This window comes from Pseudoliparis swirei, chromosome 6, assembly GCF_029220125.1.
Source record: "Pseudoliparis swirei isolate HS2019 ecotype Mariana Trench chromosome 6, NWPU_hadal_v1, whole genome shotgun sequence".
Lineage (NCBI taxonomy): Eukaryota > Metazoa > Chordata > Actinopteri > Perciformes > Liparidae > Pseudoliparis > Pseudoliparis swirei.
In genome coordinates, this window is record NC_079393.1 from 3746391 (window position 1) to 3890569 (window position 144179).

General features: G+C 44.3%; 4 protein-coding genes across 10 annotated transcripts; 3 read left to right on the plus strand and 1 right to left on the minus strand.

Annotated features, from left to right (window-relative positions):
- The first annotated feature begins 3399 nt into the window (after positions 1-3399).
- Positions 3400-25609, plus strand: slc6a15 (solute carrier family 6 member 15). The gene is made up of 12 exons (XM_056417847.1): positions 3400-3529; positions 6187-6671; positions 11310-11467; positions 12092-12218; positions 12308-12489; positions 17052-17162; positions 19429-19670; positions 20843-21041; positions 21745-21937; positions 22738-22897; positions 22970-23132; positions 23895-25609. Exons 2-12 carry the CDS (start codon positions 6365-6367, stop codon positions 24273-24275), a joined length of 2223 nt encoding a protein of 740 aa, XP_056273822.1. The 5' UTR covers positions 3400-3529; positions 6187-6364; the 3' UTR covers positions 24276-25609.
- Positions 25610-25720: 111 nt separating this feature from the next.
- Positions 25721-54636, minus strand: lrrk2 (leucine-rich repeat kinase 2). The gene is given in 52 exon segments (XM_056417836.1): positions 25721-26186; positions 27413-27645; positions 29492-29658; positions 30264-30440; positions 30514-30704; positions 30790-30862; positions 31492-31685; positions 32320-32532; positions 32652-32752; positions 32853-33023; positions 33118-33278; positions 34220-34410; positions 34499-34611; positions 34700-34846; positions 34985-35176; positions 35251-35397; positions 35500-35654; positions 35729-35916; positions 36402-36490; positions 36620-36821; positions 36931-37149; positions 38346-38473; positions 38963-39183; positions 39268-39449; positions 39539-39725; positions 39841-39934; positions 41150-41298; positions 42119-42369; positions 42953-43119; positions 43680-43752; positions 44197-44312; positions 44799-44984; positions 45078-45345; positions 45440-45610; positions 45717-45845; positions 45928-46067; positions 46181-46325; positions 46805-46932; positions 47469-47593; positions 47684-47813; positions 47951-48057; positions 48159-48235; positions 48325-48494; positions 48893-49012; positions 49230-49361; positions 50381-50515; positions 50904-51044; positions 51566-51654; positions 52429-52538; positions 52715-52800; positions 53519-53532; positions 53534-54636. Coding segments are annotated over 51 exon segments (7575 nt in total). The 5' UTR covers positions 53653-54636; the 3' UTR covers positions 25721-26186; positions 27413-27451.
- A 1238-nt stretch (positions 54637-55874) lies between these two features.
- slc2a13b (solute carrier family 2 member 13b) lies at positions 55875-68944 on the plus strand. The gene is given in 11 exon segments (XM_056417868.1): positions 55875-56598; positions 56745-57202; positions 57290-57449; positions 60171-60367; positions 60521-60557; positions 60559-60782; positions 63399-63513; positions 64313-64438; positions 64858-64967; positions 65508-65660; positions 67641-68944. Coding segments are annotated over 10 exon segments (1776 nt in total). The 5' UTR covers positions 55875-56598; positions 56745-56775; the 3' UTR covers positions 67868-68944.
- A 741-nt stretch (positions 68945-69685) lies between these two features.
- On the plus strand, positions 69686-119355 carry kif21a (kinesin family member 21A). 7 transcript variants are annotated; one of them, XM_056417838.1, is made up of 35 exons: positions 69686-70944; positions 90460-90682; positions 92777-92959; positions 94501-94641; positions 94831-94962; positions 95041-95214; positions 95648-95763; positions 96554-96749; positions 96829-97018; positions 97103-97169; positions 97457-97645; positions 99341-99412; positions 100328-100415; positions 100517-100631; positions 101052-101240; positions 102106-102305; positions 103185-103292; positions 103379-103447; positions 103561-103694; positions 104032-104176; positions 105210-105404; positions 105490-105591; positions 106589-106754; positions 107319-107339; positions 108035-108092; positions 108896-108953; positions 109467-109663; positions 110875-110994; positions 113908-114044; positions 114770-114944; positions 115033-115197; positions 115603-115720; positions 115807-115977; positions 117340-117539; positions 117638-119355. In XM_056417838.1, exons 1-35 carry the CDS (start codon positions 70901-70903, stop codon positions 117726-117728), a joined length of 4749 nt encoding a protein of 1582 aa, XP_056273813.1. In that variant the 5' UTR covers positions 69686-70900; the 3' UTR covers positions 117729-119355. The 7 variants fall into 7 exon arrangements, with proteins under 7 accessions (XP_056273813.1, XP_056273817.1, XP_056273814.1 ...); XM_056417842.1 differs by lacking the exon at positions 110875-110994; XM_056417839.1 differs by lacking the exon at positions 107319-107339.
- The last annotated feature ends 24824 nt before the right edge of the window (positions 119356-144179 follow it).

Here is a 144179-nt window from a genome sequence, read left to right on the forward strand (position 1 = left end):
CCTCATACAGGTCGTCTGCACACATCGCTCACCACTGAACACACACACACACACACACACACACACACACACAGACCACAGGAGGCGATCTACTCAAACACACTCAGGGGGAAAAAAGGGACGAAGACAGCGCCCACATTCTTACAGCCATTGTTCAACCATAATCCACAGCGCTGTTCTCTGAACACGTCATGTGACCACGCAAACAATAACACCGCTCTTGGTCTCTGGATGGGCGGCGAACCCGTATCCTAAAAAATATTGCCAACAAACACAAAATGCATGCGCACTAACGGAATTACCAGCAGCACTGGTCTCCTCGGCGAGGCCGTTCTGATGTCACGGAGGCTCTCGGCTGGAATCAGTGAGAGCGTTAGTCAAGCAGCGAGGGGGAAAAGGGCAGCAAGCGGGCAATATTTATATATAAATATATATATATAAAAAAACCTGGACATTTTGTACAACGAGTTTGCATCAGGAGGAGCGCCTGGATAGATAGAACACAATACTCCTTCACCCTCGAGGAGCGGCGATAAGGGCTATGTGCTGGAAGTAATAGGATTTGTGAGAGCATTAGATACACACACACACACACTCTTTCTCACACACACACACGTTTTGGCCTGGCAAAGACCTCCTGACGTCGATTGTGAGATTACCGAGAGCATGTCCTCAATGCACCTGAAACATCGTGTGTGTGTGGGGGGGGGGGGGGGGTCAACTGGGGACAAAGACACCCAGGTGGTGTCGGTCGCTCCTTATCTACGGGTTCAGAACAGTCTCAAGACCAACGACAAATGTTTTCTTTTTCTGATTTACATACGAATGAATGTCGTCACAAAGATGTGTTTTTATGCACAGAAAATATAATTTTTCCTTTAGCTATTACTCATTCTCTTTTTTACATGCAACTCTGGTTGTATAGAAGTCTATGCTTCATGTGTTAAAGCTGCATTCTCTCTCCTGACCACCAGGGGGCGACTCCTCTGGTTGTATAGAAGTCTATGCTTCATGTGGTAAAGCTGCATCCTCTCTCCTGACCACCAGGGGGCGACTCCTCTGGTTGTATAGAAGTCTATGCTTCATGTGTTAAAGCTGCATTCTCTCTCCTGACCACCAGGGGGCGACTCCTCTGGTTGTATAGAAGTCTATGCTTCATGTGTTAAAGCTGCATCCTCTCTCCTGACCACCAGGGGGCGACTCCTCTGGTTGTATAGAAGTCTATGCTTGATGTGTTAAAGCTGCATCCTCTCCAGGGGGCGACTCCTCTGGTTGTATAGAAGTCTATGCTTCATGTGTTAAAGCTGCATTCTCTCTACTGACCACCAGGGGGCAACTCCTGGTGAAGAAGATCGCCGGTTTAACGGTTTGTGTGTATATAAATGTGACGGCGTCCAAATATGTTTTGGATTAAATATAATTTTAAATGCGTACATGTTTGGATTTTGTATTACATGTATAAAAAAAAGATCAATTTATGTGCATGCATCGGAAATATCTGAGTTAATCCTTGTGCGTGCATCTATTAATAGAGACTGTGTGACTGCATCGTTATACATGTACACTTACATTATTTCACACTAAAGGATTCACGCATATAAAACCAGCTCATCTGTAAATCTGACTCCTCTTCCTCTTAGATTGTGTCATTTCCCATTGTCAGTAGACATTGCACAATTATCTTTTTGCATCAATCAGGGTCTTTATGACAGTGGAGTAGCAAGTTTCAGTAAACTTTGACAAGAAAAAACCAACAATCCAAAGCATGGAATGATGTTACTCCTCTTTAAGTACATTTTGTCCTCCGACTTAGAGCGGAAGAGAGAGAGTACTCATTGTTGGTCCTCAGTTCTCATCTCAATGGATGCATTGTTTGGTTTTATATCGCTTTTAGCCCTTTTTGGAAGCAACTCATACCAATTTTTCCAGAGGTATGGGTTTGTTATTACTTTGTGCACATTTTACAACAAATAAAGAAAACAGTGTCATATAAAAAATTTCAGAAATGAAATATGAGGCCGATCTGCGTGACATTTCCCCTTTAAATCTTGATTGATGGATCAATGTGACGGAGGCACAACAGAAGAGTGACCCTGGAACTGTGATGGGAGGGAGGAGGACGAGTTTAGCTTAACTACACCAAGATGCCCAAACACAGCTGGGCCTTGGCCACACACTGAAAAGAAAACATCAAACTCGTTTTGCATATTGTAAAAGAACCAAATATTTGCTGACAAAGGAACTTTTAAAAAATCCCTCATCAGTAAAAATATAAGTCCAAAGTAACGTAATACAGTACAAAAGAATATATCATATTAAAGACAATATGTTTATAGATGATATGTCACTTGTAATAGCTTATGTGTATATTTATTATATAGTTTGATAACATCAGTCATCGTGTGAAATAATTACTGCAATTAGGAGAACAATATGCCTCATGAGGTCCAACATGACTTATTCTACATGCACAAGTTCTTTGTTTATTCTTTTCACATAAATATATTAGTCTAATCTGTTATCAGTTATTATAAATCAACAGTATTTTTTATTTGTTATTTATTTATTTTATATCATGTGTGTCCACAAGTGTGTCTTTGTGTGCGCTGGAGTAATCTTTTTAGAACATATTTCCTGCAAAATCTTTTTATTTTATTTTATTATTTTCACCGACTTATTAGACGATACTGTCGCATTATTTATAGAACATATAAGAGTACGTCCCACATGTAATAGAATACGTCTCGGGTTTTTTTGGTTCCTGATTTTGGAGAATAAAAAAACCCAATCTGTCTGTCTCGTCTGGCCATTATGCAAATTTCATTTTCATTTTCGCAACGGCCTCAAAGGGCGCGCGCGTGAGAGAGGACGAGGCGGTTAAAACACGCCGACCTTGATCAAACACCTTGCTTTTTATTAATATCACCTTTTACAAAATCCTAAACAGAACTTTTAATATAAAAAGCGCCGAGTTGAAAATAAATCGCCAGGAACGTAGAAGAGTATGAAAACCCGGCGGAGGGAAACGAGCGGTTTATAAACAGAGGCACATTGCGAATCCTGCGCGAGCCAGCCCCCTTTTTTTTTTCTTCTTCTTCTTTGGTAGTGGACCGTACCAAGTGGAACGGGGGTGTTCACAAAAACGAACACGCGATTTTGTAAACGTCAAACCGAATAAATACACCACGTTTAATATACACTCTCGTATGAGGAGCCTTTAAAACACGCTTGTGGTGAGATACACGACGAAGAAGGAGAGGAAATGATCCGCGGTGGGCGCGTCGACAGGCGGACACCCCCTCACCCCCGCCCTCCGCCCTCCTCCATCCTCCTCTCTCTTAACTTGCCTCGCTTCTTGCCGGAGACCGACAGAAACTCTTGAGCACCGAGTGAGTCCGTTACCGCCACCGACCGCACGACGCTCACGCCGAAGCAAGTGATAATGACGGCCCCGTGTATGCGCTCTCACAACTTCATTCCTTGAGACGCGTCATTAAAGGGAGAAAAGGACGACTGATATTCCACACTGGTGAGTCCAAAACCACCTTTTTAATTACGACTAAAAAGGCTTGTTCTCTCTGTGTGTGTGTGTGTGTGTGTGGGGGTGCGCGCGCATGTGTGAGAGGCTGACTGGGGTACCAGTGCGCAGGATGTGCCCGCATGCGAGAGCGAATGATGAAACACTTCACACCGATGTCAAGGCGGACTGAGGAGGGCGGGAGGGAGGACAGTAACGGATGCGCATTCCTCCGAGGAAGCCATATGGCACCTGCGTGACCGTGGTTTATTATTATTACTATAATCAGAATAATGGTTGTCGACATCCGCGTGTTGTGTCTCATTCATTGGAGCCGATTACCGCCGGCCTCGTCACTCCTGAGTCATGTGCAGACAGAAAGAGAAGAAGAAAGAGAAGAAGAAGAAAGCCCTTTTATCTTTGTCCGTTTATTCACTACTCAGTTTATAAATCATACATCCTGAGGCCACAAGTGCCGCCTCCTCGTCCAGCTCATACGGACACACACACACACACACACACACACACACACACACACACACACACACACACACACACACACACACACATACACAAAAGAAGAAAAAAGCCTGCAGTGAAGGTTACTCAGCATCCTTTCGGGGGGCCGCTGTGTTGCGTTCACTTGGATGAGAAACGCGGCCTTTGCCTCATGCAAACCAGGCCAATCTGGAAGCGTGGAAGGAAATGTATTAATCATTTAATCCTGTGGTGAAAGGTGCCCACCCCATCGGAGGTTAGGGGGGGGGGAGCATGCTGTAGCTGATATACAGCACGGTCGCATCGGAAGAGCCGATCTGGGGTATTTCGCGCCTGTAATGCATTTTTTATGCACACAAAAAAAGGTGTGATATTGTAAAAAAAATCAACAAAAAAACGATCTGAGATGTAGATTTATTTCAGAGTCAGTGGGCATGCGCACTTCAACCCGCTCTCCGGGTGGAACGCGTCCACACCCTCCCGGCACTGTTTATATTGTATATATATATATATATAATATATATATTGTATATTACAAGAGAATAAAAAGAGAGAGACCACCCTTTGTTTCCTCCTCCCATCGGCGTGGCTGTGTTTGGTGTTTCCTTTATGGGCCTCAGGGCTTCCCCCATCCTGCAGGAGGAAGAGAGGAACAAGTGTTTGGGTTGGTATGCAAATAGCCTCGTGCACGCCTCAATTATTCAGGAGGCTGGGAACGTGATCGTCACTGTCTGTCATGTGATTAACGGATGAAGAAATACATCTCTAGCGGAATGTAAGAAGACAAGAGGGGAAAGTTATGAATAGTTTTTTTCTACTATTGTCTTTATTTAAAAAGGGAGCATGTACAGTTAAAACCTAAATGTCACCATTTGATGCACACGGTTGTAGCTTCACAGCTAATGTGCCTCATTTAGTCCCTTGACAGACCATAATAAACATAAAAGAATAACAAACATAAAACAATAGCAAACATGAGACACAATACAACAGGACATGCGGTAAGAAGAACACACAATACACACAGTGAGAAGCTGTAATATGTATTACAAGTAAGTAATACATATTATTAAAAGTAATTAATAAAAACCATTAATAATAAGTAATACATACTATTTAAAGTAAGTAATACATATTATTAAAAGTAAGTAATACATATGAAAGTAAGTAATAAATACTATTATAAATAAGTAATAGAAACCATTAAAAGAAAGTAATAAATAATATTATAAGTAAGTAATAAAATCTATTAAAAGTAAGTAATAAATAATATTATAAGTAAGTATTAAAAACTATTAAAAGTATGTAATACATACTATTAAAAGTATGTAATACATATTATTAAAAGTAAGTAATACATACTATTAAAAGTATGTAATTCATATTATTAAAAGTAAGTAATACATACTATTAAAAGTATGTAATACATATTATAAAAAGTAAGTAATAAAAAACATTAAAAGTAAGTAAACATACTATTAAAAGTATGTAATACATACTATTACAAGTAAGTAATAAATACTATTAAAAGTAAGTAATAAAAAACATTAAAAGTAAGTAATGAAAACTATTAAAAGTATGTAATACATACTATTAAAAGTAAGTTTGAGGTTTTTTATTTGACATTTGTGCTAGACCCACAGTCGAGACACATTGTAATACATACTATTAAAAGTAAGTAATAAAAACTTTTGAAAGTAAGTAATAAAAAACATTAAAAGGAAGTAAACATACTATTAAAAAGAAGTAATAAAAACTATTAAAAGTAATTAATACATACTATTTAGTTAATACAACTATCAAAAGTAAGTATTAAAAATTAAAAAGAGGTAAACATACTTTTAAAAAGAAGTAATAACAACTATTAAAAGTAAGTAATACATACTATTAAAAGTAGGTAATACAACTATCAAAAGTAAGTATTAAAAACCATTAAACGTAATTAATATGAGCCAAAAAACCCAATGCATGAAGCAGCTGTTGGTGTAATCACTGTGTTGTCCATCTGCTTTGTGCAGGAGATAAAAAGAGAAGAAGATATACTTCATACTTCAGGGTGAGAGGAGGACATTTAGAGGCAGAACCACAATAAAATCTCTTGCAGCGACTTGTCGAAGGATAACTTTAATTGTTTACTGACTGTAATATTTGATCCTCTTGCTCCTCCCCAGATGTTCGGTGATAATGACGAAATAAACCGCTTCCTGTTCGCTCAACCCGCCACGAAACCGTCTCGCCGCACCGGTTAAAAAGAGAAAAAAGTCGAGACGCCGCCCCCCCCACCCTGCCGTTCCAAGCCAGCCGTCCAGAAAAAGACCCTTCCCCCCCCCCCTCATTTCGCTTTAACAAATGCCCAAAAACAGCAAAGCCGTCAAGAGAGAGCTTGACGACGATGTCACGGAGTCTGCCAAGGACCTGCTTTCCCACGAGGACGCCTGCGACGACTTCAAGAAGAGCTCGCTGATCGTCAGCGGCCATGACGGCGGAGGGAAAGGGTGCGACGTGGAGGAAGGGGGCTCGGACCCCGATGAGGAGGAGGATGATGGGCGCCCGGCCTGGAACAGCAAGCTGCAGTACATCCTGGCTCAGGTGGGCTTCTCCGTGGGCCTGGGCAACGTCTGGAGGTTCCCCTACCTGTGCCAGAAGAACGGAGGGGGTGAGTTACAGACAATAATCCAATATATTGATGGTGACGGTGTGAAACTAGCCAATCACCTTCTGATCTATAACTCTGACTATCTGCAAACATACCCCTCCGTCAAAGGTATAATCTCTATTTCGTAAAGGGTCCTTGGCCAGAAAAAAAGGTATTGAGAACCTCTTGAATTAAAGGACGGGATTTTTTCATGGTTACAACATATATCTAGTATGAAGGGGTGAGTTACAGACAATAATCCAATATATTGATAGTAACGGTGTGAAACTAGCCAATCACCTTCTGATCTATAACTCTGACTATCTGCAAACATACCCCTCCGTCAAGGTATAATCTCTATTTCGTAAAGGGTTCTTGGCCAGAAAAAAAGGTATTGAGAACCGCTTGAATTAATGCAAATATGTTTAATACCCCTCCGTCAAAGGTATAATCTCTATTTTGGGTCCTTGGCCAGAAAAAAAAGGTATTGAGAACTTCTTGATTTAAAGGACGGTTTTATTTCATAGTTATAAAATGTATATAGTATGAGGGGGTGAGTTACAGGCAATAATCCAATATTTTGATACCCAACCAACATCATAAAGGAAACTAGTCAATCACCTTTGGAAAAGTCATGGAAAATGTTGTTATATTCACATGTTCATTGACACAGTTTGATTAAAAGAATAAACATTTATATAAATATTTATTCTTTTTAATCAAACTATTGTCTCATTGTGTCATTAAGGTTTATACTCGTGTTTATTTCACAACATGTCTAGTCATGGGAATTTGGTTTAAAGTCCTGGAAAAGTCATGAGTCAACATGTGTGTAAACCTTGTTATTGTGATTGTAGTTAAAAGTATAATTTATATAATCTTACTAACACAAATACCTGTAAAACAGAGTCCAGCGGTGCCAGAAACACGAAGCCGTACGGCGATAGCGTAAAAGTCGTAAATAAGACAACAGGTCGCACGACTTTTACCAAACGCTTCGGCAATAAACGACTTTGCCAAAAGTTGCACCAGGAAGTTGTTCTTTTTAAAGCTCTTCGCGAATCCTTTATTCTAAAGAAGTTGTCCGAGCTCGGCAATTAAAAAGATTACCGACGACGACGCCGGGCCGAAACCAAACTGCCATTCAAGCCCGAATTAACTTGAAGTGTCACGCGTTGCTTCAGGAGCGAGTCGCGGCCGATCGCCGACACACACCGCGGGATTAAAGAACACACACACTCTGAGTGGACGGTGTGTGTCACGAGAGGAGCGCCACATCTATGATGCACGAGATCCTCTCCGGCGGCCTCGGCTTTCACCAGAAATCACACGGATGTGCCGAATGCTACGACGGTTTTAGGGGGAAAAGTCCCGATGTTCTCAGCTCTCGGACGTAAAGTAAAGTCCGGAGCGGTGTGTTCACTGCCGGCTGCGTGAATCTGAGCGCCGGTAAGAAACACGGAGGAGACAAAGCCCGTCCTCCTGGTCGGCACTCGTCTGTCAAAACCAGGAGGCGCCGTGACCTTCAGGGTCGACACTCGAGTCACGTGGCCGTCTGTCGGTGTGCGGGCTGCAACGTCCCACCAACACACACACACACACACACACATATATATATATATGTGTGTGTGTGAGAAGCTCTGGTGCTCATGATTGTATAATTATAACAACATTCAGCCCGCACTGTAATCAGATCCACATTCCCCACAATGCCCGACTTGACTCTCCCGTAGATACTCTAGTGTGTGTGTGTGTCTGTGTGTGTGTGTGTGTGTGTCTGTGAGTGTGTGTGTATGTGAGTGTGTGTGTGTGTGTGTGTGTGTGTCTGTGAGTGTGTGTGTGTGTGTGTGTGTGTGTCTGAGTATGTGTGTGAGTGTGTGTATCTGTGTCTGAGTGTGTGTATCTGTGTCTGAGTGTGTGTGTGTGTGTGTGTGTGTGTGTGAGTGTGTGTATCTGTGTCTGTGAGTGTGTGTGTGTGTGTGTGTGTGTCTGTGAGTGTGTGTTGGTGTGTGTGTTTTCAGGTCTGTCTTTAACCAGCTCTGGTCACCCTGCTGTGTTCCCCTGTCATTAGATTAAAATGTGACAGATTACATTTGGATTTTATAGTTTTATTGTTTGTTGTTTCGCCTAAAAGACAAAAAAACGAAACAAAAGTTCTTTATACTTCTCAGAATGAAGTTAAAGAAAATAATCTATTTGTGTATTATCAGTACATTTAGACCCTGATCGAGACTTTTTTGGGGGCCTTTTTTGGCACAATTATGCCTCAAAGTTAACTAGTTAACTGACTGTTAACTAGTTAGCTAGTTAACTAGCTGTTAACTAGCTAACTAGAGGGGAGTGACTTGTTCTCTGCACTCAAAAAAACGATTCAAGCCCTTCTTAGAGGTGACACATTTAAATATTGTTTGATACATTTAAATAAATCAATTACAAAACGAAGATATTTATATTGAATGGGTGTAACACAAAATGTAGGAATACTTTCATTTATTAGATTTATTTAGGTTAGATGGTGTGCATATCAACTCAAAATAAATGTGTTTCATTGAGGACTCCCCTTTGCGCATGCGCCAGCTGAAAATCAGTTGTTTGCATGAGGTGAAGACACTTTCAGGGCTGTACGGTGGTGTAGTGGCTAGCACTGTCGCCTCACAGCCAGCGGGCCGTGGGTTCAAGTCCCAGTCGGGGCTTTCCTTGTGTGTGGAGTTTGCATATTTAGTTAGTTAGTTTATATTTTGAGTTGGACAAACATAAATTAATTTAATTTAATGAATATCGTTATTTTATTTTAGATGTATTTGATACAAATGAGTTGGACGAACTTAATTACATTTTATTGCACTGATGTGCTACATTTGAGTTGGAGTTGCATATAATTATTGGATGGAAAACCTGCCAACAATTTAATTGAGTTCATCCAATGAGTCATTTCTTTGAGTGTGAGTAGAATATCGAGAACCTTTTTTAGGGAGTTTGTGCTCACCAGTAACGGCTCATCCATTTTTTTTATTTGCGTAATACATAATCTGTCAACGCCTAAACCGCCCGGCAACAGAGGCAAAAGGTTTTATGGATATATTTCATACTGTCACAGAATCACACGGGTAAACTCAAGTGCAGAAGAAACGTCCGACTCTGGGTTTGAGAAACAAATGTTTTACTTGAAAAATGAGCAATTTGACACGAGGGGCAAAACACACAACAATCTGGCAGGGAACAAAGCAAAGACTGGGAGAATATATAAGGTGGGGAAACACAGGTGTGGGACATCAGGGGTCAGCGAGACGGGAGAGGCTGGGGCAGGTGACGGGAATGACCAATTCCTGGGGAGACAGACACAACATTAACAGGGTGTTACACATCTATGTCAACACATCTGGTTTAAAACAACAACCTCCGGGCGTCGTATGAATGAACTCATATATAAATAAAGAAGAGGGCTGTTGGATTTCGGTGAATCATCCTCCAGGTATGCACCGCCGCGGCCGCGGCCGCGCCCCTTTGTTCCTATAAATGCGCCACTGCCTAGAAAACAAACAAACACAAAAAAAGAAAACAACGACACGCGACTCGCCCGTACAGGACGGACCGGATATTTACCGTCAGTCATCGGTCGACGGGAAGAGAGACGGGAAACGACTGAAGAGATGAAGGAGCTCCTGTTTGTTTCCTCTAGAAAGAGTTTGAGATGTTCCTCAAAGACAAAGGAGGGGGGGGGGGGGGGTGAAACAATAAACTCTGATGAAACTAATCTTTTTAGACAATGCAGTCGGGGACGGCGTCAAAACATCCGTCACCCACGGCAACCGTTACGGCGCGGCGGCGACCCGCCGGCTCACGTGTTGTGTGTTTAGCCCGTGAGAGGTGTGTGGCTGGGGGGGGAGGGGCTAACGAAGAGGTCTTTACAGATGATCACTGGTGTGTGTGTGTGTGTGTGTGTGTGTGTGTGTGTGTGTGTGTGTGGGTGTATTTCCTTCAACAGTGTCAATGAAGTTTTGAAATGATGCAATGGTTTCATATTTACGTGGGTTGGGAGTGTCACAACCTTCAGCATACGCACACCGACACACACACACACCTACACACACACCTACACATTAGAGTATTAACCCTGCACCGTATCACCTTCACACACACACACAGACACACACAAACACACACACACATACACTCACACACACACACTATTTTGTGGAACCGGCAGCCATTTCTCTTCCAGAAACGGAGACTTTACGGTTCTCCTCCAGCTCGTCATGCGCCCGGCGGTGAATCGCTCACAAGTGCTCTCGACAGTCACAAGCGCTTTGCCCCCCCCCTTGTATTCCCCCCCCCCTTAATGACAGTCGTTCGCCCTCTCCAGACCTTTGATCCTAGAGAGGAGCGATGCGCCTCCTCGTAATTACCGCTGCAATAGGGTAATTTTAGACTTCAGTGTGTTTCCTGAATTATTGGATTGCGCCACACACACACACACCGTGGATGCAGATCTGTGTGTGTGTGTGTGTTGGGAGATAACCTGCTGAAGAAGCTTCTTATGAGGACATCAAGTAGAACTACGCTTCACATTCTCGCTCCCCGCCTCCAGGGAGCTGAGGTCGTCGATGGCCCAGTTTCACACGCTTCCTTCAACCTGCGTGTTTTGTTTGTGATTGACAGGTGCGTACCTGGTGCCCTACCTCATCCTGCTGATCCTCATCGGCATCCCGCTGTTCTTCCTGGAGCTCGCCGTGGGGCAGCGGATCCGCAGGGGCAGCATCGGGGTGTGGAACTACATCAGCCCTCGGCTGGGGGGCATCGGCTTCGCCAGCTGCATGGTGAGGGCGGAGGGGGCGGAGCTAGAGGCCCAATGGACGACTCCAACACACTTTACTGACGCCTCTAAAATCTCTCTCGCGTCTGTGAACCACAGACCTTATGTCAGTCATCGACCCGAGAGCCAAGTGCAACAATTAAAACTCATTTCCTTGTTTTTGGATTCTCTTATTCTTCCGTAACACCCGCATTGTAAAATAAAAAAAAGGTTTCATAACATTTGAGACTATAATCACAATTTTGCTTTTTCAAATATAAGCAAATTTGAGCCGATGAAGACTGCAGCATATTAAAAAATAATACAGTAATAACTACATACACATTTATGGCATCTCAGGAAGTGATGATTTATTGTATTTCATGTTTCCAGCAGCAGCAATAGTTTCTTTACTTTGAGAAAACAAATGAACTAAACATTATGACACTATTGGTAACTTATAAATATATAAATAAGGTGAAAAGGGAAGAAACAGTTCAGTGTTTATGTCGTTTACATTTATTTTGCTCTTTTTGTTGTAATATGAAAAGTATTGAACATATATAGATCATGTTTGGTAGATTAAAAATGAAGAGTTCATTGTTTTTAAGGCTTTTGTGTGTTGAACTGGCCTCTCTCGCCCCGTAAGGTGTGCTTCTTCGTCGCCCTCTACTACAACGTCATCATCGGCTGGAGTCTCTTCTACTTCTCCCAGTCCTTCCAGCAGCCTCTGCCGTGGCACGAGTGTCCGCTCATCAAGAACGACACCAGCACATGTGAGACGCCGTCAAACACGCGTGTTCGGATCCACCGGCCTCGTTTCCCGTCGACCACGAAACTTTAAACGTTTTTTTTGGGTCCGCAGATGTGGTACCGGAGTGCGACAAGAGCTCGGCCACCACCTACTACTGGTACCGCGAGGCCCTGAACATCTCCGACAGCATCTCCGAGGGCGGAGGCCTCAACTGGAAGATGACCGTGTGCCTGCTGGTTGCCTGGTCCATGGTGTGCCTCGCCATGATCAAGGGAATCCAGTCCTCTGGGAAGGTAAGGAGGACTCACTACAGCTGCCAGCTACACTCACGGATAGCTTGGCCTACGCAACCGCTCAAAATGTCACGCTTGCAACCTGGAAAATAAGAAAAGGGGACAAGAAACAAAAAAAGTAATTTCCCGCCAAAAAATTGCATTTCCCGCAAAGTGACCGATTAGCTCACCTTAAGGCCGAGGCCTGTAGATCGTAATGTGACGTGACAAATTGTTCTGATACAGTCTCCGATACGAGGAGCTCATGTGATCTTGTGAGGGGATTTAAAGCTCGACTTTAGCTTAGTGTAGCAAAGCTGACAGTAGCGTGACTAGCATCCGGAAGGATTAGCCCGCCGGCTAAAGGTTGCCGTTTATTCGCAAAAAAACTCACTTGGCTCTTCTTTCTTTTTCTTTTTTTACAGGTAATCTTTATCATTCCACACTTTCTCGTATCATATGACAAGCTGTAGTCGGGGCGGTTCCAAGGTTGCGCTAATTGGGACGAATGTGTTGCACTGTTTATAATCTCACCCCACACACACACACACACACACACACACACACCCCTTATGTCAGGCCGGGTGCTGTGTGTGGGGGAAAGGAATACAGTATATTTCAGGGTTGTCAGTAAGGTCAGAATTTGAATGAACTTAACTCAATGAAATGAGTCTTTGTAAGAGGGCCAGCATCACGGAGAATTAACACCCAAATCTGCAGCTCAATTGGGCTTTTAAGCCTCTTTTAGCTCATTATTTTGGTTTCATAGCACATTTATTAGACGCTGCATTCATCAGCTGCTGAACGCAATGTTTCCGACACAAAGGCTCCGACGAACCCGCTGAATGAAAAAAAACGGGCCAAGGCCAAAAAGTTAGCGACCAGCTGGTGAAGAAAGTGGAACATTTAGCAGCTAAAGAACCAGATGTCGTTCACAGGAAGTGGTAGAAACCAAAGCAGAAGAAGGAAACAAATAAGTTCATTGCATTTAAGTTAATCAGGTGGTCAGAATACACTAGAATGGGACGCTTATGTAGCTGTCTGTTTGCTAACGTAACTTTATCCATAACGGCCGTTGAAGCGTGTTAGCTCGCTGCTAACGATGCTAACAGTACAAATAGCAACAGTTTTGCTTGCAGTGTAGAGTGGCAGCGTTTAAGATCTTAAGATGGACTTAAGATATGGCCCTCACATGTAAGTTAGCCACTTTAGCATGAAGTAGTAGCCCCATTATCCGACTGTTAGCCCAGCTGTGGAGGAGTCGTCTCTAGCTGGGCGACGCCTCCCTCCTCCCAGACATCCTCCTCCTCTCACGTCTTATCTCGACAGCTGTCGGCAGGTTTTACCTTTTTCTCCACCGACGCCTCGCAGCGTTTTTTTTTTATTCTTCTTTTTCAGCTCTTGGCAATCTCCATTTCTAGATAATCACAACCCTCTTGTCACAATCACCGCCACCACCGCCGCTCTATCGGAGGGGTGGCGTTTGAGTAAATGAAGCGCTTCCACTCCCGTGGCGAGGATAAAAGGAACTGCCCAAAGCCAAGATATGTAAATGAAAAATAACCAAGCAGAAGTGGTGAATTGTACAGTTGGAGCCAGATGGTCGTCCTCCAACAACCCGGTGTGTGTGCCCGGATGGCCTTTTTTGTTGTTGTTGTCCAGAGTAGAAATATGGCTTGAACTTTCCCTCCAAGGGGGCGGAGCTCCAAGTGCATTTGAAGTTTAACCGGCACAAAAGAATATTAATGGCCTCTCCTCCACCCGTACGCATTCACAAAAGCCCTTTCCCCAAGGAATATCCCCACCGCGATCTGCATGTGTGTGTGTGTGTGTGTGGGTGGGCGTGAAAGGGATCAGGCCATTTTGGTTACCATGGTTACACGCGCTCTTTTGGCTTGGCTTGATTGTCAAGAGTGTGGCACAAAAAAACATAAAAAACGGGGGATACCATTAATGGATTCTGATGGGGGAGGGGGAGGGGCTTAGCGTGTCTTTTTGTGAAGTCGCGATGGCGCATCATCCCGAGGTTAGGACAGAGCAGATATCTGCTTCTCCCACACGGAGGCAGCGTGTTTGGCTTTGAGCTCCCCAAGGCCACCGCCGGCTGAGCCTCCGAGCTGCAGCTGAGGAACCTCTAATAAAACTCGGAGAAGAATCGTATTTAAATTGTGACATTTTACTGTATTTTTATAGCAGGGTTCCTCCTGCCTGGAATACTTTGGATTTACTAAATATTTCTTTGTGTGGATGACATTACGTCACGTTTCCTTCTATCCAACTTCTATCCAACTTGAATCAAATTAAACTGGTGAGAAAATGTGTTTACATTTCAACACCCTAGAAACTGGTTTTTTTTGGGGGGGGGGGGGGGCATAAAGTCAAAGGTGAAGAAATGTATTTAAATTATAATTCTTTACGATATAGTTTTAGCAGGGGTTCCTACTGCCTGGGATACCTGGGATATTTTTAATATTTGTTTTATTTGGATGACATTACATCACGTCTCCTATCCAACTTGTTTTAAAACGGTTGAATCACGGTTAAGTTACAAAAGTTTGGTTTCAAAGTTCCTCTATTTCTGTGGAGCTAGAAACTTTCTTTTGGGGGGTTAGAGTTAAAGTATCAAGAAAATACGAGAATCTCTTTCTGCCGTTACATCGTTAAACTTCACAAACCTTGACTGAATTTTTAAAATATCCAAGCGAATGCCGGCTTCAGGGTGAATCCCCACCCCTCCCCCCTGAGACCAGACATTACCCAGGCTCTCCCCTTTTCGGGAGCTCCACACATGGACCACCGTGTAGGAGACGGGGCTCTGAATCATTAACCGGGCTCATGACTCAAGCCCAAACCATCTCATTCACCCGCAGCCGCCTCCACGAGGCCTGTAAGCCCACGCGGAGGGGGAAGAAGCCCACGCTCTTAATTGGCTCTGTAATTGGACAAAGGGGCTCTGGGCTGCAGACCCCGCTGGTATACGGGAGCGCCGCAGGGACGACGGCGCGCCGAGTCAGCGTCACGCCGACGGAACGATCCCCGTCGGCTGTTTTAAAATCTGTTTGTTCAGAAGAATCTTCCTGAATAAACATCAAAATAAGAAGCTACCGCTAACGGCCGTAGACGAACACCACGGTCACATGACTTCATGTCTCCAAGCTGAAGCTGAATGGGGTTTCCAGAGACGACTTTCAGGAGAGTTTCATTTGGCAACCCTCTTAAAAAAGACACGCTTCAAAAATGTACAAGCGGGGGGTATTTACTGACGCATTTGAGTATTTAAAAGAGCTGCTGAGCGCGGCTTAACCACAGACCTGTATTTTGGGCATCTTGTGACATCACACGATCAAACAACCCGTTGACTTATGAGAGGAGGGAACCGGAAAGAGGAAATGACTCATCTCAGGGTCCGCGGTACATTAAGGCGCCGCTACTCGAGAGATGTACCGTCAAAAATACACAGACGAACATTTAACTCACTTCGGAAAACACTTCTTTTTTAATACTTTTAGACTCTTTATTTGTATTATAAAAAAATTTTTAGTGATTCTTTGCCATTTATTTAAGTTTTTCTTTTTGTCATTTTTAATGTTGTGTTCTTTTTTCATTTTTTTCTGTAAAATTAAAAAATAAAACGTTTTTCAAAAGAGAATCAAAACACCTAATCTTTTTAATAATTGTATACTCTTTATCTGTATTATTTTTTATTATTCTTTTCTATTTATTTTTGTTGTTGTCATTTTCAATGTTTTGTCGCGTTCTTTTTTTTTGTTCAGTGAAATTTAAAAAAATTAAAATTAAAAGCTTTACAAAATTAGAATCAAAAGACTTTATTTTTTAATACTGTTTATTTGTATTAAAAAAAATATAATTCTATTTATTAAATTTTTTCTTTTGTTTAGTGAAATCGAAAAAAATGTGTAAATAAAAAGTAAGAATATAAACAGCGTCCTCTGAGCTGCAATGAAACGGAGGCTTCGCTCTCGTTTCTGCACATTTTAACGCTACATATAGAAATGCGGGCAATAAGATCACGCTACATTTAATCTTGACGGTTTTTGTACAGACGCTCCCAACGTCTGTCGAGTGTTTGTTTTTTGTCTGACTGGAACTGAACAGCAGTTATCATCTCAGAGCCAAGATTTATATTTAAAAATATTAAATATTCTAGAAACCAGTAATAACTGGGTTAAAACATAATCTGACACCTCTTGAAACTAGTAAATTGTAGATTTTTAAAATGTTGTTATACTTATTTCTCAAAGATTCTCCTCATAATTAGTTTGAGTTTGCTTGCAGGTGAAGTTGGATTTTGTAAAACATTTGTACAAACGCACACGCTCTCACCGTCTGTCAAGTGTTTGTTTTTTGTCTGACTGGAACTGAACAGCAGTTATCATCAGAGCCAGGATTTATATTTAAAAAATATTAAATAGTCTAGAAACCAGTAATAACTGGGTTAAAACATAATCTGACTTTTCTTGAAACTAGTTCATTGTGGATTTTTTAGATTTAAAAAAAACATTTTATCCTTATTGTTCATAATTATTATCACAATTACTCCTCATAATTATGTCTTCCTCCAGGTGATGTACTTCAGCTCCCTGTTCCCCTACGTGGTGCTGATCTGCTTCCTGGTCCGCGCTCTGCTGCTCAAAGGCTCCGTGGACGGGATCCGACACATGTTCACGCCCAAGGTAAACAAGGCGGAGCAAACCATTTTCACTCTCTATGGCGCGGCCATTTTGTTTTTGTTCTTTTGAATTATCAGGGATATTATGTTTTAGCTAGAGCCCAAATATCTTGTTTTGTTTGGCCGACAAGATTTTAACTCTTGCGACCTGGAAAATGAGAAACGGTGACAAGAAACAAAAAATTGTAATTTCCCGCCAAAAAATGCAATTTCCCGCCAAAAAAGGCCATTTCACGCAAAGTGAACAAGATCTCACTTTAAGGTCGAGGCCTGTAGATCCTAATGTGACACATTGTTCTCATGATACAGTCCCAGATACGAGGAGCCCATGTGATCTTGTGAGGGGATTTAAAGCTCTACGTTAGCTTAGTGTAGCAAAGCTGACAGTAGCGTGACTGATATTAAGTTTATTATCACACATGACGAGGAAAACACACATTTTTGTTTGTCACTTTTTGCTTAAGAAACGATTAAAACGTTAATAGATCATCAAATCGTCATCATTTTATCATCCAAGCTTCACTAAACGTGTTTTTCTTTTTCCCATGTCACGGCCAATTGTCCAATAAATCCAAAACAGACATAAATCCGATTCCCACTGACGCTCCGTGAGTTTGTGGTTCACACAGATAAAAGAAAGCGTCCATTCAGGATTCAGTGTTTCTGATCATTTATTTCACTAAAATAAACAAACAAAAGAACAAAGGAACTCCTACTGCTGGGTAACAACCACAGGCCTACCCAGGTGCATGCTGGTCCTCCTACATCTCACCACAGGTGTCCACAGTGTTACCCAACTAGTGAACAAATGACCCATCAAGAGACTAAATATATCTAAACAACAATGAATTAAACTAAACAAAAACACTTTCACAAGAAAAAGCTATTCTAATATATAAAAACATCCTAAATATGCAAACAACCTGAATAATTAAACAATTTTACTCTCTCTTTCAACCCGTTATTGCATATTTACAACCGTTTATATTCACATGTAGGTCTGCACTTATAAAAATGTCAATAAGTTCATAAGATTTGTCTAAAAATAGCCTTAAAAACCTATTATATTCATTTAAGAATCATATAAAACAGGAAAAACATATATTTGACTTATATATAAATACATATTGATTGGGACTTTTTTAACCCTCCTGTTGCCTTAGGGTCAATTTGACCCCATTCAATGTTTAAAGTCATCTTTTGAGACTTATTTGTTATAAAAATGTCAACAAGATTTGTGTCAAAAAATAGCTTTACAAATCTAATATATTAATTTAGAATGATATAAAACAGGAAAAACATATATAAGTCATCTTTTGGGACTTTTCTTATTCATGTTTATTCACGTGTAGGGCTGCACTTCAATGTCAATACGATTTATGTCAATAGGTCAATAAGATTTGTCTAAAAAAAAGAGGCTTAAAAACCTAAATATATTCATTTTAGAATGATATGAAACAGGAAAAATATTAATATTTGCCTCAGCTATAAATAGATTTTGTTTTTGATTTTTTTTAAGCCATCTTATGAGACTTATTTGTTATAAAAATGTCAATAAGTCAATAAAATTTGTGTAAAAAAATTGCCTTAAAAGCCTAAGAATATAATTTTTAGAATTGTATAAAACAGGAAAACATATATTTGCCTCTTATATAAATACGTTTTTATTGTGATTTTTTAAAGTCATCTTTTGGGACTTTTCTTATTCATGTTTATTCACGTGTAGGGCCGCACTTATAAAAATGTCAATAGATCAATAAGATTTGTCTAAAAAGAGTCTTAAAAACAAAATATATTTATTTAAAACAATATCAAACAGGAAAAACATAGTATGTATGTCGTTTTTTTTTAAGTCATCTTTCGTGACCTTTCTTATTATTTGTATCCGATTTGGCCGAATTAAGAACTCTAAAATTCGACCGTGCTCCCCAAAATAAGTCAATAAGATTTTATAACAAAAAAAAGCCGTAAAAAAATATATATATTCATTTTAAAATGATATAAAACAGGAAAAACATATATTATAGATGTCTTCTTCTTTTTTTTAAGTGATCTTTTGGGACTTTTCTTATTCACGTGTAGGGCTGCACTTATAAAAATGTCACCAAAAAAAAGAACCTTAAAAACCAAATATATTCATTTCAAAATGAAATAAAACAGGAAAAATAAATAAATGTAAGTCATCTTTCGGGACCTTTCTTATGATTGACACGCTGCGTGGTCGTGTTGAGACCCTGAACCTGGCCGTGACCCCTGACCCCCCCCCGCAGCTGGAGATCATGCTGGAGGCCAAGGTGTGGCGCGAGGCGGCCACGCAGGTGTTCTTCGCTCTGGGCCTGGGCTTCGGCGGCGTCATCGCCTTCTCTAGCTACAACAAACGCGACAACAACTGCCACTTCGACGCCGTGCTGGTGTCCTTCATCAACTTCTTCACCTCCATCCTCGCCACGCTGGTGGTGTTCGCCGTGCTGGGCTTCAAGGCCAACATCATGAGCGCCAAGTGTGTCGCGCTGTGAGTACACCACGCACACACTCCTCACCACGCACACGCACTCCCTCACCACGCACCACACACCACGCACACGCACTCCCTCACCACGCACACACTCCTCACCACGCACTCCTCACCACGCACTCCTCACCACGCACTCCTCACCACGCACTCCTCACCACGCACTCCTCACCACGCACTCCTCACCACGCACCACACACCACGCACCACACACTCCTTCACTGCCTCATTCCCTCATTCCCTCACTGCCTCACTGCCTCATTCCCTCACTGCCTCACTCCCTCACTCCTTCACTCCTTCACTGCCTCACTGCCTCATTCCCTCATTCCCTCACTCCCTCACTCCCTCACTCCTTCACTCCCTCACTGCCTCATTCCCTCATTCCCTCACTCCCTCACTGCCTCACTCCCTCACTCCTTCACTGCTTCACTGCCTCATTCCCTCACTCCCTCACTGCCTCACTCCTTCACTGCCTCATTCCCTCACTGCCTCACTCCCTCACTCCTTCATTCCTTCACTCCTTCACTGCCTCACTGCCTCATTCCCTCACTCCTTCACTCCCTCACTGCCTCATTCCCTCATTCCCTCACTCCCTCACTCCCTCACTGCTTCACTGCCTCATTCCCTCACTCCCTCACTGCCTCACTCCTTCACTGCCTCATTCCCTCACTGCCTCACTCCCTCACTCCTTCATTCCTTCACTCCTTCACTCCTTCACTCCTCACTGCCTCACTGCCTCATTCCCTCACTCCTTCACTCCCTCACTCCCTCACTGCCTCACTCCCTCACTCCTTCACTCCCTCACTGCTTCACTGCCTCACTCCTTCACTCCTCTGGCTTCACTTTTTCTTCTTCCTCTTCTTCCTTCTTCTGCCTCGTCTTCCTCCTTCTTCTTCTTCTTCTTTCTTTTTCTTCTTCTTCCTCCTTCCTCTTCTTCCTCCTCTTCCTATTCCTCCTCTTCTTCTTCTTCTTCTTCTCCTTCATCTTCAGTGGATTTGGAGCAGGTTATGAGAGGTTAGAGGGAGATATCTAGGAAAGGGGGAAGCCAATCAGAGGCAGAGAAAGGAGTGTCATTCTCTAAACCCCGCCCCCGAACACAAACTGACCAATCACAGCGTAGGAGCTCGTGACGGGACGGTGACCAGCTGTTGAACCTGTCTCTCTTTCTTCAGAAACTCCAACAGGATCGTGACGTTGCTAGGCAACGGCATTGAGAGGAGTCTGATCCCCGCCCACGTCAACCTCACCAACGTGAGCCAGGTCAGTACCGAGGACTACCACCAGATGGTCCAGGCCATCGAGCTGGGGACCGGGGACCAGTACCAGAACCTCCGGCTGGAGTCCTGCAGCATCGAGGACGAGCTCAACAAGGTACCAGAGACGAATATATAGATATATAATATATAAGAATATAAGAATATAAATATATAAGAATAAATAAATATATAAGAATATAAATATATAACAACATAAATATATAAGAATATAAATATATAAGAATATAAATATATAAGAATATAAATATATATAAATATATAACAACATAAATATATAAGAATATAAATATATAAGAATATAAATATATAAGAATATAAATATATAAGAACATAAATATATAAGAATATCAATATATAAGAATATCAATATATATAAATATATAAGAATATAAAAATACATAAATATATAAGAACATAAATATATAAGAATATAAATATATATAAATATATAGATATATAAATATATAAGAATACAAGAATATAAATATATAAGAATATAAATATATAGATATATAAATATATAAGAATACAAGAATATAAATATATAAGAATATAAATTTATAGATATATAAATATATAAGAATATACAAATATATATGAATATATTAAAGAGGGCCAATCAGAGAACTCCTGGACACTGAACTCTTCTTCTTCCTCCTCCTCCTCCTCCTCCTCCTTCTTCTTCTTCTTCTTCTTCTTCTCCTCCTCTTCTTCCTCCTCCTCCTCTTCTTCTTCTTCCCCCTTCATCCTTTTCCTCCTTCTTCCTACTCTTCTTCCTCCTCCTCCTCCTCCTCCAGACGGTCCAGGGCACAGGCTTGGCCTTCATCGCCTTCACGGAGGCCATGACTCACTTCCCGGCGTCGCCCTTCTGGTCCGTGATGTTCTTCCTGATGCTGGTGAACCTGGGCCTGGGCAGCATGTTCGGCACCATCGAGGGCATCCTCACGCCGCTCATCGACACCTTCAAGGTCCGCAAGGAGCTCCTCACAGGTCAGAGCCCCGGGACGCCAGGGAAAGGTCAAAGGTCAAGGAGGCGGCGGAGCTAACGTATCTGTGAAGGGAGTTCAGTGACGGGGTACACCGAGGCTAATGGGTCAGGCTAATGGGTCAGGGTTAGGCTTATGGGTTAGGCTAATGGGTCAGGCTAATGGGTTAGGCTAATGGGTTAGGCTAATGGGTCAGGCTAATGGGTTAGGCTAATAGTCAGGGTCAGGCTAATGGGTCAGGCTAATGGGTTAGGCTAATGGGTCAGGGTCAGGCTAATGGGTCAGGCTAATGGGTCAGGCTAATGGGTTAGGCTAATGGGTCAGGGTCAGGCTAATGGGTCAGGCTAATGGGTCAGGCTAATAGGTCAGGGTTAGGCTAATGGGTCAGGCTAATGGGTCAGGGTTAGGCTAATGGGTCAGGGTTAGGCTAATGGGTCAGGCTAATGGGTCAGGGTTAGGCTAATGGGTCAGGCTAATGGGTCAGGGTTAGGCTAATGGGTCAGGCTAATGGGTCAGGCTAATGGGTTAGGCTAATGGGTCAGGCTAATGGGTTAGGCTAATGGGTCAGGCTAATGGGTCAGGCTAATGGGTTAGGCTAATGGGTTAGGCTAATGGGTCAGGCTAATGGGTCAGGGTTAGGCTAATGGGTCAGGCTAATGGGTCAGGGTTAGGCTAATGGGTCAGGCTAATGGGTCAGGCTAATGGGTCAGGCTAATGGGTCAGGCTAATGGGTCAGGCTAATGGGTCAGGCTAATGTCTTGGTCTAACGGTGGCGTTGCCGTGGTGACGGCCTCCCCCCCGCAGTGGGCTGCTGTGCGTTGGCCTTCTCCATCGGCCTGCTGTTCGTCCAGCGCTCGGGGAACTACTTCGTGGCGATGTTCGACGACTACTCGGCGACGCTGCCGCTGCTCATCGTGGTCGTGCTGGAGAACGTGGCGGTGGCCTGGGTCTACGGCATCGACAAGTGAGCGGCTCACCGTGTTCAACAAATGAACACGTGATTTCATGTCCCATGATGAACAACCCGCCCCCCCAGGTTCTTTGAGGACCTGACGGACATGCTGGGCTTCACGCCGTACCGGTTCTACTACTACATGTGGAAGTACGTCACGCCGACGCTGCTGCTGCTGCTGCTGGGCGCCAGCTTCATCCAGCTGGCCATGGTGCCGCCCAGCTACAGCGCCTGGATACAGGAGGAGGTGAGGCCAGAGCTGCCTTCTCTCTCCTGACCACCAGGGGGCGACTGGTTGTATAGAAGTCTATGCTTCATGTGTTAAAGCTGCATTCTCTCTCCTGACCACCAGGGGGCGACTCATCTGGTTGTATAGAAGTCTATGCTTCATGTGTTAAAGCTGCATTATCTCTCCTGACCACCAGGGGGCGACTCCTGGTTGTATAGAAGTCTATGCTTCATGTGTTAAAGATGCAATCTCTCTCCTGACCACCAGGGGGCGACTCCTCTGGTTGTATAGAAGTCTATGCTTCATGTGTTAAAGCTGCATTCTCTCTCCTGACCACCAGGGGGCGACTCCTGGTTGTATAGAAGTCTATGCTTCATGTGTTAAAGCTGCATTCTCTCTCCTGACCACCAGGGGGCTCCTCTGGTTGTATAGAAGTCTATATAGTGACTCTACTTCTCTTGATGTATTCCCTCAGTAAACATTGTAAACATGAGTTTATGTCTCAGTCTCTAGTTTCAAGTCTTCTATACAGCATGATGTCATCATTTAGTGCATTATGATGTCATCATTTATACTTTATGGTCATTTAGAGTAAAGCAGGGGATGCTTTAGGGGCGGGGCTTATTGTGATTGACAGGTCTCTACCAGAACTTCGAATTCTAAGAATATGTCCACTTCTTCTATACAACCTGAGTGTTTTCCCGCCTCTGCTGAACCATCTTTCCAATGTTCTTGACGTAAACCCTAAACAACAACAACAACCTCCCGTCCCCGCTGCAGGCCAAGGAGCGGGTGCTGCCCTTCCCCCCGTGGGGCATGGCGCTCTGCATCTCCCTGGTGGTGGTGGCCGTGCTCCCCGTGCCCGTCGTCTTCCTGCTGCGCTACTTCAACGTCATCGACGACGGCGCCGCCGGCGGCCTCTCCGCCGTCGCCTACAAGAAGGGCCGCATCATCCAGGAGGCGGCGCGGCCGGTCGGCGAGGAGGACGACGACACCAGCCTGATCCGGGCCAAGGCGCCCAGCGAGGCGCCGTCGCCCGGCAACAACATCTACCGCAAGCCGGGCGGCGGCGGCCCCGAAGCCGACACCGCACCCAACGGCCGCTACGGCATCGGGTACCTGATGACCGACATGCCGGACATGCCCGAGTCGGACTTATAGACTCCTCCCCCTCCTCCTCGCCCCGCCCCTCCGCGTGCGTTTAGTGTCATTCGTGTATATTCCACTCCTGTATATTCTCTGTAGATATCGTAGCTGCTTTTCTTATTTGTCGTCTCTGAACCTGATGTAACTGTAAAGTAAACACACACAATAAAATAAAAGAGGAGTGAACTCCCCCCCCTCCCCCCCTCGCTCTGGCTCCTCCTCCTCCAAAAGGAGCAGCGCTCAGTCAAAGGTCAAGAGGTCAAGTTTGGGGCTCGTATCCGTGAGCCCTCTTTGAGTCCTGCTGTAAAAATATGGTTGTGTACATTATGCCCCCCTTTGCCCCGCCCCCTTTTTTTAACTGCTGGCCAATGAGATGAGGAGTAGCATTCAGACGGCCATTTAAAAAAAAAAAAATGTTGTCCTCTGAAAATTTCCGGTCCGACTCGTTGGAACTCCCACGATTGTTTTGTTTGAGACAAAGCGTGCCTAAGTCATTTATATTTGTTTATAGAATACGTGACGGACGTTGTATATTTAAAAAAAGAAGGTATTCTGTAAATATAATATAAATATTATAAATATACAGGACTGTCTCAGAAAATTAGAATATTGTGATAAAGTTCTTTATTTTCTGTAATGCAATTAAAAAAACAAAAATGTCATGCATTCTGGATTCATTACAAATCAACTGAAATATTGCAAGCCTTTTATTCTTTTAATATTGCTGATTATGGCTTACAGCTTAAGAAAACTCAAATATCCTATCTCTAAATATTAGAATATCATGAAAAAGTATACTAGTAGGGTATTAAACAAATCACTTGAATCGTCTAATTAACTCGAAACACATTTTCAAATGTTTGATTTTGTTTTGCTGTTATAAATCTTTTTTTAAACTTGGTCTGAGGAAATATTCAAATTTTATGAGATAGGATTTTAGAGTTTTCTTAAGCTGTAAGCCATAATCAGCAATATTAAAAGAATAAAAGGCTTGCAATATTTCAGTTGATTTGTAATGAATCCAGAATGCATGACATTTTTGTTTTTTTAATTGCATTACAGAAAATAAAGAACTTTATCACAATATTCTAATTTTCTGAGACAGTCCTGTATTTATCTCTAAGTTTGGATATAACGCCCAGTGTGTGTTCAAGGTTCAGAAGCACTTCAAGCCCTTAACTCCTCGTGTCTTTGTTTTTTACTCATGTGTCGATGTCCGTGAGGACCGAGTCCTCCTTGTACAGAACTGTATTTTGTTTTTCATGAAATGGCTTCAAAATGCAAAATGTCTTTTTCTTTGTTTCTTTTTTCTTCCCACGTCAAAAATTAAAGATCGAATTTGATCCACAGCCGGAAAACTAATGTGATTATTTCTGTCCGTCTCCTCAGAAACATAAGAACAAGATATTGTCATGTCAATAACGCGAGTGATGCAATAACACACACAAAATACACAAAAATAAGACAGAAACATATTTATAAAATCAAAACAAAAGATTTAATTGACATGTTTTCCTTGTGTTCATCGACAGGAGGCCGTCACAGTGACTGAGGGCGTGACGTAAACACTTTGTACAAAGCCACTTTGTTCTGAACGAGCTGAGAATAAATAATCAAAATGTAAACTTTTAGAGGCGACTTCCCCCCGTTTGGCTTCTTTGTGGAAACGACGCTGCGGATTAAAAACAACGGCCGGGCGCCGCGTCACTCATGAGGAACGACGGCTTCATGAGATTACTAAAGATTCTAAAACACAGACAATCATTTTTACAAGTGCGTCTTCAGAAACTGAGTTTGTTTATGATTGATTGATTGCAACGTGCTCCCCCCCCCCTCTCCCCCCGAGTTGCTGGCCAGTGCTCTGAGAGGTGAACCTTCAACGTGAGACATCGAGCCACCGGAGAGTCGATCCCTTTTCCACCGACACTGCAAAACAAAATATAATTCAGAAGTAGATATTACCACTACTACCACTACTACTACCACTACTACCACTACCACTACTACCACCACTACTACTCCTCTACTACCACTACTACTACCACTACCACTCCTCTACTACCACCACTACCACTACTCCACCACTACTACCACTCACTACTACTCCCACTACCACCACCACCACTACCACTCACTCTCACCTACCACCACTACCACTACTCACCACCACCACTACCTCTCTACCACTACCACTACTACCACTACTACCACTACCACTACTACTCTACCACCACTACTACTCCTCTACCACCACTACTACTACCACTACCACTACCACTACTACCACTACTACCACCACCACTCACCACTCACTACTCCACCACCACTCTACCACCACCACTACACCTCTCCACCACCACCACTACTCACTACCACCACTACTCCTACTACCACTACCACTACTCACCACTACTACACCACTACCACTACTACCACCACCACCACTACTCTCACTACCACCACTACTACTACCACTACCACTACCACCACTACTACTCCTCTACTACCACTACTACTACCACTACTACTCCTCTACTACCACCACTACCACTACTACTCCTCTACTACCACTACTACTACTCCTCTACTACCACCACTACCACTACTACCACTACTACTCCTCTACTACCACTACCACTCCTCTACTACCACTACTACTACTCTACTACCACTACTACCACTACCACCACTACCACTACTACTCCTCTACTACCACCACCACTACCACCACTACAACTACCACCACTACCACTACTACTCCTCCTCTACTACCACTACTACCACTACCACCACTACTACTACTCCTCTACAACTACTACTCATTACATATTGAAACATATATTGACTAAATTGAGGCAAATTAAATACGTGACAACAACATTGAAGTTACTGCGAGGAACTTTCATTGTGTTGGTTTTGGCGCCCCCTGTGGACACGAGCGGGAGTGTTTCCTCCCACTCGACCGAGTCGGACCCCACTCAGGCCGGGTTCTGGTTGTGACCCGTCCGGTACTAGATTAAAACTATTCACTTATTCAACGACGTAGAAACAGAACATCTTCACAATTAAAATAGAACGTTTCACAAATAGTTAAAAGTTCCTCGCGGTAACTTTTAAGCACCGTTACAAGAATAAAACACACGCAGACGTACCTGTGTGTGTGTGTGTGTGTGTGTGTGTGTGTGTGCGGCTCAGTCGTGATGGAGCTGCTCGCTCATCCGGACCGCCATCTGCCGCCTCTTCTCGCTGTGCTTGTCCAGGTCCTTGACCTCCATCGGCAGCGAGGCGTTCCACACCATCAGCACCGACTCCTCGTCCAGCGGACCCGCGTCCTGCGGGGGTCTCCGGCCCAGAACCAGAACCACGTTCTTCCAGTTTAGTGTTTCTGGTGAGGAGAAAAGACAGCGTGGCTTCAGAGGAAGGATTGGTGATAATAAACCTCGATACAAACATAAATATCGGGACCGATGCAAAACCATTAATATGCATATTTAAGCAACGTGGTGCTCCGAAAAATATTTAGTAACGCGTCCTCACACAGTCGCCATGACAACATGCGTGACACCATGCTACATACAAACACATAAATACACTATCAAACACACACAGGCATGAAAACGGGTCAGGGGTGAAAAAGGTGAGAAGGATAGGCGTGCGGGGGGGGGGGGGGTGACTTCCACGGACATCGATGTTGGACGTTGTATGATAATCTATAGTACCTCCATTCTGACACCAAGTCAGTGATGAGGCCCTTTAATAATAGTAATATTGTGTATAATATGGTCATTCATGAACCAACTTCCTTTTTTTGTTGTTGGCGTGAACAAGTCTTCAAGTCTTGTGCTCTGCTGAGCCATGAGTCTGTTCCTCGAGTCTGTTCCTCGAGTCTGTTCCTCGAGTCTGTTCCTCGAGTCTGACTCTGTTCTGCCTCTTGCTGGTTGTCACGATCTTCTAATCTATACCATACCTGCCATAAATATCATGATACTGATACAATACCATAAAACAGTATACCATAAATACGATACTGGTATATTTATCTATAATAGTAATAAATAAAATATCTGTACGGTTAACTTTTTCCCAACTTTTTCAACACTTAACAAATGGCAGTAATATTAGTATTAGCCTACAAGATATTAATGAAACTACATGGAGCCATCATAGCATTGATTATACACTATGAGGCCGTTAGGCTGTATCTGACCAGATGATACACAGTTCATCAGGATGAGCAGCTGTAGAGTTACACAACTTTACAGACTGAACTTAAACATTTCACTTCTGGCATTTTTTATTTTTAAAGCCGAAAATTCCGCCACTTAACGCCCCTCTCTGTGAGCGCTGCGCAGACAGCTCGACACGGAGCAGCGCGTGCGCTCTGATCGCTCTCTTAATGAAGTATCGACACTAAAAATATGCTAAATCACATCGTGTTTAACGTACGGGTACTTTGTTAGCATCGCTACACCGTGCAGCGTGACAGCAGCAGATGTAGCGGGCTAACATTCAAGCTAACCTAAACCACCAAACGCTGAAGACATCTTGACGCTGATTGGCCGAGACGCGACACGTCCCATCAAAGATGTTCTATTGCGAAGAGCACCACTCCACATTTTCTCCGTGTCCCACTCCAATCTCATAAACGCCGGCCGGCCAATTGACCGCCCCCCCCTATCCCAAAACAAAAACTCTTTGGATCTACACGATTCACGTAAGTCACCTATTTTGGTTTCAAAACGGCGAATTTCGCCGAAAGGTGAGGGATTCTCATGCCTGCACACAAATGCATAAATTATTAAAAAGGAGACAAATCACGCTCACTTCCAGGTCCATACCTGTGTATATGTTGACATGATTTAATGTTCGAAAAATATATATCTGTTCCCCTCATCTGAGTACAGTGGTATTCTACCTCAGGTAAAAAAATATATATATATTTTAATTTATATATTTTATTATTTAAAATGTTTAATATTTTTAATATTAATATTTTTATATGAATTATCATATTTTATATTTTATATATTGATTTTATGAATATATTTTTTTAAAGCTCAGTAGAAACAAGTCGACATTCATCGCGCTGGATGAGCAGAGCGGCGGCCATTTAAAAAAAAGTTTAACGACTCATAGCGACTAAAACGATCAACGTTAGCACAGAGAGCCACGGAAAACGAGTCAAGTATGAATAAATAACACAGAAAAGGTCTCGTTACTATGGTTACTACCGATGAGCGCCGAGGCCATGCAGAGGACAGCGGAGCCACGCGGCCCGACGACCTGCAGCGCCCGGTGGGAGGAGAGCTCCAGCAGCAGCAGGTGGCCCCCCCTAGTGCCCACCCACAGCACTGCAGCGCTCTGCACTAGCAGGGACGTCACCTCGACGCCTTTCATCCTGGGGGGGGAGAGAGAGAGAGAGAGAGAGAGAGAGATGCAGTCAATGCACTGCATCATCTACACAAGGCACAAAGATCCTGTTTGGTTCTGTTGACATTTTATTTTGGCGGGAAAAGACGTCTTTCACTATTTGTTTCTTTTCTAAATATTTATTTATTTATTATTCTTTTTCTTTTCTTGTAGTTGTGGTAAGAGGATGTTTGTTGTAGATATATATATTGTATATATATATATATACAATATATATATATTGTATATATATATATATAGCAAACGTCCTCCTCGGTGTCTCTGAGGGGACGGAATGTCAACTACAAAATAAATGCCATGTCATTTATAGGAATAAACGTGTGGCCTGTAGAAGTGAAGACCGCTTATACAAAATGAAGATGTATCTTTATTCATCTCCGTAACAGAATAAAATTCTGGATGAAATAATCTAATCGATGTTCCTTTGATGTTCCTTTGATGTTCCTTTTCTGCGACCACATTGAGGACGTTAAACATAAATCAGTGTCACATTAAACTAAATTAAAGCTCAGACCTGTTAGTCTTCAAGATGATGGATAGAAATAAATAATAAACACAGGTGTGTGTTTTTACCCGAGGATCTCAGCGCAGTCGACGTGGTCCAACATCCTCTCGGCCCGCTTGTCCCAGACCTCCACGCTCGCCGCCCCGGCTTTGCTCAGGTACACGTGTTTGTCCACGACCAGCTGCGACACGAACGCCTCGCCGCCGCCGCCGCACGCCTCGCCGCCGTCCGGCGACCGCCGCTGCCTGCAGGACAAAAAGACGTGAACACTCACATCCAAACCGCGTGACGGTTGACCCTGAGGGGAGCGGCGCTCACCGCGGCGGGAGGCCGCGCCGGGTGTCGATGCTCTTGCAGACGTCGTAGTCGGCGGTGAAGGAGAAGATGGCGGCGCCGCAGCCGGCCCACACGGCCCTGCTGTCCAGCGGGTGGGACGACGGGCCCAGGCACACCACGGGCGAGTGGGCGTGGCCCACCGCGAGTGTTTTGACCGGCTGCCCGTTCTCCTGCTGGAGGAGGAGGGGGGGGAGAGGTCAGAGATGGCAGGTGGCAGGTTGGGGAATCGAACGCGAGGGATCTTTACGTCATATTTACCTGGAGGACCGAGTCCTCGAACACGGTGAGGACGCCGTCCGCCGACCCGACCAGCAGGTAACTCTTTCTCTGGCTGGATAGACAGTAAAAAAAACATTCTAAATATATATACACACAAATAAATATTTACAAATATATATATATGTACACTAATACATATATATACACAAATAAATGTACACAAATATATATATATATATAAATATATATATACAAATAAATAAACACAAATGAATATATGTATACAAATAAATATAGACACAAATATAAATATATATAAATAAATAAATAGATATATACAAATAAATATATTTATATATACACACACAAATAAATATATACACACACAAATAAATATATGTATATATACATATATAAATAAAAGTATATATATAAATACATAAATAAATACAAATATATATAAATAAATACAATATATATATACATATATATATATATATAATTAAATATAAATATAAACAGTCTATAAAATAAATTAGTCTCTGATGTTTAAGACCAAATCACTGTTATATAATTAGTGCAGTAAATCCCAATGTGTGATACTGGTGTCTGGATCATGACCACGGGCCGATGACCAGCATCCCTCAAACTCTCATCATCGGCTCTGGAAGCCTCGTCGGAACAAAACTCGCACAAATAACATCGTACAAATAACATCGTACACATCACGGGACATCTTACGCGTGACGAGGGTGCACGTGGAAGTACAGCGAGGTGACGGCATCCGCGACGCTCTGCAGGCGGTGCCGAGTCGACGGGTCCCGAGCGCTGAAGACCACCAAGGAGCCGGACTGGGTGCCGGCCACGAGCCAATCACACGCCTCGCCCGGGATCTGGACCGTCACGAGACACGAGACGGGACCGGAGTCCATTTCCTGCAGGAGAGAGAGAGACGCCGTGTAAACAGGAAGTCCGAGGTTTGACTTGTAGCAAGGGGCGAGAATTCCAAAATAAAATAAAAAACAAACAGTAAGTTAGAAAAAATAAAATAAAATGACAAAAATAATGCTGTGGGTGAATTATAGATTTAATAAATATTATATATATATATATATTATATAATTATAAAATATCAGTCATGCATGTTATAATATAATAAAATTAAAAACGAACAGTAAGTTAGTAAAAAATATTTAATGCTGTGGGTGAAATACAGATTTAATAAATATAATATATATATATATATTATATTGATTAAATTCTGTAATTCAGATATATATAATATATATAATATCTGTCATGCATGTTATAATAATATACAAAAATAAAAAACAAACAGTAATTTAGTAAAAAAATAATAATAATAATGTTGTTGGTGAATTACAGATTTAATAAATAATGATTTATAAAATATTTATATTCATGGTGAATTACTATTTATATATATATAATATATATTTATAATAATGGTGAATTACAGATTTAATAAATAATGATTTATAAAATATTTATATTTATATTCATGCATAATTCCTATAATAATAATATATTAAATACTATTCATGGTACCTGCGTGGTGACGGTGCCGTCGTCCAGGTCCACCGCCGTGATGGAGCCGAGTCTCTGGGCGCTGCTGCCTCCGCCCAGCCAGGCTTGGTGGCCGTCCGGGGGCCCGTCGGCGCCGCCGCCGCTCACCGCCAGGCACTCGGCGTTGGACACCCGGGGAACCGGCAGCTCCCTCATCAGGCACAACATCTCCCCGGAGTTCAGCCGGTCGAACACCTGCACACGTCACAGAAGACACCAACACCCGTTAGCTGTGCGTTAAAGGGCCACAGGGGGGGTTGTACATCGATGCCACCACCAGGGGGCGCTCCACTACCGCTAATACTCCCCCTCACCTGAGCAGAGGTGGGCCGACCCTGAGGGCTTTCCCTCAGACAGTCCTTCATCAGCGCCTGGAAGCCCGGCCACGGGGAGCAGCCGTAGTGTTTCACTGGGTCTGGTGTGTTCAAGGGAAGTTCGTTTATTCAGCGCTTCACATAAAAACACCCAAAAGGGACATTTAGACACAATTAAAACCCCGTCTGCGTCGTGGTCACCTGGCAGCTTCCCCTGCACGGCCACCTCTTCGAACTCGCTGGGGAACTTCATGCCGTCGGAGATTCTCTCTCCGCAGGTCAGGAGGTCGTAGAGCAGCAGGCCGAAGGAGAACACGTCGGCCTGCTGGTTGTAGGTCACGTTGCCCCGGGCGACCTCCGGGGCTCGGAAACCTGCCGGACACAGAGAGGGACCCTCAGGTGAGCTGTGCACTCTATATATATATAAATACATCTAAATATATCTCTATAGATGCTGTGTTCTGACCCGGCGTGCCCTCCGAGCTCCTCACGCCCATGCTGCAGCAGTACTGGGCGATGCCGTAGTCGGTGATCTTGGCGATGATCTCCGAGTCGGTCTTCAGGTTGAAGAGCAGCACGTTGTGCGGCTTCAGGTCCCGGTAGATGATCATGGAGGAGTGGAGGTACCTGAACACAACCGTGTTATAAAGAACTCTGAGGATTGGTCCTTAATGCAGAATAAACCTACTTATAATGTATTATAATACAGTATAAACATACTTATCATGTCTTTAATGCAGTATAAACATACTTATAATGTCTTTAATGCAGTATAAACATCCTTATAATGTCTTTAATGCAGTATAAACATATTTATAATGTCTTTAATGCAGTATAAACATATTTATAATGTCTTTAATGCAGTATAAACATACTTATAATGTCTTTAATGCAGTATAAACATACTTATAATGTCTTTAATGCAGTATAAACATATTTATAATGTCTTTAATGCAGTATAAACATACTTATAATGTCTTTAATGTAGTATAAACATACTTATGTCTTTAATGTAGTATAAACATACTTATAATGTCTTTAATGCAGTATAAACATCCTTATAATGTATTATAATACAGTATAAACATACTTATCATGTCTTTAATGCAGTATAAACATACTTATAATGTCTTTAATGCAGTATAAACATCCTTATAATGTCTTTAATGCAGTATAAACATACTTAAAATGTCTTTAATGCAGTATAAACATACTTATAATGTCTTTAATGTAGTATAAACATACTTATGTCTTTAATGTAGTATAAACATACTTATAATGTCTTTAATGTAGTATAAACATACTTATAATGTCTTTAATGCAGTATAAACATACTTATGTCTTTAATGCAGTATAAACATACTTATGTATTTAATGTAGTATAAACATACTTATAATGTCTTTAATGTAGTATAAACATACTTATAATGTCTTTAATGCAGTATAAACATACTTATGTATTTAATGTAGTATAAACATACTTATGTATTTAATGTAGTATAAACATACTTATAATGTTTTTAGATTGATTTTAAATGCATTTTAAATGATATCTCGAGCGGTGGTACCTGAGTCCGTCGGCCACCTGCAGGGCGATCCTGTGCTGCAGCTTCCTGTTGAGGCCGCCGCGCTCGTGCTCAAACAGGAAGTCCAGCGAGCCCTTCAGAGCCAGCTCCATCACCAGCACCGGAGGGGAGCAGCCGGCCGCCAGCAGGCCCACCAGGCTGGGGTGACGGAGGCGACCCAGCACCACCAGCTCCTGGAGGAGGGCGGAGAAGACGCGGTGAGCGGCCGTCCGCGGGGAGCTCCCTCGGGCCGGTCTTTTATTTTGAAAAGCTCCGCGGTACCTGTCGGAGGAGCCTGTGGATGTGGAGCTCGGACGCGTGCTTGTTGAACAGCTTCACCGCCACTTCTTCGTTCTTGTAGACGCTCCGGTACACCGTCCCGAAGCCCCCGTCCCCTGGGAGAGGAGGAGGAGGACGAGTGTTTGACGAGAGAGAACCCGTAGAGAACCCGTAGAGAACCCGTAGAGAACAGGGGGTACCTACCCAGCCGGTTCTCTGCGGACATGTCGATGTGCAGCGCTCCGGCGTCCAGGATGATCCCTGCAGGCTGGTCCATCAGCACCAAGTCGGGGGCGATCTGAGAGACGGGGAGGGTGCAGCGGGGGTCCTCCGGGTCCACCAGCAGGAAGTCTAGGATCGATGATGACATCATCGACACGATGAAACGTCACACGCGCGTTGTGTCAAGAGTCCTTCATGCGGTCACCCTCGTAGTCCAGGCACTTCGCTTCACGATGAGGTCGTCGTTGTTGTTTGTTTTGTACGCACCGCGGTCGAAGCAGGGGAACAGGTCCTCCAGCAGGATCTTGCTCCGGTCCGTCCCGTCCTGGAAGCTGAACAGGGCCCACCTCTTGAGCAGCGCCTCGCCGCTGCCGTGCACGTCGGTGCTCAGCAGCCCGGGGAACCACTCCTCCAGCAGGGAGTCCACGTGGTCCACCAGCCGGCCCAGCAGCACCCGGCCTGGAGGGGGGGGGGGGGGTTAACTCCTCCCTCTCAAAGACGTGATGCAGTTCAGTTTTTTTTACAAGACTCACCTTTGCGTGAGGAGGGCACCGTGATCCGGACGAAGCTGGAGGGGTTCCCCTCCCCCGCGGACGCCTCCACCAGGCAGTAGGCCTCCGGGGACCAGCTCAGGTACACGCCCCTCCGCCAGTAGACCCGGTTGGGTCGCACCGCCTTTTCTGTTTCACACACACGGCGAGACGAGTCACGTGAGCTTTTCGCATCTGCGGAGCGGCGCCCCCCCACCCCATCCCGGTGGTGAACGGGGCCTTCGGGTTTACCTCTTCCGCAAAGCAGGTGGGACGAGACCTCCAGCAGGCGGCTGATCAGGCGGGACCAGAAGTCCATGGGGAAGTACGGCATCTCGTACAGACGCACGATCACCTCGGAGTTCTCGCAGTGCGGCAGCTCGATCGCCGGCCGGTGTTTGGACAAACTGACCAATGGGAAGAGACGAGGGCTTTCTCTACGGTCCCTTAAACAACAACAACAACAACAACAACAACATACCTGCTGGGCACCAGCAGCTGGTCCTCGCCGAAGGGCAGAGCGATCTGGAACTTCTCCAGCAGCTTGAGGAACTGCGGCAGGAGGCTCTGGGGGAAACACCGGCTCTCAGACAGGAACTGCTCCACCGCCGAGCGCTGCACCACGCCTTGGGGCGGCTCCCAGAAGCCACCGCTCTTCAACGTCAGCTTCTACGCACAAGAGGAGAAGGAGGAGGAGGAGGAGAAGAAGAAGAACAAGAACAAGAACAAGAAGAAGAAGAAGAACAGCGACATCGTGTCACCGATAGGATGTAAAACACGAACGTTAAAGGAAAAGGGAAACCGGTGTGGAAGCGTCATGAGCTGGCATTACCTCTCCTGACCACCAGGGGGCGACTCCTCTGGTTGTATAGAAGTATATGCTTCATTAAAGCTGCATTCTCTCTCCTGACCACCAGGGGGCTCCTCTGGTTGTATAGAAGTCTATATAATGACTACTTCTCTTGATGTATTCCCTCAGTAAACATTGTGAACATGAGTTTATGTCTCACTCTCTAGTTTCAAGTCTTCTTCTATACAGCATGATGTCATCATTTAAACTTTATGGTCATTTAGAGTCAAAATGACCATAAAGCAGGGGACGCTTTAGGGGCGGAGCTTATGTGATTTCTTTAAATGGAGCGTATCTGTGTTACCTGGGAGATGATGTTGCACAGCCACTGGGGGTCGATGAAGTAGAGGTCCTGGAGCTGAAGAGCAGGATCATCAAAGTGCAGTAGAACCCCTTCAGAGAGGAGGAAGAAGAGGAAGAAGAGGAAGAAGAAGAGGAAGAAGAGGAAGCAGTCATACACCTGGTTGCCTTGAGGTGTCGTCTAAATAAAACAGGAGCATCGAGGTCATATCTGCGGCTCACCGGCTTCACTGAGGAAGTGGACGGCGTGGGGAAGCTCCGCCTCCTCCAGCTGCAGCTGACTCTCCTGGACGAGCTGCAGCAGCTGGCGGCGCCGCAGCACGGGGAACCCGGGGGGAGCCCTGGCCCTCTCCTGCAGAACCCGGCGCTCCAGCTCCACGTAGCTGTCCGGAACCAGCTGGCCCATCACGGGCTGACCCTGGATCTGCAGGGAAGCGACAAAAAAAAGTGTGGGGGGGGGAGGGTGAGGACAGGGGCGGAGCCTAAAAGAGCCAAAAGGGGCGGGGGGGGGGGGGAAGATGGTCGTCTTGGACCTTGAAGCCGGCGGCCTCCCTGGCGATGGCCTTGCGCAGCTTGGCCACGGCGTCCGAGTCCTCGCAGGCCGAGACCATGTGGTAGTCCCGGATGGCCGGGAAGCCCTGGTGGTTCAGCAGCTCCTCCCGGATCCGGGTCAGGCAGGCCTGGACCTGCAGCTCGCCGCTCACGTCCAAGTGGGTCCCCACCAGGATGACCGGCGACAGGGGGGCGGCGGCCTGGAGGGATTCACCAGAACATGAGAATGTAGTGACTTGTTGAAACAGGAATGTCCAGGATGTAAACGGTGGATAGAAGAAGTCTCTTAAAGGGCCGGATGCCTTGGATGATACAGTGATGAGGGGATAGAGGTACAAGTATTTCCTTATCGCTAAATGCGATAAGGTATAATTTAATGAGGTCATCCACTACCGGCTGACGGGCCCGAAGGAGGCGGTCCCAAGTCATGCAGTTTACCTTCCTGAGAACTCTCTGACTTTTAGGCGTTTCTTTTTTTAAGATTTAAGATTTTTAACAATCTCCGTCTCAATAAATTATAAATTTACCAATCTCAGTCTTAATAAATAAATACAAATTATCATAAACTTGTGATTTGTTTCTTGCGAATGTTCCACTTCGCATTTTGGACCAGAGGCTTGGAGGCAAGAATTACTTCTTCTAAAGCATTTTTATTTTAAAACAAGGGAATTAAGTTAAATAATAATATAATATTAAAAGGAAAAACCAGGAATTTCCAGGAAGTTATTGGTAATTGAATAATACGGTGATTCTGTAATGGAGTTGCTCGTATTTCCTTATCGCTGAATGTGATTACATATAATGTGATGAGGTTCTTGCAAATGTACCGCTTTACATTGTATAGAATATCCAAGTTGTTTCTCCAAATATGACCCTGAATCCATCTTTTCTTTTTAAAAATATGCCGTCGAAGTTTCCCTCGTGAGATGCTTTTATTACATTTCTGATTGTTTTGTTTTTTACATTGTATAGAAGTCGATGCTTCATGTGTTAAAGCTGCATTCTCTCTCCTGACCACCAGGGGGCGACTCCTCTGTTTGAATATCAAAGTTGTTTCTCAAAATATGACACCTGAATCCATCTTTTCTGTGATTTGTTTTTTAAATATGCCGTTGAAGTTTCCCTCGTGAGATGCTTCTATTACATTTCTGATTATTTAGTTTTTTACATTTTAAATTATTCACCAATTTCAGACGGCATGACTTGGTTTGTATATATTTTATTTATTAAGTGTTTCTAAGTTGTAAGTGACGATCGACTTTAAACCAAAATGACCAAAATGACACAAACACAGACGAGCGAACCATCGAATATCACTTCCTCAAAAAACGACCTGACATCTGAAGCCCCGCCTCCCTCATTTGAGACGTTGTATAATGTAATCTGGGGGCCTCACCTTGATGTTGAAGAGCCAGGGCTTGAGGGCGTCCACCTGCCCGGCGCCTTTGCTGAGGTTGTAGACCACGAGGTAGAGAGCTCTGGAGGTCAGGAAGTGAGGGTGAGAGCCGCTGAACTCCTCTCCTCCTGCGGGCGGAGACGCAAAATAACGCCGAACTGACGATGAAAAGGTCTCGGGTTTGAATCCCGAAGCCTCCGTACGACGTCATGATTCAACGAGACCACCGGTTGTTGCTGGAGGGGTGGGAGGCAACGGGAGAACCAGAACCAGGACGGAGCGCGGAAGACATGCCGAGAGGTTTTCTATTTTTTTACAAAGACACTACCGCCTTCGGCCACAGGGGCCGCCAAAAACAACACGGGTGTTTTTAAACGAGGTGAACGTTGGAAACGATGAAATGAAACGACGAACGTCTTCATTCGTGTTTGTTTTTCCTCGGCTCCGTTAACGGATTCGTTCATTTATTACCGATCGCTCTTCACTGCGATTTTAAATCTAAATTAGCGATTTTTTTCTCCCGATTCCACACCTCGATAACTCGGAGGATTTGGACTCGATCTACTGGGTTTCGTCTACCTCCATCGAGAAAGCATCGAGAAGACGACTCCTCTCACCCGAGAAGTCCCAGACGTTCAGCACCATCCTCTTCCTGTCCCGCTCCTTCACGGTCCAGTCGCGGACGTCGATGCCGACGGCGGCCGTCTTGGCGTTGGAGGAGCGCTTCAGCTTCATCAGCTGCTGGATCAGGGCGGTCTTCCCGCTGCCGGCGTTCCCCACCACGATGAGCTTCATGCGGTAGTACGGCACCGCCTTCTTCAGCCGCTGCTGCAGGAACCTGGAAGGAGGGACGCCCGTCGTCACCGGCGTTCGCTTCGCGCGTTCGAGACCCGATTTGAAGAAGAAGAAAAAAATCGCAGACCTGACGATGTCTTTGGTCTTGCCGCCGATGAGCTTGAGGTCCAGCTGGAGTCGGAGGCCGTCCAGCGGGAGGTCCCAAAGGCGGCCCAGCCTCCCCATCTCGTCGGGGAAGGACCGCACGTTGGCGTTGCGGCTCACGTCCAGCGAGGTGAGTCCCTCCAGCAGGCCGATCTGTCGGGGGATCTGACCACAGGCGGCGGCGCCGTCAACGACGCAGACGCGCTCGGCGACGTCGTCGGCTTTTTCGTCCGGCGCCGTTCCGATCGGTTTACCTGAGTGAGCTTGTTGTCGCTCAGGTGGAGCTTCTCCAGTCGGGTCCACTTGGAGATCGGCCCGCTCAGGTCCAGGACCCGGATGGCGTTCTGGCTGAACATCAGCTCCCGGAGGTTGCCGGACTCCCAGAGGCCCGGACCGGGCAGAGCGGCGATGCAGTTGGTTCTCATGTCCACGGAGCGCAAGCTGGACACACGGGAGGAGGAGGAGGAGGAGGAGGAGGAGGAGGAGGAGGAGGAGGGTGAAGAGCTTGTGGTGACGCGCAGAGCGAGGCGGGGAGCGAGAGGACTGTCCGACTCACTTGGGGAGGCGGAGGATGGCCTCGGGGACGTCGGTGAAGCTGTTGTTGGAGAGCTTCAGGGTCGTGACCTTGGGCGGGAGGTGAGACAGAGAACCTGGAGGGGACATCGGAGAGGAGTCTGAGTCTCCACGGCACAAAATATGAACGTGGAATGAGGTCATCTAGAACTTTCACTTCTTGTTGACAGTTACGATTTGACAAAGAGCTTTTTTTAATAAATAATGATAGAAATTCAAATCTTCAAATACAATTCTTCTAATATTTTTTTCAGAAATGATTTTGTTTCAAAAAGGTTAATTTACTTTTTGGAGAAGAAATAAAACAAATAAAAACCCTGAAATTTAACACTGAATAACTCCAGATTGTACACAAATAAATGTTTCAAATAATTCCACAGGATAATCTTCAATATCTCCAAGTCACAAGATATGAATGTGGAACGAGGTTGTGTATAAGTTGCACTTCTTGTTGATAGTTGCGATTTGAAATTATGAAAAAAAAGTGCCTCTTTGCTAAAGAGCTTCTTTTATTTTAATTAGTCAAATCTGCAAATACAATTCTTCTAATATTGTTTTCATAAACTATTTGGTTTCAAAAAGGTTGATTTACTTTTTGGAGGAAAAGAAAACAATAAAAACCTCAAATTCAACAATGAATAACTCAAGATTATACAAAGTTATTTTTCATATACTGTATATCCACAGGACCAATCTTCAATATCTCGTCACAAAATATGGATGTGGAACGAGGTCATCTATGACTTGTTGATAGTTGCCATTTGAAATTATGTATCTGAGAATATAATTCTTCTAATATTATTTTCAGAAACTATTTGGTTTCAAAAAGGTATATTTTTATTTACTTTTTAGGGGAAAAAAGAAAAGAAAAAAAAATTTCAACACTGAATAACTCAAGATTGTACTAATTAATTTTAAGTAAAATTAAGTTGTTTTTCTCTCTTGCAGAATGTTAAAATATGACCAGGCGGCGGTGATTTAAAGTTACTACTATTACTGGATCAAAGTGTCCGTGCACCAGAGATTAACGATGAAGAAGAGCTCCGTAGAAGAAGCCAATCTTCCTGCTGACACTTACATCTCAGAGGCTTCAGCATCGAGCCGATAATCTAGTTTCTCTAATAAATTGAATGTAAAGATCTTTTGTTTCGTGGCTTGAATATTCTCTAAGACTGCAAGTCCACATCCAGTAATCTGATGATGGGTCACATGACGCCCGCAGAGAGCATCGATTACATGGAAGGCGAACCAATGAGGCCTTTTCTGTTTGCACCGGCTGCACGGAGCCTCACCGATGCTGTTGGTGGCGGCGCTGAAGGTCTCCAGCTTGGGGCAGCCGCTCAGGAAGTCCACGGAAAGGTTCTCCACGCGGTTGTTGCTCACGTCCAGCAGCCGGAGCTCCGGCAGCCGCAGCGGCTCGCAGAGCTCGGTCAAAACGTTCCTGGGAAGAGAAAGAAGAGGGGATGATGAGGTCGCTCTGACGTGAAGAAGATGACAAGATTACAGGTTGTTCAGTAGATTAATAGGCGGGAATAAGACGATAATTATTGTGATTTTAATCCTTTGAAAGTTTGGTGTCGAGCTCGGACATTTAACATTTTATAAGGATAAAACTAATATATATTAAAAAAGGAAATAGTTGTATTTATTATTTAGAATATATTTAAGACGCTAATATATATATATATATAAATATATATAATAAGACGCTAATTCTAATGATTTTAATCCTTTAAAAGTTTGGTGTTGAGCTTGGACATTTAACATTTTATAAGGATAAAACTAATATATTTAGAAAAAAAGATATCCTTTTTCTTAAATAGTTTTATTTATTATTTAGAATATATTTAAGACGTCTTATTATATATATAATAAGATGCTAATTATTATGATTTTAATCCTTTAAAAGTTTTATAAGGATAAAACTATTATATTTAAAAAAAGCAAATCCTTTTTCTCAAATAGTTTTATTTATTAATTAGAATATATTTAAAGCTGAGATTAAATTTTAAAATGCCCTTTTAAGCCCTCTGAGGTCATATCACCTAAATTTAATGAACAATAAATGCATCAGAGATCGATCTATTTGTATTTTTATGTCAATAAATATTCCTCTAAAATTAAAAATGAAGCGTGCCGAGGAAAGCTGGCTCCGCCCAAATCAACCAATCACATCGTGACATTTATCCGTCAGTCAATCTGAGCCCGCCCACTTTTGAGCGGTCCCGTTAAAATCATGACGTCATCGCCGCGGCGCTCACCCTTCCAGGAACAGCTCCTCCAGCCGGGCCGTGGCGCGGCCGAGCTCTCGGGGGAACGCCGTGATCCGGTTGAAGGACAGGTTGAGCTGCCGCAGCGACGGGCAGGCCACGGCGGGGTCAAAGGTCAGCAGGGGGCCCACGCAGTTACGGGACACGTTGAGCGTGCTCAGCGACCGCAGCGACAGCAGCTCCACGGGCAGCGCTGCCAGCTGGTTGCCCTGAAGGTCCAGACGGGTCAACCTCCTCAGACTCTGCAGGACAGAGAGAGGAAGAGGAGGAAGAGGAGGAGGAAGAAGATGATGATGGTGAAGAAGGAGATGATGAGGAAGGACAAGATGATGATGAAGAACAAGAAGATGATGATGATGATGGTGAAGAAGAAGATGATGAAGAAGAACGAGAAGAAGAAGACGAAGAAGGACAAGAACAAGACGAAGAAAAAAGAAGAAGAAGGTGAAGAAAAAGAAGAAGAAAAAGAAGAACAACAAGAAGAAGAACAGGGGGGGGAAGAAGCAGAAGAAGAAGAAAAAGAAGATGATGATGATGGTGGTAAAGAAGAAGAAGTACAAGAACAAGAGTAAGATGATGAAAAAGAACGAGAAGAAGATGATTATGAAGATGAAGAAGGACAAGAACAACAAGAACAAGAAACAAAGAACAAGAAGAAGAGAAAAGAAGAAAAATAAGAAGGAGAAGGAAAAGAATGACAGGAATAAGGAGAAGAAGACGAAGAAGGACAAGAACAACAAAAAGAAGAACAGGAAGAAAAAAGAAGAAGCAGAAGATCAGCATTCTCTTCCTCCTCCTCCTCCTCTTCCTCACGCTGCCTCTCACCTGGGCCAGCTGTGGGGGGAAGTCCAGCAGCGCGTTGTGGCTCAGGTCCAGACGCAGCAGGTGAGCCAGCTGCTGCTGCAGCGGCCCGGCGTCCAGCAGGCAGCAGGGGGAGGCCAGCTCGTTGCCCGACAGGTCCAGCAGCAGGACCCGCTCCGAGGACCCCGGCCCTGAGGAGGCCGAGCAGAAGCCCGTTAGAACCACACCTGCTGAGATACCTCCGCCTTCTAGAGGCAGTGCATTTATACTCCAGAGAGGAGGAGGAGGAGAAGAAAAAGAAGGACAAGAAGAAGAAGGAGAAAAAGAAGAAGGAGAAGAAGGAGAAGAAAAAGAAGGAGAACAAGAAGAAGAAAAAGAAGGACAAGAAGAAGGAGAACAAGAAAAAGAAGAAGAAGTTTCTTTCTCTGTTTCATTTTGTGAGACGGCTTTTAAAAAATATACTTTTTGCTTATTTTTGACTCGATTAACGTGACTATGAAGCGGCTGATTTGATTGGCTCTCAGGGGAAATATAAAAAGTTCAGCGGGTTCATCTTCCTCGTGACCCCGTGGCTCTGACGGTTTATTTGAATCTTTGTTGTTCGTACAGGAGGAAGCGTGACCACGAAGAGGCGCGGCATCGGGAGAGAGGGGCAGGTTTACAGATGTTATACATCTGGATTTAAATAATGCGTGAGAGGAATGTCATTCATCTAGAATATGTTGCAGAGCTTGAGGAGTTGAAGTGAAACCTTTTGGACCGGAGCCGCTGCGTCCACTCCTCCTCTGGACATGCTCGCTGTGCTCAGAGTCAGCTGGACCACTCTGGGACGGAGAAAACAACAACAACAACAACAACAACAGTAAGGGGGAGAGAAGTACATCTGGGTCACATTTACAGATCTACCACGAAAGAGACGTCTCAAGAGGAATTGAAACTGTTTATTTATTTATTTTGTGATGATTTTAATTAATTAATTAATAATTATATATATATATATATATAAATGATGCTTATTGGTGATTATTAAGCATCATTTATATATATATAATATATATATATAAATATAATATATCAATGATGCTTAATGGTGATTATTAAGCATCATTTATATATTATATATAAAATAAATCAATTTAAAAGAAGTAAACCTTCCTTCATAAGGACGTTTAGCTTATCTGAAGGTAGCAGTTTACTCTTACGCAAACAAAAAAAACAACACAAAGAGAAAGTTAAGGAAAAGAATATTAAAACTTTTTCTGTCTCACCTCGGCGCTGGCATGTCTGCGGCGCCCCGGCTTCCTGTTGAAGGACCCGACCGCCAACTCCTCCGCCGACTTGTTGTGCGGCTTCGGAGACAGAACGCCCGACAGCGAGTCACTTCCTGCGAAGAGGAAAAGCGCGAAATCATCATCATCATCATCATCACCATCATCATGTGATATAACATTCACTGAGCGTGATGTTTCTCTCACTTTAAAGGTTTGAGAATCATTGTTAAAATACTTGGTTTATTTATGAATTTTTCTTTATATATTTTTTTTCTCCCCATCAAGCCGCCTCTGCAACACGAGGAACTGTGATTTACATATTTTCACAATTCTTTATTAAACCGATCAGACGAAAATATAAAACGTGGATGCGTGTAGATGCCCCGATACCATATAGTTAAAAGATCAACTAAAAGGTATATATTGTTATTGACCATTAATAAAACATGTGAGGAGGTGAGGTCAATAGAATGACATCATCGTCTCTCTGACGGTCAGATCCAGAGGTTTTAATTCTAACAAAGTGAATGCACCTCCTCAGTCTATGGCGGTGATTTATGTGAATCACCGCCTGCGCTCGACGGCGTTGCCCGCCTCACCGTCGCTCTCCACGTCGTCTCTGAAGGACGGGCCGTCGTCCACGGAGGCGAAGCTGAAGTCGTCGCTGGAGTCGGAGATGTAGCCGGAGGTCAGACAGGGGTCGCCCGGAGATCTCTGAGGACCGCCGCCGCCGCTCTTGGACCTCTGGAACGACTGGATGTACCTCGCCAAGCTCACGCCTTTACCTTAAAGACACAGCGCAGGGCAAAGGAAAAAAAGTGAAGACGCTGAACACCAACGTTAATAAAAAAAGAAAAAAGGCGTGAACTCCTCCTCACTGCCGGTGGAGCGGGGACTGAGCGCCGCGCGGCCCCTCTCCGCCAGCAGGGGGCCGAGCCAGGCGGCGTCCAGGCGGCCCAGCCTGAAGCCCCCGAGGCAGAGGGCGCCGTTGTGCCGGTCCAGGCCCAGGCGGGCCAGCAGCCGGATGACGGCGGGGCCGTCGCCGCGCCTCACGCTGGCGGCCAGGGCGCGGCGCAGGTGCTGCTCGTGGGCGCCGCGGCTGAGGAGGAGCTCCACCAGCTCCAGGGGGCCGCCGCGCTCGCACACCTGGGAGAAGGCGGCGGAGAGAGAGAGGGGGGGCGGGGGTTGAGATCGATCCGTCCGCTCGCGTCACGAGGCGGTTCGGGCGGTGACCTCTGACCTGGTAGATGAGCGACTCCGCCTCGGTCTTCCCGTTGACGTCGGCGCCCAGCTCGATGAGGCACTCGGCCAGCGCGGCGTCCCCGTCCTCGCACGCCTTCTCCAGCATGGCGGCGTGCAGCTGGGCGTCGCACCACATCCTGGACAGGGCCAGGCACGCCGCCTTACGCAGCTGGACGGAGGGAGGGGGAGGAGTTACAGGGTCCAAGTCTTAATCAGAGTCCTCTCTGGACCGCCTGTCCTCCGCACGGAGACAGAAGACGCTCTCCGGGACTCACGGCGCCGTGGCTGTGGTCCGGCGTCTCCTCCCTGAGGCGTCTGAAGACGTGCCTGTCGAAGTCCTCCCTCTGCAGCTCGGCGGCGGCTCCCGAACAGGCGTCCATCATCCTCAAGGCCACCTGGAAACACTGCGGTTGGGGGGGGGGGGGGGGGTCAGTCTTTCCTCCACAGGGAGCACGAGCGGGCGTCGGAGCGCGGCCGCGAGGTCACCTTCAGGGGCATCTCGGGGTCGTCTGCGTATTGCACGAGGGAGGCGACCACGACGGAGGCCAGGACGGGGACGATCATCCTCGACAGCTTCTTCTTGGACACGAGGAAGACGAGCAGCGTGAAGCCCCAGAAGTGGATCTCTGGATGGGGGGGGAGCACCAATCGTCACCGTGGTACCGCAGTACGTTTACCGACACACACACGCCGATTCAACTCGGTCTAAACATCTGGAGTCGCCGGTCACCTCCCGCACCTCGCTCCCGGGGGAACATCTGGAGCGTGTGCAGCACCGTGTCGATCGCCCCCTGCTGGCAGAGCAGGTCCACCGCGCCCGAGCAGTCGGCCAGAGCCGACAGCACCTTCAGGCCGCACGTCTGGATGACGGAGCTGCTGATGAACTGCACACACACACACACACACACAGACAGTCAGTAGAGTGCTGACTCAGCAGATCTGCACCGTGTACAGTGTATGAGTGGCATGCGATGCCGTTGTGTTGTCTAACAGAGGGACAACACGCAGCCTCGTGTCTATTCGTGCGGTCTGGCAAATTCTATTTTTGGAAAATGTAATAACACGGTTACGATGTTCTGGTGGCAGGAAAAGCTTCCGTGTAATCTCCACGATGAATGTTGATGAGCGAGAGCGATCACATTGTGTACTGTTTGTGATATCCGGGGCATAAAACCAGGCCAGATAAATCTTATTAAAGCACTCGGGGACAAATTAGATCACTTGAGTCGACCCTAAAAGCCTCAGATGCAACACGTGGGCTCTGCTTCCTGAAAACTGGGTTTCCTCTTTCCTCCGAGACGGGAAAACCTCAAACCCACGAGAAAGCCTGCGAGTAAATGAAGCGCGCTAGAGACACTCGTACCCTGTTGAGGACCTCCAGGTAGAGGGTGTGAGCTCCTTCCACCACACACTGGTTCTTCAGCACCTTCAGAGACACGTCGGCCACGTCGGGGTCCGCCACCGAGGCGCCGTGCTCCCTCAAGCTCCGGTCTGGGAGGAGGAGAACACGCAGGAGACCGTTATCTATCACGTAATCGAATTATAGGAGGTCTGGGAGCAGAGGAGGAGGAGGAGGACGTGAAGTCACCGGCATTAAGTCGAGACAACCGGTCAGACGACACTCAGAACTAGAACGGGCACTCGGTAGAGCGCATACCTTCGCATATCACAAGATTGGGCATTGAATTATGAACATGTTGGCATTAGTTGCATGCCAATTGGATAGAAATTGACCGCTATGGTAAAAAGAAGATTTTGACCTTTCCATGACCTTGACCTTGACGATCGATCCCAAAATATAATCAAATGGTCCCCGGATAATAACCAATCATCCCACCAAATTTCATGCGATTCGGTTTAATACTTTTTGAGTTATGTGAGTAACATGCATACAAATAAATAAATAAATACACGGCGATCAAAACATAACATTCTGCATTTTCAATGCGAAGGTAACGACCGTCTGGTGAGAAAGAGATCTTGCTAAAGACAACATTTGATCTGCAAGGGGGCGGAGCTCTGGTCACCCGGGCAGAGGAAGACCAGGCTGGCCTGCAGCGCCTCCAGCTGGACCTCCGGCTGGAAGTTGTGGACCTTCATGGCGCCGAGGATCTGCGTCATGGCCATGTTCAGCTCGTCCAGGCTGGCGGTCCTGCAGAGGGAGAGGCGCGGTGACGGTGATCTGTCTGTCTGTCTCCTCTCGCGCCCACAGACCGTAAACGAGGTGCGTCGGCGCTCCCACCTTCCCTGGAAGAGCAGGCGGAGCAGCCGACAGGCGCTGACGGAGACCTCGGGCGAGGCCGGGTGCCTCTTCATCATGTCCACCAGGTTGACGTGGAGCCCGCTGGACAGCAGCAGCGGGCGCATCTCACCTGCAGAGAGCAGCAGCAACCGTCACGGTGACCTTGACCTTTGACCTTCACGGATAGGGACAACTCTTGAAAATGCAATTAACAAGAGCGATCCCTTCTCTGTGTGTGTGTGTGTGTGTGTGTGTGTGTAGGCTCACCGTTGTGTGTGAGGAGCGTGGCGAGGGCACTGGTGGCGGCGTGGAACACACGGGGAGAGGATGAGTGGAGCAGCATGGCCACCATCAGCTGCCTGTGGACCGGAGTCCTGGAGGACACACACACACACACACACACACACGTCCACTTCTGACCTCCCTCTGGTGAGAAGCTCCTCATATGAGCCCTCAGGGCCACCGTAGTCCTCACCTCTCGTCCGGCTCCTCCCCCGGCCGGCGGGCTCCTCCGTGCAGCAGCAGCTTGTGGACGGCCCAGCTCGCCGCCTCCTGGAGGGATTCACACGCCGTTATCACACGCCGTTATCACACCGCGGGAAACACGTCGACCTCCAGGGGAAAGGAGCTTCCGGACCGACCTGCACGTCGGGCTCGGCCGCGTGGAGCTCCAGCGCCGTGCAGCACGCCTCCATCCAGCCCAGCCCCACCTCCTCCACCTCCTCCTCCTCCGCCCCCCGGCCGCCGCGGTCCTCCTCGCCCTCCTCCAGACCCTGCTCCGCCACCGCCTTGGTGTGCACAATGGTGGCGGCTGGAGAGAGAGAAGGGGGGAGAGATGGAGAGACAGAGACAGAGAGAGAGAGAAGGGGGAGAGATGCAGAGAGAGGGAGAGAGAGAGAGAGAGAGAGAGAGAGAAAGAAGGGGGAGAGAGAGACAGAGAGAGAGAAGGGGGAGAGAGAGAAGGGGGAGAGAGAGAGAGATGGAGAGAGAGACGGAGAGAGAGATGGAGAGAGACGGAGAGAAAAAGAGAGAGAGATGGAAAGAGACGGAGAGAGATAGACGGCGAGCGAGACGGAGAGAGAGAGGATGTTTTAGTGTGTTATGTGTCTTTGAGTACCTTGAAAAGCGCTTTATAAATATATATATATTTTTTAAAAGACACATTGCATGTGGGGGGGCGAGTGTGTGTGTGTGTGTGTGTGTCCTCACTGAGGTCGGCCAGGCAGGACAGCGCGGCGGCTTGCAGCGCGGCGTTGTCCGGGAACGCCCGGCAGGCTCGGAGCACCACCCTCTGGACGCCGTGCAGCACCAGGATGTTGTAGTAGCTCTCTGATTGGAGGAGACACAGAACCATGTGACCACGCTGACCCCTCCACCCCTCCACCCCTCGGGTTGAGGAGTTCATATCTCTTATCTGACGGAGGAGAAACTCTGAAGTGATTCATGGCGTCAAGTGATTTACGTTGGAGAAATATGAGGGCAGAACATATTTCATCCCCTAAAGCGGCGTAAACAATAATATCCAAACAAGGGAGAGGCTTCTGACCCGACGTGAGCCTCCTGAACAGGCGGCAGGCCGTCTCCTGCAGCTCCTCCTCCTCGGGGAAGGCGTCCGTGGCGGCGATAATGGCGCTGTAGCAGCGAGCGCCGCCCGACATCAACACCTCCACGTTACTGACTGCAGCAGGGAAGATTACATAATAATAACACTTTTTTTTTTTTACTGCAGCCTTTATTTGATTTCTCCTTTTTTTTAAATTGTTTTTATTATTTTCTTTTTATTCATTTGTTTTTTTGTATATTGTTGTATTTTTTTGTTTTATTTTGATCAAAATGTATTTATATTATTTTCTTTATATTTATTTTGTTTTATGTGTATTGTTGTATTTTTTTGTTTTATTTTGTTCAAAGTTTATTTAAATATCTTTTTATTTACGTATATTGTTGTATTTTTATTTTTTATTTTGTTCAAAGTTTATTTAAATAATTTTCTTTTTATTTATTCATTTTTTAACGTATATTGTTGTATTTTTTTTTCAAAGTTTATTTAAATTATTTTCTATTTATGTATATATGTTTACGTTAATCGTGGTATCTCTTTAGTGTTATTTTGTTAAAAGTTCATTTAAATTTCTTTCCATCTCTTAATTATCAATATTTTTGTTGTTTTTTATTACAATTAATTTCCATATTTATATACCTAAAGCATCGCAGGTTAAAAACTGAACTGCTGGTCCATGCCTCGAAAATATAAATAAATATAAATAAAATAAGAAAGAAAGAAAGAAAAATAGCGTGAATATCACGAGTATGGCAGCTACAACGTGAATATTTATATTTAGGAAAAAACAAAAAATGGATTCAATTGAATTTACAAGGAAAATATATACATAAATAGAAAATAATTAAAATAAACTTTGAACAAAATAAAACAAAAAAATACAACAATATACGTAAAAACAAATGAATAAAAAGAAAATAAACACTAGGTCAGAATGACATCTCGAATCCCCCGTCACCGGAATAATCCAGTGGAGAAAACGCTCCATGACTAAAGCTCTGGTCACGCAGAAATAACCGTGTAGAGCGACGTGTTGAAGAGAAGATAATGTTATAATGTTCGTGATGTAATGGGGAAACATTCGATATGACATAAACCAGTCGAGACGCGGTGTCTGTGAGCGCCGGCGGCCTCACCGGGGCGGGCCAGCGGCAGCACCACCTTCAGGGCCTGCAGCAGCAGCTCGGGGTTGTCGAGGAACTTCTGCAGCGCCGCCAGAACCACGAGGTGGTCCTGGTTCTCCACGAACTCCACCAGGTGGGCGTCGCTCACTGGGAGGAAACACAAGGAAGATGATCAGCGTGCTGGGGAGAGAGTGGGGTTAGCGCCATCTAGTGGAGAGTGTGTGTATCGCAGGCTACTGAAACCTCGGGTAACGTAAACACGTAAACACAAACGTAAACACGTAAACACAAAAGAGATACCAAGCATCCACACACACATACACAAACACTTGCAAGCATCCACACACACACACACACACACTTGCAAGCATCTACACACACACTTACAAGCATCCACACACACACACTTACAAGCATCCACACACACACATACATAAACACCTGCAAGCAACTACACACACACACATTTGCAAGCATCTACACACACATCCATAGACACACACACACTTACAACCATCCACACACACACACACACCTGTCTCCAGCAGGAGCTGCAGCGCTCCACAGCCTTGCAGTTGCACCTCTTCACTGGCAGGAAACGTCTTCATCGCCTGCACCACCAGGCCGAACACATCCTCCTCTTCCTCCTCCAGCAGCAGCAGCAGAGGAGTTATGTCTGTCGGGGATTAAAGAAAATAAAATGAAAAAAATGAAGAAATAAGTCCGAAGCCTGGGGGGGCGGAACCAGAAATCTTTAGAACCCACAAATCAATTAATTGTTATTTAAAATAGCGAGTGAATATCTATTAGCAGTTACTTTTCTTTCTTTTCGGGAATATGTGAATATATATATATTTTTAATTAATATAATATATATTAAAACAAGATTCCGAAGCCAGTATTTGCAAATAAATAAAATTAATATTGTAAAATCAAAAGAAATATATTAAAAAGAAAGAAATATGCAGAACCAAAAAGAGATAATGAACTCTAGTTTTCAGGAATAATTTACATGTCGACTGTCGTTCATGTGACGATTAATTGACTAATTTATTCACACTCCTCCTCTTCTTTCCTCCCAAAGGGATTATAGATCATGTTGTTCTGACTGATCAGGTCCGATCACAATAGTGCCACCAGCTGTCGGGTCCCTCGAGGCTTCGGGCCTGTAGCTCCGCCTCCTGTGTGGGCGCCTACCTGATCGCAGCAGGAGGGCCAGGGCCCGGAGGCCCACCATGGAGACTCTGCTGTCTGCGCCGTACCGACGGAGCACCTTCAGGATCTGCCTGGAGGACACGAGGAGGCGCCATTAAAATAAATACACGACGTGTGCAACAACTAGACAGAAATAGTTCAAAGAAGGAAACCGCAGAGTTCGGTGGAGCAGAGGATACACGCAGAGGAACCGAGAAGCTCCTCTCGGAGAGAACAATGAACAGGAAATGAAAACTCATGAAGACTTTCGGAGCATTTCGACCTGAAACTTCTGGGGGAAAAAAGCGAAAAATCTATTTAGAAAAAGGGAAGTGGAGCAGGTGAGGAGGCTTGGACTCATCGCGAAGAGACGCTCGGGATGCTTCAATATATCTATGTTTTATTTAGCATGGACACTGCTAAATACATATAGAACTTAAAAGACACAGCCTCCCTGTAGTAGGCTGTAAATGAACGTTCCTGAGTCACTGCGTCACCTTAAATGACCTTGAACAGGTGCATGTTCAATAAATCATGACTTTTGTTTACAGCATGTGTTATTGAAAACACACACACGTTACATTATTTATGAATGAGGCGTAAACACATCCACATAAATTAAAGGGATTCATTTAAACCAACAGAATGAGATTAAAGGTTATAAATTCAGGACTTTCGGGCTCCTGCGTGTGGCGACATTTTAGTTGTTTGTCGACCGTAATAAAAGAGTTTTTTTAAGGGAATGACGGTCCAGAGAAAACCTTAAAATCCAAGAAGCTCAACAGACTCAACAATAAATCCAGTGTTTCTTATGATTAATGGAACCATGAATGTGTAACTTTAGGCAACTCCAGCGCTCGACTCACTGGTGCACTCCCAGTACCTCCCAGTCCTTGGCGGCCTCCAGAGGTCGGGTCAGCCGGTGCAGCGTGGCGGGGCACATCTCGATCAGCCGGCAGAGCAACGACCAGCCCACCTGGAGTGGAGGGTCAACGTCACACACGGCGTCAGATGGAAGTGATTCAGCTAGTCAGAGCATCAGGAAACAAAGAGCTGCACAGTGTGTATGGGACATGCAGGAGGAGGAGCTGGAGAAATCTAATTAACTAGTCAGGCTGGACCTTCATAAAACCCCAGAATACAAGATGGTACCTGCTGGATTTCTCTACTGCCGATGGAGAATGTCAACACCACCAGGAGGGGGGCATGGACGTCTTTGTCCTCAAACAGCTCGGCTGCTGCGACACGGAAAAAAAGAAAAGAAAGAAAGAAGGTGACACGTTAGCTTTGAATGCACTCGATTAAAACACACTGATTAGAATAAAAATATAAACAACAAATATATATATTTATTTATAAATACACAGTTATAAACAAATGTATATATAAATATATATTTATATAAATAAACATATTTATTTATATATATATAAATATATATGTATAAATATATAATATATATATATATAATGTTAAGACACAACAGAGTCCAGGTACATTTTTGAGATACCTGTGGTTCACTTTGGGTATTTCCATTTCCTGCACCTTCTTGATCCTATTCCAACCCATTTTTTTAAAAGGAGAAACTATTGTTCGCTTCCTCTCCTTCACATTTACTTTACATAATAACATTTGACCTACAAAAGCACATGATACATTTATAAAATGTGCTGAACATTATTACACTATTACAAGTGAAGTGTCCCAAATGAGCTCCACCACCTGCGCCATTAAAACGCTCCTCACGTGTTATAATAAAACTCTCTGACAAGTACTTTTTATGTAATACTGTCAAAGTTAATTAAATAATAAAACTTCTGCACACGTATGTACGCACACCCTCTGAACATGAGTGTTTCCCATCGACATTGAAAGTAAAGGATCCGGATACTTGGTACAATTGGAACAACGTGGCCAGAGGACATCGCGCCGCGTCACGCGCTTCTCTCTCCCTACCGTGGTCCGAGTGCGAGGAAAAGCAGATCCTGGAGGATCTGGACCAGCGTGCACAGCTGGCGGTCCTCCAGCGGGATCCGCAGCCTCACCAGGAGCTTCTTCAGCCGCTCCTCCAGCTCCTCTCGGCTCACCATGCTCCCGCGTCTCCGTCCTCTGGTCCGGGCGCAGCTTTCAGGTGAGGCGCGCCGCGTCGGAACCGGCGGCGAGCCTCGACCGGCGGTCCACCGGAGCGTCGCGAGACCGGCGAGGCGCCCCTCTTGTCATTACGTCACGTGTCTAAATGGTATTTACTGCGTCACGGCGGCTGCAGGTTGAAGTTTCTTTGTCACGCAGCGGAGGTGTCACTGTGTACGCTTGTCAGTGTCTCGGCGGACCGGTTCCTCTCCGCGGGCTTTCCGGTTGTTCCTGCGGTAGTAAAGCAAACACAGCCGCGGGTCACCGTGTTCCTCCTCCTCCCTCACGGTCTCTTCATATGACTCACGCGGCGGAGAGAGAGAGGCCTTCCCCGTTGAGGAGGAAACTGGAAGTAAACACGGAGGGTGATGGGGGAGGAGGGTCGACCACTCACGTTTCACGCTCGGTGCTCGTCGAGTAAAATCTGTGTTTGTTTTTGTTGTTCAACTCTTATTACATCTGCTGTGATTGACGGACACACTTTTTTTTCTTCCGGTGTCACGTGTTCACCGAGCGACTCGGTCACTCATTGATTTGGATTTTTTTAAACTACATCATATTGGAATATGTCATATTTAAATTTAGCATGAATCTCTTAACACAAACGCGAATCATTCAACATATACAACATGGTCTTTGTTTTCTACTGCGCATCTAGCAGTGCGTTAACGGTATTATTATTACCTTCGCATTGAAAATGCCGGAAGGTTATGTTTTGATCGCCGTGTATTTATTTATTTATTTGTATGCGTGTTATTCGCAAAACTCAAAAAGTATTGAACCGAATTGCATGAAATTTGGTGGGATGATTGTTTATTATCCGGGGACCAGTTGATGAGATTTTGGGATCGATCGGGTCAAAGGTCAAAGGTCATGAACAGGTCAAAATCTTTCGCAGAACTCAAAAAGTATTGAACTGAATCGCATGAAATTTGGTGGGATGATTGTTTATTATCCGGGGACCAGTTGATTAGATTTTGGGATCGATCGGGTCAAAGGTCAAAGGTCATGAACAGGTCAAAATCTTTCGAAACTCAAAAAGTATTGAACCGAATCGCATGAAATTTGGTGGGATGATTGTTTATTATCCGGGGACCATTTGATTAGATTTTTGGATCGATCGGGTCAAAGGTCAAGGTCAAAGGTCATGAACAGGTCAAAATGTTCTTGAATCGCATGAAATTTGGTGGGATGATTGGTTATTATCCGGGGACCATTTGATTCGATTTTTGGATCAATCGGGTCAAAGGTCAAGGTCATGGAAAGGTCAAACTCTTTTTTTACCATAGCACGATACATTTTTGTCCAATTGGCATGCAACTAATGCCAAAATGTTCATAATTCAATGCCCAATCTTGTGATATGCGAAGGTATGAGCTCTACCGAGTGCCCATTCTAGTTAATAGTTGTATTACCACATGTCCAATTTAGTAACTGAGTCACATTATTTGTGTTTATACAAAATAAAAGAGTTAACGATAAGGAATGCAACATTTATTTTTGTTTAGATTATATTATTTTTTTTATATTTAAAAAATAATTCTTAAATGTAATAGCCCCTGCTATTTTATTTTATTGTATATTTGTAAAAAAAAAAGTGTTGCTGCTGCTTCAAGGAATTTCCCCCTTGGGATGAATAAAGTAAAATATAATCTAATTTTACATTTAGATTTATTTCCATTTCCTGCACCTTCTTGAACCTACGCCACCTTTTTTTTTTTTAAAGGTACAAATGTACCTTACAGATTACGATTTTACCTCCAAAAGCACATGATCAATTTATCAAATGGAATCTAATCTCATTTTAAATGTATTTTAAATTGCGTGTATATTATTGTTCATTGACATGTGTCTTCACATTATTTTAGTAATTAAGGCTTGTTGCATTTGTCAAAAATAATGCAAATTGGCTTGACTGAAAAACTTCTATTTGGGGGTAAAAATCCAACAAAATCCAACAAAATAACGCCTATAACAAAATATTTGTTTAAATCCCCGGATGCACAGGTGAGCACTCCATTGGGTGTCGTTACGCCTCTGAAGTGGGCTTGTCCCTCCCTCCCTGCAGCGCCATCATGTGATCCGACTTCCTGGTTTTTGACGTCAAGAACTCCTGCTGCTGTGCTCTGGAATAAACTTTTAACAGGTATAAACTACAGACGTATTGTTGAGTTTATATAGCGCATATAAGATCTGTTTATCTAACTCTGCGTGTGTGTATGATGTCGTTTTATATTGACCGAGTTGTTACGAGTTGTACCGCCAGCCGCCCAAACTGGCAACCCGGTGAAAATGAAATACTTACTTATATTAGTAGGGCTGTGATGTGCAGGCTACTTTTTTACCTTCTTCTTTTCAATAAAAAAATTAAAGAATTGGTCGAGTTAAAAGACCAATAAATTGTCTGAACATCTGTTTTAAGATACTAAACATTAGCCGATAAAAAAAGTTTTACAAAAAACTATAGATTTGAACGCGGCGTGGCTGAGAGCTGTCAGTCTCTTTCTAATTTTAAAGAAGCGACGCTAAATAAGTTTAATTGTCAAAAGTCATTTCCTAAATACCTGATTTGCATTTTAATTTTGAATAATCGATTATTGTTTTAGGGCGTTTAACATTTTTCTTTGTTTTGCTCTGTCAGCCGTTGGTCATGTGACGTAATGCGTAAACATTAAACATGGCCGCCAACGGAGCGGTAGCACCGTCGGTGGTAACGTCTTCGTTTGAAGCCGTTAAAGTTAGATTTAAGCCAAACTACTAACACGACGCGACACTAAACATCTTCTGTACTAACGGGACAGCAACTCCCAGAAGCTTATGGCGAAATGTTACCGTTAAGTAACCTCACGACTGGCCGTTAAATCCTCCATTTCTTCCCAGGGTTCTCCTTTCGAGCTAGACCGGAAGTAAGTATTGAGACATCCTGTTGCGAAATATATATATTTTTAAATACATATTTAACTCTGGTTATTTTGTGCTAAATTTTCCTCAACTCTGCTATGTTTTGAGGGTGTTTAAATAAAATAAATAATTGTATTATTATCTTGTCCAGCTATGAAGACAGTCTGAGTCACGTCATCTCTATGGGCGGCCGCAGACAGAGAGCAGTGGACGATGGAGAGCGCACTCGCATTGTGTCTCCATCTGCCTCTGGCGGGGATCCCCCGGACCAAGATGCCTCCTCGACGCGGTTTCTCTACGTGTTGGCGTTCTTCTCCGCCCTGGGGGGGCTTCTCTTCGGGTACGACACCGGGGTGGTGTCCGGGGCCATGCTGCTCCTGAAGGAGGAGATGAACCTGAGCACCCTGTGGCAGGAGGTGCTGGTCTCCAGCACCGTCGGGGCGGCGGCGCTCTCGGCCCTGAGCGGCGGCTTCCTGAACGAGTGGCTGGGGCGAAGGATCTGCATCCTGTTGGCCAGCTTCATCTTCACCGTGGGCGGCGTCATCCTGAGCGTGGCCCCGGACAAGGTGGTGCTTCTCGTGGGCAGAGTCACAGTGGGTCTGGGCATCGGTGAGCTCCTGCCCTGCTTCCCTATAGTGGCTTGGATTTGCATTTAAACTGAATAGAAGTAGACCGTCTCGTGTTTCCCCCCATCAGGCATTGCCTCGATGACGGTTCCCGTCTACATCGCCGAAGTTTCCCCGCCACACAGAAGAGGTCAGCTGGTCACCATCAACTCCCTCTTCATCACCGGAGGCCAGTTCATTGCGAGCGTGGTCGACGGCGCGTTCAGCTACATGGGCCGCGGCGGCTGGAGGTGAGCGTCGCTTCTTCTCCGCTCGTGACTTATGACGGGCCTCCTCCGCCTTTTAATTTACCTGTGTTTGTGAAGGGCGTGGCTCGAGGGGATCTAGTGTCAATCGTTTTAAACTTAGTCAGTCAAACTTTATACGTACACTACCGTTCAAAAGTTTGGGATCACCCAGAGAATTTCGTGTTTTCCATGAAAACTCACACTTTCATTTATCAAATGAGTTGCAAAATGTATAGAAAAAATAGTCAAGACATTGACAAGGTTAGAAATAATGATTTGTATTTGAAGTATTAATCTTTTTCTTCAAACTTTGCTTTCGTCAAAGAATGCTCCTTTTGCAGCAATTACAGCATTGCAGACCTTTGGCATTCTAGCTGTTAATTTGTTGAGGTAATCTGTTGAAATGTCACCCCACGCTTCCTGAAGCACCTCCACAAGTTGGATTGGCTTGATGGGCACTTCTTGCGGACCATACGGTCAAGCTGCTCCCACAACAGCTCAATGGGGTTGAGATCTGGTGACTGTGCTGGCCACTCCATTACAGACAGCAAGCTGCCTGCTTCTTCCCTCAAGAGTTCTTGCACAATGTGGAGGTGTGCTTTGGCTCATTGTCCTGTTGGAGGAGGAAATTGGCTCCAATCAAGCACTGCCCACAGGGTATGGCATGGCGTTGCAAAATGGAGTGATAGCCTTCCTTATTTAAAATCCCTTTTACCTGGTACAAATCTCCCACTTTACCAGCACCAAAGCAGCCCCAGACCATCACATGACCTCCACCATGCTTGACAGATGGTGTCAGGCACTCTTCCAGCATCTTTTCACCTGTTCTGCGTCTCACAAATGTTCTTCTGTGTGATCCAAACACCTCAAACTTGGATTCATCTGTCCAGAACACCTTTTTCCAATCTTCCTCATCCAATGCCTGTGTTCTTTTGCCCATACCAATCTTTTCTTTTTATTGGCCAGTCTCAGATATGGCTTTTTCTTTGCCACTCTGCCTAGAAGGCCAGCATCCCGGAGTCGCCTCTTCACTGTCGACGTTGACACTGGCGTTTTGCGGGTACCATTTAAAGAAGCTGCCAGTTGAGGACCTGTGAGGCGTCTATTTCTCAAACTAGAGACTCTAATGTACTTGTCTTCTTGCTGAGTTGTGCACCGGGGCCTCCCACTTCTCTTTCTGCTCTGGTTAGAGCCCGTTTGTGCTGTTCTCTGAAGGGAGTAGTACACACCGCTGGAGGACATTTTCAGTTTCTTTGCAATTTCTGCATGGAATAGCCTTCATTTCTAAGAACAAGAATAGACTGGCGAGTTTCACAGGAAACTTCTTTTTCTGGCCATTTTGAGAGTCTTATCGAACCCACAAATGTGATGCTCCAGATAATCAACTAGCTCAAAGGAAGGCCAGTTTTATAGCTTCTCTCATCAGCAAAACAGTTTTCAGCTGTGCTAACATAATTGCACAAGGGTTTTCAAGGGTTTTCTAATCATCCATTAGTCTTCTAAGGCGATTAGCAAACACAATGTACCATTAGAACACTGGAGTGATAGTTGATGGAAATGGGCCTCTATACACCTATGGAGATATTTCATTAGAAACCAGACGTTTACACCTAGAATAGTCATTTACCACATTAACAATGTATAGAGTGTATTTCTGATTGATTTAATGTTATCTTCATTGAAAAAAACAATGCTTTTCTTTGAAAAATAAGGACATTTCTAAGTGATCCCAAACTTTTGAACGGTAGTGTAGCTTTTTGCTAAATGTTAGTGCAGTGTGCAGTGAATCTTGGACGACTGGAAATGAGACGGAACACGTTGTGGGCCTCGAAGACCACAGAAAAGAGAATTAAATGTAAAAAAATTAATTTAATTAAATGAAGGGTATTTGTAATGGTGGTAAAACAGCGTGAAATAAACATTGGATTATTGATGAAATTATACAACTTCAATAAAATAAGTGATTAATAAAATAATACAACTTAAAGACAACAAAATATATTTAATCAAATATAATATATTTATACAACCTAAATACAATAAAATATGTGATTAATAAAATAAAACAACTTAAAGACAACACAATATGTAATCTAATTCTACAAACTAATTATAATAAAATAAGTGATTTAAAAAAAACAACAACAATGAAAACTAAAACTTCGACAACAAAACAAGTGAATAGAATAAAGTAGATGTCTATAAACTTCTCTTAACCCTTTATCGGACGAGGAACCATATATGGTAACTTCGTTGATGATGATTTTCTACCTAAAAACAATTAAAAGAAATCTAATGTCACAACAGTAAAACATTATTGTTATATCCTCCAATAGCTCTGTAGTGTTGACATGTTTAACTTCTAATGATGCCCAATAAAGAGTTTAGGCCTAACTGAACAGGTTTCAGGTCTGGGTGTCAAGATGTCAGTTGCATAGTTTGCCCACTAGAGGGCAGTATCGAGTTTATTTTTCAACTGAAACATCTTTTGGCTGATGAACTGTATAAAGTTATCAAACTGGTAGAACTCTCAAATATTGTGACAGGCGGAGCAAACAGAGGAGCGTCTTTGGATTTGGCTTTTAAAAAAAAGAAAACTTTTTGTGTCTTTTCTGCCTCAATTCATGTTTGAGGTTTATGCAACTAGACCTTGACCCCCACCGTGCCCTCTAAGACCCCCTGAGAGTTCCTGTTTAGTCATCCAGTCCCCCCCCGTACCTGCAGGTACATGCTGGGGCTGTCCGTCGTCCCGGCCGTGCTGCAGTTCGTGGGCTTCCTCTTCCTGCCCGAGAGCCCCCGTTGGCTCCTCGCAAAGGGGCGGAGCCAAGAGGCCCGCCGAGCCCTGAGCCGGATCCGAGAGGGCGCCGCCATCGAGAAGAGTACATCCGCCCGAACCAAGGTCGAGGAAGAGGGAAAGGCGGGTGGTGGAGGAAATTTTTTTTTTTTTTTTTTTTTTGAAAGAAAATGTTTGTTGTTTTGATTTCATTTCAGTTATCAGAGAGGATTCCCATTTCCGGGGCACGGAACCACGGGCCTCGGTCTGGCTCCTGCGGCCCGGCCAGCGCCCAGCCGAGCCACCAGCGCGGGATAAATACCGCCTCGCAAATCGACGCCGACGCGCTCCTCGCATCACCCATAAAGCTCACGTCAAAGCTCAGTGTGCGCATTTATCATCACAGATCCAGTACTGGCGCCACGGCGCGCAGAGAAACGGCGTGACGGTTGCGCAAGGAGGGGCGATCTGGTTCTCCGCCACCAACTTCGTGTTCACGTTGGTCGGCGTGTGGCTGGTGGAGCGCGTGGGCCGCAGGAAGCTGACGCTGGGCAGTCTCGTAGGTTCGCGTCTTAATTTGTATACGAGTTGAGATTTATTTACATTTTTAGAATACATTTTTTTATTTTATTGACGCGGTGGTGTTTCTATTATTGTGTCCGGTTACCATGCATTTAGTTGCAACATCTTTCTTTAGATTTATTTATTTATTTATTATTTATCTAAACTTTATTCAATATGGAGGACTTGAAATGACTTAAGTATGAATAAATAAATAAATGCATGAATAAATACAAGAATAAATAAATAAATGCTTAAATAAAAGTATAAATAAATAAATACATAAATAAATAAATGCTGACATAAAAGTATAAATAAATAATGTATAAATAAATATATATATATGTATTCATTCATATATTTAATTATTTATTTATACATTTATTTAAACATTTATTTAAGCATTTAATTATTTATTTATACATTTATTTAAGCATTTATTTATACATTTATTCAAGTATGTATTTATTAGGGTCCGAGCGACAGACGAAGTCTGACCGAGAGGAACCTATTGAAATTGTTAGGGGTATTATTATTCCGCTTCTTATTTTTGTACATTGGGGGCATATTGGGGGTACGTATCATATCCCAAAACTCACCAAATTTGGCAAGCTTGTCAGGCTTGGTGAAAATAGACGGATGACACCGACCTCGAAATTCGGCTTTCAAAAATTGCTCTCTAGCGCCACCTGGAAGTTTGACCGGCGACGCCCCTCACCCAGTATGGTCAAATGACTAGCTTTTATTTTTCCGAAGTCCACTTGGACCAGCTCTACAAAAAAGCCTCTCAGTACCCTAAGCTCCGCCTACTTAAATTTTCCACCATATTTTTTTTGGTGAAAAACACATCAGTGGCGTTTGCTCCGACATACGGGGTCCAATTCAAACCAAACCTATTGGAGATAATGATCATGGAAGCTATATCATCTAAGATCTATCATCTTTTTCCAAATATATTATTGTGCTAAGCATCTATGGCCGAACGAACATTTTAGGGGCGTGTCCTGTTTTGTAATGCTCATAACTTCAACACTATTGGGAGAAAAAAATAACAGACTGTCAGGATATGTGCAGAAGGGAGCCTGAAACATTCACAGCAAATTTCGTGCAATTTGAACCGTAGGGGGCGCTACAATAATTCACCAAAGTTGGCCGTTTTGGGCGTTTTTTGGCGTTTTTCGCTTGATTTGGCCCTTTTCCACTTTTTCCCCATCGATTATTTCTCCCACAAAACGCCAACAGAATCGGCTAAAAATCAGTTTTATAGAATCTCAAGACTTGAATAATGAACACTGTGAAAAAAAATGGACTTTTCGTCGGTAGAAAATTTACGTTTTTTTACTGCCAATAATTTTGTACTTTCTGTGATTTCTTTATGTTAAAAACTATTGCTTAAACTCATCCAATACTTCCCCCAAAAATAATGTGTGATGCCAGTCAAGGCCTGAACACATTCACACGAAGAAACAAGCACATTTCTTGGAGGAACACCTATTGATCACCTATTGAGAAGTAAAATAACCAAATTTTTCTGCCCAAAATAATGTGAGCTCCTACGGCTGCCTGTAAACCAGCTGGCTCATAGCTCACCATGTTAAGTGTTGGTCTGGACACCTGGAGATGCCTTGTCGATTCCAAGACAAGGCAGCGTTTTTTCATCACTTTTTTTTTGTACATTGAATTTACATGACGTGATCTCTACTTCACGTAGGGACACACGACGCATGAATATGTTCACGTAGTTAAAGCGCCACCTAGTGGCTCAACTGGACTTCCTTCAGTCCGCCCCAAATTTGTTTGACTAGCCCGTTATTTAGAATGGAATAAGAACTCTCTCTCTCTCTCTTTTTCTCTCTCCTCTCTCTTCTCTCTCTCTTTTTCTCTCTCTTCTCTCTGTCTCCTCTCTCTCCTCTCTCTCCCTCTCTCTACTGCCCTCCTCGCTGGTCTGATACGGATCCGTATTGCCCTCTTACGTCATTTTCAAAATGAGCTATATTGATAGACAGCCAAGAGCAGTGGTCCTCAAACTAAGGTCCGCCTCCACATTTGGCCCGGCCCTCTGAACAATACCAGAGAGGCATTATGATTTTTTTTTCCAGTTTGGCCACGCAAATCCTAGTCTAGCCCGTTATTTAGAATGGAATAAGAACTCTTTCTCTCTTTTTTTCTCTCTTTCTCTCTCCTCTCTCCTCTCTCTCTCCTCTCTCTCCCTCTCTCTACTCTAACATAACTAACGTCAGTAAACAGCTGGACGAGGCTTTTAAATCACGGATTTCGTGAGTTTTTGTTTATAGGGACAAATGATGGATGAATATGTTCACGTAGTTAAAGCGCCACCTAGTGGCGAAACTGGACTTTGTCGAATCCGCCCCAAACTTGTCGCGCTCGTTACAAGTCGCGGCCCGAGTCGAGTCCGACCGGCGCGCCCGCGTCCTCGGGCCGGCGTCACGCCGGCTCCCCCAACCGGCGCGGGTGAGCGAGGACCCGTTCGACGCTGCTTGCAGCTTTAATTTATTCTTGTATTTATACTTTTATTTAAGCATTTATTTATTTATACTTAAGTCATTTTAAGTCCTCCATAATTCAACGGGTCTATTTTCTTTCTCTTCTCTCCTCAGGCACCGGTCTGAGTCTGACACTGTTGGCGGTCGGGTTCTTGCTCTCGGCTTCGTACTCTCCGCCCACCACGCTCCACCCGGTCGACGCCCAGAACTCCACCTGCCGACTCTACGGGTGAGAGAGCTTCACCGTGTTTGAGACTCCAGCTTGTAGTTTTTTCTTATGAGTGACTGATGTGTTAATGCTGATATTTATTGGAGAGAGAAGAGGAGAGAGGTGCTCAGTGTATCCGAAAACGACCCCAATATGGTACTACAAGCTCTCTAGTGGGGTAATATGGTACTACAAGCTCTCTAGTGGGGAAATATGGTACTACAAGCTCTCTAGTGGGGTAATATGGTACTACAAGCTCTCTAGTGGAGCAATATGGTACTACAAGCTCTCTAGTGGGGTAATATGGTACTACAAGCTCTCTAGTGGGGTAATATGGTACTACAAGCTCTCTAGTGGGGTAATATGGTACTACAAGCTCTCTAGTGGAGCAATATGGTACTACAAGCTCTCTAGTGGGGTAATATGGTACTACAAGCTCTAGTGGGGCAATATGGAACTACAAGCTCTCTAGTGGGGTAATATGGTACTACAAGCTCTCTAGTGGGGCAATATGGTACTACAAGCTCTCTAGTGGGGTAATATGGTACTACAAGCTCTCTAGTGGGGCAATATGGTACTACAAGCTCTCTAGTGGGGTGATATGGTACTACAAGCTCCTTAAGATATGATGGAGCATCACCAATCAAGACTTTTTGGTGAGGAGAAAGATTTTAAAAGTGACTCTTGATGTTACAGGGAGCCGGTGCAGAGCAGCTAACGCAGGAGTCATGTGACCTCTTTTCTTCTGGATCAACTGGAGGGACCTAGGAGACGTATGAGAGCAGCCTGGTAATAACCTCTCCGTTGCTCTGGCCTCCAGGTCCTGTGAGCTCTGCATGTTGGATCCAGGTTGTGGATTCTGTTACCTTGACGACGACAGCCGAGTGTTCAACTCCTCCTGCGTTCCCGTCAATCAAGAGTCCACAGATCACGCCGCCTGGGGAAGGTCGGACCCCGTTTTATTATTATTATTATTAATCTGTGGACAGGTGTCTCTTGTACAGGTAACGAGTGCTTTCTTAAAGCGACAGGACTCATCTCACTGGGGATTATTGCGAGTTGGTAAAACTTATTTCACACGCAATCGAATGCAAATCCATTTCTAACTTTTATTATATGATGTGATTTTTTTTGACTTTTTTTGTTGTTGATATTCTGTCGCCATTTTTTTATCGTTAAAATAAACCCTCACACAAGTAGACCGTGATCTTTTAAATCATTAAAAGTGACCTAATGATTTCCTTCACTGTACTGAAATGAGAAACAACCTGTACATAATTTCAAAATATAATACAGCAGCACATTGATTTCTTTTGCTGGATTTTTTTTATATTTCAACTTCTTGCGATGCTTCTTTTCCTCCAGGTGTTCCAACCAGACGGCGAGCCCGATGTGGGCCTACAACTACTGTCCCACGTCTTACTCCTGGGTCGTCATCACGGGCCTCATCCTCTACCTCGCCTTCTTCGCTCCGGGTCTGAAACTATTTTTTTTTTTTTTAAACCTACCCCAAAACATGGCAATAATAAATTTAATTTAAAAAATGTAAAAAATTTAAAAGAGGGGAAAAAGGATGATAATTCATAGATTGAATACAAATAAATAAAAAATAAACTAATTTATAAAATCTAATTAAAAAATGTTTTATTAAAACATTTTAAAAAAAAGAAAACTATTTATAATTAAGAAAAAAATGTTTTCAAAAAAATACAAATAAATATAAATACAAATAAATAAAGATTAATACAAATAAATAAATAATTTAAAGAATAATTGTCCATCCTGAGTGTAGTGTTGTATGTGCCCAAACCCCCTTTTAACATATAAAAGTAGGGATGTCAAACATTCACTCAAATGAGTAATGTAGGTGTTCAGACACCTTCTTGAAACAAGCTGTCGTATTTCCATTATCAAGCGGACACATGACTGACGGTGTCTGGCGAGAAAATGGTAAAATATATTTCTCGTTTTCAGCATCCTGTGAAGTATTGCATCATATCGTCTCTGTGTTCCAGGTATGGGCACCATCCCGTGGACGGTGAACTCTGAGATCTACCCGCTGTGGGCGCGCAGCACCGGCAACGCCTGCTCCGCCGGGGTCAACTGGACCTTCAACGTCCTGGTGTCCCTCACCTTCCTCCACGTCGCCCGCTATCTGACTTACTTCGGTAAGAGGGCCGGTACAAAAATACGCTGACGCGTCATAATTATAATGATGTACATATTTTTGGGGGCAGTTTTTTCCCCCACTGACTGAAATCCAGGGGCATTAAAAAAAAACAATTGTGTAATTAAAGCTGCAAGCAGCGTCGAACGGGTCCTCACTCACCCACGCCGGTCGGGGGAGCCGGCGGGACGCCGGCCCGCTCGGCCGAGGGCGCGCCGGTCGGACTCGACTCGGCCGACTTATAACGAGCACGACAAGTTTGGGGCAGATTCAAAAGTCCAGTTTCGCCACTAGGTGGCGCTTAACTACGTGAACATATTCATGTCAGGTGTCCCTACGTGAAGTAGAGATCACGTCATGTAAATTCAATGTAAAAAAAAAAAGTGATGAAAAAAAGCTGCCTTGTCTTGGAATCGAACACGCATTTCCAGGTGTCCAGACCAACACTTATGATGGTGAGCTATGAGCCAGCTGGTTTACAGGCAGCCGTAGGAGCTCACATTATTTTGGGCAGAAAAATTTGGTTATTTTACTTATCAATAGGTGATCAATAGGTGTTCCTCCAAGAAATGTGCTTGTTTCTTCGTTTGAATGTGTTCAGGCCTTGACTGGCATCACACATGATTTTTTGGGGAAGTATTGGATGAGTTTAAGCAATAGTTTTTAACATAAAGAAATCACAGAAAGTAAAAAATTATTGGCAGTAAAAAAACGTAAATTTCCTACCTACGAAAAGTCCGTTTTTTTTCACAGTGTTCATTATTCAAGTCTTGAGATTCTATAAAACTGATTTTTAGCCGATTCTGTTGGCGTTTTGTGGGAGAAATAATCGATGGGGAAAAAGTGGAAAAGGGCCAAATCAAGCGAAAAACGCCAAAAAACGGCCAACTTTGGTGAATTATTGTAGCGCCCCCTACGGTTCAAATTGCACGAAATTTGCTGTGAATGTTTCAGGCTCCCTTCTGCACATATCCTGACAGTCTGTTTTTTTTTTCCCCCAATAGTGTTGAAGTTATGAGCATTACAAAACAGGACACGCCCCTAAAATGTTTGTTCGGCCATAGATGCTTACCACAATAATATATTTGAAAAGAGATGATAGATCCTAGATGATATAGCTTCCATGATCATTATCTCCAATAGGTTTGGTATGAATTGGACACCGTCTGTCAGAGCAAACGCCTCTGATGTGTTTTTCACACAAAAAAATATGGCCGAAAATTTAAGTAGGCGGAGCTTAGGGTCCTGAGAGGCTTTTTTGTAGAGCAGGTCCAAGTGGACTTGGGAAAAATAAAAGCTAGTCATTTGAACAAACTGGGTGAGGGGCGTCGCCGGCAAATTTGTAGGTGGCGCTAGAGAGCAATTTTTGAAAGCCGAATTTCGACGTCGGTGTCATCCGGCTATTTTCACCAAGCCTGACAAGCTTGCCAAATTTGGTGAGTTTTGGGATATGATACGTACCCCCAATATGCCCCCAATGTACAAAAATAAGAAGCGGAATAATAATACCCCTAACAATTTCAATAGGTTCCTCTCGGTCAGACTTCGTCTGTCGCTCGGACCCTAATAACATTTAAACTTTGTTCAGAAATAATAAATATACTTATTTAGGGTTACAGGATACAAGCAATTGACATAACAATGGCAATAATTAGACTATTAGGCAATATTCTACAGATTCAAAGTGTTTTAGATTTTTTTTAACAGAAAACATAAATCAGAAAATCATATTATAATTTATTCCTATATATTTGTGGTTATTTATTCTTACATTTTTCTAAAAAACAATTAACAATTCTAAATTTCTTTGTTCATTTTTTTTACTGATATTTATAGTTTATTTTTATTTTTACGCTTGTAAATTATTGCCCCTCTAGTGACATCAGGGGCAACATTATATTTTTAAGGGGCAGTTTTTCCCTTTCCCCTCGTGTGTTTCCGACGCTGCGTGAAACTAAAGCCTCCCCCCCCTCCCCCCCAGGGGCGTTCTTCATGTACGCGGGCCTGGTGGCTCTGGGGCTGCTCTTCGTCTTCGGCTGCCTCCCGGAGACCCGAGGCCTGGCGCTGGAGGACGTGGAGAACCTGTTCACCGGTCCGCTCTGCTCCTGCGGGGCCTCCTCCTCCTCGGCCGCTCGCAACGTGCAATACATCCGGGTCAACGGCAGAAGCCCCGCCTCCTCTGACGGCGACGCCTCGGATGTCGAGTAGACGTCTTCTCCGTGCTACGGCTTTCTGAATAAGGGGGATGGGGAGGAGGTAACCATGGTGACGCTTGGGGGGTGGGGCCTCAATAATCTGCCTACCTGTTGGTCTACTTTTATTTATATATTTTTGGGGATCTCTTTGTTTTGGCAGACCGTTCACAGCGTCCCGTTTGCACAGACGCTCCGATTTTTGCCAGTTTGCAATTTTTAATGATTAAAAATCCCGATTACCGAGGGAATCTCGACCTTTTCTTTTCTTTTTTTAAGTGCAAACCAAGGCGTTTTCTTTTCATTACGTTTTATTTAAGAACTGATAATGTCTCTAGTTTAATCTGATTGTGATGAGTGAAACATGTGGAATTGGCACAAAGACATTCAGAACTAGAACGGGCACTCGGTAGAGCGCATACCTTCTCATATCACACGATTGGGCATTGAATTATGAACATTTTGGAAATTAGTTTCATGCCAATTGGATATAAATTGATAAAAATAAGATTTTGACCTTTTCATGACCTTTGACCCGATCGATCCCAAAATCTAATCAAATAGTCCCCGGATAATAACCAATCATCCCACGCGATTCGGTTTAATACTTTTTGACTTATGCGAATAACACGCACGCACGCACGCATACAAATACACGGCGATCAAAACATTACCTTCCGCATTTTCAATGCGAAGGTAATTATGGGAAACAGAAAAAAAATAGTCCGATATCTCAAAGTACGTTTTGTGGTTACCGATCCATAATCCTTACTGATGATGCAATATGTGTTCCGATAGCAGTGAGATCACCTGACTGCTACTCATGTGAATCCTATTAATATTAAGTGTGGGAGGAATAAAAAGTATTTTGTACAACAGCTGGATGGTTTGTCGTGATGAAAAAAAAAAAATTTCCATTTAAATTAATGACAAATAAGCTCTTGTTTCATGTATTTACAATCCACGTCTCTGATTATGTTCTGTACATCAATATGATCTTTGGTAATGGATGCATCGTTAACCTTAAGGAGTCAGTATATGTGTTGTGTGTGTGTACTCTAATAATTAAAACAATAAAATAGCTCCTGTGTTAGCCGTGTGGTTTTAAGTCACTTCCCCTCAAATTAAAAAAGAAACGAAAAAACGAGTATTTAAATAGCAATTTATCTAGAATAACGGATAGTTTGGTCAATGAAATGTCAAAAGTAATGGAATATGTGCTTTATCATTTCCCAGAGTATCAGTTTACTCATCACACATGACGATGAAGAACTCGCAATGACGTCATTACTTCATATCTGTCGACATTTACAACAAAAAAGATTTCAGTTCTTTTGTAAAGAAGTACCTTTCTTCACCACAGGGTGTCACTGACAGTTGGATGAAGGCAGCCATGGAGGAACATTGGTGTCTTTTTTTATGCAAACAAACAACTATTTATTTATTCAAAAAGCTTATATTGGCATATTTGAGGTGCTATAGACATACTTTTCTCGACAATTCCAAAAGATGACTGTCAGAAGTCGCCCCCTGGTGGTCAGGAGAGAGAATGCAGCTTTAACACATGAACCATAGACTTCTATACAACCAGAGGAGTCGCCCCCTGGTGGTCAGGAGAGAGAATGCAGCTTTAACACATGAACCATAGACTTCTATACAACCAGAGGAGTCGCCCCCTGGTGGTCAGGAGAGAGAATGCAGCTTTAACACATGAACCATAGACTTCTATACAACCAGAGGAGTCGCCCCCTGGTGGTCAGGAGAGAGAATGCAGCTTTTAAGACAGCTTCACTCTGCAGAACTGTAAAAGCGGCATTGTACTTGTGTTCAACAGGTCAGCAGCGGGGTAGCGGCCGTTGCGGAAAGCAGAGAACGCCACGACGGAGGAGGAGCCAACAGCTGGAGAGAAATATATCCGTTAAACATGAAAACAGAGCGTCCTTGTGTCACTTCCTGTCTTGCAGCTGTTCACTCATTCAAGGCTTCTTCACGTAATCGAGACATTTGTATCTTTTATAGCATCGACAGCTGTCCAGGTTAAAATGTTATGACTATTATTCTATATCTTTGGGATATTTTGTACGACTTTATTGCACATCTGACATTAGAGAGACGGCGGGAAATGACAGAGGGGAAAAGGAGACAAAGGGGAAACAAAACAGAGATATTGTGGCAAATGCAGGACATATTTATTTTAGAAATTAGATGAATTGGCTCAAGAACTGATTTGAAGTCAGCTCATAAAGATGATTTTTAAGAACTTTTATTTTGTAATTAAATATCAGAATGTCTTGATTGTCTCCGAGTGACTTCTTGAGGTGGTCTACTATTATTAGACCACCAACTATGGACCATTTCCTCTCAAATTTAATGTGAAATAAAATACATTTGTGTCATGAATGTGATTTTTCTAGAGCTTTTATTTTGAAATTCAACATCAGAACGTCCCAATATTAGAAGAGGTACCTTCCTCTTTTTTTCAATTCACCATTCATTGTTTTTTAATCATTCATTTAGTTCAATTTATTAATATTTCATACTTTAATATAATGAAAAATAAATTGTCATGACGTCATCTCGCAGCCGGTGTTTTTTTCCTTCCGGAGAGGGCGTGGCTTGCTGACGCATTGCGGCTCCCTCCCCCGGTGCGTTAAACTTGTTGCAAAACACGGCGGCGCGAGAGCGCACCAGTACACGTGTATGTGTGTTCAACATACGCGCGTGCGCACGCGCTCTTGTCTCACCTAGCAGCGTCAGTCTGCATGTGGGCTCGAGCCGGAGCCGAATCATCCGCGAGCTGCAAACTGGCGCAGGGATGTGGCGCACACCGCCTCACCGCCTCACCTCCCCCCGCTGACACATCACGGTTAAAGTCACCGGTGAAGATAACCGTTGGGTGTTTGTGAAGAAATGGCGGCTCCGCTCGCCTGACAGGGGAGTGCGCACCTTTTTTTTTCTTTTTTTTTCTTCCTCTCTTTTTGCCCCAAAAGGCGAAAACCGTTTGTTTTTTGTCCTCCGTTCCTCATCGACGGTCGAGTAAAACGGAGCCATGACGTCGGGTCAGGATGAAAGCTCGGTCCGTGTGGCGCTGAGGTAAGTCACCAACGGTTATCCTCATCTCCTTCACCCCGCGAAACGGGCGAGTGCGTAGCGGTGTACCTTTTTTTGTAGTTGTTAGCTAACCCTAATTGCGCCGGTGCCACCTGTCAGTCCGAACCGCGGGCCTAGCGAACACCTGCCCGCGGGAGCCAGCATCTGCTTAACGCACGTACGCGCGCGCACGTTATATTGTGACCCAGTTCCTCTTCGTACCGGCTTTTCATCACATATTTTCGGGTTGTTTTTACTTCTTTGATTCATCTCCTTTTTGCTATACGATTTGTGTGCTTTCACGCCCACGTGCACGCGCTCAAATGCACGAGGAGGGATGATATCATCCGTTCTGGGGGCCGAGCTATCGGAGAGAGGCTGCGTGTCTCCTCAAAGCCTCCGGCAGACAGGCGGTTAATCGATGAAGTCAGAGCTTCACTTGACAGCCAGCTTCCAAGGAAAGGACGCTGTCAAGGCTCCTTCGTTTTGGGGGAGATGTCTGATGTCTCTCACGCCTGTTACTATCTCATCCATGCTTTTTATCAGGAAGAAAGGAGGAATAAAAAGGGTCTTCTTTCCACTTCAAGTAGAATAGAATAGAATATACACTTTTATTAATCCCCAAGGGGAAATTAGTTCTCTGCATTTTAACCCATCCTTAGTTATTAAGGAGCAGTGGGCTGCGGTGAAGCGCCCGGGAAGCAACTGGGGGTTCAGTGCCTTGCTCAAGGACACTTCGACTTGCAACTAATGGGGAGAGCGGGGATCGAACCCACAACCCTGCGGTTGCAGGACGGCCCTCTTACCCCACTGAGCTAAAGCCGCCCCAAAGTACATGCACTAAGTGTGCTATTGTGCTGAAGTAGGCCGCTCCCACCCCAGCTGGTGAGGTGGCACAGTGGCAAAATGGGATGCCAGACCCCCCCCCTGCCCCCCCTTCTCTATCTCTCTCTCAAAGACATTCAGAGAATACTTTTACTATTTATGAAATTCTAAAAAATAGACGTATTGTTGCATTCGTCCCATCCGTTTGTTTTGTTTTCCTCCCCTAGATTTTTTTCTTTTATTTTAATACTTGTGTGTGTCCCTGTGTCTCTCTCTCTCTCTCTGTGTGTGTGTGTGTGTGTGTCTCTCTCTCTCTGTGTGTGTGTGTCTCTCTCTCTCTCTGTGTGTGTGTCTGTGTGTCTCTCTCTCTGTGTGTGTGTGTGTGTGTGTGTGTGTCTGTGTGTGTCTCTCTCTGTGTGTGTCTCTCTCTGTGTGTGTGTGTGTGTGTGTCCAACAATCTGACTGCTTTTTGTTGTCGTTTTACTCAAGATTATGTTGACGGTGACAATTTTCTTTAATACACAATCTAATAGCTAGAGAGGTTTCTTTCTGGTGATGCCATTTTGTGCCAACGTTTGGTCTCACAAGGTGAAATCCATCCTTGAAAGAGACAGATCCGGTCTTGATTCTGACGGTTTCAATAGACGTCAGTTTGTTTTGAGGAAGGGTCAACACATTATTTCCGGGAGCAAAACCTGCCAATTCCAAATCAATGATGCCTATTGCCAGCGTCACCAGTGTCACGAGAGGCTGCAGCGGGTCAGTTTGAGGCTGTTGTTTGTATTGTTGTTGCACTGGACTGAGTCTCAGCAGGGCACAACACTCAGTACGGGTTGCCAGGTCGCTCTTTGAAAATGGAAAACAGTTCTCGGCAGTAAAACTTGCACCACAGTCTCTTAAACTGTGTGTGTTTTTTTTTGGGGGGGGGGGGGGGTAAGACAGACTGGAGGTCATCTCTGAAAGTACAGATGTTGGACGATAGCTGAAATCAAGACTTCACTGCTGCTGAAAGGCCAGTGAGTCGGCCAGAAAACCCCCTTTTACAAAGGGCAGCGAACGCATCAACAGGCAACAACCAGTGACTTGCTGGTTTCCCTTTGAGGATCGTTACGCGGCTGCACTGCGGCTGCTTTGCATATCAGGAAGTAACAGTTGACACTTTAAACGCTCTCAATTCAAATGATGTAAAGCGTAACAGAAATGCCTGAAATGGAAACAAACGTTGAGCTCATTTTTCAACCGTACGCCCCGATTCTTGATCCTAGATTGCGCAACACCTTAATGAGGGGGGTGGGGGGGGGCTAATCGGGTTAAAGGCCCGAGCTTATCTCGACAAAGGCCGTCCTGTTCTTTCAAACTCCCACAATGCAGCACAAAGGTCAAAACATCTGCTTTTCAGCGTCCACGGTACGCGTCTAAGTGAGAGGATTGCGCGAGCGACCGCACGCGGGCGACTTCCCGATAGAGACGCCGGTGTTTGTCTCGTGCGCCGAGGGGAAGGGCTCGAGGTGGAGAGCGAGGACTCGTCGAACCGGCCGGCGTGTTTAGTTGTCAGTCGAGGCGGTGACTGTGATGTAATAATGACGGACGAGCCGATCAAAGCCAGGAGGGAGTCTCTCCGCTGGAACCGCTGCCAAGCCAAATAACCGCTTGATTAAAGGTGCGATGGAGAAAAGAAGAAGTCTCTTTCCTTTTTTAAATTTTTTTAATCTTCCGTCAGAACTTGATTCTGACGCTCGGCCAAAATGAATTTAAATCGGTTCCTAACCCTCTTGACGGCTTAAGTTCCAGGCGTACTTTAATGTAATGACACGGAGGCGTGCAGCAACTGGTACAAGGGAGTCTTAAGCCTGCAGGTTGAAGGGGGGGAGCTTGTTAAAATGAGCTGCACGATTAGAGCAGACCTCTGCTATTACTTAATGACCTGCAGTGAGGTGTGTGTGTGTGTGTGTGGGGGGGGTGGGGGTGACGAGAGACGACAGCTGAGGCTGGCTGTGGGGGGTTCACAGTGCAAACAGAGGTGAGGGGCCTCTGGGGGATGCTGGAAACAGGTTTCCTCAAACACTGATGTGCTTCTTTTGAGTTATTTGAGGGGAAATGAGCAGCTGTTTGAGATAAATCCCGACGCGGCCTGGGAGTCGGGTACATGTCTGTGCAGAGGTTCCTAGAGCAACGCGGGGGCCGGACCAGTAGAGGACCAGTAGAGGACCAGTAGAGGACCAGCAGAGGACCAGCAGCAGAGGACCAGCAGTAGAGGACCAGCAGTAGAGGACCAGCAGCAGAGGACCAGTAGAGGACCAGTAGAGGACCAGTAGTCGAGGACCGCTGGGAGCCCAGGTTCATGTTTTCCTTCTCCGCGGCATCGCCATGCCAACACAAAAGCCCCCGACGGGGCCGAAGCCTCCCAGTAACCTCCAGAGCTTTGTTCACGTCCACTGAGCCACGCCGGTCGGTCGGGAGTTAGCCGCTGACCCCACGGTTGTGTGTGTGTGTGTGTGTGTGAAGTGTGTGTTCTCCTCACATTGTTGTCCCGTGTAAAATTCACACCCTTGTGTCGAGTTACATCTTTTACAGTTTCACCCCGGGAGATCCTCGAGGCCGAGCGCTCTGCGCTAAACACCTGCTGACGGTTAACAAAAATCATTTTTCTAAAGGGGGATGTGTGTCCAGGCGGTCCGTGTGAAACACGACACACACCGACGGCTTCATGAACACACACTCGGTCCGAGACGACCGGCGTACGGACAGCTCTGCATATGACACACTTTATGCTTCACAGCATAGATAGAGATACGTGTTTAACACCCGATGTTGGGCTGTTTTGGAATGAATAGCTGAACGCGTTGTTCAAGTCCGGATCATTACCTTTAGTTCTCCAGCCTCTCAAACGTGAGGATTTTGCCGCTTTTCTTTTGTCTCGTTCGATATTGAAATAAATAGCCAAAAAACGAGCAATTTGAGGACGCTGCCCTTTTTTTTAGCTTTTAGGAAATTCTTGAATTGTATAATTTTCTGATAATTTGGTTGTCAACCTTTTCCCATGAGCACCGGAGCACCTTCTTTAAGTGACATGCAACTTAGTACAGTCGTGTATTTCTTTCCAACTTTATTACTGATAAATGCTTTGTAATTAGAACATAAACAGCAATAACAATGTTTTATTTTAAAGGAACGGTCATAAAGTGCTGCTTTTAAGAGGTTCATCCATTCGAGCAGTTACCCACCCTTGACTTTAGAGTAGAGACTGTGTCTGTCCCACGGCCACTTCAATTAAATAAATCAAAAGTAAGCAGAAGAGGAGTCGTACACAATAACCTTATACAAGTTAACACAATTATTTCAGCAGTGCAACAAAATAGGTCTATTAAATGTGGTCTCCTAAATATTCGATCTCTGTCATCTAAAGCTGTGTTACTGAATGATTTAATATCAGATAATCACATTGATTTATGTTGCCTAACTGAAACCTGGCTGAGCCATGAAGAATATGTCTGCCTGAATGAATCGACTCCTCCAAGTCATATTAATACTCACATTCCTCGAGGCACCGGTCGAGGAGGTGGAGTAGCAGCCATCTTTGAATCGAGCCTATTAATTAATCCTCAACCAAAATTACACTACACCTCATTTGAAAGCCTTGTTCTTAGTCTTTCACATCCAACCTGGAAAACACTACAGCCAATTCGATTTGTGATTCTGTACCGCCACCAGGTCCATATTCAGAGTTTATATCTGAATTCTCAGAATTTATATCAAGTTTGGTTCTTAAAACCGATAAAGTTATTATTGTTGGAGATTTTAATATCCATGTGGATGTTGATAATGATTGCCTTAGTGCTGCATTCATCTCCTTGTTGGACTCGATTGGCTTCTGTCAGAGTACAGAAACCCACTCACAGCTTTGGCCACACGCTTGATCTTGTTCTTACTTATGGCGTTGACATTGAGCATTTGAACGCCTTCCCACAGAATCCTCTTCTGTCAGACCACAACCTCATAACTTTTGAATTTATACTACCGGAGTGTACTCCGTTAGTCAAAAGTTTCTACACTAGATGTCTAACTGATAGTGCTGTAGCTAAATTTAAAGAAGCGATTCCTTCTGTATTTGATTCGATACCACGTCTCAATATAACAGAGGACTCCTGGTCTAACTTTAGTCCGTCCCAGATTGATCATCTTGTTGACAGTGCCATAGGCTCTCTGAGAATGACACTGGACTCGATAGCCCTCTGAAGAAGAAGACAGTGAGGAAGAGGAGGTTTGCTCCTGGTATAACCCTCAGACCCGCAAACTGAAGCAACGTCACGAAGCTTGAACGCATATGGCGTTCAACTAATCTCAAGAATCCCGCTTAGTTTGGCGAGATAGTCTTAAAACATATAAGAAGGCCCTCCGTAATGCCAGAGCAGCCTATTACTCATCAATAATAGAAAAATAATCACAACCCCAGGTTTCTCTTCAGCACTGTAGCCAGGCTGACAGAGAGTCACAGCTCTGTGGAGCCGAGCATTCCTATAAACCTTAGTGGTAATGACTTTATGAACTTCTTTAATGAAAAGATTTTAACTATTAGGGACAAGATTAATAATCTCTTGCCCATAACCAGTGCCAATCTGTCCTCAAGTGGAATGGCCTTGGAAACCGCTGTATGCCCTGGTGTATATTTGAGGGTTTTCTCCTATCAACCGTGACCAATTATTTTCAACGGTTTCTACTTCAACACGCCTACCTGTCTCTTGGACCCCATCCCGACGAGGCTGCTTAAAGACGTTTTGCCTTTAATTGGCGGCTCTCTATTAGATATTATCAATGTGTCTCTGCTAACAGGCCACGTACCACACTCCTTCAAGGTGGCTGTTATTAAACCTCTCCTGAAGAAGCCCACTCTGGATCCAGAGGTATTGGCTAACTACAGACCGATCTCTAACCTCCCTTCCTCTCCAAGATCCTTGAGAAAGTGGTCGCAAATCAGTTGTGCGACTTTCTACATCATAATAGTTTATTTGAGAAATTTCAATCAGGATTTAGAAAACACCACAGCACCGAGACGGCACTGGTGAAAATTACAAATGACCTCTTAATGGCAGCAGATAAAGGACTCCTCTCTGTCCTGGTCTTGTTAGACCTTAGTGCTGCATTCGACACCATTGACCATGACATCCTGTTACAGAGACTGGAGCAGTCGATTGGCATTTCAGGCACGGCACTAATTTGGTTTAAATCCTATTTATCAGATCGATCTCAGTTTGTATTTGTAAACGATGACGCCGATAACCACCAACGTTAATCACGGAGTTCCACAAGGTTCTGTGCTTGGACCAATTTTATTTACCTTATACATGCTTCCTTTGGGCAATATTATCAGGAAACACTCCATAAACTTTCATTGTTATGCAGATGACACTCAACTATATTTATCGATTAAACCAGAGGAGAGCAACCAACTCTGTAAAATTCAAGCATGTCTTAAAGACATAAAACATGGATGACCTGCAATTTCTTGATGTTAAACTCAGACAAAACCAAGTAATTTTAATCGGCCCTGAGCACCTCAGAGATCAATTATCTGGTGATGTGGATTCTGTAGACGGCATTGCCCTGGCATCCAACACCACTGTAAAGAATCTTGGCGTTATCTTTGATCGGGACTTGTCCTTTAACTCCCACGTAAAGCAAATCTCAAGGACTGCATTCTTTCATCTACGTAATATTTCAAAATCAGGCACATCTTGTCTCAAAAGATGCAGAAAAATTGGTTCACGTTGTCATACTTCCGAGACTGGATTACTGCAACTCCTTATTAGCAGGCTGCTCTAATAAATCTCTTAGGTCCCTCCAGTTGATCCAGAATGCTGCAGCTCGTGTTCTCACTAAAACTAAGAAAAGAGATCACATCACTCCTGCACTAGCTGCTCTGCACTGGCTCCCAGTAAAATCAAGAATCACTTTTAAAATTCTTCTCTTAACCTACAAAGCCTTGATTGGTGATGCTCCATCATATCTTAAGGAGCTTGTCGTACCATATTGCCCCACTAGAGTGCTACGCTCACTAAATGCGGGACTACTTGTAGTTCCTAGAGTCTTAAAAAGTAGAATGCGAGCCAGACCCTTTAGTTATCAAGCTCCTCTTTATGGAACCAGCTTCCAATTTCAGTCCGGGAGGCAGACACAGTCACCTCGCTTAAGAGTAGACTTAAGACCTTCCTCTTTGACAGAGCTTATAGTTAGGGCTGAATCAGGTTTGCCCTGGTCCAGCCCCTTGATATGCTGCTATAGGCTTATAGCTGCCGGGGACGTTTAGGATGCACTGAGTACCTATCTCCTCTTTTTCTCTCCTTAAGGATGAATTTTCATCTCTCAATCACACGCTACTAACTCTGCTTTCTCCCGGAAGTCCTTTTGACTTTACGTCTCATGGGGTCATCGGACCCTATGAGACGGCATAGATCCTATCTGCCTGATGGATCGTCTGGGTCGTGGAATTCCTGCTCATGACTACGCCACTGTCCTGTTGAGACTCCGCCACTCCTCCTCCCCACCGCCATCTGCCTGATGGATCGTGGAGGTCTCCATCGTGGAATATGCCTACTATGAACTATTCATACACTCTGTCATATTCATTGAATGTATTTTAACTCTAAATCTGTCCTTCTGTACACATTACATCTATTGCATCTGTCCATCCTAGGAGAGGGATCCTCCTCTGTTGCTCTCCTCCAGGTTTCTTCCCTTTTTTTCCCCCTGAAGGGTTATTTGGGAGTTTTTCCTGGTCCGATGTGAGGTTTTGGGGCAGGGATGTCTATGTGTACAGATTGTAAAGCACTCCGAGACAAATTTGTAATTTGTGAAATTGGGCTATACAAATAAACTGAATTGAATTGAATTGAAATGAAAGTTTTTAAACAGTCTCCAAATAATGAAGCGTGGACTCAAGTTTTTGGGCGTCCTATACAGGTACGAGTGTTTTTTTTAATTCATAATTGATTGAGCCAATTAATGAATTGATATTCAGCTCTTTTCTTACTCGTGAAGGCAATGGATGCCTCTGCAAACACTCACTCAGGTGGTGGTGCGGACAGGACACACACACACACACACTCTGTTTCCTGCTGCCTCCAGCTGTTTCACACGATATCCGATATGATGATTTAGAAGAAGAACCACAGTCGCGGTGCTACTGAAGCACTCGAGTTACATTTCTCCGCTGGAGGATCCCTCCCTCCCCGCTCGCCTGGCGTTCCCGTGGAATACGGCGCATTCTTTTCTGCATGTATTGCTGCAAACGCCTGAAAAGTCCGGATCATTCTCTCACTCTTCTGCAGCTTGCATCCTCGATGCTGCGATCCACATTCTTCTGTTGGGAGACGAGGCCCGAGGCGAAGCCGTGTTACCCCCCCCCCCCCCTCCTCTGTTAGCCAAAGTGTTAAAGAGCTAGCCGCGTTACCCGGGCGCTATGAATAACACCTGCTTGGCCCCCAGCGCCGGTCGGAGGAGCAGTGTGTGTTTCCGAGAGCTGTGAATAGACCGGATCATCAGAGGGAACGACGAGCTGGCCTGACATCACTTTGTTTCTACACTCGGACGATGACGTCATCGCGCCGAGGCGGTTAGGGACTTAATCCGGCGATCGTGCCTTCATCTGATAGGCTCAGACACGGCAGCAGTTACATAAACAGTCAGTTACCTTCGCATTGAAAATGCGGAAGGTCATGTTTTGATCGCCGTGTATTCATTTATTAATTTGTATGCGAGGAAAGTATGAAGTAATTAATCCTCACTGACAAACAGCTAAAACAAGTAAGACTACAGACTCCTCTAGACTACAGACTCCTCTAGACTACAGACTCCTCTACACTACAGACTCCTCTAGACTACAGACTCCTCTACACTACAGACTCCTCTAGACTACAGACTCCTCTAGACTACAGACTCCTCTACACTACAGACTCCTCTACACTACAGACTCCTCTAGACTACAGACTCCTCTAGACTACAGACTCCTCTAGACTACAGACTCCTCTACACTACAGACTCCTCTAGACTACAGACTCCTCTAGACTACAGACTCCTCTACACTACAGACTCCTCTAGACTACAGACTCCTCTAGACTACAGACTCCTCTACACTACAGACTCCTCTAGACTACAGACTCCTCTAGACTACAGACTCCTCTAGACTACAGACTCCTCTAGACTACAGACTCCTCTAGACTACAGACTCCTCTAGACTACAGACTCCTCTAGACTACAGACTCCTCTAGACTACAGACCTCTAGACTACAGACTCCTCTAGACTACAGACTCCTCTAGACTACAGACTCCTCTAGACTACAGACTCCTCTAGACTACAGACTCCTCTAGACTACAGACTCCTCTAGACTACAGACTCCTCTACACTACAGACTCCTCTAGACTACAGACTCCTCTAGACTACAGACTCCTCTAGACTACAGACTCCTCTACACTACAGACTCCTCTAGACTACATACTCCTCTAGACTACAGACTCCTCTAGACTACAGACTCCTCTACACTACAGACTCCTCTAGACTACATACTCCTCTAGACTACAGACTCCTCTAGACTACAGACTCCTCTACACTACAGACTCCTCTAGACTACAGACTCCTCTAGACTACAGACTCCTCTACACTACAGACTCCTCTACACTACAGACTCCTCTAGACTACAGACTCCTCTAGACTACAGACTCCTCTAGACTACAGACTCCTCTACACTACAGACTCCTCTAGACTACAGACTCCTCTACACTACAGACTCCTCTAGACTACAGACTCCTCTAGACTACAGACTCCTCTAGACTACAGACTCCTCTAGACTACAGACTCCTCTAGACTACAGACTCCTCTAGACTACAGACTCCTCTGCAGTACAGACTCCTCTAGACTACAGACTCCTCTAGACTACAGACTCCTCTAGACTACAGACTCCTCTAGACTACAGACTCCTCTAGACTACAGACTCCTCTAGACTACAGACTCCTCTAGACTACAGACTCCTCTAGACTACAGACTCCTCTAGACTACAGACTCCTCTAGACTACAGACTCCTCTGCAGTACAGACTCCTTCTCTTCTCCCTCTAGACGGCCATCTCTTCCCTTCCAAGAGGACACTAAGCATAGCCTACACTTAAACTCCACATGGCCCATAAATAGACCCCCGCCGGCCCGCAGCATCGCAGGAGGACCTTTCAGTTCTCCCGTCAGCACATTTCTGCAGAGAGAGAGCCTCGAACGTGGACATGCGGACACGTTTATGACGTGATTCACCTCCTCCCGCTCCCCCGGTAGCGAGCGGGCTACTCGGGGAAACAAGCTGGCCGTTGCAAAAATTTATTGGTTGTAATTATCGAGACGCGTCTGCGTCCACCACACCCACGCAAATATGTTGTTCTCTGCACCGCTGCCTTTGTCGTCCTCCTGCTCCCGCCTTTTTGTTTTTGTTGTTCCTATTGTTCTTCACAGCGCAGCCTTTCCCACCTCCTCGCCGTGCGGATCGGGCCGGTTAAAGGCCCCCGAGCTGAAAACTGACGAGGGTCTAAATGTGGATCCGGTGTCACGAATAGGATGTGGATGTAACTTTAACTTCCGTCGTATGAACTGCCAGCAGAACGTCACAAAAAGAGGCCTCACAAATAGCTCTGTTTGCACATCGGGCTGCCGACCTCATTACCTTCGCATTGAAAATGCGGAAGGTAATGTTTTGATCGCCGTGTATTTATTTATTTATTTGTATGCGTGTTACTCGCATAACTCAAAAAGTATTAAACCGAATTGCATGAAATTTGGTGGGATGATTGGTTATTATCCGGGAACCATTTGATTAGATTTTGGTATCGATCTGGTCAAAGGTCAAGGTCACGGAAAGGTCAACATCTTCTTTTTACCATAGCGCTGTCAATTTCTATCCAATTGGCATGCAACTAATGCCAAAATGTTCATAACTCAATGCCCAATCTTGTGATATGCGAAGGTATGCGCTCTACCGAGTGCCCGTTCTAGTTGTTCATGTGAGGAGTCATGAACGTGTGATATCAGAGGCCGTATCAATGCCATCTGGCATGATTTAGACGAAGCATCATGAAGCCAGATTATTAATCTAGGTTGTATTTGAGTTGGCTGATATGATCAAATGTTCTACAAACCAGTCCAACATTCGTTTTGGTTAAAAGGATCATTTTTAATTCACCGTCTCTCTCCATTTCTTCCTGTTGTGCAGATCGTTAACCGACAAGTAAAACGACAAAAATCACCAAATAAAACCAACGTGCTCTGATGCTTCAGCTGATTTTAGGTCACCAACTGTTACATTTTCGGGTCAAACTGTACATATTATCACCTTTCTTGTTCTTGTACATGTTACCACCACCTTCAGTATGGTGTATTCTTTTATATTTAGTATTTTATCATCGTGTTATTTCTAAACTGAGTGTCTGGACTGTTGGTCTCGCCACAAATGGCAAATAAACACGTGAATCTTTAAATTGGCCGATGACGGTGTATCTTGACATTTCAAACCTGAATCAATTTGGTGATCATGTGGTCGGCCAATCGGCAGAAAATGAATTGGTGACGTTTTTTCTGCTCTATTATAGGTAGAAGAGGCCAAACAGTGTCTGCAAACGAGAGGTCCGTTGTCATACAAGACCTGAAAGTGTATATTTCCGTGTTTTGGATTTGTCAACCGAAACAAAACTATAAAAACCATCAGACATTCGTCACTATTTTCCGTCTGCCCCTGTTCCGATATACTTTAATACACCCGTGAGAGGCGATGCATCCCGGTGTTACCTGTCTCCCCTCCCTGCGGCGTTCACACGACGACGCCTTGTGTGAACAGAGCAAACGGCTTCTTCACCGGGAGGCCGTCGGGTGTGGATGACACCGCGCTGAAGGCGGATATATGCGAATTAACGCTTCACCAGCAGCTGTCGTGAATCTGCATATTCATGAGGAGTTGGTCATTTGCAGGTGTGCAACGTTTCAGTGTCGACCGGCCGCCCGACGGCGTCGGGATAAAGCGTGGAAATGGTTAACGGACCGACTTCCACTCGACCTCGACTGATGTGTTTACCTAACCTGTTATCTGCTAGCCGGCTGCCTTGTGGCGCGCTGATGTAACACACACACACACGGCCTGTGGTTGACTCAGACTCCTGTGTCAACACCTCACGGTTGAATGACACCGCAGTCCACACGCGACTCGATAAAGTCCACACATTATTTCTCTTTAAAAAAATGTTTTTGAATAAATATTCTAAGGAAATAGAATAACGCCGATGCTGAATTTTACACCATTAAAATGTCCCAGTTTTTTGGAGTCGTTTGGGACATTATCGGTCGAGGAGCGCTTCATGTAAATAAGTTACTGTAAATGTGATCATGTAAATATCTTCAGCATCACTTGTAAGCAGCAAGTATGAATCCCCTATAATTGTGTTTATTTATATATATATATAATAATAATTAATAATAATAATAATTTGTATATATATATACATAAATTATTATATATATATAATAATAATTTGTATATACATAAATTATTATAATATATATATATATTATTACACACACGGTAGAGGAGCCACTTTTAATTACAACTTTCATATTTGTGTGTGTGCGATTCCACTCCTGAAAAGGATGCATCACTAATAGCTCATGGAGGTGTCTACTAATAAAGTGCATCAGCCAGACTTCCACACGGTGGAGGCTTCACTCACAGCGCTGCTGTCTGTGTTCAGCAAAGAGATCATTCCAGAAGGTGATGACGTCTCTATATTATATTGTCTGCGGGCGCGTATTTAGGCTTCGGTCCGAATTGTTGTGGCAGGTGTGACGAGTGAGGCGAACTGCAGAGAATAGACACATCTGTGCAACTTTAATTTCATTTGTGGCTCATTTGTAGTTTAATTTGTCTTTTTTAAAATTGTTATTGTGATTGATCATCATCAAACTCTTAATTTGGGTTGTTCTGACATAATTTTTTTTTTGGTATACTAGCTGCCTCCTGTTGCCTCCTCTGGTGATGATGGGCCCGACCTGCCCCCTGACCTTTTGACCGGCAGGAAGCGGTAAAGCCGTGATCGCCGTGCCGCAGTGACTTGGCGCGGCTTCGGGTTTTTTTTTCCGGAAACACATGTTCCAAGAGAGCTCACGAGCTCCAGGATCAGTCGGATGTCCGTGACCATCCAGAGCCGAACGAACCAATCGGTGAAGCCGCTCTGCAGATTATCAAACGCCGGCAAAGCGCCCCGACAGAGGCCGGGCGTGGGTCGTGTTTTTGTAAGCGCTGGCCTCGTGTGCAAAATATGGGATGAGTTTGTTCTGTGTAGTTACTGTTGCTCTGTAACACACCTAGTAACACGTCTACGGAGATAACAATTTATATATAATTATATATATATAATAAAATGTATATAATAAAAACAAATATATATGTATTTATTTATTTATGATGCGCTTTGGAGCTGTTGGGTGGGAAACTGATCTGAGAGCTGTGGTCACCGCATAGATTAAAATGGTATTTGAAGCAAAGCGATACCTTTTTTTATGTCTTTAAATGATGAATATAAACATGTTTTTCAACTAAACTCAATTGTTATTTTAAATCATGAAAGCATTTGATGCCATGTTTACCATTTTTCCCTATAAACCACGTTTGAGGCCCTATAAATGAAGTTTGGTGCCCTATAAATGAAGTTTGAGGCCCTATAAATGAAATTTGAGGAAGTCTGTGAGTGTGTGTGTCGATGCTTGTTTGTGTGCGTGTAGATATTTGTAAGTCTGTGTCGGTGCTTGTAATTGTAGATGTTTGTGTGTAGATGCTTGTAGTGTGTGTGTGTCGATGCTTGTGTGTGTGCGTGTAGATATTTGTGTGTGTCGCATTGTGACGGCTTTCGACCTTCAAACCGGAGCCCTTTGAATACAGATCTTCATTGTGCCTTCGTGCTGGAAGCAGAGCTTACGCTGAACATAACTTCTTACAGATGAAGTATTTGGCAAACCTTTACCTGAGAGGCCGGAGCGTGACTAACCTGTTCCACACGGCGAGCGCCGACAAAGGGCTTCACCTTCTTTATTTAGTGATTTGGTTTTTTTACGGCAGTGATTGGTGTGAAGTTGAGAACAAAATGATTTGCGGGGACAATTAGTTGCATGCTTCTGTAATCGGCAACTCAACGGACCAGTTCTGGGTTGTCCTCGTGTTGTAAGGAAGCCCCGCCCCCCTCCTGTCACATGACGTCTCGTTAAATAACATTTTTATTGCGTCCTGCAGCGCCTTGAAGGTAAACGGGCGACTGACACGTCAAAGTTAAACTTTCCCCACCGCGCAGGAAGCTCGTACAAAAGCCGATCTTCAGTGTCGGGCAGCGAGCCAAGCGTCGCACACACACACACACATACACACACACACACACACACACACACACAGGCACTGTGTCGTTTGTCTGTCTGTCTCTCTGTCTGTGTCTGTCTGTCCCCCCCCTCCTGCTGCGGAGACGTCACAACCTTTTGACCCTCACCTGACCTCTGGTCTCGGCCTCTCCTACCTTAACGCACAAAGTCCACAGCCCCCTAACACAGACGAGTCACCACAGCTGGTCTCCGTGGCCCCGGCGTTGTCACGGTGACGCTCTTTTTCCTTTTCACTCCTAATGCATCGACGGTGAGAATCGACGAGATCTATGGATCCAAACTTCTGGCTGCAAATTCAGCTTTTCCACAAAATCCAAATCTGCCCGGTGACGACTTGATTTGTATTTTGACCAAAGTATGACTGAGTGAGGCTGGAGGATATGGTTCAATTAATAATGGTTATTAGTCAAAGACAAATCGCTTAGTTTGAATTAAACGGGCACTGATTTGTGCATGTATTTAGTTTCCTCTGTATATTTAGTATTAGTATTGTGTTTTATGTTTTATTACTGCTATAATGTGATCCTGCAATTTCCCTACTGTGGGTCTAATAAAGGAATATCTAATCTAAAGTATGTTTAATATTCTTAAGGACAACAACTCTATATTTTCATCTTATTATGCAACACGGAGCATCTGAAAGTCAACAGTGTATTTACATTATTGTGAAGATAAAACAATAGAAAACCTTCAACTTCACTACAAAAAAACCTCTAATTTGGGAACTTAATTAGTTTTACTTTCGCATTGAAAATGCAGAAGGTTATGTTGTGATCGCCGTGTATTTATTTATTTGTATGCGTGTTACTCGCATAACTCAAAAAGTATTAAACCGAATCGCATGAAATTTAGTGGCATGATTGGTTATTATCCGGGGACCAGTTGATTCGATTTTGGCATCGATCGGGTCAAAGGTCAAGGTCATGAAAAGGTCAACATCTTCTTTTTACCATAGCACGGTCAATTTGTATCCAATTGGCAACTAATGCCAACATGTTCATAATTCAATGCCCAATCTTGTGATATGCGAAGGTATGCGCTCTACCGAGTGCCCGTTCTAGTTGTTATTGCATTGATAAGAAACGGATATCCACCAGAATCCTGATGGCACAACAACAACAACAAGTCTCATTGTTTACAAGCAGCAAGGAAAGACAATACATTTGGGAAATGCCATCAGATTCTATTGTGTGAAAGTCATGTGACTGAGAAACGGATTACACGCCAAATTATTGAGCTAAACCCCCCCCCCCCCCCCCCCCCCACACACACACACACTTTAACAATCCACAGAAACATGTAACTGGCTGAATACGGTGAATTTGTCACGGAAGCTAATTGATTCTCTCGTTTATTGTGAATTATAACAATAGAACACGAGACGGATTAAAGAGCAGATTGTTGTTTGTTTACTCTTTTGGGTGTGACGTTGGTCCAAACGCTGCTCTATATGTTCAATATACGGCAAGTGATGCTTGAAAGTTCACATTGTATCTCCTAAAAGTGTATTTATTTTCACGTCAATAACCAGATGAGTATCATCATAAAAAAATAGGATAAGAGAGGATTGTGACATTCCGACATAAGTTTTATTTTACCGGAAATATAAATTTCCAAGCCTAAAAAGTTCCCCATAAATGAAGAAATGGACTAAAAACAAAATAGCAAACACATATGTGGCTCATTATGCTAATATGCACAAACAAAATGTCAGTGCAGATGTTTAGGCTGTGAAGGTTGATATTTTTTCATCAATTTGAAAAGAAAAAAAATCTCATTGCATTTATTTTGACTGATAAGGCAATTGCACATTTATTTGAAATGTCTTAACATAATTGTTCTCGCATTCATTAAAATGTCACGGTGTGAATTCTTTCTGTTTATTTTTTGTGCAGGAATCTGCATCAAACTAAACTTTTCTTGAGTCTGGAGAATATGATGTGTAAACCAGGACATCTCTGCACTCACACGGCATCTTTAGAATATTTTTTGCAATATTTATATAATATTTATCACTTTTTCATCACTAAAATAAAGAACTAGAACGGGCACTCGGTAGAGTGCATACCTTCGCATATCACAAGATTGGGCATTGAATTATGAACAATTAGTTGCATGCCAATTGGATACAAATTGACCGTGCTATGGTAAAAAGAAGATGTTGACCTTTTCTTGACCTTTGACCCGATCGATCCCAAAATCTGATCAAATGGTCCCCGGATAATAACCAATCATCCCACCAAATTTCATGCGATTCAGTTTAATACTTTTTGTGTTATTCGAGTAACACGCATACAAATAAATAAATAAATACACGGCGATCACAACATAACCTTCCGCATTTTCAATGCGAAGGTAACGAGCCTGAATCCCTCGTGACAACCATGGCTATGTACCAGGGGTTAAATGTCCTGAAAATGAACAAGAAATAATCTCTTTTTGTCCCTTGTTTATTGCCATAAAACGGAAGAAGAAGAAAGATGAGTTTGCATTTCCAGTGGGAACCTTTCCAGCTCTGTGGCTCTTTCTGGGCCGTTATCTGCGGAGATGTCGTGACCTTCAGGGCGGGGCGTCGCCCCCTCGCCCTCCGTCCAGCCGCGAAATCCGGTGTCACACAGACAGACACAATGGCCGCTCTGTCCTCCCCCCCGCAGCATTGTTCTCCCCCTGAACCCGACGGGCACAATGAGGCCCTTATCCACACCGAGCCGGGCCCCGCCGTCAGGTGCTGCCTGAACCTAAACGCACCACGACCACAACCTAACGGTTTATGTTCTCTGCGGGGAAGGAGGTGTCGTGAGCTTCATAACTTGAGTTTTTCAAATAGTTCACTGATTTAAAAAAAGCATCATTTACATGTCTTGGAATGGGGCTGAAAGTCTTAATAATCTTCATTTTCGTCATATATTTTGCAGCCAAATCACATTTGTTTGCACTTTGCAGGATGTTTTTAATACTCGTTTCTTTCTGTCGCGAAAGTAGTCCATGAATATGAGATGAGTTTCCGGTTCATTAAGACCCCCCCCCCCCCCCCTGTGCATTGTGGAGGTTGGTTTATGCCGTTTCTCTGGTGCATTTGGTGGCTATTTGAATCTTTGGGCCTTTTTTATTTGTAGCTGTTTCTTCCAAATCGGTAGTTTGAGGTTTTGGAACCTCAACGTTGGAGTTCTGTGTTTAATGAAGCCTGAGGTGACAAGTAGAGCAGCTCTGTGTCACAGGGCTCTCGGGAGATCGTTATTGAGTCAGTATGTCAGAATGATGTTTCCATCCCTGCAAACCCCGTTTTTCTAGAGCGTGTGTGCTCCTCACTGAGGGGACGAGACATTGGTTTGATGACTGGTTTAATAAACGTCTGGAGTGTAAGAGCTGGCCCCTGTTGGACAACGAGCTTCTCCAAAATGTGCAAAAGAAATAACAGTTGTTACATTTCTGAACCTCCTAAAAGTGAGGAGAGACTTTTAATATATTCTTCCAAATATGTTTATTCTTTACCAATACAAATAAATAAATATATATTTAATTATACATACATTTAATTATGTATATATAATATATATGTAATTATATATTTATAGAGAATTATTTGACACAAATGCTTTAGACTGACACGTTCTTGAAAGGTAATGTCGTTGATGACAAATATATATTTAATTATACATACATTTAATTATGTAATATATATGTAATTATATATATATACAATTTTATATATATACAATTATATATATATATATATTTTAGTTTTTATTATATATATTGTATTCTATATATATATATATATAATTTTATAGAGAATTATTTGACACAAATGCTTTTGCCTGACACCAATATATATATAATATATATGTAATTATATATATATACAATTTTATATATATATACAATTATATATTTTAGTTTTTATAATATATATTGTATTATTTATATAATTTTATAGAGAATTATTTGACACAAATGCTTTTGCCTGACACGTTCTTGAAAGGTAATGTCGTTGATGACATGACATCATTGTTGCAAGAAAAGAAAAAAGTATCTTATCAGTCAAATTTGTCTATAGCTTTGTTTACCTCCGTTTTGGCTAATTAACGCAACGTCCTTCATAATTATATTCAACTTTTCGGGGTTGTTGTCAACTTGTAAGTCTCAACATCCTTTTCCTAACGCAGTCGAGACTGTATAGTGTTTCCATTCTTTTGTCTGTGCTCTTGAATGCATCCTGTGGGTGTGTTTGGGTTACACCATCTTTCATTCACTCAAGAATAATGACATGTTCACTTCCAGTCTCTCTCTCTTCCTCCCCGCACGTCCACATTGAACCAGTTAATCCCTAAAGCGGTACTTATGAACCCAGCTGGCAGGCTTTATTGGCTCGGATTAGGATGTTGAAACGCACATCTGGAGCAGATGAAGATGTTTACGGTTACATAAGAGTTCAGTATGTTTTAGGACGGTGAAAAAACCCCAAAGATGTGCTTTGAAATACCAGTTATAGAATATAGATCTCATGTCATGTGTTTGTTTTTATAAGCAACTCACACACACATGCATTCTATTATGTAAATGTATTTGCATTTTAAAAGCAGCTGGAATTGTTAATTATGTTATTTTATAGATTTCTTTTGTTCAAAAGGAACATATTTCTTTATATTAATATATTTTTATTTGATTTTATTTGCATTTGTTCATGGGACCTAAATGTTCTGAACATGATATTTTTGTGTTCTCCTTTGGCATTACACCACACTGTTCATGTTGAACAGACATCACTGTGTTTACTTTTAATTCATTCATTTAGATTAATGTATATTTCCATCTTACTTTTGTCGTAAGTTAGGTCTTAAATTCTATTTAGACGTGGTCTTAAAAACTCTTAAATGTAACTTATTCCTGTAGACGCCCTGTTATAGGTGGTCCTCACAAACGATGCCAATGCAGCGCTTTATTTACCGCGTGTACCACTTTAATTTATCTTTCTGCAATGCAAAAACACCTAATTATTATTATTACCTTTACATACTTTTATTCCGTCTTTATATGTATTTTCTAACTGTTTAATGTTTATTACTGCTCACTACTGTGCACTGCAATCTCCCCACTGAGTGACTAATGGAGGATTCTCTTATCTTGTCTAACGAAGCCGCTCCATGACAGCGATACCGTGTCGTTATTCACAGGTTCCATTCCCGCTGCAACCGTCCAGGTGTTCCTCTCTTAATATATTTATATTTATTTCCACTTTTCTCCTCCGTAGGATCCGTCCTCAGCTGGCCAGGGAGAAGATCGAGGGATGTCACATCTGCACATACGTGATGCCCGGCGAGCCCCAGGTGATCCTGGGCAAAGACAAGTCCTTCACCTACGACTACATATTCGACATGGACTCCCAGCAGGACGCCATCTACGCCAGCTGCACGGAGAAGCTGATCGAGGGCTGCTTCGAGGGCTACAACGCCACCGTCCTTGCATACGGACAGGCGAGTCTTTGTCCTGCTGCAGCGTGTGTTGTGTTCGAGGGGAGGAAGAGACGACGCGGCGGGTTTCAGAGAGCGAAGACGGGAAAGCAATGAGATAATTGGGGGGAATGCACTTATTGACTTTCTTGCTCAGAATTTCATGGGAAGAAAATCAATGCTACCCTCAGGTTTATTATATTTGGAATATAAAAAAGAAAGGAAAATATATATATATACAGGACTGTCTCAGAAAATTAGAATATTGTGATGAAGTTCTTTATTTTCTGTAATGCAATTAAAAAAACAAATGTCATGCATTCTGGATTCATTACAAATCAACTGAAATATTGCAAGCCTTTTATTCTTTTAATATTGCTGATTATGGCTTACAGCTTAAGAAAACTCTAAAATCCTATCTCATAAAATTTTAATATTTCCTCAGACCAAGTAAAAAAAAAGATTTATAACAGCTGAGTGTTTGTCAAGGCTCAGGAAACCCTTGCAGGTGTTTCGAGTTAATTAGACAATTCAAGTGATTTGTTTAATACCCTACTAGTATACTTTTTCATGATATTCTAATATTTAGAGATAGGATATTTGAGTTTTCTTAAGCTGTAAGCCATAATCAGCAATATTAAAAGAATAAAAGGCTTGCAATATTTCAGTTGATTTGTAATGAATCCAGAATGCATGACATTTTTGTTTTTTAATTGCATTGCAGAAAATAAAGAACTTCATCACAATATTCTAATTTTCTGAGACAGTCCTGTATATATTTAATTTTTTATCGTGTGTGTGAATATATATATATATAATTTTTTTAAATTATATATATATATACTTTTTATCGTGTGTATGAATATATATATATAATTTAAAAAATCATATCTATATTTCTATTTATATTTTTGCTTATATATATATATATTTGTGACTGAGGATAATAATTCTCTTCAGTTCCTCCCCGTGGAAATGGCGAGTTAAGGCCTCAACCTCTCCCTCCCTCCTTCTCCCCTTCATACCGCCCCTACTGCTGAGGTTGCCGTGGCGACGGCTTCTGCTGAATGGCACTCATAGATTCAAAGTGAAGCAAAGCGCGCACGCACACGCACACACACACACCTTGTTTTGACAGCCATGCATCTTTAATGTGTGTCCATATTAACTCGTATCTCCCAGTAGCTGCTTCCTCACTGCCTCCTCCTGACCCGTGTGCTTTGGTTCTGACCTGTGTGCTCTGGTTCTGACCCGTGTGCACTGGTTCTGACCCGTGTGCTCTGGTTCTGACCCGTGTGCTCTGGTTCTGACCCCTGTGTGCACTGGTTCTGACCCGTGTGCTCTGGTTCTGACCTGTGTGCTCTGGTTCTGACCTGTGTGCTCTGGTTCTGACCAGTGTGTGCTCTGGTTCTGACCTGTGTGCTCTGGTTCTGACCCGTGTGCTCTGGTTCTGACCCGTGTGCTCTGGTTCTGACCCCCGTGTGCACTTTTTCTGACCCGTGTGCTCTGGTTCTGACCCGTGTGCTCTGGTTCTGACCCCTGTGCTCTGGACCTCTTTTTGTTTGACAGATGTAAACAGACGTCAATGAGAGGAGGAAGTACATTTCTGTCTTCTCAAAGGACTTTAAACCAGTTTGTGGATTTTAAATATAATTATTCACGACTCGCCAATCTGTAAAAAAACAAAACGTAAATTGCCAAACAAAAATGTTAAAACCAGATTTACATAAACCATTAATTATACGGGATAAATAATAATCCCCTTTATCTTTAAAATAATCCAACCTAGTTCTTCTTGTTCTTCTTCTTCTCATTCTCCTCCTCCTTCTTCTCCACCTCCTCCTCCTTCCTTCCTTTTCTTCTTCTCCTTCTTTCTTCTTGTTCTTCTTCTACCTTGTTCTTGTTCTTCTCCTCCATCTTCTTCTTCACATTCTTTTTCTCCTTCTCTTCCTTCTTCAAATTTTTCTTCTCGTTCTTTCTTCTTCTTGTTGTTGTTGTTGTTCTTCTTCTTCTCTGCTTTACAGTCATGATCAGTAAAGTTCTCTCTTTGAAGCCTGATGAATTGCCCTTCTTGGGTCAAATAAACTCCCCGTGTAACGTTTCTTCCTGCCGGTCCAGACGGGCTCGGGGAAGACCTACACCATGGGCACGGGCTTCGACGTCAACATCGGCGAGGAGGAGCTGGGCATCATCCCGCGTGCCGTCCACCACCTCTACCAGGGCATCGAGCAGCGGCGCCAGGCCGCCCAGGAGCAGGGAAGCCCCGCCCCCGAGTTCAAGATCAACGCCCAGTTCCTCGAGGTACCAAGACACGAAATACGGACGCGCTCAGAAGTCGAGTGCCAGAGGGACCGACGTTACTCTTCCTTTAAACGTCTTTCACGCGCCAGTTGTTCACATCTCTCCAGATGTTTTCTTCTACATTTTAATAAATAAATTAATATAAGGACCGAAACAAACGGAAGCTGTTGGTCTTATTTTAAAAAATAGATTTTTTGTAAACTATTTAATATATTATATATATGTGTGTATATATATATATATGTGTATATATGTATATTTTATATATATATGTGTGTATATATATTGTGCTTATTTTTAGTCCTATATGCACAAAATAAATACTCCAAATATTCGACAATTCGCTCTAATATTTAATATGTTATATATATATGTGTATATATTAAATAAATATATATATATATACATAGCTGAATATATATTTAATATATGATGTATATTAGAGATTCACCGATCAGGTTTTTGGTGCCGATCACTGAAATCAGTATCTGCCGATCCGATAATACCGATCACGGTGTCGATTGAAGCATTCTATTTTTTGTGTAGCATTATTGCCTCGGACTATGAGGAAATGCAAATATAAAGCAATTCAAACATTAAAGAAATTACCGATTTCTTTAAACATTTAGGACTTTTACTTTGAAAAATGTCCTAATTGATACATTCAAATTGTTTGATTGCTATTGTAGGGGATTTCAGATATGTATGGAACACATCTGCATTATTCATTTCCTGGAACTCTTGGGGAAATCTATATACAGGACTTTATTTAACATACAAAAGTCTGACTTATTTTTATAAACTCTTCCTTGGTCCAGTAAAACTGTTTTAATGTTAGCATAATTTAAGCTAAATCTCAAACGATCTATAAAGATACAAAATCAGTTCATTGTTTACTTTTATATGTTCGTGTATGATTTGTCGACATCTTATTTTGATAAACGGATGTTGTTTCACGTGGTTCTTTCCGCTAACTTTGCAAAACCGGATGTTGTCACTTAAATCCTTCCGCTAACTATCAAAACCCTCGCGCGCTCCCGATGGAATGTGTTTACCGTGAGCATCAGTCTCTAGGGGCAGACATGTGAGAGTCGGCTGAGTCGACCCAGAGATTCAACTTGGGGGACGGGGACGCCGCTCGGTGGTGAGGATCCCCTCTGACCTCTCACTCTGCGGCCCTCGCCGGGCGCATCGTCTCCGTTGCGGTGCGCTGCGATTGAAACGTCTCTGATAGTTCTCGCAGATGTTACGTCATCTGATCGGCCGTTTTGAGAACGCCGATCAAAACCGATAATGGGAATATCGGCGCCGATCAGATCGGTGCATCCCTAATATATATATATATATTGCTTATTTTTGGTCCTAAATGCACTAAATAAAAACGCCAAATAGTTGACAATTCGCTCTAAAGAGTCTTCTTTGACTTTTCCTTCTATGGATGCGTTAAACTTAAACAGAAGGGGATCGATAATCGACCAAATTCGACTTCAGATGCTCTGATTTAGACGTTTTTTTAAAGTGAAACTGTTTGTTTCTCTAAGCTTTATAACGAGGAGGTTCTGGATCTGTTCGACTCCACGCGGGACGTGAAGCAGAAATCTCACATCAAGATCCACGAGGATACCGCCGGGGGAATCTACACGGTGGGGGTGACCACCCGGACCGTGTCCTCCGAGGCCGAGGTAACGGAGCGTGTGTGTGTGACAAACCTCTCACTCATTGCAACAGCCTTTTTTATGAATGACTAAAACAAGGGATTATTAATCCATCTCTTCCTTCACTCATTTAACATCCGTTCCTTCACTTGTATTCACTTTCTAAAATGTATTTGTTGTTGTTGTTTCACGCTCTTTCTCCCGGGGCCCGGTCAGATGATGCAGTGCCTGAAGCTCGGGGCTCTGTGTCGCACCACCGCCAGCACGCAAATGAATGTCCAGAGCTCCCGGTCCCACGCCATCTTCACCATCCACCTGTGCCAAGTTCGCGTCTGTGCCTCCGACAATGTGCGTACGCTCTGTGCAGCATTTGACGAGATTGGACAGACGAGCTGTATTTAACTGTTTGTTGTTGTCGTCGTTCAGCAAGAAAGTGAGAGTGACAACAGAGTCTCCACTAATGGAAACTCTGAGATGGACGAGTACGAGACGCTGACGGCCAAGTTTCACTTCGTGGATCTGGCCGGGTCCGAGAGGCTGAAGAGAACCGGAGCGACGGGCGAGCGAGCCAAAGAGGGAATCGCCATCAACTGTGGGCTGGTGAGCGGCTTCCCCCAAAACCCAGCAGCTACAGCAGGTTGAGCAAAGTCACACGAGAGACGCTGGAGTGTGACTGCCATCTAGTGGCTGGATCTCAAATGTCCACTTATCTATACATATATATATATATATATGTATGTATTTAATATATAAAATATATATATAGCTGAATATATTCAATATATGTTATATATATTTAATATATTATATATATATATTATATATACATATATTATATATACATGTTTCTTGAGGGATGGACAAGTATTTAAATGAATGTTTTAGGATTTTATTTGACCCCGTTAAGTATTTTCACAATTGATCAATAATGTTATTTATTTAATAATTTCCTTATACCTTATTTATAGTTATTTATAATTTAGTGGTAAAAGCAGGAAAGACTCGTGGAATAATCCTGTTCTCCTCTCCGCAGCTCGCTCTGGGCAATGTAATCAGCGCTCTGGGCGACCGCAGCAAGCGGTCCTCCCACGTGCCTTACCGCGACTCCAAGCTCACCCGACTCCTGCAGGACTCGTTAGGAGGAAACAGGTGGGCAACTTTTTTATTAAGTAGCATTCGTGTATTGTGGTCTACGGTTTTAAAAAAGAGGGTTATATATGGAATATTCAGACCTTTTAGTAGACTTTAAAGTCTTTAGTATTGTATCGCTGATACAACACATAAGCTTCTATTAAATAATTCAGTCGTTTTTCTTTGCTGGGTTTTCACTTTTTTATCTTACATTAAACGTATAATTCTATAAATTTATCAAAATGTTTCAAGGGTTTTAAAAACAGAGGCTTCTTCCTCCTACAGTCCAAAGACATGCGGCTTTGGGTAATTGGACTCTAAAAAATAAATATATATATATATATATGATTTAAAAAAAGAATATAACAAAAATATATATATGTATGAATAACAAAACAACAACAACAACAACAACAAATATATACGATTAAAAAGAAAGATAATATATATAAAAAATGAAATTATAATAAATAAAACATTCTCTCCCTTCCTCTCTCTCTCTCTATATATATATATATATATATGAGAAAAGAAATTATATTAAATAAAATATTTATATATATATCTATGATTAAAAAAACAATATATTTTAAGAAGATAGATACAAATATTGTATATATATATATATGTATGATTAAAATGAAAATATATATCTTGAATTTTTTTAAATAAAAAACTATATTCTATAATTAAAAAATAAAATAAAAGAAACCTGAGGGAAGTATTGTTTTCACGTTAAACATATAGTTACTATACATTTGTGAAAAATGTTGCCGTGCCAAACATTTGTAAATGATCCGCCTCGCAGCCAGACGGTGATGATCGCCTGCATCAGCCCGTCTGACCGCGACTTCATGGAGACGCTGAACGCGCTGAAGTACGCCAACCGAGCGCGGAACATCAAGAACAAGGTGATGGTGAACCAGGACAAGGCCAGCCAGCAGATCAGCGTGCTGAGGACGGAGATCGCCCGCCTGCAGATCGAGCTGATGGAGTACAAGACGGTAAGAGGAGTTTAAGTAAATGTAACTGATGTCGAAGAAGGAGCTGACCCCCCCCGCCCCCCGTCTGTCCCCCCCGCAGGGTAAACGGCTGTCGGGCGAGGACGGCGTGGACAGCTTCAGCGACATGTTCCACGAGAACTCGATGCTGCAGACGGAGAACGGCAACCTGAGGGTGAGGGTGAAGGCCATGCAGGAGACCATCGACGCGCAGAGGGCGCGGCTCACACAGGTGCTCAGCGACCAGGCCAACCAGGTGCTGGCCAGGGCAGGTGGGTTCCTCCTGTAACCCTCGTGTGCTCATGAGATGCCATCTCAGAAAAGAGATTTAACTCGTCCTGTTGTCTCTCTTCCAGGCGAAGACGCATCTGAAGAAATTGGAAACATGATTCAAAGTTACATCAAAGAGATTGAAGAACTGAGGTGAGCAGGTCAAACTGTTCTCTGCCTCAATTTACATATACTTCTAATACTTTATAATGTAAACAATACAAGACCTGCTGATGGATGTCAATCAAACTGTGACTGCAAACACAATTTGTTTCTCACAGATTGGAGATATTTTATATAATTTTTCAGCTCTTTTATTTGTATTTTGCGTTGCATTATTAGTGTGTGAAGTAGCACAACAACTATACTCACAAATAAGGATCTGGTGCAGTTGATTTGGTGCACATAACATCTTTGTGTTTATTTTATTTCTCCGTCAGAGCCAAACTCCTGGAGAGCGAAGCCGTGAACGAGAACTTGAGGAAGAATCTGTCTCGCGCCTCCAACCGCCAGTCGCTGTACGGGGCGCCGTCGCTGCTCGCCCCCGAGAAGGAGACGTCCGACATCATCGAGCTCGCCAAGAAAGACCTGGAGAAACTGAAGAAACGAGAGAAGAAGAAAAAGAAAAGGTAATAACACTGTAGACACAAAAAATCTCCAGTTCTAGGATTAGCTTTCTTTTAGTTCTTTGGGATTGGATGTGTTGTTGCTGATGAACATTTAATATATATATATATATATAAAAATATAAGGTTTTTATTAGGGCTGTGAAACGATTAAAATTTTTAATCGGATTAATCACAGGCTTTTGTGGATTAATCATGATTAATCACATATTACCGATATTCTCGGTATATTTTGTGAGAACATAGAGATTTATGACAAAAGACGGATATATACATTTATACATTCTTCTATACAATGGTGCTGCAACTCAGCAGTTATTTAGCAGTTTTCTTCCATATGGAACATTAATACATCTTCATCCTAAACAGAATGTTTAACCCTCCTGTTACCTTTCGGGTCAATTTGACCCCATTCAATGTTTAATGTCGGTGTTCTTTGGGGTCAATTTGACCCCAGGCTGTTTTTCACTGTGTCAAACATCAGAAATATCAACTTTTTTATTTATTTAAAGGGCTATTTAGGTAGTCAACAAACAACCATAAAGTACCTCACACTTAAACTTGGGAAGCAATATTAATTCTAATAATTTTCTGGAGGTTTTAATTGCTGGGGTCAAATTGACCCCGAGGATAAAATATGTTAGTAAATGTAAAGGTAACAGGAGGGTTAAACAGAGCATTTTTCTCTTGTTTGTCAACCATTAACTCCACCATGATACAATCTAAAGGTGGACAGATTGACAAGTGACTTTTTTTTTGCTCGGTCCCGATGCGCGCGCACGGAGCTCTGTGGCGCGCCAGACGGAGATCGATAAGTGTTAACGCAACGCGAAGAGACAGAAATGACATGCTGCTGTGGAGATACGATCAACAGACGTTTAGTTTAATAAAAGAACAAAGACGTGCTATAGCGAACATGTCAGGGGGCGGGCCAATCTTTTTAATGTCATGCGATCTACCGACACTACGCCGCGATCGACTGGCAGGTCGCGATCGACGTGTTGAGACCCCTGATCTACAGGAAGTAAAAGTCGTAACAAGGTTTCCGGAGGTGAACCTGCGGAAGGATCATTACCGATGAACAGACCGTCTGCATGAGAGCGGACAGAGTTCAGATTGAAGTGGTGTATTGGAAGCTCATTTTGCAAGTGACTTTTTTTTCGTCCCGACGACCAACAACAGACGGATTGGAAGCTCATTCTGCGCATGCGTTAAATGCGTTAAAAAAAAAAAACTAGTTAAACCTGTAATTGGATTAACTGAGTTAACGCGTTATTTTTCACAGCACTAGTTTTTATATATATATATATAAGGTTTTTATATATATATATAAGGTTTTTATATATATTTATATGTGTGTGTGTGTATATATATATGTATTTATATATATTTATTTTATATGGATATTTATATATATATAAAAAATAAATATGTATACGTGTGTATTTATATATGTATATGTGTGTGTGTTTATATATATATATATATAAATTTTTTTCTAAAGTACAAAAGATTAAGGTATTTATTATTATTATTATTATTAAACGTAACTGGTTTATTGGTGAATAATCCACGAGCACTCGCAGTGTGAGAAAAGGCTTGCAGAACTTCCTCTGATCGTTTCTACCTCCGTTCTTTCTTCCTTCGTTCATCTCTTGCTTCCCTCTCCTGTTTGACCCCCCCTCCCCCCTCCCGAAGACTCCATCACCTGTTGGAGGAGAGAGAGAGGGAGGAAAGGGAGGAGGTGGTGGAAGAGGTTGATGACGCCAGGTTTGTCAGAGCCTCCCCCCTCCCCCGTCCCCGGCTTCCCCCCATAGTCGGCGTTTTTTAATTAAATTTTTTTATTTATTAATTTGCGCAACTATTTCCCCCCCAAGCTGCCGTAAGACTCTCTGCCGTAAGACTCGCTGCCATCGACGCGCTCTCCACCTCCACGATCAACACAATGACCCGTGTGAACCCGTCGGCCCATCACGCTGCATCCCGCTTTCCTTTCCATCCTTTCTATGTTTTCTAAGTTTTCGCTGACTTTTTAAAGGTTTTAAAAACGACCTGGAACTAGAAAGTGTCTGTTCAGTGTTTCATATCTGTACACCATATCAAGACTCAGAACATCAGTTCATAAGAACATCAGAACATCAGTTCATCAGTTCATGTTGAGAAACACCTCCTCTCGCTTTCCTGTGCTTCATCTTTTAAAAACTTTTTTCTTTTCTAGGTCACTTTATCCAGATTTGTTTTGCTAACTTTGATTTCTGGACACAAAATTCAGTTCCATGGACTTGACTCGCAGTCATTTATGTTCATTCCCTGCTTTATTTGCTTTTTTTGGTTTTGTCCAAACTGATGAGACACTTCCCTACTTTTAGTATAAAAATAGAATTCCCCCCCCCCCTCCCCCACTGTCTTTTCCACAGACAAGCTCATGCAGAGAAGCATGTATTCTAGTCCCAGGAAGTGACGGCCACCAGCTGTATCCAGCGGTGAAGTTAATAACAGAGAGTTTGTCTGTCAGAAAGATCGTGATGGAAATTACAAAACAAAACATTTCCCCTGCCGACGAAAAAAAAAAACACAAAGCAACAACTTTCTTAAGCGCCGATGCGTCTGTAAACACGCCTCTTGTTTCCGCGCGAGGGCCGGACCGCCGCCGCTGACTCTCCACCGTGTGTCTGAACGTTCCAGCGCCGTCAAGGAGGAGGTCCCCGACAACGAGCAGGAGAAGGGCTCCGAGAAGGAGAACGCGGAGCGAGGCCACGAGGACGCCGACATCGTACGACCCGCCGCCTCCCGCTTCCATCCCCACGATACCAACCACGTCGAGTTGTGTGGCCTCGGATATTAATATTAACGCGAGAGCCTGTCGTCTTGCAGGAGGTCCGCGAAGGCAGCGACCACGAGGAAGGAGGAGAGGAGGAGGAGGAGGAGGAAGAGGAGATGGACGTGGAGGAGAGCTCCGACGATTCAGACTCCGAGACGGATGAAAAAGGTATGGGGAGGGGGGGGTCTGGTCTCGCTCTGGGTCGCCACAAGGGGGCGCTGTTCAACCACGTTGGGAATTCAGAGCTGAATACTTGTGGTTCTTTACTGGCGGCCATCTTTTTGTAACGTGTATCAAAGTACATTCACTCAAGTGCTGAAGTTTAATTACAAATCTGAGATGCTCGTTAGTTAAATTTTATGCAACATTGCACTTTTTACTCCCGTACTTTTCTCTTGAGATCTTCATTTAGTTTCCAGACGACGGAGGAGAAACCTCGTCTCTCCAGATGAGTTGTCAAATGTTTGTGATGAAAGGATGAAATGTTTCCTTAAGATGTTTCCAAAGAGGAATGAACTGTAAACAAACACCAGAAAACCATAAATAGTCGATTTCATGACTCCATCCCATCTCCCCCCAAAAAAACAGAGAACTTCCATGCCGACCTCGCCAACGTCACCTGCGAGATCGCCATCAAGCAGAAGCTGATCGACGAGCTGGAGAACAGCCAGCGGCGGCTGCACACGCTGAAGCTGCAGTACGAGCAGAAGCTGATGATGCTGCAGTGCAAGATCCGGGACACGCAGCTGGAGAGGGACCTCGTGCTGCTGAACATGAGTAAGACGTCCAAATGACCGTCCCACAGAAACCATGTAACCCCACGACCACGAACTACACCCCGGGGAGAGCGTCTGAAGTCTGGGGGATCATTTGGTACCTTCGCATTGAAAATGCGGAAGGTTTTGATCGCCATTTATTTGTATGCGTGTTACTCTCATAACACAAACAGTATTAAACCGAATCGCATGAAATTTGGTGGGATAATTGGTTATTATCCGGGGACCATTTGATTAGATTTTGGGATCTATCGGGTCAACGGTCAAGGTCATGAAAAGGTCAAAATCTTCTTTTTACCATAGCACGGTCAATTTTTATCCAATTGGCAACTAATGCCAACATGTTCATAATTCAATGCCCCATCTTGTGGTATGCGAAGGTATGCGCTCTACCGAGTGCCCGTTCTAGTTTAGCATGTATTGGTCGTTCATGCACCGCGACTAGTTCAGACCCTAAAAACAAAGAAATGTACGTTCTCGGAAGTATTTCCATCTCGGGGTTGTGTTTAGAGTCTTGTAAGTGAAAGCTCCCCCGCCAGCAGCCAGACGACGACAGTTACTTTCATATTTATCGGCACTAATGCATCAAAGCGTTGCTGCGTGTAGACTTTAAAAAGCTCGGAGGAGTTTCAGCTCCTTATTGAGACGAAACCGACTCTCTGACTCCTGAAGGTTTCTGACTCATCAGTTTGTTAATGTTTGTTAAAAATGTCCCTTTTTTCCCCGTGAAAGGGTTTTTTGGGAGTCTATGTGTACAGATTGTAAAGCACTCTGAGGCACATTTGCAATTTGTGAAAATGCAACGAGAGAACCATAAAAGTGGCGTCATTTTTGAACGGCCGTTTCTCCCTCCGCCTTTCCGTCAGACACGGTGGAAACCGGCACGGACGACAAGTCGCGCAAGATCAAGGCCGAGTACGAGAAGAAGCTGAGCGTCATGAACAAGGAGCTCCAGAAGCTGCAGTCGGCGCAGAAGGAGCACGCCCGGCTGCTGAAGAACCAGTCGCAGTACGAGAAGCAGCTGAGGAAGCTGCAGGTGGACGTGGTGGAGATGAAGAAGACGAAGGTGCGGGGGTTTTAAATTTTCGAGGTCGAGTGTGTTTTGGGAGGATTTACTTCTACTGGGATTGAGTAGAGCTTATAAATCAAGTTTGAGTGGCACCAGAAACACGATTTAGTCAATGAGCAATGTTGACTCTCTGCTATCTGAATCCTCATTGGAAGGATTTTAACTCGAAAAGACTTCAAATGAATGAAAAACGCACAGTATCCATCAAAAAAATGTCTCCACATTCACAATATTGACTCACTTTGTTAAATAAAAGTTACGGTAGAGCTTACGAAATTAAGTTTTAATGGCATCAGAAACGCAATTTACTTAAATAGCAATGTAAACGTTAATTTTAAGGTTTTTTAACCCCAAAACAACCAAAAAGTGCCTTTTTAAAATGAATGAAAACTTATCGTATCCATCCAAAAAAAGTCCACATCCACATTAATTGACTCACTTTGTATAATATAAGTTGAAGTAGAGCTTATGAATTAAGTTTGAGTGGCATCAGAAACACAATTTACACAATTTTCAATGTAAACTTGAATTTTAAGGGGTTTTTTACCCGAAAAATGACAACAAAGTGTTTTTTAAATGAATGAAAACGTACAGTATCCACCAAAAAAAGTGTCCACATCCACAATATTGACTCACTTTGTAAAATATAAGTTGAAGTAGAGCTTATGAATTAAGTTAGTGGCATCAGAAACACAATTTACTTAAGTTTCACTGTAAACTTTGAGTTTTACGGGTTTTTTTACCAGAAAAACAACAAATAAGTGACTTAAAATAAATGAAAACGTACAGTATCCATCAAAAAAAGATGTCCACATCCACCATATGGACTCAGTGTGTCTGAATGTTTCTCACACGTTTCCTCCGTGCCGGCTCCAGGTCCGCCTCATGAAGCAGATGAAGGAGCAGCAGGAGAAGAACCGGATGAACGAGTCCCGCAGGAACCGAGAGATCGCGTCGCTGAAGAAAGACCAGCGGAAGCAAGAGGTCCTTTAAGACATGTTTTAAACAATGAACGTGCGTCTTGAGTTTTCTTCATGGTCGACGCTTTCGTTTTTGTTATTTTAACACAGCACCAACTGAAGTTACTGGAGGCTCAGAAACGGCAGCAGGAGCTGATTCTGAGGAGGAAGACGGAGGAGGTGAGCAGCATCGGGTTTAAACATATGTGTACTTGGGATTCACTCTGGATGCAGGGAGCATGTGGTGTGTGTGTGTGTGTGTGTTCTCACGTTTGTGTCTGCCACTTGGCCAGGTGACGGCCCTGAGGAGGCAGGCCCGGCCCAGCTCCGGTAAGCTGGTCCGGAAGGACCCTGCGCAGGACTCCAGCTACAGGCCTCCATCTGGACGCTTGTACTCCTCCGGCAACGCTGCTCCCAGTGGCACCCGGTGAGCCCGCATCGCTAAATATAAGATGCTTTTTTTCCTGAAAAACCCCAAATAGGCCGCTGGTGTTTTCATCCTCGCAGCTATAAATAACTTCACATTTAAAGTGAGGCACTTAAGCATCACAAGTCAAATCCTCTTTGCACTTAGGTTGGATTTGCATATGGAAATCTAGCACCTGACGTCATCAATGTGTGTGTGTGTGTGTGTGTGTGTGTGTGTGTGTGTGTGTGTGTGTGTGTGTGTGTGTGTGTGTGTGTGTGTGTGTGTGTGTGTGTGTGTGTGTGTGTGTGTGTGTGTGTGTGTGTGTGTGTGTGTGTGTGTGTGTGTGTGTGTGCAGGTCCTCCTACAGACGCACAGCTGGTATCAACTCCACCAGAATCGCACGCAACAAGTGGCAGTCTCTGGAGCGCCGGATCACCGACGTCATCATGCAGAGGATGACCATCTCCAACATGGAGGCCGACATGAACCACCTCCTCAAGGTACCGCCTCCCCGAGGTACCTCCTCCTCGAGGTACCGCCTCCCTGAGGTACCGCCTCCCCGAGGTACCGCCTCCCCGAGGTACCGCCTCCTCGAGGTAACGCCTCCTCGAGCTAACGCCGCGTCGGCGAGACGTCTTGAGTTATCATTCACGGAACGTGGGAGTTATCAGCTTCAAAGAAAGAGGAAGTAGAAAAGGGGGCGAGACGAACAACGTTACCACGTTTTTTTCAGGGGGAAAACACGCTTTGAAGTAAAACAAATTATATCGTGGCCAAAGCGTGGAATTACAATCTATCTGGTCTTATCGGCCAAAAAAAACAAGATTTATTCCCATAGACTTTCAATTGTAACTCAGGTAAATCAACTCGTAGACGTTATTTATATAATTAGGTTCCCTGATGTTGTACGTAGTTGCACTGACGGTTCAGGACCACGGGCTGGGAGGCGGGGCTAAAGAAAATGATGATGCACCAGCTGGAAGAATGAAATGAACGATATCCTGCCGCCAACGCTTCATCATCTTTTTTTATATCATTATTTTATTTGTGTATTTTAAAAAAAATTATATTGAATTTTTTTAATATTTTTTATATTTTATGTATTCTTTAATATTCATACTTTTATTTGTATATTTTTTAAATATTTTTGATATTTTATATATTTTTTAATATTCCTTTTTTTATTTGTATCTTTTTTTTATATTCATTTTTTTTAAATTCATTTTTTATATCATCTCTTTTTATATCAACCTGTTAACACCGTTTTACTGATGGAGGGTTGAGGGGGCGTGTCCAGTTCTTGGTCCACACCACTAGAGGGCGTCAGAGTCCTGCACACTGACCCTGTGACTGTCATCCTGCTCTGCAGCCTCCCGTTGACCCCATGGTGCCCCATCATCTGGCAAACACAAATAAAACAGCTACTTTTCAAATGACCCACCGCTCCGCTCGCTGCACTTCTGCAACATTTAAAAATGACTAGACAAAAAAAATGTTCTGAGGTCTCCGCGTTTTTTGTTTTTGCGTTCCCAGCAAAGAGAGGAGCTGACCAAGCGTAAAGAGAAGGTCATCAGGAAGAGGGACCGTCTGTCCAGGGAGGGGCCCGAGGCGGAGAAGGCGGCCGTTCCCCACAACGAGGAGGTGGACGTCTTGACGGCCAACATCGACTACATCAACGACGGCATCGCCGACTGCCAGGCCAACATCATGCAGATGGAGGAGACCAAGGCGAGGGGCCGCCTCCCTCCTCTCGATCGGCGCCGCCGGAGGTTTTTCTGGCGGCGTGACGAGACGTTTTCTCTTCTCTTCCCAGGAGGAAGGCGACACGGTGGACATCTCCGCCGTGGTCAGTTCCTGTACGCTGACGGAGGCTCGCTTCCTGCTGGACCACTTCATGCTGCTGGCCATCAGCAAGGTTCATCATCACTTCATCACATCTGTTCACCACTAAGAGCAAGGCTCAGGTCATGTGACTCCATGTTCCATACAGTTACAGTGGGGCAAAAAAGTATTTTATGCTTGTTTGTCGGTGACCAAATACTTATTTTACCGAGGAATTTACCAATTAATTCATTAAAAATCCTACAATGTGATTTTCTGGATTTTTTCTTCCTCATTTTGTCTCTCATAGTTGAGGTTTACCTTTGATGAAAATTACAGGCCTCTCATCTTTTTAAGTGGGAGAACTTGCATAGTTGGTGGCTGACTAAATACTTTTTTGCCCCACTGTACATCACAACGATGTCATTTATTGTACGCAGATTTCAATATTTAACTAAATATTTGCCAGTAAAGTAGATTTTATATCACAGGGTTTGTACGGTCATGGAAAACCTGGAAAAGTCATGGCATTTAAAAATGGTCATTTCCAAGCCTGGAAAAGTCATGGAAAAAACTTAAATCATAAAAGTTTTGGAAAAGCCATGGAAATTTGTTATAATCACATGTTCATTTACGCCGAGTTTGAAATAATTAATATGTTTTTTTAAAGAAAGACGCTCAAAATATAAGCCGGTGTACGCTCTCAAAACAACATTTTCTAAATTTTTCATGTCTATACCGAGATTTCAGTTTGGAAATCTGGTTTAAAGTCCTGGAAATCCACTGGTCAAAATGTGTAAGAACCCTGATATCAAGAAGGTGAAGTTTTGTTGTTGTTTTGATATGTAGTTACAATTGTTTTACCATGTGATATCCATAAACGGATTCATACGTAGTCAACGGGACACGGTTCTGGTCGTCTGTAGTGTGAGTCGTATCGACCAATCACGATCGAGCAGGAGCCCACCAGTGGTTGTCTGACGCTGATTCATCTTTTGATTTAGTTTGAGATGATCTCATAAACGGGCTTCTTGTGTCTGGCGTCTCACATGCCCCCCCCCCCCCCCCCCGTCTCGGTTCTGACCCCCCAGGGCCTCCAGGCGGCCCAGAAGGAGTCCCAGGTGAAGGTGATGGAGGGCCGGCTGAAGCAGACAGAGATCACCAGCGCCACGCAGAACCAGCTGCTCTTCCACATGCTGAAGGAGAAGGCCGAGTTCAACCCGGAGCTAGACGCCCTGCTGGGCAACGCGCTGCAAGGTGACGCCCCCGCCCGCTTGTTGTTGCTCGGGGCGACGTGAAGAACCCCCCCCCCCACACACACACATGGTTTAACCCGGCACACCTCCTGGAAGCAGCCGTAATATTCTCAGTTTTCTCCTCCTCAAATAAAACAATTCTGTTAAAAACAAAGATCGTGAATCCGTTAGGATCCATTTGGCCTTTCAGGAAGTCCACCGGGTTGCTGGTGAGTTGCATGATGGGGATTATTGAGACGCTCGTTGCCTGTTTGGCCTCCTGCTGAACAGAAGCTGGTTTAATTATTGTGCAGCTGGCACGTGAATCCACTGGCGGTCAGATTTATATGAGGCGAACTCCCGAAAAAGTGTCAAATACTTGACTTTACGGATACTCTGCTGGTATTGTGTATTCATCTTCCAGCCTCTGTTCAGCCGGAGGCTCCGTTTCACAGTAGCTGCACTTAATTTACTTTTTGTTTGTTATACTTTTAATATTTCGGGGGAAACAGAGTTTTTGATTTGTGCGTTGCTTTTCTTTTCTGTTCCCCCACGTTTTTGTTCTTGTTGTTTTATATTTTTGCAGAGCTAGGTAACTTCCCAGCCGGTAAGTGGAAACCATATTGGACCCCTAATCTAACGCATGGACCCCCCCCCCTTATTTATTTTTATTTTGTTGCACTCTTGAAAAAGAAACTAACGCAACATGGAGCAGGTGCATGAGGTGCGCCGCAAACAACAAGCTTCTCTCCTCCATCTCCTCCCTTCCCCCTCGTCCGGATACACTCTTCCTCCTCCTAGCCCTCCATGTGCTCCAGCCTCCACGCTTTAGCACCCTGCAAACCCGAGACCCCCCCCCCCCCCCCCCCCCACAGGAACCACACAACATGGACCCTGTAGGTCAGCTGACCCCACCGGAAGCAACGGACTAACGATTCCTCTCACTCCTCCACCCTGTTGCTGTCGCCCACACACCTCTCTCGATAACCCCACCTGGCCGCTCTGACCTCTGACCCCCCCTCCCTAATTTCCATCCCTCCGACCCCGATCGAGCTCCTCGAGGACCAAGTGTCAGCAGCATGGCGCCCCCATCTGCTTCACCCTGTTCATCTCTTCTACCCCCATTTGTAGCAGCCATCTTTTTTTTAGGTCAAAGACATTGCCTCACACTTTAGTGAACGTTGGCAAAAATGATAAATTATTCTTAAAAAGACGTAGGAGAAGTGTGTTTTCAGAAAGTCTCGGCCTCACCGGCCACAGAGGGGTTTCCTCTCATTTCATTCACGGCTCTCGTTTTCACAGAGAACGGAGACGATAGCAGCAGCGACGAGTCGGCCCAGAGCCCGTCGGCAGAGGGGAAGTGAGTTTGTTTCATGCATTATCACGACATCATGTAATATTAACATGTCAAAAGATGCATAATGTTATGATATATGTATATTTATTTATATGTGTGTGTGTGTATATATATATATTTATATATATTTAATATATATATATATATACATTTATATTTGGATATATTTAATATATATATATATATATAAATATTTACATATATATGTGTGTGTTAATGTTATGTTGATTATTTTACGTTATTTTAACCCACTGATGTTCAATGTTACACTATTTTAGAATAAATGTACCTAAATAACCCTTTCCCGTTCTAAAATTTAAATAATCCTCTTTTCCTGATTACACCTTTATTAACCAGGTGAATCCCAGATTAAAAATCTCTTTTTCAAGGGCGACCTGGACCCTTAATGTTTATCATACACAGTTTACGATTTACATTAAATAATGAACTCCGTGTTTACCTTAAATAATCACCTTAATGTTTATCATGCACAGTATAACTTGACTTTATCTTAATATTTATCATATTTACAATCAAACTTTTTATTTCAGACTCGAAGTCCAGAGAGTAAAAAATATTAAAATAGAATAAAATACGAAGGAAATAACAAGTTAAATACATGGAACTACGACGGCTGTATAAATAGACCAGTGTCTCCACCGCGCGTAGTGCTGAACTTTATAGTCAAACGCATATAATAACTAACATTGTGTTTTAAATGGTGTTTTTATGCTACATTCGATGATGTTTTTGTGTTTTTACACATATATTTATTGACGCGTGTAAATCTCTTGCCTTCCCGTCAGCACGTTGACATCAGACCTCATGAAACTCTGTGGGGGGGAAAACAAACCCAGAAACAAGGTACGTCCCCGAGACACGCCTCCATCAGTACCCTGACTCTATTCCCTCCTCCTCATCTCGTCTCTTACTCTATTCCCTCCTCCCCGTCTCTGACTCTATTCCCTCCTCCTCGTCTCGTCTCTTACTCTATTCCCTCCTCCTCGTCTCGTCTCTTACTCTATTCCCTCCTCCCCGTCTCTGACTCTATTCCCTCCTCCTCGTCTCGTCTCTTACTCTATTCCCTCCTCCCCGTCTCGTCTCTTACTCTATTCCCTCCTCCCCGTCTCTTACTCTATTCCCTCCTCCCCGTCTCTTACTCTATTCCCTCCTCCCCGTCTCTTACTCTATTCCCTCCTCCTCGTCTCGTCTCTTACTCTATTCCCTCCTCCTCGTCTCGTCTCTTACTCTATTCCCTCCTCCTCGTCTCGTCTCTTACTCTATTCCCTCCTCCCCGTCTCGTCTCTTACTCTATTCCCGTCTCTTACTCTATTCCCTCCTCCCCGTCTCGTCTCTTACTCTATTCCCTCCTCCCAGGCCCGCAGGAGGACCACCACTCAGATGGAGCTGCTGTACGCCAACAGCGACTCCGCCCCCGACGCGATCTCCGTGGCCGACTTCTCCGGTCCGATGCCGCCGTTGGCCGAGGCGCCGGACGGGGGAGGGGACGCGGGCTCATCGGTCAGGGACTACGCTGCGCTCTCCCCCGGCTTCTCCTCTAAAATGGGCAGCATGTAAGTCCAGGCCCCCGGCTCTCTGCCGCTAACTCGATAACCACGACTTCCTCCCTCCCTCCCTTCCTGCACGTCGTGATGTCGCTGCTACAGCCTCATTTTTTTTTTAGTTTGACATTTATTCATGAGGATCAAACGGCCAAACATCCCCCAAACTGTCCCTTAGGAGGGAGACGCATGTCGAGAGGAGCCGATAATAACATCTGTGTGGCTTATTTATTGCCTTCTAATTACTTTATTAAGCAAAAATACTAACATTGCTCCAACTTAAGCCATGTTTCAACTTGTTTGTAAATTAAATTTTAAAAAGAGCATTGATCACAATAAAAAAAGAGTAAGAAATATATATATACAGGACTGTCTCAGAAAATTAGAATATTGTGATAAAGTTCTTTATTTTCTGTAATGCAATTTAAAAAACAAAAATGTCATGCATTCTGGATTCATTACAAATCAACTGAAATATTGCAAGCCTTTTATTCTTTTAATATTTAATAATTTTTTAATTGCATTACAGAAAATAAAGAACTTTATCACAATATTCTAATTTTCTGAGACAGTCCTGTATATGTATGTGTGTGTGTGTATATTTGAAAGTAGCGTAGCACAAAAAATTACTTTTCTAATAACTTTATTAAGCAAAAATACTAACATTGCTTTAACGTAATCCATGTTTAGACTTGTTAAATTACATTTTTAAAAAGAGCATTGGCTGAAAATATATATATTTTTTTTGCGTAGCACAAAAACTACCTTTCTAATTCCTCATTTGATCAAAAATACTAACATTGCTTTAACTATCTTGTATAAAAGCACGTTTCCACTTAAATAAAATAAATTTTAAAAAAGAGCATTGGCTGGTAGTTTGAATTATTAAGGTATTTTTAATATATATTTCTTTCTAATTCCTTATTAATCAAAAATACTAAGATTGCTTGAACGAGCTTGTGAAAAGCCATGTTTCAACTGGTTTGTAAATAAAATAATAACATTTATAAAAAGCATTGGCTGACAGTTACAAGCATATGAGACGGTTGAATGACGCCCCCGGTGGCGAGTGTTCCTGTGTGCTGCCCTCATCTCCTCATTGGTCCACCATGCTTATGTTTTCACATCCTTTTTTTGTTTCTTTCCGTTGTCGTTGCTGTGCGTGTGTGTGTGTGTGTGTGTGTCGTCCGTGGATAACCTTAATGAAAACTGAAACGGGTCAGTTCTGGCTCCAGAGCCGCGTCGGGGCTGGAGCGGCGCTGTGCCGAGCCTTCCCCGCTCTCTCGCAGGAAGGCCTACGACAGGGCGGCGGCCGACAGGGCAAAGGTCAAGGAAGCCAAACAGTAAGAGACGGTTGACCCCGGCGCTGTGGCCGCAAAGTAACTCCACTTCTCCTCTACTAATACTCCTCCTGGCTCTGAGGGCGCAGGCGGGCGATGACCTTCGACCTGCTGTCGGGCGTCTCTCGTCTCACGTTCAGAGTTCGACTCCCTCCTGCTGCCGCTCTACATTTGAACTCTCCGTCTTTTCTCCTTCTTTGTGTGGTCGGGAGGTTTCTGTGGGTGTGGAGACTCCATGTGGCGCTTCGACTGTTCCCGAGAGACACAGAGATGTCGAAAGCCCATTTAAAACGTACCATTTAAATAAAGTCATCGATGGAGGGGTAATGGTGCGACCCACGGTCTCCTGGGTGAAAGTCCTGTGCACATTGTGAATCGATCAAAACACACGGCAACCATCGGCTTCCTTCCACATATGATCCATACTTCCTGCTTGTAAGAGTTGGTTTATTGGATGTGTGGATGACATCATCGGGCTGGGTTTTGATTAATCTAAATGTGATGTGAACTTTAATTTACATGTTTAAAAAACTTTCAACTTCCTGTCATCGCCGCTTAAAATGTAAATATATGACTGGAAGACATTCGAACACTTCCTCAGTTATTTAACGTCGGTGGTTATTAGACTCGTGATAAAAACTGTTTCCCAACTTGAAACTATCTTCACGATGAATCCGGACGCCCTCGGTGTGCTGAATGTTACATTCGTGTCACGGTGATTTAAAACTAGTCATCTCAGATTCCCAGAGGTTAAACATAACGTAATGCATTCAGAGTATTATTTATTAATTTGCATCGCACAAACTACATCATTATCTGTAAATGATATTTAGTGGTTGCACAAATGGAAGATGAAAAACGATCATTATTATTAAACTTTATAATTTAAAATATATATATTTTTTTATCAAAACAAAATGTTGTAGCCTGACAACATTAAAGAAAAAATATTTTGGTCTTAGTCGCTAAAGTTAAAGAAATGCTTCCCCCGTGACGAGGCTACTAAATCACGGGGATATGTTGGGGTTTAAAATATAAAATAACTTCTGAATAAGCTGTAAAATGTACAAATACACATATTTTTATAGCTCTGGTGAGGCAGGATCTCATGACTGGAAAATATCGAAATATCGTCACATTATTTTATTTTAGTCTATTTATTTATTATTATATATTTATTTAATTATTTACATTTTATTTATTATTATATTTAATTATTTTATTATCATCTATTTATTATTTATTTAATTATTTACGCTTGTATATTTGTTATTTTTTATTATGTTTATTTATTATAATATATTTATATTGATGTATTATATATTTATTTATATTGATGTATTATATATTTAATATTTATATTTATTTCTGTATTTAATATATTTATATTTATTGTCCAGTCATGAAATATTCTGCCTCACCAGAGCTATAAAAATAATATGCATTTGTAAATTTTACAGCTGCTTATTTAAAAGTATTTATATATATATATATATATATATAGAGGCCGTTATCTACAGGAGACATCCGTACAAACCGAACACAGGAACACTTTCCCGTCGAGCTGTTTTCCCGACAGTTTCTCCCTTGTGAGGTGAAGGCAGCATATGCGTCTCCCTGCTGTCCCCCTCCACCCACCACCACTAGTGTGTAAACGGCTCAGCGCCACACTTTAATTATGCCGCGGCTTAATTGGCAGCCCGACTGTCTTCCTTCCGCAGCCCGCTCGTCAGGAACCCGAGGAAGCTCTCCCCCCTCCCCCGCCGCTCGCCCCCTTAACCACCTCCTCGCCGCGTGTCTGCAGGTTAAGTACGAAGAACCAGAGACGAGTAGAAGTGAGAAGAGCTGGGGACGAGAGTTGGTGTGAGGCGCTCGGCTCTCCAGACGACCTCATTTCATAATTTACTGTTGAGATCTCCTTTTAATGCAAATGTGAGGCCCACATTTAGACTCTGGAGTAATTATGAAATAAACGTGCTTCCTGGAGGTCGTGATGCTCTCATTTAGACTTTTATGTTGTCCCTCGCGGTCCTCATGTTACATTATTATTGTGTTTTTAAAATACATTCACATTCATTAGAGGCTACAGTTGGCTCTAAAAGTTTAAAGCACAATGGGAAGGTTTTTCTCCTATTTTATTTTTAATTAATCTCCAACACAGACACACGAATCCTTCTCATGGAGCCTTTTTATTCCCAAGTCGTATCCAATACAGAGTAATTAAGGAACTTGGTAAGAACAGGAAGTATCTGTTGATCAACTCAGGAGCTCATCGCGTCTCGGGGATATGGGACCCTCTCTTCCCCCCTCCAGGACGGACAGAGGCCTCCACCTGTCCTCCCTTGGTCCTCCTCCTCTCTCCCAGCCACCCAACTACAACCTTCACTTCACCTTTTGTCATTGTCATGAAACACGGCTGTGGATTGACTTTCTCTCCATCGAGTCGACGGTTAACCAACAAACACTCCACGACCCACAACGGTTAATACCTGTATTTTCTTTTCTCGGATCAATAAATAATTGCATTGAACTCCCGGCGGTGCCGTCTTGTTGAGCTTATTACCCTCAATAATAACCCTCTCTTTCCAAGCTAGAGATTAAAGCATTTGAACATCGCCGCTTTCCAATATTCATCCGTCTTTTGTCTCTTTGGGGCGTTGTGGTTTTTTTGTTCCTCAATCTGCACACAAGAATCCGTTTGTTCCCGACACGGTGACGGTCTGGTTCTGCTCCTCCCTCTGTGGACGTGTTCCCTTCTCCGCTTCCTGTTTTTCTGATTCGCAGCATCGTGGCAATCAGCCACGATGCTGCGTGACTCTCTGGCTGTGTGTGTGTGTGTGTGTGTGGGTGTGTGTGATTTCCGCTGCACTCAGATTGCTGGACAGTGTCTGACAGAGATGTGTGTGTGTGTTCCAGGGGAGTCATTAACCCGGTGCCGCCCACTAAGAGCAGTCGGTCGGCGACGCTGCAGTGCGTCCACGTGGCGGAGGGACACAGCAAAGCCGTCCTCTGCGTCGACTGCACCGACGACCTCCTCTTCACCGGATCCAAAGGTCAAACACCCTCCATATTGTCATGTTCTTCCCCTCGTTGAAATGAACATGAACCCGTCGGTCTTGATCCCGAGTGGCTCTCTCTCTCTCTGTCCATTTCTGTATTAGAGCGTGCTCTTTCTTTTTTTTATCTTTCTTTTTTCAAGTCCGACTATCAATATCTAATGGCGGAGGTATTTTTAGAAGCCATCCTTGGCCTCTAACCTCTTCTGCACAGTGTTCAAACATGTTGGTTCATGCTTTTTATCTTCTCGAGACTTGACCTCCATGACTCCATCCCTTTTTAGAGTATCGACCACCGGTTCAGAAAGCAGCAGCTGGGCTTCTCACTTCTTAAAACCAATTCCTACAAGCTTATTTTTATCAGATGTTTTCATTTTACTGCACTTATTGGTTTTTTGGGACGGGGGATTCTTTAATGTTTTTAATATATTTAATTTATTTATTTTTTAATTTAGTTTAGTTTGTAACATTTTTGTATCTTACCTTAGTTTGTCTGTTATATTGCCTTGTGCCCATTATTTTATTTATTTTATTTTTTTATTTTTTTATTTTAAATACATTTGTATTAAATTAAATTCTGATTAAATTATATTTATTTCATTTTATTTATTGAATTGTATCTTCTTAATAATTCTTTTATTATGATATTATTATAAATTGTACCATTTGTATTTTTTAAATGGTCGTGAGGTTGAGCTGATGGACTGCGTGTCTCCTTGCAGACCGGACCTGTAAGGTGTGGAACCTGGTGACGGGTCAGGAGATAATGTCCCTGGCCGGTCACCCCAACAACGTGGTGTCGGTCCGCTACAGCTCCAGTCTGGTCTTCACCGTCTCCACCTCCTACATCAAAGTCTGGGACATTCGCGACTCGGCCAAGTGCATCCGAATCCTCACGTGAGAATAACTCCACGTCTGAAATGAGGGGAGGAGCTCCGTCTGTTGACACGGAGCGAGTCTCACCTGTGTCTCTGCGCGTCTTCAGCTCCTCCGGTCAGGTTAATGTTGGCGACGTCTGCGCGTCAAACTCCAGCCGGACGGTCACCATCCCGGCAGGAGAGAACCAGATCAACCAGATCGCCCTCAACCCCAACGGCATGGTTCTGTACGCCGCCGCCGGGAACTCGGTGAGAGTCTGGGATCTGAGAAGGTAAACGAGTCGCGTGTTTCAGAAAAATAAATCCTGATTTCTCATATACATGTCTCCATTCCAGACGGGATGCTTTTAACAATAATAATTGAAAAAGAAAATCTGCCTCTAATTCACTGCGAAGAAAATTGGGGAAAGATGTATCCGTATTATTACAAAGATGCAAAACGCACATCGTGAGTTAATTCACGGCCCGATTTCTTTCCGATTCCGTGTGAAACCGGACCGCCGTCGTCCGTCACGCAGTTTTTGATGAATTGTTCCACCTCAGAAAGTAAAAAACATTTTATAATCGGCGCCCTGGATGATTGAAAATGACTTCTAAAATCAATAAACACCCAGACTGAATGTTCCAAACTCTTTAAATCACATTTTCTTTGTACGTGATGTTTCCCTCTCCCTCAGATTTGCATCCACGGGGAAACTCACCGGTCACCTCGGCCCCGTGATGTGTCTGACCGTGGACCAGTCCATCAACAACCAGGACCTGGTGATCACCGGGTCCAAGGACCACTACATCAAGGTTTCCTTTACTCCTTTACTCTGGATTCATACACAATATTCCTCTTTGAGGAGCCGAAGATGAGACGATGGAGTTTCTGATTGCAGCTGTTCGACGTGACCGAGGGCTCTCTGGGCAGCATCGGGCCCACGCACAACTTTGAGCCCCCCCACTACGACGGCATCGAGTCCCTGGTGGTCCAGGGCGACATTTTGTTCAGCGGCTCTCGAGACAACGGCATCAAGAAGTGGGACCTGGGCCGCAAAGACCTCCTGCAGGTACCGGGGGGCGAGGGGGGGGGGATGCACTTCCATATCTGGGGTTCTTTTGGGGGGCATTTTATTTGATGCACGGCTCTGGACAACAAGGGAATTTAAACAGGGTTCGTACGGTCATGGAAAACCTGGAAAAGTCATGGAATTTTAAAATGGTCATTTCCAGGCCTGGAAAAGTCATGGAAAAAACTTAAATCCTAAAAGTTTGGGAAAAGTCATGGAAATTTGTTATAATCACATGTTCATTTACGCTGAGTTTGAAATAATTAATACGTTTGTAACGGATCCCCGTATATAAATCGGCGTGAGACTTACTGCTGGTGAACTTCTTTAATTTCTTTCTTTCGGCGGATACAATTGAACCAAAAATCTTTCTTAAATACCTCCTTGTCACCACCGTAAGAGCATTCGCCTCATACGGGACCATTAAAACTATTAAAACTTTAAATGAAATGCGCATCCGTCCGTAACATTTAGCCGTACCGTCAAGTTTGTATTTTTACTTAAAATAAAGGTGCGCTTCCTTTTAACATTTCAAAATAAAAGTCTGATTTAGCTCAAAGAGGAAGTAGATTAAAACATACAAAATCATTAAAACAATACAATATAAAAAGGCATACATCAAAACCAATAAAGCAGATACAAAATAAGGCAATCAGCACAAAACAATAAACCTTTTAAGGGGTTGTTTACAACGTTTTTTTAAAGAAAGACGCTCAAAATATAAGCCGTTGTACGCTCTCAATGCGCACAATTTTCAAAAATGTTCATGTTTATACCGAGATTTCAGTTCGGTCATGGAAATTTGGTTAAAAGTCCTGGAAATCCATCGGTCAAAATGTGTAAGAACCCTGTTTATAGTGCTCCAGATAAAATATGGAATAATAAGTATAGAAATAATTCTCTCTTTTAAACGGAGGCCGAATCGGGCGTCTTTAGTTCAAACAATCGTGTAAAGCAGTCGATGGTGAGAGACCCATGATGATTTGATCGTGAATGACGGATCTGATGGTTCTTTTTATTTAAAAAGATACTTTCTTGACTGGAAAAATATCTGAATAAATAATTCAAATGGGATAAAAACAAATAATTGTCTTAACGTTGACCATATATATTCTTTTCAAAATATGATCCCATGGCGGACATTTTTGAATGACAGTAAATAGAGAAAAAACATCAACCTTTCTCTCCATAAAATATATAAATAAATAATTCATGGCGCAATTCAAACGGGATAAATAAAATAAAAACAATTGTCCTAACGTTGACTATATATATATATTCTTTCCAAATCAAGATCCCATGGCGGCCATTGTTGAATGGCCGTAAATATAAAAAAACATCAATCCTCTCCCTCTCCAACAGCAAGTCCCGAACGCCCACCGCGACTGGGTGTGCGCGCTGGGCGTGGTCCCCGGGTCCCCGGCCCTGCTGAGCGGCTGCAGGGGAGGGGTGCTCAAGCTGTGGCACACGGACACGCTGGGGACCCTCGGCGAGCTGAAGGGCCACGAGAGCCCCATCAACGGCATCGCCACCAACAGCAGCCACCTGTTCACCGCCTCCGAGTAAACGCACGCTTCTCTACCGCGAGCTTCCCCAGAGGGCGGAGCGACGCTCGACCAATCAGATAATAATGATACCCCTTTTCCTTCCCGTCTTCCAGCGACCGGACGGTGAAGATCTGGCGCGCTCGCGGCGGACTGGACAGCACTTTGGAGACGGCCGACAACGCGGACGAGGTGGCCAGCGTCTGACACCCCCCCCCGAAGGACACTTGAGGGCCTCTGTTGACGCCGCCGCCTGCACTTTGACCCCCGCGCTGCCCCCGGACCGTCCTCCACCTGCGACGTGTGGTAACGTTCCGGGACCGACGCACACGGGGAAGTCGTCTCATCTCATCAGACTCTCTCTTCCTTCAGCCGGGACTCAAGGGGGTCGCGCCGATCCGTTTTAATCAAGCCGTATTGTTTGGGACTCGTCTTCCTCCTCTTCCTCCTCTTTGTGCGCCGAAGACGACGCAGCGCCGCGGCTCGGGAGGCTTTTGAGAGGAGAAGGAGGAGGAGCGGTCACGTCTCTGGACGGAGGAGGAGGACGGCGAGGCAGAGCCAGCGGGTTGGCAGCTGGTCTCCCCAACCCCGTGGACACACACACACACACACACACACACACACACACACACACACGGTAACAGAAGTGTCTTAACTGTATGTGAAGAAGACACACCACTGTACCGCTTAGCTTCCCTCGTCACAGAAAGCTCTGCACGGTAACGGCCTCGCCACCTTTGGGGAAATCCCATTATTTGTTGTTTTTTTTGCTGGGAATTTGTTTGTTAGCTTAGCATAACAACAGGAAATGGTGGAGAGGAAACAACGCGACCTCCACGGCTCACGAATCACAAACTGATGTGTGTGAAGAACCAAAAGGTAGAAATCCAGCGAACACACGGCAGCAACTCGTCTTCTACCAGGTGGAGAGGGATACAAATAGATATATATTTGTGATGAGACGTCGTCATGGAACTCAAGAAGGGAATCCTGCGCGAGTGTTTTAGGTCTGAAATGTTCTGCTCAACAAATGCATGTTGGGTATAAATGGGAGATTTCCTTTTACATTTAGTAAATTGTCGCAACAAAAAAAAGCCCGAATTAACATTCTTGTTTTTATTCTGTTTGCATATTAGAGTGAAAAGTTTTTCTCCAGAAGGACTTTGGATCTCTTTTTGTTTTTAGTGCCGACACGTTGTTGGAAATGAAAAATGCAAAGTGCGCCGCTTCCGCTCGTTATGCTAAGCTAACGAGCTGCCGGCGCGTCAAACCGATCCTGGAACTCTTGAGCACTTAAAGTCTCCGAGACTCGAGCGTGAGCGGAGGTCAGAGGTCAGAGGTCGCTCTGCTTGCCGTCGTCTGAAAGCGTATTTAATCACCGAGTCGTGCCGCTAAGTCGAGCGCTCGCCTTCCTCTCTCCACCCGACTGCGGGGCTTCTTCTTCTTCTTCTTCTTCTTCTTCTTCTTCTTCTTCTTCTTCTTCTTCTTCTTCTTCTTGATTTCTAGCCGCCACTTGTGAATGTGCAAATGTAACGTACGCGAGCGACGTGTTTAAAGTGCGACTGAATGTTAGTTCTGTGGGACCACGAGAGGCCCGGAGCCGAAGCTCCGCCTCCAACGAGGAGGCGGCTTGTGTCGAGTGGCCTCCGGGCTCGTTTATTGTTTTTCTATTTATTTGTTGTCCTTTCCGTTCGTCCCGCGGTCCCCGTGTCCCTCGCCTCCGGGGCGTTCCCACGCCGGAGTCGTCGTAGCCGCGTTCCCAAAAGGAGGCGCCTCTGTAGCGACGCTCACGTCGGACGCCTCGCGGGAATAAACGCCGTCTGGCAAAAAACAAGCGGCTTGTGTTTTATTCTGGGTCCTGTCACACACACACACACACACACACACACACACACGGCGCTCCTCTTCAGCTTCTGATCTCCTGGCTGCTTCAGGAGGGAAAGCGACCACAAGATGGCGGCAGCAGCACCTGCAGGACTGGCCAGTGTGAGTAAACCTCAGAGATGTCAACAACACAACAACAAAAATATATATTTATATTTATATATATATAAATATATTTATTATTATTTATATATATATATATTAATCTCGAGCCTCGATCCCCTGATGACCGTCCAGTGAGTGTCCACGCCATTATTGTTGGTGATGTATTTATTTAGCTGTGATGTGAATAATAAGGAGCTGACCCAGGACCTGTGGGTCCGGGGCCCCCCTGAGGGTCTGGGCCCCCCTGTGGTTGGTCATCCAGCCTCACTGACGACCGTACCAGGCGACCAGCGGCGAGGATCATGAAAGATGAGCAGGTGGTCCGCAGCCTGACCCCTGACCCCTCCACGCCGCCTGAGTCCAGTTTTCTGTGCGTTTCCTCGTTTGAAGACTTTTGTCACGATGGATTCTAAAGATTGTCGTCTTGGTTCTTTGATTCTACTTTTTAATCGACTCCCACACACCGGCGGCCCTTCCTCAAGTTTCCTCCCGTCAGTTGTGCACTTTTCACAGGTCATAAAGTCCAGATTTTGGAGAACATAAATAAAGTTTTGATTAAAAAAAAAATCATAAAATTTGGGTGCCACCTTTTTTTTGTTTTTTGTCCTAGAAAAGCGACTCAAAGGGATTTGCAATAAAGGAAGATGTAGAATGAACACACAAACACACACACACTTGTGTAAACAAAGCTCTCGTGGATGAAGGTGTTCTCTGGTCAGTGCCCCCCCCCCCCCCCCCCCTCTACTGTCTCTTTGATGCAAGTCCATTAATCCTCATTTAAAAAACAGCAGAAGCAGCTGTTTCTCACGATGCAGAGATGTGCACTTTGTGCCCCCCCCCCCGCTCATCATCAGAGCCCGGTTCTGACCCGCCTCAGCACAAAACGACACTTGAAAGACTTTCATGTGGAACAATGGAAAATCAATGTCAAACTCTCTTCTCTTGTTTTTTTTACCCGGGTTTTCTTCCTTTCATCCAGAAGCTTCATTAAAGTCACGGCGCCCTTTTTAATCAGCGCTGAAATATATCAAATATATAAAAACGTACGGCTGTGATTGTTTTGGGTTCGTTTTCACGTCTTGGTTGCAAAATGCAAAGTTGTGACCTTTTAAAAAAAAAAAACGATTTAAATAATAAAATGTCAGGTAGAAACTATTTAAATAAATTCATCTTTTACGCTTTTCTTTTTTTAACCCCATCTTAACATTTGAGCTTTTACTGATGTGATTATTTGATGTTTTTCTTAGTCTTACAATGAGTTGAATATCAAAGCGAGACGTCTGAGGTCACCATCACTTAACTGATCTCTTGAGAAAACAATCGGCATATCAATTGATGGAAATAGAATTTTAAGATGTGAAATATACGACACTTAATTGTGTCCCCGGCTCATCTCACGGTGGCTTAATTTCTGGAATTTCTTTGGAAAGTTTGGGACCTTTTAATGAGACTTTTTGAAGTGAGTAGGAGCGGCGGCTCGGCGTGGGCTTTGTGATAATGGCCGTTGACGTGTTTTAGAGATTAAGAGGAGCGGAGTCATGAGAAGCCGTCAGAGCGGCTTCACACGCCGGTCTTCGGAAATCTTTTGGGTCACCAACATCAAGTAGCTAATGCAGATTTGAACTTGCTTAACTCAAACTTCAGATTCTGATATTAAAGAATTTATCTTACTAGATTCCCAGAAGAAATTCATAGTTAAAATACTGTCCATCAAAATGTGATATTGAGTTTTCATGGGTTGAGATGAATCTCCAAAGAATTCAAATTAACTGGTGGAGTGCGAGCGGCCGCCCAATAAAGAGCTGATGAAATAGTTAGCGGGTCCTAAATCTCATCCGAGACGACGCCCCTCAATAAATCACCTCACCGCTTCATCTGGACGTGCAGTTAGACGCTGTGTATGTGTATATATATATATATTCTCATATATTTATATTCATATATATTTATATATTTTTATTTATATTGATTTATATATATTTAAATATTCATTTATATATAAATATATATATTCATTTATTTATTCATCTATATATCTACACTTATATATATATATTCATCTATAAATACATTTGTATCATTTTATTTAGAAATATTTGAGTTATATTTGTATCATTTTATATATAAATATTTGAGTTATATTTGTATTAATATATATATAAAATCATAACCCCTGACTGTCTGCAGCCGCTCTGTGAGGATGAACTGGAGCTAAATGCTGCGTTGGCATGTTTATTTTTAAAGGCCCTTGGCGGGTTGAATAAAGGTCAAACACCTATTAGATCTCGCAAATACAAAGCGTGTTTTTGTTGTTTTTTTGGAGGTCAATGCGTGTTTCCACTGATGAACATCTTCCAGTCCTGGGAATTTATAGCTTCTCGGCATCATGTTGCAGTGGTTCCCCTTGTTTGGATTTATATATATATATTATATAAATATATACATATATTCTTTTTATATATGTATAAATATATTAAAATATATATATGTTAGTTACTACTTATATATTATATATATATATTAAATATATAAAAGTGCTTGTAAATATATATATATATATATATATATTGGTAAGTAGAGAAACTAGAGTATGTCTTTATGCCTGTGGATCCTCAATGAAAACAAGATCCCCACCACAGAAACCCCGTCACGGCTCTTCAAAGGTGTCTGACCTGCGGACTGACCCCTCCTCCGTCTGTTTCCCCGGACTAATTGGATCCGACACACACCTCCCCGCTGGTCGCCCTCATGTTCACGCTGTGCTGGTTAATTGAGTTGGTTTCGCTCCTCAGGTGGTCTTTGTCATCTGGCCTCGGCTCCGGGGCCACGCCTCCTCTACCTGTGGATGATCAGGGGGCGGAGGAGAAAGACCATCGCAGGTATACGATCTAACGCGAGACCCAACATATCCAGATTGGCGTGAAATCGTCGTGCCTTACTCACTCTTTCACGAGCATCTTTTAACTGTTCCAACATGAACTTGGATCCTGAGTTTATTTGAGTATATTTAAGTCACACTGTTAGTTTTATTACGTTTGGTTTACAATCCAAACAGAGATAATTGCATCATCCTCCCACCCACACGATAACTCACTTGGCTCTCCAGGGAACGATGATATTCAGATATACGAACGCCAACTTTATGTTTTATTTGCCTTCTTGCAATCTCAATGACTTCAATATTTCAACGGTCGTGGGGTGTATTAGCTTTTGGATGATTGGACCTCATCCTCTTCGATTAGAGGAGCTCATAGTGCGAACAAGTAATTAAATAACAAAACCGCTCTTTGTTTTTTCATCTCGTAATTATCAAACCCTCTGCTGAGAGAGGGAGAATTTAACTGCAGCGACGCCTCAAATCCACTGAATTAAAAGACAAAAATAAGTCAAAATAAGAAGCAATTTAGGAAGTTGCTGTTCCGAAAAGGTAATTAAAGCATGCTCATAAATGCATGAATCCCAGCTCCTGTAGTAATCAATGAGTTTATTGATCAGCAACCTTATCAACCACGGCTTTGCTAAACGTCCACTACGTCGAACCTGAAGTAAAGTTTCTTCCCATCCGTCTGGAAGTTGCTCTCTTATTCTGCGAGGCTTCCGGAAAGCAGTTTTTGTTCCTAATTGGCAAAGAAAACAATAAAAACCTGCACACACACACACACACACATTGCCTTTTACATTAAAGTGTAACTGCACCCCGAGGCCTGAGGCCGGGTCCTTTTACGGCGTTCATTTAGAAAAATAACGCAGCGTCAGCTAAAAAGGTAAACGTTGACGGTACCTTTTTTGAAAAATGACGATCCGTGTGGTATTGGGCACTTAATTTCATGGATTTACTGTTCATCAGTCCACAAAGCAGACAGGAAGTACACCCAGTGGCCCCTACGCGGCCTAATTTACGCCAACGTGGCCCCCATGCTCTGCTCCCGGCTCCACGGTCTCCTCTAGGAGCAAAGGACTCGGCACCTCCAGCTAAGTTATTCTTCGTAAGCAGTATAGTGGTAGCATGAAAACATGGTGGAACTAGAATGGGAACTCAGTAGAGCGCATACCTTCGCATATCACAAGATTGGGCATTGAATTATGAACATTTTGGCATTAGTTGCATGCCAATTGGATAGAAAGCTATGGTATAAAGAAGATTTTGACCTTTTCATGACCTTTGACCCGATCGATCCCAAAATCTAATCAAATGGTCCCTGGATAATAACCAATCATCCCACCAAATGTCATGCAATTCGGTTTAATACTTTTTGAGTTATGCGAGTAACACGCATACAAATAAATAAATAAATACACGGCGATCAAAACATAACCTTCTGCATTCTCAATGCGAAGGTAATTAGTTAAATAAACACACTGTCGTTATAATAAAAGTAAATATGATGGACTTTATGGAGAGAGGTTAGGGGGGCCTGATTCTGGAGGCCTTCTTTTACTTAAAAAGGTAGATAAAACAAAATCTCAGAATTAGCCTGGAGGGTTGATTTAAACCAGCCAGGTGGCTTTTAGAGACATTTTTAACCATGAAATGTTTGTTTTTTTAATGGATTTGGTAAGATATTTCAATATTAACACCAGCATTAATATGTGGTACCGTCATATTATTTAGTCCATGTGCTTAAGAGTTACTTCGAGAGGAAATATCTGTATTGTTAAACAATATGGGAATCCTATCGAGTTAAAAACATTTGGTTTTGTTCATCTCTGGCGAACGTTAAACAAAGATGGCCGCCGGCCGCAGACAAATTGAACTAAGATAGACTTTGTAAGCCGGTTTAAAAAACATTTTTATTGTGTAACGGATACATTTTATATGTGTTTAAGTGTACAGTTACTTCGAAAGAAAATATCTGTATTGTCAAAAAATATCGGGATCCTATCGAGTTTAAAAACATTTGGTTTAGCTCATCTCTAGTTTCTGAATCTGGCGAACGTTCAACAAAGATGGCCGCCCGCTGCAGACAATTTGAAGAAAAAAAAACGTCGGAAGCCGTTTTTAAAACCCTTTTTATTGTGTTATCACAAAACACAAAAGAAAATATCTGAATTGTTAAAAAATATCGTAATCCTATCGAGTTTAAAACATTTGGTTTAGCTCGGCGAACGTTAAACAAAGATGGCCGCCCGCCGCGGACGACTTCGGAAGCAGTTTAAAAACCCTTTTTATTGAGTAACGGACGGATTTTAAACATGTTTTTATCATCCACGTGATTTTAAGTGGACTCCGAACGTATCTGCAGAGCGATGGTAAGTTTTAAAAACAATAATATCTTTTATTTAAACCAACGGTTGTTACCTACGGCTAGGGGGGCGGGGTTACCGTGAGCGGACATTTATCCGTTTTAAATGTGATTTTAACTCATAATTCCACAGCCCAACTATGAAATAGTCTCACATACAACACACGAGAAAGGGGGGAGTATCGGTAAGAAGAAGAAGAAGAAGTGTGTAAATCCTGCCCACTCCCACTTGGTGTGTACCCTCCGGGTGTGTGAACGGCGTGTGTAGTCGGTTGCTCCCTCCCCTTCTCACGGTCCTCTCCTCCGGAGCACCGAGGCGCACAGAGACGCGACTCCCGCGCTGCTGCTCCTCCTCCGCGTCCCCTTCTCTCTCTCTCTCTCCCTCTCTCTCCCTCCGGTGCTTCCGCTCTTTCCCTCAAACACGCGGCTTAATATCTTCTCTTTGCAAGGGTTCTTTTTTTAATTATCGTCTCTCTCCCACCCGCCTCCACCCCCCCCCCCCTCCCCCACCACCCAGCCTCTTCTCTCGGCTCCTCTCATGCCGCCGCGGAGGCGCCGGATCCGGGGTGGAGAGTGAGCGCCGCGCGGGAGCAGCGCCGGAGGAACATGGCGTGGATCGGGGACGCGGACCCGTTCACCGCGGCGATACCCGCCACCAAAGTTGAACTCACGGTGTCTTGCAGGTGAGTACACACACACACACACACACACACACACACACACACACACACACACACACACACACACACACACACCTCCCGCACGCGCACACACACACACACACACACACACGGTGCTGCTGTTGGAGACGTTAAAACTCGTGTTCCGCGTGAGAGTGTTCACTAGTTGTGGCGGTCGACCCTCACCTGTCGGTCTCTGCTCCGGGGAACGTGCAGGCTGTTTCTCACGTGGTCTCGGAGCCTTTCTGAGGGTCAGTTGTCTCCTCAGTGGTGGAAGTTGAATGATAATTTACTTAAATGTGGGAGTTTGAATTGAAATCCCGCTGTTTCATGTTTTAATATGTGTTTATGTGTCTGTTATTGTCTCTTGGGTTGATCCTCTCCTCCTGTTTTTAATATCGATTCCACATCTGGGAATACATGCTCCCTTTTCGTGCCTGGTAATGATAGTAATATTCCTTAAAACACACACAAACACACACACACACACTCTTGTTTGTGCAGGTTGGATGGCTGACTGTGATTTTGGCAGTTTTATTACTGAAGCTCCGTCCTTTCTTCTCTCTGACTGTAGCACTGATAGTAGAGGGTACTGTAGATGGGGGAGGGAGAGATGGAGGGAGGGAGGAAGGGAGGGAGAGATGGAGGGAGGGAGAGAGATGGAGGGAGAGAGAGAGAGAGGGAGGGAGAGAGGGAGAGATGGAGGGAGGGAGAGAGAGATGGAGGGAGGGAGATGGAGGGAGGGAGATGGAGGGAGAGAGATGGAGGGAGGGAGGGAGGGAGAGAGACGGAGGGAGGGAGAGAGAGAGAGAAGCAGGGAGGGAGAGAGATGGAGGGAGGGAGAGAGAGAGATGGAGGGAGAGAGAGAGAGAAGCAGGGAGGGAGAGAGATGGAGGGAGGGAGGGAGAGAGAGATGGAGGGAGAGAGAGAGATGGAGGGAGAGAGATGGAGGGAGAGAGAGAGAGAGAAGCAGGGAGGGAGAGAGATGGAGGGAGGGAGAGAGATGGAGGGAAAGAGAGATGGAGGGAGGGAGGGAGAGAGAGAGAGATGGAGGGAGGGAGAGAGAGATAGAGAGATGGAGAGAGAGAGATGGAGGGAGAGAGAGAAAGAGATGGAGAGAGAGAGGGAGGGAGAGAGTATTTTCTGGATGCTGCAACTTGCCAATGAGACTCACCCACTGTATTCACCCTTAATTACAGTTTATGTAGGTTATTGTATTCATCCTAGTATCTATCCATCTATCTATCTATCCATCCATATATCTATCTATCCATCTATCCATTCATTTTCGAGGTGAGACACTTGAGTCGGACCACAGAAATTGAGCCAATAGCTGTTTGATAACTGATGAACTTTCACTTTGAGGATTTGTAATTTTTTAATACAAACTAAGGTCAACAACAACGACAACAACAACAAAGTGTCTTGGTGAGGTGTTCATCAGCGATAGGGCTGCAACACACTTATTTTTTTAATGTTCTGTCAATATTTACACGCACATTTATGTTTTGTTAAATCTGTTTGTTAAATCTTTATGAAAAAAAAGATATTGCAGTTGTGCAAATTATTTTAATTATCAATAAAAGTCAAACATAAGTATGGGTTTGGTCTCGGGGTCAAACAGGTCGGGGTCGCCCGTCGCTATGGTTTTCAAATCTAGCGAAACAAAGATGGCCGCCGGTGGGCGGGGCTTTAAACGCTGCACTTCTACAACCTTTAAATAATTAAAGAATATCTTCTTTTTTTTCGCGGAGCAACATTCTGTCGACATCTAGTGTTAAATGAGCATGAGCGACGTATAAATACTGCAGTTTATTTAAGCGTATTCTAGATTGTAAAAAAAACAAAAAAGGACACACGTCAAAGTCTGTCGATCGAGTCAATTATTTACTGAACTTTCATCTTTGAGTGGATTCTCCAGAGATGAACAACAGTCTTTCAACAGATGTGTTGCTCATTTGGTGTTTTGATGATGATGATGATGATGATGATGATGAAAAAAAGAAGCCAAATGGGCTTTTTCTTGTTAGTTTTCTGTGAAATCTCTGATGGCCACCAGGCGACGGCTCACGAAACAATCTCCCCCGGTACGATGGCCGCTCCTCAAGCTTCCCCTCTCAGAACACGGAGTTGGCCCCGTGGGGATTGGATTGCTATTTCGGGCCCTTCACGGTGTTCCTGTCCACGTTGGCTGAAAAGATGACACTGAAATTGAATTCCTGGGAAATACAACATGGATATTTTTTTTATAGCTTTTGGCTGGACAGAAAAATCTATGAAAGAAAAAAAAAATAGATTTTCATGTTTTATCACCCGAAGCATCCGGCGATTAATGAATCAGCAGATTAGTGGATCAGAACATGTTCAAACCATTCACACCAACGACCGTTCATAAGCACCTCGAGTTAGAACCGATGATTACTCTATCGGATTATGAATTATGGATATTTTGATTCTTCATTTTGTCTGTAAAATACTGAAAATGTAAATCAAAATTGGAAAAAATAAAAATAAAATTGATATCTGCTGTTTTTTGTCCTAACAAACAATTAGATTTAGTTCTATAAAACAGGGAAAAGCTGCAAATCCTCATCTGTGAAAAAGTTTGGGCAATTAGTTTGGAAAATGTCTCAAGTAATTAATCAAATATCAATATTGTTGCTTCTTAATTTTCCGTCCATCGATTAATCAACGTTATTTCATTTTCAAAGCACCGTTAACCCCAAAACTATCATCACTAATACAGTCACGCTGAAAACATCTATTTATTCTATAATTTATATTATGGTATTTCGGTGCAGCCAAAACATTATTATTATTGATTATTAACTGTTATCCAGCTCCATGTGTTCAGGGCTAACTTCTTCTTTTATGATTTATTCTCCTACTGTAAAACTATGACCTGTAATAAATCAGATCAGGATCTGAGAACAAAGACGTGGGGCCGAATGATGTCGTGACTGAACTCGTATCGGCCGTGAGCTGCTGCAGGAGACCGAGCTGCTGCTGCTGTTGTTGTTGTTTAATGTCGGCTGAAGATAAAAGCCGACAATGACTTGAGAGAAGAAGTCGGCCCGGTAGCGACCTGCAGCCTCTGAAGATGTTCCCTCCCAAAACGATGAAGCCGTTTTTCTAAATAACGACATTATGAAAGAAAAGAATTTGACAAAAGCCCAAACAGCCGGTTAATAAACACGACGGAGAAGAGAGAGAGCACCAGAACAAGAGAAAGAGAAGAAGGTGTGGAGCTTTTACCAGACGGGGAGGGTCTGATGGAAGATGATCGGGATGTTGCATTGTGGGAAATGTAGTGTTTAGAACGTCATGGGAGTACGACCCATGGTTAGGGCCTTAGAGACGCGTCTTGTCGGTTGTGTACGATCCTTTACTTTTCATCCAAAGAGATTTATAATCCTGTCACATTCACACCGTAGAGCTACAGGGAGCAACTCGGGGTTAAGTGTCTTGCTCAAGGGCACATCGCCTAGGGCGGGGATTGAACCGCCAACCCAGTCGCTCGCTCGTTTCATTCTAATATGTGGCTGTGTGAATACGCCCGTCAGACTGCGTGGAGGTATTTCCCAGCACGGAGATGATCTCCATCGTTTGTTGACGTTATTGACTTCCTGTCCGGCGCTCCGGCATGGGAACGTTGAGCGTTCCCGAAGCCGAATGAGACGGAAGTGCTGCTGCTGTATCTCGCTCGCGGAGAAAAGGTCGTAACACAGATCCAAACTATTGAGGAACGGATTGGCAGGATTATTATTATCATTTTTGGGTGATTCAGTTTTATTCATTCAGGATATTTTATCATTTCAAAATGCCAAGTCTGAATATCCCCCAGAATAAAAAGTTTAATTGCTCTATTAACGTTGGTACTTTCAGTGTGATGAAACTGTCACCATAACAATAATCTGGTGAGCTGCGATCATTTCTGGGACAATAAAGCGTCTCGTGATACCAACGTGTACCTCTACTGTCACTCCCTCGCTCCGACAGCTGAACCTCTGTCTGCACTGGCAGCGATGTGGAGGTGTAGAGGCGTAGAGGCGTAGACGTGTAGAGGCGTAGACGTGTAGAGGCGTAGACGTGTAGAGGCGTAGACGTGTAGAGGTGTAGAGGTGTAGAGGCGTAGACGTGTAGAGGTGTAGAGGCGTAGACGTGTAGACGTGTAGAGGTGTAGAGGCGTAGAGGCGTAGACGTGTAGAGGCGTAGAGGTGTAGAGGTGTAGAGGCGTAGACGTGTAGAGGCGTAGACGTGTAGAGGCGTAGACGCGTAGAGGCGTAGAGGCGTAGAGGCGTAGAGGCGTAGACGTGTAGACGTGTAGAGGTGTAGAGGCGTGGAGGCGTAGTGTCACAGTTTCAGCTCCACCCCCTCCTCACTCCCCGTCGTCAGTCTAACTCTCTTCACCTGTTGTCACAGTTCAGCTCCTCACTCTGTGGTTCAGTCACTCCCACCTCGTCAGTCTGACTTCCTTCACCTGTTCACACACCTGTCTTTGATCACTAATCAAATCCCTATATAGTCTCCTGCCTTACACACACACACACACACACACACACACACACACACACACACACACACACACCTGGCCAGATTGTTCTTCCTTTTCTATGCCAGACTCTCCAGCACTTGTTTCTAGACGGATTTCCTGTTGCCGACCCTGCCTGTCCCTGATTAACCCGCTAGTCCGACTCCCCGAGAACCTACCAGCCCTTCGTCCTGTTGATACTCTGCCTGCCGTTTCCAGAGTGTGGAATATAAGTTCGAAGGATCCCTGGAGTCGAGGGTGCATTTGGGTCTCCACACGAGTCGTTACACGTGGAGGTGTAGAGGCGGAGGCGTATATAATATATATAAATAATCGCGGCTCTTCTCGTGTCGCCGGGCAGAATAACCGAACCATCGATGACCTCCGGTCCGACGCCGGCCTCCGAGAGGTGAACCCCCCCGGTGGGCTGCTACGGCAGTCTGACTGATGACGAGTGCCCATCACAAGGCCTCGATCACACACACACACACACACACACACAGAGATGGCGTGTGTTTTTTTTTGTAGTGAGCGGCGAGCCAGCCGGGCCTCTGGAGCTGCAGGCGGTCGTTTCCCCCTCGGAGAATGTTTGTGCACAAAGTGGATCGTGGTTTCACGTCGATGCCGCCGCCCTATCTGAGTGGTCCACAGCAGAGAGAGAGGGAGAGGGAGAGAGAGAGAGAGAGGGAGAGAGAGAGAGAGAGGGAGGGAGAGGGAGGGAGGGAGAGAGAGAGAGAGAGAGAGAGGAGGGAGAGAGAGAGAGAGAGGGAGGGAGAGAGAGGGAGAGAGAGAGAGGGAGGGAGAGAGGTCCACAGCAGAGAGAGGGGGAGAGAGGGAGGAGAGAGAGAGAGATTTTTTTTTTGATTTTTGAAAAACACTTTATTTCACATTTTCTCAGCTTTTACATAGCTTTAAAAATAAAGTGCTTAAAAAAATTAAGTTGTTAAAAATAAAAAACACCACAACCAAAAATAAAACATTAAAAACAAATAAAACATGTTTTACCTCATAAAAAGTGGTGCAAACTCCAGCTCCTCTTCCACCACAGAGCAAACAATACCGTTAAAACACCAGCGTTGTTTAAAAGCATCCAGGTCTCCAATGTGTTTATAAAATCTGAACTCCAGCCAGAGTCTGGCTCTGATGTTGCAGAGCCACACTGCCCCGGCCTCCTGCCCCTCTCTGTTTTCCACCCGGGACTTCCTTGTTAAATATATGGCCATTTTGGCTTCGCCGGATAAAAAATTAAGGAGCTGCCATTTTTCTTTTTCCGTCTTTTTGTAGGCAGCTCCCATGATAAAAACCTTCTCTGTAAAAGCCACATTAAAAAGACTAAAAACCAATGTTAAAAGAGCGAAGAAACTCAAAAGTCTCTTACACTCGTTAAAAACATGGTAAATAGTCTCCCGGAGGTCACAGAAGGGGCACTGGCTCAGGACAGCGGGATTGATTACCGAAATAAAAGCGTTGGACGCGACAGCACCGTGTAAAATCCGCCACTGGAGGTCAGCGGTCCTTTTCTTTAGGGGAGGCTTGTATAGGACCCCCCACTGCGGGCCAGGGCCTCCATGCCCAAGTCTCTCTGACCACACAGTGGGCGGTCTGTTGCACAGTCTGGACCTGTTGATGCTCTTCACGAGGTTAAAATACAAAGTCTTCTTGTCTGCTTTGTTCAGTGTGCAGTTTTCTGGGTGGCTCGTTCTTAGCAGGGGGCCGGTGAGTCCCCCTAGCCCCGGGCTGAGGGAGATGTCTGGGAAGGGGTCTGCAGGGTCCGGCTCTGTTCTCTGCTGGCTGTAGTCGTTGAGGAGGCTCCTCTCCAACCCGGTCAGCCTCTGCCTCCACAGCTCCAGGAGCCTCCTCGCCACCCGGTCGGAATGCATCCCCAGCAGGGAGCCCAGGGCCGGGGGGTCGCTCAGCGTCGGCCCCACTGCATCCACCAACTGCTGCAGGCAAAGGGTCTTTGTTCGCAGCAGCGCCTGCTAGTCCAGGGTGACGTTGCTGCTAATGTCCATTCTCGCTTTATAAATTAATGGTTCTCTCAACAACCAGAACAGAGAGTCAGACTGTGAGCACCTTTCGTGTTTAAAAAGGGCCCACGACTTAAAAACACCCTGATAAAAGGAGGCAGCCCACTTAGTTTTAAAAACTGGGGTCTATTAAAACAGAGCAGTATCCAGCCCCAGGTTGTCAGCACGTCTGAGGATGCAGCTGGCCACGTCTCGCCACACTAAAACCCCGGACTCGTTAAAACTTCTGAACAAACTGTAATCTAAAAGTGGCCGTCCGGCTGGCCAGGTGGACAAGGCCCTGTCCCCCTCCTCTCTGGCTAAAACAGCACCCCTGTGGCACCCAGTGTAGACCCTCCCAAAAGAAATCCACCATCTTCTTTTGTATGTTGGCTAAGAAGCCCGAGGGAGGGTCTAACACGGTCAACCTGTGCCACAGTTGGGATGCAATAAGATTGTTTAAAAAACCAGTACTCTACCTTTAAAATACATCTGGGGGAGCAGCCACTTCCACTTGGAAAGTTTCCCCTCTATCTTCTCTGTGACGCCCTCCCAGTTCTTCTGGACCATGCTCGGTTTCCCCAGGTATATTCCTAAATATTTAAAACCGTCCTTTTTCCATATGAGCTTTTGTGGAAGAACCGGGAGGCCGCCACGCCACTCCCCCACAGCGAGGGCTTCGCTTTTCTTCCAGTTCACCCTCGCTGATGATGCCGTGCTAAAATCATGTACTATTTGATTTAAAAGGTTTACATCTTTTTGGCTTTTAATAAAAACAACGACGTCGTCGGCATACGCCGATAAAATCATTCTTCCATTAAAACCAGGTAAAACTAAACCATGCAGGCTAGAGCGTATTTTAATGAGGAGGGGCTCGAGGGAGAGTGCGTAGAGCATCCCGGACAGAGCACAGCCCTGCCGGACCCCTCTACTCACTCTAAAAGGAGCACACAGCCTGCCGTTTATCTTCAGCACACTCTCAACATTACTGTACAACACCTTGATCTTAGCTATGAAACCAGCGCTGAACCCAAACTTCCCCAGAACTTTCCAGAGGAAGCCGTGTTCAACGCGATCAAAAGCCTTTTCCTGATCTAGAGAAATTAGACCAGTGTCCATACCCAACGAGCTGGAGACCTCCAAAACGTCCCGAATGAGGTGGACGTTGTCCACCATGGACCTGCCGGGCACACAGTAGGTTTGGTCCCGATGGAGGACCTGCTCCATAGCTCCCCTCAGCCTGGAGGCGAGGACCCTGGACAGAAGCTTGTAATCCACACACAGCAGAGACACAGGGCGCCAGTTACCGATGTCCTGCGGGTTTCCTTTTTTTGGCAGTAGCGTCAGCACTGCCCTCCGGCAGGACATCGGCATGGAACCAGAGGCCAGACTCGTTGAAGACGTCTAGGATGTCCCTCCGAGGACATCCCAGTATTTTTGTAAAATTCAGCGGGAGGCCGTCGATTCGGGCGCGCCTCCTGCATTCCTGCAGGGCAGCTTTCAACTCTTGGGGGTTATGGGTCTGTCGAGCTCCTCATTAGTCTCCTCGGAGACCTGAGGCAGCTCCCACAGAGCCCCTCCGTCGACTCTCCCTCCTCCCTATACTCAGTGGCATAAAGGGAGGAGTAAACCCCACCGCCGCTTCCGGATCTGGCTTGGCTCCACAACCGGCTGCCCTGCGTCCGTCAGCAGTGAGTGGATCACTCGCCTGCCCACTCCTCTTCTCCAGGCCGAAGAAGAAGCTAGAGGGAGTGTCCATCTCGCGATGGTCTGGAATCGGGACCTGACCAGTGCGCCTTGCACTTTACTTGAACAGGTCGGCGAGAGCCGCTTTTTACTATTGAGGACTTCAATATGTCCTCGATCTCCTGTGGACTCGCTTAAACTTTCTAGGTCCACTATCTCAGTCTCCAGGTCCTTCATAGATCTGGTGACGTCTCTAGTGACGTTGAAAGTGTGCTGCTGACAAAGGAGCTTAATTTCTACCTTACCACGGTCCCACCACTGCCTAAGATTATTAAAATCACTCTTCCTCAGCCTAAAAATGCCCCAAAAATAAAACAACACCTCCCTAAAAATCCTATCGAAAGTTAAAACTGTATTAAAATGCCAATATGCGCTCCTGGGTAAAAAATTCCTAATAAAAACATGACATAAAACCAAAGAGTGATCAGTAAAACCAGCCGGAACAATGCTGCACATTTTAAAAATATTAAAATGGTGCTTAAAAACATAAATACGGTCTAACCTGGCTGAGGAGATCCTTCGCTCCCTAACGTGGGACCATGTGTACTGTCGGCAGTCCGGATGCATCCTTCTCCACACGTCCACCAGACCATGAGAATGGACCAGCCTCCTCAGCACCTGCTGTGAAGCTGGATGTGGCTCTGTGTGGTTTCTGTCATTAAAATCATCCTCTGTGCAGTTAAAATCCCCCCCCAAGAATAAAAAATCCTCCGAGGCACAGTCATTTAAAACATCATTAACTTTGGATAAAAACAGCTGCCTCTCTGTCCCAGTTGTTGGAGCATAGATATTTATAAAACCACGTTCAAAAGGTCGAACCGTGCTTTCACAAAGAACAGCCTCCCCTCCACGATGTGTTTGACCTCCAGTGACCGCGGGCTGAAGGCCCTGGAGAAGAGGAAGCCCACTCCTCCGCTGAGGTTGGTGTTGTGGCTCAGGAGGACTTCCCCCCCCCACTCCCTCCTCCAGTCCGCCTCGTTGGTGCTGTCGCTGTGCGTCTTTTGTAAGAAGAGAACATCGTTGGCCTTCATCTTGTTAAATTCATAAATTGATGTTCTCTTCTTACTGTCCCTCGCTCCATTTACATTTAAAACTCCGACTCTGAATGTGTTCATTAAAAGAAAAGAGTTTAAAAAACAAATAAAACTTAAAACCAACAAATCAAATAAAACACACATTGGAGCTCTCCACCTCCCCCTGCTGGATGCACTCCTTTACTTTGGGTAAAAACTTTTTGATCCTAAAAACCTCTTGTCTGTCTAATTTGTTTCCCCTCATGTGGAAATGGCACGAGTGTACAAAGGCCACGAGGTCAGGGAAGTGATCCTTGACCTCTACTTTTTTTTTCCCTTTTGTTTTGTGTAGAAACAGCCTGATCTCATCAGCTGTGTACAGCTTTTGTGTCTGACTATTTGTTAAAAACAGAGGAGAGTCGCTGTCCTCTGACCCCTCCTCGTCACTACTGTCCTCCACCGGCCCCGCCCCCTGACTCCTCCTCCTCACTTCCACCCTGCTGGCCTTGGCCTCGCTGCCGGCGCTCTGGCCACTCTTCTTTCTTTTTGAGGCCTCTTTCTGCCCCCCTGCTTCCTCCTCGTCCATCTCCACCTGCTCCGCCCCCTCCTCCCCTGCACCGTCCTCCTCCACCTCTTCGCCTCCCCCCACCTGTCCTACCCCCTCAATGGGCTTCTCGCCACCACTGTCCTCCTCTTTCTCACTTTCCTCATTATTCTCCACCCCATTCCCCACTTCCACCTCTAAGCCCGTGCCACCATCACCACCACCACCATCACCAATATTATTTTTTGTTTTTTTAATCTTTTTTTGTTTTTTTTCCCCTTCTTTTTCTTGTTTTCTTTCCTCCTCCCCACTTCCCACCTCACCCACAGCCTCTACCCCACTGCTCTTGGCAGATCCCCCCACATCCCCTCCATTTTTTTGGTCCGCTTTTCCTTCTTTTCCTTTCCTCTCACCGCTCCCGACTCCACCCACAGCCTGCCTTTCACTGCCCTGTCCAGCCTCCCCACCCTCATCCCCACCCTCATCCCCACCCTTGCCCGCATCACCCCCATCACTCACTCCCTCATTCATACCCACCACATGTGTGTCGGGTGCAGCAGCAGTGACGCCGCTCGCCGCGCTCTCCGTTGGAATCGGCGGCGCCTCCTCTCAGAGACGCCGCCGCCGCGAGCCCCGCAGCCGCGGCAGCGGCATCGCCTCACCTGCTGTTCCCCACGCTGGTGCAGCGTGGCGTGACGCGCCGGACGGACCCGCGCCGCCCGGACCAGCTGGCGCCGGGTCGCCTCGCTTCGAGCAGACCCTCGCGGTGTGCCCCTCCTCCCCGCAATGAAAGCACTTCATCGCCGATGAAGACGCGTAGACGTTATAGTTGAAATCATCTACTCTGACGCTGAAGCGCAGGTTTAACTCCGCGCTCCGGTCGTTGAGTATCATATAAACCGATCTACGGTGACTCATGATGTGCTTCATCGAGCTCTCCTTGAACCCCGATGAGATCTCTCTCATCGGGGAGACCAGCTTTCCGTGCCGGGAGAGCTCTCTGCTGAGAAACTCATCGGAGATGAGCGGAGGGACGTTTGAAACGAGGACTCTGGTGGACGGCTGGTCCAGCGGAAACACCTGCACAAACAAATCTCCCACCGAGAGACCCTCCTCTACCACGCGGCTTACCTTCCCCACCTGATCCAGGAAGATCACGACCGAGCCGTTCATCTTGCCGGCGGACTTCACGCTGCTGAACCCGACTTTCTTCCCGACTGCCCGAGCCAATTCCTCCACGCTGCACGAGGAGTCACCGGCAATCTTCATACCGTGTCTCCTCGTGAGCAGCGGGGGGGGGGAACCGGGGCAAACATACCGCCACGCACCGAGCCCGGTGAGGCACCGGCAGCGGGAAGACACCCAGAGAAAAACCCAAATAACCACCAAACAAATTAAACTACTGTACCACATAAACTAAATACACACAACTATGAAAGAACAGAAAAGAGAGAAACACACAGACAACGCTCCGCAGCTCCCACACACACACACCCTGTCGCTCTGACGCTCAGCGTGAACTGAGAGAGAGAGAGAGGGAGAGTGAGGGAGAGAGAGAGAGAGAGAGAGAGAGAGAGAGAGAGAGAGAGAGAGAGAGAGAGAGAGAGAGAGAGAGAGAGAGAGAGAGAGAGAGAGAGAGAGAGAGAGAGAGAGAGAGAGAGAGAGAGAGAGAGAGAGAGAGAGAGAGAGAGAGAGAGAGAGAGAGAGAGAGAGAGAGAGAGAGAGAGAGAGAGAGAGAGAGAGAGAGAGAGAGAGAGAGAGAGAGGTCGATGAATTGACATGTGGCGGTATTGAACCCGGACGGCGACCCGCTGAGAGGCCGGTCGATGTGTCACGATATTTGTGCTCTCTGCGATGAAGAGGAAGAGGGAGATAAAGCAGAGGCAGGATCCTGCTTCATGTTTCTCGTGAAGCAGCTTTATCAGTCAACACGAGGTCTGACTCGTGAGAGACGGTCTCAGGTGAGGATGAAGCCAGGACGGCATTCAAAGTGTTTCTCGTGTTTTTAAATGAGTCGTAGAGGCTGATGAAGCCTTTCTGATTCGCTGCTGAAAGAAGAAGAGAAGTGAGTTGTAGAGCAGCGTCGACACACGCCACCTCCGTTTAGACCGACACTTCCCTTTGATGTGGTTACCTCACGTGTCCTTATTCACCTTTGACCTTTCTCCACGATCGCCGTCTTCCAGTCGCCCTCAATGGTGGCAATTTGCCAAAGAATTGAGGTTGCAGGCAGCTAACGGCGCGCCGTACTTCCTGTTTACACCCCCCCCCCCCCCCCCCCACGGAGCCTCCCAGAGAGAGGAGCGGTCTCTGAGTGGGAGGAGCTAACGTTTACGAGCGGCCGCATTAACGAGCGCGGCCTCACGGAGACCCCAGACACCTCGCAGAACCAGCTCGCCTCCTGCCCCCTCGTCTCCTACGCCGTCACCTTCGGCTCCTCGGCCCCTTTTCCCTCCGCCTCGGTGATCGATGCCGGCTGATTGGCTGTCGGGATGACGCACGTCAAAGCATCACGCACAGCATCTACGTTGTTGTTGTTGTTGTTGGTAATACCTTATAGTTGTCTAGTGTGGTTAGACAACGTGCGTCCACATGGTGTCATGTAATTGAGTACATTTACTTCAGTATTTCAGTAAACATTTTGCATTTTAGAGGTAAATATTGTAAATGTTCTCACGACACGGCATTTATTTAAAAGCTTTAGTTTTTAATAAAAATATAATGAATCCTGTCGTTTTATGTTTAACCCTTTATGGTGCACTCATTAAATTACGTCAACACTACAATGCCATTGGAGGACATAACAACACTGTTTTACGGTTGAGACATGAAAAATAAAAAATATAGTTGGTAGAAAATCAACATCAACGAAGTTACCATATATGGTTCCTCGCCCGATAAAGGGTTGAGCTACCCAGAAGTAAAAAAGTAAACTAAATAAGCTCCGCCTCCACCAGCTGCTTCAGTAAAGACACATATGAATGCATCACTCATAATCTCGTAGTAATATATGATTATGAAATGACTCATGAGTACTTCTACTTCTGGAGGAGTATCTGTACTCAGGAGTTTGGCTTCCGTTCTGCTGAAAGTTTCTCCTGATGAACTCACATGTTGAGACATTCTCGTGGACGTGGGATTCCTCCAGTCGGCGGTTCGATGCCCGTCGGCGTCCCGTCGGCTCCGGAGAGGGAACCGAGGGAACCGAGGAGTCCTCACGACTCGGCTGCTGCAGGCGGATCGATCGGAGCCGCTCAGAGTCGTGGTGCCACTCAATTGACCCGATTGATCCGGCGTGATCCGGCCAGCACGACGGTTCATTACTGAGGAGTGAAGGGGGAGGGGAGGGGCTGTCACTGCGCTAACGGTAAACAAAGCTGCTCATTGGCTGGAGGGGCTTGAATGTCAACCCGATGGACCGGGCTTACGCCATGGGAGTGATCGGCCACGCCCGCCGCCAGCCGGAGGAGGAGGATGAAGGGTAGGAGGAGGAGGAAGAAGAAGAGGAGCAGGAAGAGGAGGAGGGAGGACTTTGAGGAGGAGGAAGGACTTTGAGGAGGTGGAGGAGGAGGATGAGGAAGATGAAGAGGAGGAGGAGAAGGAGGGGTTTCCCATCGCCCGAGCCGCTCGGTGGTGCTCCTCATGTGTGATGGACAGGTGAGAGGTGGATGAACTAAATACATCATGATGGGAGACGCCCCATGGGACTCATGTGGGACTCTGTTATTTAAATGTCATTTAAATGAAGGATCCACGTTGTTCTCAAGAAGTGTTGATTTGAAGAGACACTTTAGTTTTGAGAAGAAAATGCTTCTTAGTTTTAGTCTCAATTTGTCGTCGTCTAATCGGCGAGAAGTCGTGAAGTCTGAGACAGGTTTGTTTATTTATTTTATTCTCCGTGTCATATCTCACTTTTTATCAGATTATTTTGAATATTTCAGTCGATCGAGTCGAGCACAAACTAAATATTGTGTCGGAGGATACTTCAGACAACACACCATTCAAAAGATACTTCATGTAAAATATATTAATAATTAACAAACCACCTTTGATGCAGCGGTCCCTTTCTTCACTTACTACAAGAACACATCTTGGAAAATGTCATCTCTATCCCCCGCCCCCTCTTCCTCTGCTCCTCTTCCTCACATCCAGGTATTTAAAGGGCCGGCTGCATGTTTTCGGGGCCGTGATGTCACTGTGGGGACTTCAAATGTAATTCTGGTGTCAGGGAGGGAACCGCTCTCCTGAATGTTTGATGAACCACGAGGCACTCAGGGAGAGGGGGGGGGGGGGGGGGTTACTACATACGAACACACGTGTGCACCAGCATCTCAGAAATATAATGTTGCCCCTGATGTCACGAGAGGGGCAAAAAATGCCTCGATGATTTCAATAATTTAATAGCGTTTTATTCGTGTCTTTTTTGTGTCCTATCTGGACTTCCTGGACCAGGTAGGTGCAACAAAAAAAATCAATACATATTATTTTTAATGATAAAAATATATATATATATATATATATATATGTTATAATTATAGAAGTTGTTTAAAAAATGTAATGACAATAAATAAACAAAAAAAATAGAAATACAGTTAAAAATTAATGTCAGATTTATTATTTCTATGTTTTTTGTTTAAAAAATCTAAAAACATTTTGAATCTGTAGACTACTGCCTAATAGTTTTATTATTGCCTAATAGTATTATTATTGCCTAATAGTCTTATTATTGCCTAATAGTCTGATTATTGCCTAATAGTCTGATTATTGTCTAATAGTCTGATTATTACCATTGTTATGACATTTACTCACATACTGAAAGCCTAAATAAGTATATTTATTATATTTGAACAAAAGTTAAATGTTATTTCAAAAATTTCAAAAAGTACCCCAATTTATTTTTTAAATGCTCCTGGATGAAAAACTGCCCCCTAATAAATGTGTGACCGTCTCCCTGGTGTTCACTCAACGTCCCGTCTTTCCCTCCTTGCACTATTCTTTCTCTTCTCCTTCCTTCCCTCCACTCATCCCCCTCTCGTGCCGAACAGACGCCTGCATCGTGTGTTTTATTGGACACGTATACCTCTTGGCGGGCGCCGCCCCCTCCTCTCCGCCAGTCGTGAGTCCATCGCTTATTATCACTTATTTAAGGTATGGGCGCCCGTGGCCATGACGGCCGAGCGTGGCGTTTTATCATCTGGAGCCAAAGAAACACGAGTGCCGCGATCTCGGCGCATCGCTCGCCGCCCCTGGAGCGCCGGCATGACAGCCGGAGCCCCTCTCTCTCTCTCTCTCCGTCTTTCTCTGCCGGCGGAGCTCAATACGGACGCGGTCGTCGCCGCCACTTAAGATGACGCTCATCATCTCCAGATCAATAAGCGTAAGCGTGGGAACGGGCCGCCGCCGGCGCCGTGTCCCGGGTGACATCGCCGTACGTTCGCGTCGTGAAAACAACTCCTCTACGCCCGATGCGACGTGTTCGCGTTCATCCGACGAGGACTTTCACATCGTCGTGAAACTCACGTGCGACGGATCTGATTTCCGATACGAGAGCGATTACACGCGCCGCTCTCCTGACTGTCATCTCTGTCGTGGAGGGCGGCGCCGGCCGCCACGTCTCTGTTGTAGGGTTCGGAGGGCGTGTTGTGAAACTGAGAACTTTGAGATCATTCGTATCAACATTGAGCTGCAGGAAGAAGAAGAAAGAAATAATCCTCGTACATCTTCTGTCTCGTGTGTCGACGTCTCTGTTAGACATGTCCTCGGGAAAATTCATCATTTATTTGCATCATGGGTAGTGGAGCGGACATGTGGGGGGGAATGTCTGTCAGGAAAATGTTGTTGTTCACAAGCAGGAAGGAGATTTAATAATGTGCAATGGAGAGATGAAAATGTATCCATAAGGAGAGAGGAGAGAGGTGCTCAGTGTATCCTAAACATCCATAAGGAGAGAGGAGAGGAGAGAGGTGCTCAGTGTATCCTAAACGTCCATAAGGAGAGAGGAGAGGAGAGAGGAGCTCAGTGTATCCTAAATGTCCATAAGGAGAGAGGAGAGGTGCTCAGTGTATCCTAAACGTCCATAAGGAGAGAGGAGAGGAGAGAGGTGCTCAGTGTATCCTAAACGTCCATAAGGAGAGAGGAGAGAGGAGCTCAGTGTATCCTAAACGTCCATAAGGAGAGAGAGGAGAGAGGAGCTCAGTGTATCCTAAACGTCCATAAGGAGAGAGGAAAGAGGAGAGAGGTGCTCAGTGTATCCTAAATGTCCATAAGGAGAGAGGAGAGGAGAGAGGTGCTCAGTGTATCCTAAACGTCCATAAGGAGAGAGGAGAGGAGAGAGGAGCTCAGTGTATCCTAAGTGTCCATAAGGAGAGAGGAGAGGAGAGAGGTGCTCAGTGTATCCTAAACGTCCATAAGGAGAGAGGGAAGAGGAGAGAGGTGCTCAGTGTATCCTAAACATCCATAAGGAGAGAGGAGAGAGGTGCTCAGTGTATCCTAAACATCCATAAGGAGAGAGAGAGAGGAGCTCAGAGGAGAGAGGAGCTCAGTGTATCCTAAACGTCCATAAGGAGAGAGAGGAGCTCAGTGTATCCTAAACGTCCATAAGGAGAGAGGAAAGAGGAGAGGTGCTCAGTGTATCCTAAACGTCCATAAGGAGAGAGGAAGAGGAGAGGTGCTCAGTGTATCCTAAACATCCATAAGGAGAGAGGAGAGGAGAGAGGGCTCAGTGTATCCTAAACGTCCATAAGGAGAGAGGAAGAGGAGAGGTGCTCAGTGTATCCTAAACGTACATAAGGAGAGAGAGGAGAGAGGAGCTCAGTGTATCCTAAACGTCCATAAGGAGAGAGTAAAGAGGTCAGCGGTGCTCAGTGCATCTTAAACATCCATAAGGAAAGAGGAGAGAGGTGCTCAGTGCATCTTAAACGTCCATAAGGAGAGGAGAGAGGAGCTCAGTGTATCCTAAACGTCCATAAGGAGAGAGGAGAGGAGAGAGGTGCTCAGTGTATCTTAAATGTCCATAAGGAGAGAGGAGAGAGGAGCTCAGTGTATCCTGAGAGGAGAGAGGAGCTCAGTGTATCCTAAGTGTCCATAAGGAGAGAGGAGAGGAGAGAGGTGCTCAGTGTATCCTAAACGTCCATAAGGAGAGAGGGAAGAGGAGAGAGGTGCTCAGTGTATCCTAAACATCCATAAGGAGAGAGGAGAGGAGAGAGGTGCTCAGTGTATCCTAAACATCCATAAGGAGAGGAAAGAGGAGAGAGGAGCTCAGTGTATCCTAAACGTCCATAAGGAGAGAGAGGAGCTCAGTGTATCCTAAACGTCCATAAGGAGAGAGGAAAGAGGAGAGAGGTGCTCAGTGTATCCTAAACGTCCATAAGGAGAGAGGAGAGGAGAGAGGAGCTCAGTGTATCCTAAACGTCCATAAGGAGAGAGGAGAGGAGAGAGGTGCTCAGTGTATCCTAAATGTCCATAAGGAGAGAGGGAAGAGGAGAGAGGTGCTCAGTGTATCCTAAACATCCATAAGGAGAGAGGAAAGAGGAGAGAGGTGCTCAGTGTATCCTAAACATCCATAAGGAGAGAGGAAAGAGGAGAGAGGTGCTCAGTGTATCCTAAACGTCCATAAGGAGAGAGATGAGAGAGGAGCTCAGTGTATCCTAAACGTCCATAAGGAGAGAGGAAAGAGGAGAGAGGTGCTCAGTGTATCCTAAACATCCATAAGGAGAGAGGAAAGAGGAGAGAGGTGCTCAGTGTATCCTAAACGTCCATAAGGAGAGAGGGAAGAGGAGAGAGGTGCTCAGTGTATCCTAAACATCCATAAGGAGAGAGGAAAGAGGAGAGAGGTGCTCAGTGTATCCTAAACATCCATAAGGAGAGAGAGGCGAGAGGAGCTCAGTGTATCCTAAACGTCCATAAGGAGAGAGGAAAGAGGAGAGAGGTGCTCAGTGTATTCTAAACATCCATAAGGAGAGAGGAAAGAGGAGAGAGGTGCTCAGTGTATCCTAAACGTCCATAAGGAGAGAGGAAAGAGGAGAGAGGTGCTCAGTGTATCCTAAACGTCCATAAGGAGAGAGAGGAGAGAGGAGCTCAGTGTATCCTAAACGTCCATAAGGAGAGAGGAAAGAGGAGATAGGTGCTCAGTGTATCCTAAACGTCCATAAGGAGAGAGGAAAGAGGAGAGAGGAGCTCAGTGTATCCTAAACATCCATAAGGAGAGAGGAAAGAGGAGAGAGGTGCTCAGTCTATCCTAAACGTCCATAAGGAGAGAGAGGAGCTCAGTGTATCCTAAACGTCCATAAGGAGAGAGGAAAGAGGAGAGAGGTGCTCAGTGTATCCTAAACGTCCATAAGGAGAGAGAGGAGAGAAGAGAGAGGTGCTCAGTGTATCCTAAACGTCCATAAGGAGAGAGAGGAGAGAGGAGCTCAGTGTATCCTAAACGTCCATAAGGAGAGAGGAAAGAGGAGATAGGTGCTCAGTGTATCCTAAACGTCCATAAGGAGAGAGGAAAGAGGAGAGAGGTGCTCAGTGTATCCTAAACGTCCATAAGGAGAGAGGAGAGGAGAGAGGAGCTCAGTGTATCCTAAACGTCCATAAGGAGAGTGGAGAGGAGAGAGGTTTTCAGTGTATCCTAAACGTCCATAAGGAGAGAGGAGAGGAAAGAGGTGCTCAGTGTATCCTAAATGTCCTCCATCAGCCTATAGGAGCATCTCTGGGGGCGGGGCCAGGTGGACCTGACTCCGCCCCTCTCTGTCTCCTGCTCCCTGACAGCTGTGACTCGTCTTCCTCAGACTTCATTGTTCGACCAGCTCCTCTGGGTGCCGAGCGTTTGCGACGGGGCTCCGCGCTGCATTCATGTACATGTGATGCCTTCACTGTCTTTTTTGGCACCCGTGGAGCGGAAAATAGAGCAAAATTGG

Bases quoted from the DNA above. Each gene is read 5' to 3' on its own strand.
- slc6a15 (XM_056417847.1), top strand. From the start codon at position 6,365: ATGCCCAAAAACAGCAAAGCCGTCAAGAGAGAGCTTGACGACGATGTC. The intron at 11,468-12,091 runs GTGAGGGCGGAG...TCGCCCCGTAAG, and splicing joins TCGGCTTCGCCAGCTGCATG to GTGTGCTTCTTCGTCGCCCT. The intron at 19,671-20,842 runs GTGAGTACACCA...CTCTTTCTTCAG, and splicing joins AGCGCCAAGTGTGTCGCGCT to AAACTCCAACAGGATCGTGA.
- kif21a (XM_056417838.1), top strand. From the start codon at position 70,901: ATGACGTCGGGTCAGGATGAAAGCTCGGTCCGTGTGGCGCTGAG. The intron at 95,764-96,553 runs GTGGGCAACTTT...TCCGCCTCGCAG, and splicing joins GACTCGTTAGGAGGAAACAG to CCAGACGGTGATGATCGCCT. The intron at 115,198-115,602 runs GTAAACGAGTCG...CCTCTCCCTCAG, and splicing joins AGAGTCTGGGATCTGAGAAG to ATTTGCATCCACGGGGAAAC.